General features: G+C 33.5%; 1 protein-coding gene across 10 annotated transcripts; it reads right to left on the minus strand.

Annotated features, from left to right (window-relative positions):
* Positions 1 to 8,302: 8,302 nt before the first annotated feature.
* On the minus strand, positions 8,303 to 121,362 carry LOC149805376 (uncharacterized). Of its 10 annotated transcripts, XM_089949787.1 has the most exons (30): positions 121,214 to 121,362; positions 118,768 to 118,853; positions 116,633 to 116,744; positions 113,728 to 113,863; positions 110,131 to 110,208; positions 108,917 to 108,971; positions 103,219 to 103,317; positions 102,194 to 102,249; positions 101,567 to 101,630; positions 101,063 to 101,172; positions 97,820 to 97,901; positions 96,903 to 96,975; positions 92,542 to 92,605; positions 89,958 to 90,068; positions 85,341 to 85,412; positions 81,288 to 81,423; positions 77,801 to 77,818; positions 74,021 to 74,044; positions 68,950 to 69,027; positions 59,476 to 59,502; positions 54,287 to 54,418; positions 50,370 to 50,508; positions 43,938 to 44,017; positions 36,544 to 36,696; positions 30,078 to 30,180; positions 27,726 to 27,769; positions 26,364 to 26,526; positions 25,112 to 25,165; positions 19,742 to 19,772; positions 8,303 to 8,730 (listed from the first exon to the last, which is right to left on the minus strand). In XM_089949787.1, the coding sequence occupies exons 1-30, from the start codon at positions 121,272 to 121,274 to the stop codon at positions 8,658 to 8,660; spliced, it is 2,514 nt and encodes an 837-aa protein (XP_089805913.1). In that variant the 5' UTR covers positions 121,275 to 121,362; the 3' UTR covers positions 8,303 to 8,657. The 10 variants fall into 10 exon arrangements, with proteins under 10 accessions (XP_089805913.1, XP_089805918.1, XP_089805907.1 ...); XM_089949792.1 differs by lacking the exon at positions 25,112 to 25,165; XM_089949781.1 differs by lacking the exon at positions 19,742 to 19,772.
* Positions 121,363 to 123,631: the final 2,269 nt, after the last annotated feature.

Consider the following 123,631-nt stretch of genomic DNA (forward strand, 5'->3'; position numbering starts at 1 on the left):
TGAGTTAGATTTGTTACTTCAAAGCTGTTGCTAAATAGAGGCTCCTTTTGGGTGGCAAAGGCTTGAGGATGAGTGAAGAGACCTTTCTTGGAAACTGAGGCACCAAGCTGATCAAAATATCACTATGCAATTAGATTGATCCATGAGAGAGCCTGTATAAATGTAATGTTATCCACAGGAATTGCTTATCAACTTTATATGGGTTTGACTGAGCCATGAGAGTGCTTGTATAAACTAGATATCATCTGCAGGAATTGCCTAGCAGCAATGTGTGGGTTAAACTGATTCATTAGAGTGCCTGTATAAACTGGATGTATGCAGTTGAATTGTCTAACAGTACAATGCAGGTTAGACTGCTGTATAACTGGGTTCTTGGGCTGTGAGGCACTAAGTTGGGCACTGTATGCAGGAAGTAGCTAGCGACACTAAGCAAGTGATGGAACCGGACAAAGTTCATTATTCTGATGGCTGATACAGTATGATTAATTGTGGTTGTGGCCCACTGTGATCAGAGGTATATAGCCAAGTCTGGCTGTGAAGGAACCAAGCACTCTTGGCTGATATGACATTGTCCAGTTCATGAGGTTGCGACAGAGGTCGGGGGATATTGATTCACTTAACTGTTGTATAATATTGATATGCAAGATGGTAACTGAGGCTGTTGTTGTGATCTTACTCCCTAGTAAATGATGTGGTTTCTAACCCTTGCATATAAGCTCAAGGTATGCTTCTGCACTATCCCCTTTAGCACCCACAGAATTGCTGCCCACTGCTGTCCATTATAAGCAAGTCTGATGTATTGACAGAGTGACAACCAGAGAGAGCTACGTATATAGAAATGTTGTCAGTCAGGTCTTGCCCCATGGTATAAATCTTAGAGAATAAAAAATAGAGCAAACAATATACACAGGTGTAGTGCAGGAATGTATCTTGCTTTATGAACTTAAGAGTGTCCATGCAGTACCACCAACTATGACAATTACCTGCAAAAGGGGTGCACATAGCCAGTACAGGTAGAAAGGAGTGTCATTAGTAATAAATATGGATAGAATGCTAAATAATCAATTTAACTAATAAGTTACCAGTAGGAAGGCCAGTTTTTTAGTGCCTATATAGGTAATATCACAGAAGCATCGCTTATAATAGCTATGAAGTGGATGCTAAGAGTAAACCATATATAGAAAACTTACCTGTATGTATCTGTCCAATCTGGGAGCTATCCAGATATATAAATGAATCTGCTATAGTACACACCATACCTGCACATAAAAAGGCACAGAAGCATTATTATTGATACTTACAAAGTGGACGATACAATATCCATTTTAAGATGATGTTACCTGTAAGGTCAAATGTTCAATACAAGTAAAGTGTTGTGTATATAACTATGAAGTGAACTCTAAGACTATATAATATAATTTTTTTTTACCTGTATGTATCCAACCTAAGTGGAAATAGTACAGCAATATTAAATGAGTTTTCTTTATAAGGCACCAGACCTATACCTATTAATATGGTTATAGCAATATGAGGGGATGCCATCATAATCTGTGCAATTATGTACCAAGGGTGCCTAAATGTGTGAAGATTGCAAAGTGATAACAATGAAAAGTTGGAAGGGTTGTTGTTGCTGAAAGAAAAAAACAGTAAGGTTGGAAATTTATAGATGGAGTATAGTTCTCTTTGATGATGAAGCTCCTCCAAGTTGATTTAAGGTAGGAAACTTCCAAACTGCTTGTATGGATTTAGTGAGGCCTCTGTCTGTAGAAAGTGTGCTTCCTGGCACAAGAAGAAGTAGTAACTAGAGAATTCATGGAATTTGGCATCAATCCTGGAGTCAAGGGGAGATCACTCTTAACTGCCAATGAGGTGGGCAGATAACTTTTAGCTTTTTAGGTAAAAAGTTTTAACCTGAGAGAGCTGGATATACATGGTAGTAATTGTTCTAAAGTATTATGATCTGGTAATGTATTAAAAGAAGCAAAACTGGTATACAACCTAATTTTCTGAGATCAGAATAGCACAAGTCACATTAAAAGGAATGTGAATTATTTTTATGATTCATTACTGTGATAAAACAATGGGCCAAATGAAGACAAGTCTGCAGACCAATTTGGCAAGGATAGGGATATCTAATACATACCTGAGCTAGAAATAATTCTCAAACAATTATAGTTAAGCTAACACACCTGTTGGGTAAGAACCTAAATGCAAGGTTTTAGGAAACATAACCAGAGAAATTATGAATAACTCAAAAGAGAGCTAAATTTGAAAAGAAAATTCCACACTAAATAAAGAGTACATGTAAAGTAAAAGCTCAAATACTGACATTAACACAAAGTGAAGGTGATTTCTCTTTAACATAAAGCAGCAGTAATGTCTGGGACCTGAAAAAGAAGGATGGATAGTGTACATGGACAAGGCAGCTACAGGGTGAACTATGTGTGTTTGAGACTTCTAGAACTTTCAGTCACCCTATGGGTAATCCTACAATGAAAGACATATCATGTTATTTATGTTTTGGTGTAGCAAGAATCAAAAATATGTGATATGTCTTATGTTGTAGGACTACCCTAAAGGAAGATGAATTCCCATCATATGGTCAGGTTATTTTTTGTCGTAGAAAGGAGCCAGCTATGAAATAGCAGAATTTTAACCAATAATGACAGATATTGTCCTAGGATCAAGGCCTTCCAAGTTTGTTGATGTTGATTCCCTGTCAAATACATTAGTAACTATCATTATCACTATTAACTGCACTAGCTTTAATAACATTTATCTGCACCATCACTCACCAGAATCTGACAATTTTTACATCACCCTCAATCAAGGCATGTAAATCTATTATGATGCCAATCTGCTTTCAAGACTGGCCCACATTACTAAAAACTGAAACAGATTTACTAGACTTTTCCTTAAACTAAAATCCCAAAACTGCTCAACAGAATTAAACCAAATTTGTATGATAACATCCTGGTATTAATTTAAGGTCTTGCAAGATTTTACCAATAATGAGGACACTGGTCAACAGTGAAATCATTACTGACTTGAAAAGGCCCTAATCTATAGTATTTTGGTGTGCCGAACACGAATATAACCGTGAAAAATTTGTATTGGCTCTCGTTTTGAAGATATTCATATACCTCATTTTCTATGTTTCACTGTGTAAATTTCTCCAGTAGGACTGCAGCAACATCCGGAATAATGATGTAACATTGCATAATACCATCATGCTCACATCATCCACAGTTGATTGCATCATTTTCTGATGCAATGCAATACTAATGCCATGCGGCTGCTGAAGTAAGTTGACGTCAGCAGTGTACTATACATGTGTAGGCCTATTATACTAATGCCAGGCGGCTGCTGAAGCTGACGTAAGCAGTGTACTATATAAAGCCCAATCAGATAGGTTCAGCATTTAAAATATTTTAGACGTTGTGCGAGACAGTTCAAGCTACTGTTACATAAAACTTATTATTTTATCCATTTACGTACAATAAAGAACAGTAATGCCTCGAAAGTGTGTTAATACCGCGGACAATTTTTGCTATATTTGTGGGGAAGTGACATTTGCCAACCAGAAGAAAAGTATCAATTCTCAAGTGAAGAAGGCATATCATCTTTACTTCGGATGCAAGGTTGGTGACCAAGACAAGCCTTGGGCTCCGCATATATGCTGTGCTACATGTACAACACAGCTTTCACAGTGGTTGAATTGCAAAAGGTCATCAATGCCGTTTGCAGTCCCAATGGTGTGGAGAGAGCCAAGCAACCACCTAAATGACTGTTACTTCTGCTTGGTTCCTCCTCTTTCCGGCGGAATAACGAAGCGAAAGAAGTCGAGAATAGTCTACCCAAACATTCCGTCTGCATTGAGACCAGTTCCACATGGTGAGGGACTTCCTATTCCAGAACCTCCAGCAGAATATTCTCTTGATTCATCTGACGAAGACAAAGGTGAGTCGACCTGTTCTTCTCCTGGTCCATCAGCATGCAGTGATCCAGATTTTCACTGTGGTGCATCATCAACCCCACACAGAATAACACAGGAAGAACTAAATGACCTGATTCGTGATTTGGACTTATCAAAGAACAAGGCAGAATTGCTAGGATCAAGACTCCAACAATGGAATCTTCTAGAAGAAGATGTCACAATTACTGCATATCGAAAGCGCCACCAGCAATTGGAGCCTTTCTTCAGAAAGGAAAGTAATCTGATATTCTGTTCCGATATTGAGGGCCTCATGAATGCTTTAAAAATCACTCATGACCCACAAGAATGGAGACTATTTGTGGACTCTTCGAAACTGAGTCTCAAGGCTGTGCTTTTGCACAATGGAAACATTCTTCCATCTATTCCAGTAGCGTATGCTGTCCACATGAAAGAGACATACGATAACTTAAGGCAGCTACTGAATTCCATTGAGTATAACAAGTACAGCTGGCACCTCTGTGGTGATTTGAAGGTAGTTGCCCTTTTAATGGGACTGCAGCAAGGATATACAAAATACATGTGTTTCTTATGCGAGTGGGATAGCCGAGCAAGGGAAATGCACTACATGAGGAAGGAATGGACTCACAGGCAGAATGTAGCCATTGGAGAGAAGAATATCCAACACCCAGCTCTGGTTGAGGCTCAGAAAATCTTGCTACCACCCCTTCACATCAAACTAGGTTTGATGAAGAACTTCGTGAAAGCCATTGACCGGACTTTGCCAGCATTCCGATACCTGCATGAAAAATTCCCTCGACTCAGCGAAGCAAAGATTAAAGAGGGAGTTTTTGTGGGTCCTCAGATTCGAGAGCTTTTCAAAGATGACCGGTTCAACAACTTGCTGGAAGGTGACGCGAAACAAGCATGGAATGCTTTTCGCCTAGTTTCTACAAACTTCCTCGGAAATGTTAGGGCAGAAAACTATAAGGAACTAGTAGAAGACATGTTGATGAAGTATAAGAAACTTGGCTGCAATATGTCTCTAAAGATTCACTTCCTTCATTCCCATTTGGATTTCTTTCCTAGCAACTGTGGTATTGTTAGTGATGAACACGGCGAACGTTTTCATCAAGATATCGCAACAATGGAACAAAGTAACCAGGGAAAATGGTCCACTACAATGCTGGCTGACTACTGCTGGACACTCCTCAGAGATGCTCCCGAACAGCTGTACAAGAGACAGGCGAAGAAATCTAAGATGTAGTCAATGACTTGATTTTTTATAGGTAGGCTATTACAGTTGACCTTTTACTATTGGAATGCATTTCGTTATGTAAACATTAATTTCTTGCAGATTACAAAAAAACTAGAGCCAATTTTGCAATTTGACTGTCATATTCGTGTTCAGCACATAAAAATTGATAAGAATTGACTAATTTTATTTCAGTAACATGACTTTTGTAAAAATTTGTTGTCCAGTGGGATCAACTGTCAAATGTATCCATTGCCATTACCACTGACATGTTTCTTTGCAAAACCATGTGGCAAAATTGTATAAAACCTGATAGATAATATCATGACATCTAGAACTTTAAAATCTGCAATCATCTCAAAGGAATTGGCAGAATTGTATAAAATCATGACATCTAGAACTTTCAAATCTGCAACAATGATGCTGATCAATCATCGCAAAGAACTAATTTTACTAAGCATCTTTTCTTATTTTGTTTTCTCTTTCATAGAGACATCAACCTTGCATGAATGCTTTCTTGATTTTGAACAATAATGTCCTTCTCCATCAAATATGATTTCCAGCACTAAATACAGAAACCTTGTCCATGAATTCTTAGAAAAAGACCATCTTTCAAATAATGGGAGGTACAAATGGTGCTGATTCACAATCAATTATGGTTGCTGCTACTGTCAAAAGCATCTTGACAGAACTTTACCAATTTTAAAAGATGGCATCAAAATTGCCACCTAATACATCAACTCTAACTTAACTTGGGCTCACAAAGCATTAAATGACTTATTATCAACCCTCCTCCATCAATAGGATTTGAGTAAATTAGATAAAATTACAGCTTGCAGAATTTTCACATTTGTACAAGTGATGTCAATGAGCCATCAAATACAGCAAATGTTGCTAAAATGATAATTTCTCAACAATGCCCCAAGAATTTTGTGACAGAATTTTATATTTTGGAAACTTGTCAGCTTGTACTGTTTGATTACAAATGATACAGATCTGCTATCAAACAATGTCACTACTGCTACAAATAAAGAAAACTTAAAGGGTTTATTCTTGAAAGTCAATCGACATAATTGAGCTGAATCTGATAACAGCTCACTAACTAGGTTACTTGGCTTACTCTTCTTGCATCAACTATTACATCCAGGTAAGCAAGGTAGCAATTTCAGGCAAACTTGGGCCTGTTTACTTTTTATCAGTGTCAAACATTTTCATGGACTAGCAGTACACAAAACACCTTTCACATTTTAAGGCCTTATTTTTGTATTACTCAATATTTTGAGCTTACATATATGATTGTTGTTTTGAGGTTATGGTAACCCAAGAATCTCAGCATAACTTCAGTTGTAGTCACAAAATCTGACATGCATTTTTGTTACTTCAGCATATAAATGTGTAACCAAAAAATGCAGATAATTAAAAAGACGAAAATACTTTACTGAAAATATACACAAACACTAATATTTACCTTTAGCATTTCATTGTCATGTAAACTGGAAGAGAAAATGAATCCAGAATTAAGATGAAAATCATTCCCAGTATTGTTTGTGAGTTCTTAATTCTCTCAGTCCCAAGTTATCCAAAAATTAATTTTAATTTATTAAACATACACAGATGATAGGAACAGTAGGCAAGTTCTATTTTTTGCTGAAACATTAAAACCCTTAATTTACTAAATTAAGGACTTATTGTTTACAGTTGTATTTAGTACTGATATAGCTGCTGAACATTGCATGGTTAGTGATGTCAAAACAGTCAAATTTATTACAATCCTTTAGTTTTTGCAGTCAATCAGTTTTAACATTTGAATTCCTACTTAGTAAGATTCATTCAAGTAAAAATGCATAAGACATGAAAATGTCTGGTTGGCTTAATTTTTCATTATTCTGGTCTGCTTCTTCATAAATGAATCAAGTTTTGTAACATACACACAATGCCACTAGTTTGATCACCTGAGGACACTGAACGAGATACCCAAGAACTTTTTATATATGCAATACTGGGACAAGTTTGCAGTGATGAACAGAATTTCATTATAAACCAGAAAAAATGAAAATAAATCAGAGCCACCTTCAGAATTAGCATCTTCTAGCCATGTTTTGTTGTTACTGATATAACTGAAAAGATTTACTAGATAAAAACTAGTCACCAAAATGATTTGATAATTAGATATTCTGACATCTATGGTAAATGCATTAGTGCTGGTGTAACTTACATAAGAAGCCCATGTTGGTACATGATCTGGCTGATTTCTGCCTGAAAACTAAATGCAAAAGCTCAGGGTCTTGTTGATTAAAATTTTCATTCATTGCTGTTAAATTGCATATTCATGAAAACAACTGCTTCGAGGTTCTCCATTTTTATAGTTTCATCATGGTTTGATTGCATATCAGCAATCATTGTCCACTATTGAATGGCATTTATGCCAGGATTTCAATCTACCAAAGCTGGTCAAATTCTTTTATTCAGAAACAAAATTGGTAAGAGGTGGAGGAATGGATGGATGAATGGACAGATGGATAACATCTTATGATAACATGCTCTGCCTTAAAAACTTGTCTTCCTTTGTATTTCTCCTAGTGCTGACATTGAAGTGGGTGGGTGAGGGTGGCTGTTAGATTTCACACACTGTCTGGTTGTGATATCTAACTGGGTAAAGTTTAATTAAGCTGTCTTTATTGGCTTAAAAATTATACTCTGGAAGGGGGATACAAGTTGGAGTTACATTTGCTGTGACCTTGACCTCAAGGCAGGAGGACTCTCGGTAATGTGTAACACTCTGCCTATGCATGATATATAATCAGCTAAAACTTCATTAATATATCTTCAATATTGTATAGGATGTACTCCAACATGGATGAGGTCACATAGATGCATTTTTTTCTTGCTATGACCTTGACTTTAAGACAGATGGTATGGCTATGTGACACATAACAACATCTAGTCCTGAAATATTTTTTGGGCAAAGTTTTCTTAAAATCTCTATAACCAATACAAAGTTATGGGCCGGGCAAGCAAAAGTTAATGGACAGGCAAATAGATCGATAAATATAAAATGAGTGAACACTTGGGCAGATAGCCTAAATTTTATATAAGCAGTAAATAACAAAGTATATCACAATTCCTTTATTTGATATTATTACTTATACATGCATTTTTCACATATCAACAATTTAACCAGTGTCTACTAGATTCCATATCTGGCACACAGTTATTAAATAAATAATAGCCTATGTTTTGTTGACAAGTTTTTTTGCTATTAAAATAGTTTTTGTGGTGTTTCTCTTGTCCAAGATGTTAAAAAATATAAATTTTGTTAGTGAGGATTTCCAGGAGTTGTTCTCTCAGTTTTCTCCAAGAACTTCATTTCTTTCTGATACTGTGACACTGCGAGCACTGCTGGCAGTTCTAGGATGGCTTCTTCCACTCTCTGCTGTAGACTTTCTTTCTTTAGATTTTATCTGATTATTAAGCTGTTCTCTTTGGCTCAGGCGAGACAGCTGAGAACTTGTTGCGACTGGTCTTTTCCCTTCTCGAGAATCTACAAAAGTTGACAATTATACAACACATATTAACACTGAATAATATGCAAAAAATACATTTTTCTTATAGTCAATGTGATGTTGACTTTGATCTTTTGACCCCAATTTCAACAGACTTCTGTCTTACCCAAAAATGTAACCCATCTATCAAACTTTGAAAAGGGTACATGGTAAGGAATTGAAATTGTTGTGGAAAAAACATTTTTAAGTGACTATGCCTCAACCTTTTATTTTTTTTAATACCTAAATCAACAGGTTTCTTCCTTACCTCAAGTGCAAACCATCACATTGTTTGGTCTTATCTCTGATATAGAAATAGTCAAAGCAGAAACCATTTTTCTTCTTTCAGGTAATGATCTTTTACCTTTCACCTTTTTACCCCCAAATTGATAGGATTTTTCTCTATCATAAGTTGAAACCATTCCAAAAGTTTAGTAACTGTAGACTGTGAAGAACTCAGGTTATTTATAGCAACAATTTTTCTTCTGTGTTTTTCAGTCAGTAACCTGTACCTCTAAACTTTGGACCCCAAAGTTAACAGCCTTCTTCCTTACCCAAACTGCAGGTCATCCAGAAGATTTGGTAACTGTAGATTGTGGATAGCTTGTGTTCTTGTCCAGAAAGCACTTTTCTTCTTATAGTCAGGGACCTTTACTACTGGCCCTCAAAACTGATAGGGTTTTTCCTACACCAAGAACAAGCCATCCCCAAAGATTAGTAATTATATATAGTGGACAGCTTGAGTTATTGTGCAGAAATGAAACTAGCAACAGATGGATAGACAGATGGACATCATAACATAATACAAACTTATGGTGGGCATATCAAAATGTTTATACCTGCAACACAACAGACTCAAAATGAAACAAACAGCAATATTTTCAACATTTTTTGAGGACCATGCATGAGGCCAATCCTAAAATGTTAAAATTATATAAAAAATATTTTTAAAACCATATTAACAGAAATTAACTTTTTTTCTAAAATAAACAAATCCAAGTTATTATTTTGTGATATTTAAATGGGGATGTTTGTATTTCCCATATGTGAGCCCTGTGGTACACCCTTGACCCAGGACCGTGTGTCATGTGATCAACTGTTAGTAACCTGGACAACCATGAATTGGGTATCTTTGCCATGCCTCTGAATTCATTAGCATAGCAGATTCGCTTTCCCATTTTGATCATCAAAGTTAAGCATAAACTCCAAGTCATTTGGAAGAAATGGAAGAAATGAAGACTGATGACTGGATATTAATCATATACACCACAGAGTGTTATGGCTGGGGACAGCCATGGTGTCCCATGAATGACTCATCTGCCTCTGCCTACTTTATTCTTGGTCATTCTTTATTTTATGTTTTCTAATTTCATGGTGTTTTTTTTGTAATCATATCATTATATGTTTTTTATCTTATAGGTTTTGTCTAATGTTGTAAAGTGCTAAGAGCTTCTAAAGATTAGGCGCTATACAAAGTCCTCCTTATTATTATTGTACATAGTAACTGTTGTGGACAATAGTTTTATATCAAACTATCCTGCATTTACAATTTGTTTTTGAAAGTACAATCCTAATTTGTGTGAGAACCAAACCATGTCAAAAACATTAATTTAAAACAAATACATGCAGAAAATATTTGTCGTATTTCAAAGTAAATAAAGCTTATGCCTCAATCCCGTTTTTAATGATGCTTATTTATATCACAGGTATCTGACTTAATAATCCTAAAAAAATTCATTTGTTATAAGAGAACTTCAGCTGCTCCAATGTTAATAATTATATATGCTCAAACTATACTCTTTTGCATTAGAAATAGTATTTTTTCATATACACACAACTCTCTTGCTAAACATAATCCATGCAGTTCTGTGACTTGATATGAAAACTGTTCTTTGTACTACAGTCTAACTCTAATAGCATATTTACATCACAAAAACACTATTTCTTATGCATTATCTGACTTTCCTTATGACATAACAAGAGTCCCTCAAAGAGACTGATGCTCTACTGGCTAAAATAATATCCAGAAATTAAAGATATTTTCTTCCTTCTAACTACTGAGTTTTGAAGCCATATCTGATATTATTCAGCAATAACTAAGTTTCCAAATTACCTGCTGTGGGAGATATATTAAATGTTTGAGTGGCATCATTTTCATTTATGACCAACAGGACATCATGAGAAATCATGAGAAATCTTCTGGTGAAAACCCCGTCATGATAGTACTTTCTGTCATGAAGGAGCAATGATGCCAAGATTTTCATGATGGCTGCCATTGTGGATATCAGATTGGCACCATTTCCATTTAGGATCAACTAGACAGACATCTTTAGTTTTTGGTGAAAGCAGAATGTTAATATAACCAACCTCTATGAGAAGGAGCAGTAACAAGATTTCAAGATGGCCAATTTGTCAACCATATTGGAAGCCAAATTAGCACCATTTTCAATGACTAGCCATGATAAGAAGTCTTCTGGTGAAAACCCGATGCTGAGACAACCATATCTTCAGGAGAAGCAGCAATATAACTAAATTTTTAAGATCACTACTGTGGTTGCCATATTGGATATCTGAGCACCAACATTTTTATTTAGGACCAACAAGCCATTAAAGAAGAATTCTGGTGAAAATCTCATATTAATCGGACTTTCCATTCAGGAGAAGTAATAAAAAAAGGATTTTCAAGATTGCTGCTATGTGCTATGGTGGCCATACTGGACATCTGATTGGAACCAATTTCATTTTGGACCAAAAAGATATCATAACAAATCTTTTAATGAAAACCAAATTGTTCATAGACAATGTGAACATCACTTGGCACCATTTTCATTTAAGACCAAAAAGAAATCATACAAAGCCTTATGATGAAAAAATCCATGCCAATCTGACTTTCCATCCAAGAGGAATAGCAATAAGAAGATTTTCAAGATGTCCAATGTGGCAGCCACATTGGACATCAGATCATCATCTTTTTCATTTAGGATAAATCAAACATCACAATAAATCTTATGGTTAAAATAAAATATCAGTCTATCTTTTCAAAAGGGGTATAAACAAGATTTCCAAGATGGCTGCTGTAGTGACCATAGCAGCACTATTATCATTTGGGTCCAACAAGATCATGTGACGAATGTCTATCAAGTTTCATGGCAACCTCCAAAAGTAGTTTAGGAGTAGCCCTAAAATATTGTGTTAAGGGATGGATGGATGACAGACAACAGGCAAAAGAACATCCTATAAGCTCTTTTGGCCCATGACCAGTAAAACTAAAAATTAATTATAACTTTACTGACATTGACTGAGATGAAAAATAATTAACAATTGATTAATAAATAATAATTTTTAGAAAAATAATTATAATTACCAAAGAAAGTACTCTTAAATAGAAATTATAGCTTCTAAGTGTCAAAATGCTCCAACTGGTCTGAAGCTATCTACATCATTCTTGCAGCCTAGCAAACACCAACAAAAAGCTTGTAAGCAAGAAATTTTCTACACTATTAATAAAACATAAATTTGACACTTGCATATTTAATTTTTAAGATATAAACTGGCTATAACAAAACTGTTAAAACAGAGGCACATTTTTTGAAAGGTTTAAAAATCTGGGCAATGACAACTGCAAACAGGCAAAGTGAGCCTTAGCATTAAAACTTTCTGATTTCAAAGGAACCTAAAACATATGGGACCATTAGTTTAATGTCCCCAATCTATTTTCATTAGGTGCAGTCTCATCTTGTCAAACCTTTGACAAAAGCCGACTTTGTACAAAGCATAAACATGCTTACTTAAGGTTAAACATTTTAAACTTTCTGAAGTTAAAGAGCTCCATACCAACTCAATTCAGTAGTTGCCTATTTGCTTGTATTGCAAAGTTCACAAAATTTCAAGCTAAAGGTGATGTTACCAGGCAACAAAGTGGGTCATCAGATCAGGTTAATTTCATGCAGATATGTCACTTATTCTCAAGAATGTATTATAAAGATGAACCTTCGTGAGTGTTCACTTGATATGAAATTAATGAAACAAGTTAATAATATTACAAGATGTACCACAAGCTGCTTGTTGCAAGTTGCATACTATATTTAAGCAATAACAGCTTCAAAAGAGGTATCCACTGCAATAGGAAAATGCCTGTTTTCAATGTTGCAGTTGGAAATACTTTTCAATGCATATTACAAAACTCCCACCACAGACCCACACCTCCACATCTTCAGTACTCACTCTAATTCGAGACAGTGACCCTGTAGTCATAATACAAAACTAACACATATATGAAGTGTCTTCAAGCTATGACTAATATATATATATATATATATATATATATATATATATATATATATATATATATATATATATATATATATATTTGCACATATGTCTTTTAGCTCCTCTCTGGAAAGTAATGATGACATAATCTTGCAAACAATTATCTGACGGCCAGGATAACTACAGAACATTTTGTAAATTGACAGACAGTGGTTTAGAACATATGATATGAGGCAGACAGATGAAGCAGATAAGAATATACCCACTGAAGCATTGGCATAATAATCATTAAACAGCTCAGTGCCTGAGGACCAAGTTAAAGAACTGCAACAAGGAAAAGAAGCATTTATCAATAGATGCCTCATTTCATGACATTTTTTGCTTCTAAAATGACAAATTTCACTCAGTTGACCTGACACTACAGCATGTGAGCATCGTGTTTATACAGAGTGTTGCTGCTAGTTACGTGCAGGCCTCCAAAAGAGGTATATATTATGCAATCTATTTCTTTTTCTGTACAGGGACAAGAAAAAAATACTTTTTTTGTTTGTTGGGTTATAAAATAAGTTCATGTTAGAATATTCAATGGGTTTCAGAAATTTCACATCAAATGAACCCAAGTTTATGATATATCCTGAAGGACTTACCACCACTATGTGATGCAGCTATGCATATGTTGTTGTTGTTGTTGTGGGGCTTAACGCCATTTTTCAGCACATGATAGTCTATGCATGGCAGCCAGTATTAATGGTGGAGGAAGAACCCGGGAAAACCCCGGGAAGAACCACTGACCCACGAGAAGCTACTGGCAAGCTTTCTCACATACCAACATTGGCCAAATACTAGTCTTGAACCCACGCAGACAGATGTGAGATGGCAGTGATCTGTAACGGAGAGCGCTTTAGACCACTTGGCCACTTGTGGCCCCATTATGCATATGTAAAGATATCTATAAACATACAGCTTCTTTGCACATCAACCATATTTTTTTGGTGTAATTCCTGGGCAAAAGTTTTTGAAGTGGGTTCATAATAGATGCCCTGCTTCTAGGAAGGGACCTATTCTGTACATGTACGTACATTAGCACACCCAAGGCTAAATATTTGCATTTAGCTCATTAATATATACTGTTAAACCTACAGTCATCAAATTTGGTGAGGGTATGCAGCTTGATGAAGTACTACACCCTATAAAAATAGGTCACTGTGACCTATATTTCATACTTTACTGACATAGGCAAAATTTTGTGTTTTAGGTTATTTCTCAGACACAGTTCATACTAATGAAGAATCATCAAACTATATGATTGTGTGCATCTCTGTTAGTATGAGTGCCTTACTATACAACATCTTCATGTGATCTACAATTCATGCATTACTGGCTTAGGTTAAGTTTTTGTATTCAGTTCATTACCACATACTATCTTACCTAAAACCATAGTGAGCAAATGCACCTAGACAGTAGGTCCTTATGGTCCATACTGTACTCTTCACTTATCTGGGTTAAAGTTTGCATCTTATGTACATTTTGCAGGCAATGTTCAAGCTAGAATCATAAACTGATAATAATGTGCATCTGTGTTGTACCATACAGAATAATGTAACAAACTATGCCATATAAATTTTTAAAAAACTGGTTTGGATTTAACAGCACTTTTTACACATTACTGGCCATATCATGCCAAGGAAACTGGAGCTAAGATTTCCCAAGAACACACCAAGGATGCCAAACTAGGATGGCATGGGTGGGTATCAAACCTACAACCCTTGGATTACAAGTCTGATGCTCTACCAACTGATCTACCATAGGTCCCATTAACTTTTTACTAGCTTTGGTTAAGTTTTTCAATGACTGGTAAAATTTTGCATTTAATGGCTTTACTTAAGTGTTACATTTAGCCTATGACCACAGGAGGACTGGCATGATAGATGCATACTATCCAACAAAGAATCATGAAATCTGGCAAGGACATTCATCTTCATAAGAAATGCATCCTTAAAAATTATAAAATTTATTGAAAATTAGTGACATATCACCCCTGAAACAGCCTAAGCATGCCTATGTATAATAAAACATGCAAAAAAGTGTAAACTTATAGGCAACATTCTTAATGAAAATGGCAAGCAGAACATGCATGCTGTTTGTTTAAACATGAATTCAAGAAAAGAAAATAACATGTGTTTTAACATTACATTCACTTGTTATCATCACTGAATTATGCAAAAGTGATAATAAAATAATGAATGGCATAAAAGCTCTTGTTCCACATGCATGCCTACAGCCTATGCTACTTCCTTTGCAGCTTATAAATCCCTAATTACTGACACATTTTCCTTTGTATCTTTTGGTAAATATATCCACTATCATAGTAAAATCTTATTATTTTGATTAAAAATTTTCTTATTATTCAAAGTCAATAAAACCAATGATCAAAAACATTATATTGACTTATTGTTTGCATTATGAAGTGAAAGAAATAACATGCTCTGAAAATTGCTACAGGTCCTCACTCAGCTTAGCAACAGTACAAGTTTATATCCTACCAGTAAGTGTTGTATCACAGCAAAAATTGGAAAACTTCAAAACCAGATCACATTCTGGTTAAATTCTCTATTCATATATATATATATATATATATATATATATATATATATATATATATTCACTAAGGTAATTATGAATACCACTATAGAAATACCCGAAGTCCATGAATCAGGAAGCTTACATGAGCTGGATATAAGTAAAGAACTGTAATATGAGTTGCCAACAATAAACAACTGAGTTATCTCTCTCTCTCTCTCTCTCTCTCTCTCTCTCTCTCATATTCTCTCTCTCACATGCATGTGCACATGTGCCTGTATGAATGCATGCTATACATGATAATTATGCATGTGGTAACTCCATGATTCAAAATGAATAGAAACAGGAAATCTCACTGAAACTAACTCAAGGTTTATTTGCAATTTTTATCTTTACATATTGACTTAACTTTATTTACACTGGCATGAATAGCCAAACTTTCAAATCAGAATACTTTTATTTTGCAAATAAAATATAAGAAATATCTGAACAGAAAACTGGTATTCAAATATATGCTTAGTTACCTTAAAAGTTAGGTAGAATTTTGTAAACGAAACAAGATGAAATGCAAACTATGTAATGCTGGATTAATTTACAAGGTAACATCTTCAAACCTTCTAAAAATCACCTGAAATTGAAATCCTGGCTGACAAGGTAATCATAATGTTACCAGAGCCTTTACTATCAATCAAACAGAGCTCCAAATCTTTGTTATAGAAGTATTGTCAGGCATCTGTTCCATCTGGAGCTGCTGTAGTCAATCCGGCATGGCATTACCAACCACCATGGTCCAATCACCTTACTTCACAAAGTTTCTTCCAATATATTTCCACATTTGTACTTCTATTCAAGCTCCCAAGTCATTACACATCTATGGAATTAATAATTCTCCCAAAATTAGACACTATCCTTTCTTGATTTTCTTAAATGTCAGTAATGCAGATGCCAGCTTCATATAACTAACATATATGCAAACCTATTGCCATGACCTTGGAAGAGAACCATTTCAGTCATAGGGGTTGAGAAGTTTGCTGTTACATTACAAAGCCTACTACTACTTTTGCTGGGCATTCAACAATTTCATAATAATCAGAATATATTTAATTTATTCTAGATTAAATCACTTTTTCTTTCATATAGCTTTTTGAAAGTAACTTCATTATTTATGGGGAATCAATCATTTCTTTATTCATGAAACTGAATGGTCTACTCCCATAATTGGTTGATGCAAGGAACTAGTTCCATGGCACCTTTACACAATTACAGTATACTTTTATAGAAACTACAAGGCCATTTCACATCCACTGCAATGTACATCTTATGTATAATATGAGTTGAAGTTATAACAACTATTTAAGAGGTCTGAAAATCAGGGTTTTTTTAATGGCTGAACAGGAACTCTTGCATTAAAGTGTGATTTGGACATTTAATTGTTGGTAAAATAAAGTATATCCTGCTGGTCTTAATTAGGTTTAGATGACTGAGTTCATGGTGTTTTCAGTGCAGATTGTTGATGGTGTGTGTGTGTGTGTGGTTCAAACATACTAAAGCAGATAAACTAGGATGGATTTGATACTTTTACTAACATCAATGAATATCTATCTGCACCATATCCTGTCATAAAATACAATGTCATGCAAAGTTTATTATTAAATAAACATATAAATACAATGGTGAGAAAGGGCTTTTATTGTATGGTAAGATATGCGTGGTACGTAAGAATCAATGCAGTCGTGAGTTGAACACAAATATTTAACCTATGTTAGAAATGCATAAAATGAAGGTTTCAGTGACCTTCTTTGGTTGCAATGGTTTAGTACTATCAGAAATGCATCCAATGATCAAGTTTCATGATTCAAACATAACACCAATAAATGAACTTCAGACACAAAATTTAACCCAAGTCTGTGAAGTGAACGTAAAATATGGGCTGTTATGAATTACTTATACAATGAAAAAGGAGTGCTTATCAAGATGTATCCCATCACCAAATTTCAGGATTCTAGATAAGATATTGTGTACATAGAATGCAGTTGTTGTTGTAGAGTTTAATGCCATTTTTCAGTACAAGATAGGCTATATATGGCGGCCAGTATAAATGGTGGAGGAAGAATCTGGGAAAACCCCAGAAAGAACCACCGACCCACGAGAAGCTACTGGCAAGCTTTCTCACATACCCACATTGGCTGAGCACAAGACTTGAACCAATGCAGACAGAGGTGAGATGGCAGTGATCCATAATGGTGAGCACTTATGACCACTCAGCCACTTGGGGCCTCACAAAGAATGCAGTAAACTTCAACCAGTAAAATGTGATATGGAGGGCACAGTGAAATGTCATTTTTTGTATGGGTGTTGTACTAATATAAGTGTATAGAATTATATAGTTGACTGACTCAAGCATAAACAGTTAAAACACAAAATGTAACCAAAGTCAGTAAAGAGAGCAATATAGGTCATGGTTTCCTGATTTCAGATATAACAGTACATATATAGGAAAAAAAATACTCTACATCATGAAATCAACACAAAAACTTAATATAAGCCTGTAAAATGTGAAATGTAGGTCAGAGTGACCTTTTGTTGGGCATGGTACTAACAGACATGCCTACAATCACAGAGTTTGGTGATTCTAGCATGAACAGAACCTGAGAATAAACTTCAAACAAAATCTAGCCAAAGTTGGTTAAGCATGAAATATGGTCACAATGACCTACATTTGTGACAATGGTGAAGTACTGATCAAAAAGCATCTGATCATGAAATTTTATAATTCTTGGAAGAACAGTATGTACATATGGTGGAAAGACCAATCTGGTCATTAGCTAAATGCAACAACCTGAGCAAGTAACTTGTGAAATGTATGTCAAAGTGACCATTTTTTTTTGTAAGGATGTGGTACTAACAGAGATGTGGGTAAAACAATCATCCAGATGCATGTCCTAGGCACATTTCATAATTCAAGATTTAACAGTATACATATGTGTGCAAAATCCTGAAAAGGCAGAAACCTAACCAAGAATATACAAGTATATAAAGCACATGTATGTAAAAAGTTAGCCCCTTAGCCATCTCCTGGAGGGTGAGGTAGGTGGATCAAAACCCACTCCAATCTCCTGCTTAGGACACAGAAAGAAAGAATGGTTGAGATGATGTTGTTGTTGTTGTTGTAGGGTTTAACACCATTTTTCAGCACACGATAGGCTATAGATGGCAGCCAGTATTAATGGTGGAGGAAGAACCTGGGAAAACCCCGGAAAGAACCACTGACTGATGAGAAGCTACTGGCAAGCTTTCTCACATACCCACATTGGCTGAATCCGAGACTCGAACCCACACAGACAGAGGTGAGATGGCAGTGATCCATAATGGAGAGCGCTTTAGACCACTCAGCCACTCAAGGCCCCTCCAAGATCCTGATGATACAAGCTGTCAATCATCGCAAATAAAGACTCTAATGCCTAGCTAATTAGATGCTGACTCTTTTCATCTAAAATACATGTAATAGTTATTATACTGCAAGATATTTCTGCAAACATAAATTTAGGGAGTATGTAAAAAATGCATGCTTTAAAATTTCGTACAAGGGATATTTCAGCAATTGCAAATCAAGAGATGTCATGATTTCGAAGATGATACATTTTGACAGGATGTATCTTTGTGATCTCACTTTCTGACTTTAAAGAATCTTTTTTGCCACTACAACAAATACTCACTATATATAATATATATGGTATATTACACATGATTTAAGACTTCCAGCACCTTGATAATACATGCTTACACTATCCAAACTCAACCCTCAACAATAATTTACCTGGTGCAATATACATAATACATGCTACATGAAATCTGACAAATGCAAAGTCATGCCTTAAGCCAACTAGACCCTTGTGTACATATGAGTAACAAATTTCACACAATTTGCATTGTTCTAGAAGGATATTTTGGCAAAAATTCCTGGCCTTTAAGCAAAAAAGAACACAATTTTAAGGAGGGAAAGAATGATGATTTACTAAGGAGACCATCATTCTGATCATCTCCTTGAACTGGCAGAATCTTTCATGAAAACATTTCAAACAAAAAGGTACAAGTTTAAAATTGCTACAATTTATATGACACAACAAGCAATAGAATCTGACTATATATTTGCAATGTTACCTCTTAACTTCTGGCTTCTTCACCGCTGTCCCTGTTAATTGTAAGAATCAGAACAATTGACATTCATAAAATCAAAGAGCAGACGCAGTTCTTTGCCACTCAGTGAGCTTTAGAAAACTGTGAAGATATCTTTCAAATACCACCAACCTTCACCTATACCATATAGTTTTGGTAAAAATATTGACATCTACCATCTTCAAAACAGATGCATCTACTGAAGAAAGAGATAGGATCTGTATTTCAGGCTTGACTGAGTTGTAAATGTAATACTAAAATTGTGTTTTTATTGTATAACCTTGCTCGTTGATTAAGCTGGTTTGGTGTCGATATCATTGTCACCATTTGGTGAATATATCAGTACCTAGCATGACAAAGGGGTGGTTGGCTCCTGTAACTTTTGTTGTCAGTTTAAAAAATGTTATTTAAAACAAACAAAAGCCCTCCCATCCTCACCCTTTTTTATTTTTTCTACAGGTTGATTAGAAATGCATACTCCTGTTTATTTTTTCTTAGTTTCATGCAGCGTTGTGTGTCTATACATTGCAATATCATTTTTGGGGGCACCAATAATAGCAAACAATTTAGATGACTACTGTATACAGTTAAATGATTGAGTCTGGCAAGGACACCAGACAAGTAGATATTTATGTGAGGGACAAGTGGTTACCATAATTATCAAGTCAAATCATTAAGTATAGCATGGCTACTGGAATGGTAGATTGTGCAACATAAAGTGAAATGAAACTGAATTTACTGAGAACAATTCATGTTTCTTATCAGAATGTTTCGACTGTTTAACCAGGGTCAAATTATCTGCAAGTGACCTCTGTTTCCCCAATGTCAAATAATGCTGGTTGCCAGCTGAAGATAATTTGGCTGATGTATTGTTAATTTTGGTTGAATGCACACAATCAATGTAACTTTAGCCTTGCCCATAATTACATGATATCGAAATCATAAATCTTGGAATTTAATAACAGTTTAATAGATGTGAAATTTGGTGAAAACTACATAATATTAAAATGTAAATCAATTGTTTGTTGTTATACTGTCTCTTCTTCAGTAAATATATTAATGTAAAATCTGGTCTATACAAAATGGAAGGCCTTCTTTTATTGACACAGTTGAACAAATTCATCTCCCTTAAAAAAGTTTCTAAAAATATGAGTATATATCTCATAGCTGAAATTCACAAAATTCCTTAAGCACAGTACTCAATGGGAAAGATGCCTTGAAAATTATCAAGAAAGAATGGCATAAATTTCTTTAGCAAGGTGTCCTTGATCTGATATCTTTTGAGGCTTAAATCAGTGTACTTCATTATCTCTTATAAGCAACCCATTTGCAAAGTTCTGTTATGGGTATGTGAAAAAAACTCAAGTTACTGCATGTAAACTATCTTGTTTTGCTTGTTCATAGTGGTCTTGATCTACAGTCAATACAAATCTAACTGGTCTGGCTTCTTTGTCATCTTACAATGTGACCAAAGTGCATGTTTAATGAGGGTATTTTAGGCAGAACTCCAGTTACTGTAAAATCTGGAAAAAGATCTTACTTGAAATAAGTACATGTGGGCCTAATTTACTATTTGTTTGTAGCAAAGATATATATATATATATATATATATATATATATATATATATATATATATATATATATATATATTGCATGTGTAAAACAAATGGAATTCTAGTCAGTAAACTAATATTTTGTTCCCTTTTAAGGATTCACTGGGACTGCATGTTTTTAGCAGTACCATATTCTGCTAATTATGCTTTTTTGGAATCTTTCCTTGATAATACATCCTTATGTAACATATTAAAATGTTGCTTGATATGGTTAATGATAATCAATATCAATGAGTGCAAGTAAATACAAAGCTGTGCATTCATGATGAGGCCTATTACTAAGCTACATATAGATAGGTGCATATTGAAGCTATATTCCAAATCCAAAGAGGGTAGACTAAACTATGTTGCCATAACTCTATCCAAACTGAAGCTGATGAGACAAAGCCTACAAAAGTCATGTTTTGGTCTATGAGAAAATTTACACACCAAACTGCATCATATATATTGAATGGTTCCTAACCTATGTTAGTTACATGAATCTACTTTTGTGTAGATCTAAATTGATAGAAAAGGGAAATAACTCTGTCATAATTGGACCTTAAAAGATTAAACCTTAAATGGTGCCTGTACATGTAATTAGCAAGATACCTCTAAATGGCATCCATTATGAGTATGGGTTGCAGAACACTGGTGGTGACGACTATAGGGCTCCAATATCTTGATGTGTGAGCTCTAATAATCAACAGATTTACACCAGCATGATGGCTATCCAGAAGTTCCATGCTAGGTATATTAAATATATATTGTGTGTTTGATTGTAAGTGGTAAACAGGGTGTTTATGTAGAAAAAGTTCAAAGTCAACCTTATTTACAGTTAGACTTGGTTTATTCATTTCAAATATTCACACTCATTCTATTATGATGTAGGTCAAGTGAAAATGTGTATAAATAGGGATTTGATAAACAAATAATTCATTCCTGTTCCAAATCAGAAATGGGGGAATCTAAGATCCGAGTTTACAGTTGTGTTGTTGACATCAGATATAATTCAAGAGGAATTATTAATTTAAAATATTCAATGGACTTACTGGAGTGCTCAATGACTTTTTAGATTTATACACACTACTTTGGGATTATTGTGAATTCATTTAAAGGCATACTGAATTGCATCATTGTGTTATATCAGGACATACTAGACTATTCTAATTTATTTGGAACATTCTATAATTTTAGATTTGTGGTAGGATTATGATTATATGGGATTTAACTGTCATCTTGAATTGCTTGTTGAATTTACTTAACAGTGTTGGCTTTGACATTCTTTCTGTTACTTAATTTATGACCTAGAGTCATAATAGTTAATACAGTCTGCATTTTGACAAACTTTTTCAAATAATTTTCAATTCAAGCAAACTTTGTTGAAGCTTTCAAGGTCATTTCCTAGTTAAATGAAACAGCTGAATCCCTGTCAAAGCTTGCCTGGGGTATCACATATCTTCCACCGTTATTGACTGCATTAGCCATGAGCATCTGCTTAACTAAATGAAGTATGAATACTAGGCCACATATAAGTCAGTGCAAGATTTGCATCACATCATTAAATTTTCTTACAAAGTGATGCAAATTGCTAACAATTCCAAGTCCCTTTCAACCACCATGGTGTTCTGAACAGCATAAACATGATGATGTCACTGACCATCTACTCTAGGAAGAAAAACTGAGCATTGAAAAGCAAATATTCTAAAATACAATTTAGGTTTACAAATTAGCTGCTAGCAATTACATGTGCATAGATTTCTAATGGGGGCAATTTTTCCATACAAATCATGTGAAAAGCTAGTATGACATTAAAGTACACTACAACAGTCAAATCTAGCTTACTTGTGCAAAAATATGAAGAGTGCTTAGGTGTGATATGAGATTTGTTTTAGACTGTTAGATACAAATTTTGGTGACACCTGTAAATCTAGTAGTGGAATTTAAACATGTATCAAGCACAATGAAATTTATAGGACAATATGGTAAAAGAATCTCTGGCATTTCTTCCTGAAATCATCATATAACTATAGGAAATAGAAGCAATTTGCTCATGTCAATATACCCCCAACTCTCCTACGTTCTGACCTTAACCCATAATGGAGATCAAGCTGAAGTAACAAAGAGCATACCTCTTCTAAAAATAATCCATGTGTAATGACTGGACAGTTTGATATAACCATGGCACTAAAAACTGCATTAGTAGTTGCATTCACAAATTATGCATACATTATATCCAATAATAAATCAAAATCACAATATTTCATATAAAGTCATGGCAGCAACAATATCTGTCCACATGCACATCTTCTGATACCATAATATATACCAGGTTTCAACTGTGATCCATTAAAAAAATGCAAGACTAGTTGCATTTAACAAATTCTGTCTTACACTGCATTCACTTGAAGGTGAAAAGGCCAATAACTCTGATAAAAACTGTTAAAAGCAGTGATCTGTCAATAAGCCCATCTCCAGAAGTTGGTCACAACTTGTACAAAGCTTCATGGAAAACAACTGAAAACTGTTAGACTAGTTGTTTTCATAAGATTCTGTTGTACATTATATCGAACTGCAAGTAAACAAGAGCAATAATTCTAAAAAATATTTTCAGAGCACAATAAACTGTCAAAAAGCACATCTTCAATTGGTAATAATAACATGCACTGAAAGCTGCAGAATTATCTGCATTCAGAAGATACTGTCATACAATGCACTCAGCTGCAAGAAAAAAGATCTGTGGATATGCACATCATCAGACAATGGTCATAGGATTTACCACGTTTCATGGCAATGCTCTGAAAAGTGAGAGATAAGTTTCATTTGCAAGATTTGGTCATATACTGCATTGAGCTGCAAGACGACAAAATGGAATATGCTATGCATCAAAATTGCAAGAGCATATTGTGATCTGTCAATATGTGCATCTCCAGATGATGACCTATAATATTTACCAAGTTGCATGGCATTCAATGATTATCTGTAGGACCAGTTGCATTCAATGATTCACTGCAGGACCAGTTGCATTCAATGATTAACTGTAGGACCAGTTGCATTCAGTCATTAACTGTAGGACCAGTTGCATTCAATCATTAACTCTAGGACCAGTTGCATTCAGTCATTAACTGTAGGACCAGTTGCATTCAGTCATTAACTGTAGGACCAGTTGCATTCAATGATTATCTGTAGGACCAGTTGCATTCAATCATTAACTGTAGGACAAGTTGCATTCAGTCATTAACTGTAGGACCAGTTGCATTCAATGATTAACTGTAGGACCAGTTGCATTCAATGATTAACTGCAGGACCAGTTGCATTCAATGATTAACTGTAGGACCAGTTGCATTCAATGATTAACTGTAGGACCAGTTGCATTCAGTCATTAACTGTAGGACCAGTTGCATTCAATCATTAACTCTAGGACCAGTTGCATTCAGTCATTAACTGTAGGACCAGTTGCATTCAGTCATTAACTGTAGGACCAGTTGCATTCAATGATTAACTGTAGGACCAGTTGCATTCAGTCATTAACTGTAGGACCAGTTGCATTCAATGATTAACCGTAGGACCAATTACATTCACACGACTGTGTACCAGACAGAAGGATGAATGGATGCAAAGAAACACAGATACCTAAAGAGGCAGGGGGTATAAAAACGCTGAACTATCTGAAGAAGGATGAATAAGTTCCACTGCTTCACAGGTGTTGTACATATAACAGAAGCATACAGCAAAAAGTCAGAAAGAGCCTGGCATATTTTACCTGGAGTGGGAGGCAGGGATGGAGTTGGAGTTCTGCACTGACTCATATAAGAGTCTAACACAATAGCAAAAAAGTGATTTATACAGGTACATAACATATCATCAGGGAGCAGACTTTTTTAAGCAATTTTTCTGTAATAAAATTATTTTTCATCTTGTGCAAAAGATGGCATAATGTATTTAAGCTTACATTTTTTTAAAAAGATGGTATCATGTATTTGAGATTACATTTCTATCCAAAAGATGGTATAATGTATTTGGGATTACATTTCTATAAAAAAAAGTACACAATAAATAATTGTCTCTGCTGAAAAATGCAAAAACAGGAGGATTATGATTATTATCTCCGGTTGGGAGGAATAGAAAATATAAATGAGAAATTAGAATAATTATCTCAGGTTGCTGAAACGTGCAATTATTGGAAGACTTTGATTATCTCAAGTAGGGAAGAATATTTGAAAAATTGGGAAATTAGATAACTGGATATTTAGGGAACATGACTATAGTTAATACAGAAACAAAAATTGTTTAGAAAAAAAAAATCAATCAAAGCAGCAGCAAATCTAAACATTTCTTAATGTAGACAAATAATCTAGATGGAGTTTCCACATTTGGCATTCTGTCACAATGAAAGTTTTAAAATATTACATGAATAAGGCAACATCAATACAGCAAGATCATTAAATTGCCATACAATTTTAAATAAGAGAATCCACTGGAAAAAAAGACATTGAAATTTGTTTAGGACACTCCAATAGGAAGTAATTTGACATCAGTTAACTGACAATAATTCTTGGAAGTATTTGAAAATTATGTACACTATTCTTCATTTTATTTGCTTTGTCATAAATGCAGAAAAACCATGTTGGCCATCTAATTGTTATTTCTGTTGTTTTCAAACTTTATATAGGTTACACATAAAAAAATGAACTTTGTCTAGCACACACAGAAAAGATAAATCCCAACACCAAAAGTTAAATCTACCATTCCTCAAGTGTATTCATGTAAAAACCAGACACATAATCCCAATCCAAATAACCATGCACATAATCCCAAGCCAAATAATCATACACATAATCCCAAACCAAATAACCATACACATAATCCCAACCCTTAGAACCATACACATAATCCCAACCCTTATAATCATACACATAATTCCAACCCAAATAACCATACACATAATCCCAACCCAAATAACTAAACACATAAACACAACATAAATATTGATGCAAGACTCAAAATTATTTTACCTTTAGGCCTCCGAGATGCCAAGTTTTCCAAAAAATTCCCAAGAGACTGAAGTTCAGTTTCTAATTTTTGGGTAATTTCATTGATTTTGGCCTCTCTTTTCTCTGTCGTGTCTAGCAGTTGTCCTAGCCCATCCACTACCAGTTGGTCCCGCTGTGAAAATGTCTGAAAGGCAGAGCACAAACATTGTTAGATGGCTATTAGTGCCTAGATCTATTTGACAATAATTTAGAAATACTGAAGATCAGGATAATTAGAGTCAAACTGATCTATTCATCTGGAAGTCAAGAATTATCACATGTAACCCAGGTACTCTATCCTTCAGTCTTAAATGCATCATATTTAGGTCTCTTTATAGTGCAAAACATTGGTCAAAATACTTCCTGATAATTAAAAAAAAATGGTGTTTTATAACGTAAGGAAAGTGCATAATGCTAAATTATTCAAAGGTTTAAAATGTAATACAAATCAGATTGCAGGCAATTCTTAATCAGCCATGTGATGTCAAGCTGGAGCAAAGATACATTCATTTAGAGTTCTTGAGGGTTGTTTCATTAAAACATACATGACACCCATGGAAGGCAGGTTTGAAAAAAGAAATTTCTGCAAGGGTTCTCTAAAACAAAATCCAAAACTACTTCTATATGTTATTCCCATCATTTGAAAGAGTCGAAAGTACATAGTAATAGAAATTGTTTAAGCCCTTGGGAAAAGTCCTGAAATACAATCATTTATTCCTGCACAAGCATTTGGAAAGGGTAAATCTTTCTAATGTGCTATGATGCAAATGCTAATAGTATGCATAAGAATAAGAGTATAAAATATGATTTTGGGAAGAGCCCAAAAATTAACTCCTTAAAATGAAACATTTCCTGTTCACAAATGAGGAAAGGAATAAAATATGAACCAAGTGATCTCATTATATGGAGGAAGAGTTGATTGGCGGCAATGGGCTATTATGCTGGAATCCTCATTCCATGGGCAATTTTTTTTTATCAATACCCAATTACTTTGCTCATATACTTTCAAATCAGTGGACTGAATAAAGATAATAGCTTAATGGTCTGATTTGACCACAAAGAGCATTCTTGTATGCTGAAATTAGTTTGGTCTGGAATTAAGATAATAGCTCAATGGTCTGATTTGACCACAAGGAGCATCCTTGTATTTTGAAACTAGTTTGGTCTGGAATTAAGATAATAGTTCAATGGTCTGATTTGACCACAAAGAGCATCCTTGTATGCTGAAATCAGTTTGGTCTGGAATTAAGATAATAGCTCAGTGGTCTAATTTGACAACAAAAAGCATCCTTGTATGCTGAAACTAGTTTGGTCTGAGAGTGAAAAGGTCATTTGATGCAATACCTCTTGAAGTTCTACGTCTTCATTCCATCTCTTGGTCAGTTCATCTGTAAAACAATATGTTAACATTTCATCAATAAACAAAACTTACAGTTGTAAGTGATCTAGGTGGCAACATATATCCATATAGACAGAGAGTACTAACCTATGACCTCTTCCAGAGTTCCAAGAAGCCTGACCCTAGGCTTATATCATTCATTGTTCTCCATATATAAATTTTCATACACACTTAGAATGTAAGTGAGCTAGGATGATTTTTAATGCCTACTTTTTCACACACACACTGTGTTGTAAACAAACTGACAATATGGCTACAAGAACGATTTCTGCAAAAGCAATAAATGTAAACAACTATTTAACATTTACTTAGAAATGGAAAAGCAAAAGTGTAGCACTGGGTTTTGCAAACAAAGTGACAACATTAGACAAACTGCAATATATGTGCTGAACCAACTTATTCCAGTCTTGAATCAAACTGGCCAAAACTAAACTGATGTAATCTTGCCATGAATGGAACCAAAATTTAAAGTGAAAATCCAGCTTTCAAACTTGTTATCATTATCTTAAACTTCATTCAATTCTAAGCTAGGGTTAGCAGGAAAATTTAAATAAAGTGAACAATCACAAAGCTGCCATATTGCTTCTGTCCAGCCACTCTGACATGAGCTAAATAAATTCCTTTTTTCTTCTGCTGACTTCACAAGGCTCAGCTCATAAACAGTTGGAATGTTATGTTTCTATATGAGTATACATTCCTCAAATTGCTTAAAGTTTACTGACTACATTTTTGCATGCTATATTTATTAAGCTAGATATTAAATAAAACAAAAACATAGGCATGGGAATTCTACAATTTTATAAGAGGTAAACCAATTTTTCTTCACACCTGGGCAAATGACAGGAACCCCTACACCATCCTAGGCATAGCAATGAAACCTTAGTAGAGACAAAAATGTCACTTTCTGCAAAACCACAAAAATTAATCAGCACAACAAAAGTACCCCACCAGGACTGATGCTCTACTGGCTGAAAAGAATTTCCAGGTATTCAAGTCCATTTCTTCCATTCGACTGCTGAGTGTTGAAACTACTGTGGATACTCTTCAGTGATAACAAAAGTTTTGAATTAGATGCTGTGGTGGACAGGTTGGATGTCAGCTTGGCACCATATTTATTTTTGACCAACAAAGAATCATACGAAGTCTTCTGATGGAAACACCATGTTGATATGGCTTTCCATTTCGAAGGAGTAAAGATATCGGGATTTTCAAGATGAAACCATTAGTGGCCATATTTGATGGCAGATTGGCACCAGTTATAATGAGTAGCAACTAGAAATCATAAGAAGTATTTTGGTAAAAGCACAGTACTGGCCAGCCATCTAGAAAGTAATCATAACAAGATTTTCAAGATGGTCATTGTGGCTGTCATATTAAATGTCAGACTGGTTTTAGGATGAGAAGTCTTCAGCAAATACCCTATGCTGATATGACTATTTATTTTAGTGAAAGAGTGATAACAAGATTTTCAAGATGGCTGCTGTGGCTGGCATACCAAATGTCTGACATACAACATTAAGACCAAATAGACATAAGGACTTGTTTAGTAAATTCCACATGCTGATACAACTATCTAAACAGGAGGAGTGATACTATTTTCAAGATGGCCATTGTGCTGGCCATATTGGATATAAGAACAGCACCATTTTCATTTAGGACCAACTAGACATCATGAGAAGTCATATGGTGAAAACTCTATGTCAATATGACTTTCTGTTCTGGAGAAGCTATTTGAAGCTTTTGCTGTGGTGGCCATATTGGACATCAGATCAGCTCCATTTACATTTCAGACCAACTAAACATCATAAGAAGTCTTTAAAGAAAAATCTTTTTTGATACAACCATCTAATTCATGAGAAGTTGCAATAACAAGATTTTCAAGATGGCCATTGTGGCAGCCATAGTGGATGTCCGAGTGGCACCATTTTCAATTAGTATCAACTAGACCATGGGATAAATGTGTGTAAAATATTATGGCAATATGGCAAGTAATATAAGAGTTGCAATAACAAACATGTGTTAAGAGATGGACAGACAATGGACAAAAGCCCACATGCTCTTCTGGTGTATGACAAAATAGATGGATTCACTGTAATTAAGAGGGAATCTAAAATAAACGCAGCTTTACAGTATTTTTACTAATGATAATCATCGTGCAACCAAATTTAAACAAAATGAACCTTTCCCCAACCTTGGAACTTGTCAAAGAGAACTACCACGTGCACATTTCTTGTGTTTTGGGATAACTAAAAGATACATTTAAAGTGGCAACTTATATCCATATAGACAGTACTAACCTTTGATCTCTTCCAAAGTTCTAAGAAGCCTGACCTTGTATTGTTCATTGCTCTCCATTTGCTTTTTAAGGTCATTTATATCTTCCTCTGTTCTTATACAAGCCTGAAACATGTACAACACACAGTGGTGTCACTTTAACCATGTATAATGTGCAGACAACTGTAAACAAGACTGTCTGAAAACCAAAGTTTAAGTAGACTCTTCCAAATGAGTGTGTTTTTGGATTTTTAATGTAGCTTAACAAGTTTTCAGTCATATTGCTATGATGTCTTCAGTGTGAAAGTTTATAGTGAAGCCTAGCACTGGGGCATCATGCCACAGAATGTAGCATCATGCCCCACCCAGTCACATTACCCTGACACCAGGCCAACCAATCCTAACAATGACCCCTTAATGCTGAGTGCCAAGTCAGGCAGCTGTTAGTACCATTTTTATAAGTCTTTGGTGTGATTCAACTGGGGCTCAAATCCACAACCTCCCACATCTGAGGCAGATGCTCTAGCCACTAGACCACCAGAACTAAACCTCCAGGCCAGTTAGCTTGGTTCCACGGTGTGGTCACAGTATCATGTACTATTTTCAGAACTTTAGACTGGCAACCAATGATTTAAAATTTTGTGATTGAGGTGGCTGTAAAAATGTTAACCAGTATCACCTGATAAACTGAAATTAAAATAAAAATTAGATAAATAATTTAACATAATTTACAGTCAAATTACTGTGTTGTGAATTTTGGATGTACATTATATTTTATTCACTGATTAATGACTATGGACTTTATTGTGTTTAAACTACTTCTCCACTACTAACAATGTAAACATGTGTTCCTTACTGACTTAAAGGTCTGCAAAGTAAAGGATTCAGCCAGTAATCTTACTATTCATGGTTTGTGTTCACATAACTTATGTTTTTGTACCATAACATGTGCAGAACTGAATATGTATAATGTACTTAATACAAAATCAAGGTAACAATAATGACAGTATGAAAGTTTACAATCTCAGCCCATAACTAACCCTCCTATGGCAGTGGCATAGCAAATAAACATAATTAAAAACATACCTGTCACACATGATATTTTTGAGAATGTTTTTGAGAAAGAGCAACTGGAAGGCCAGAAATGGTCTTAAATTTCATCCCATCCTTTTTCTTATTTTTATAATCGAATTTAGGACCATAGTGGGCAGGTTTAGTAAATGCATATTTTAATAATTATTATGTTTTAAACACCTTAAGAGTGGGACACCCTAAATTATTTCAGCAAGTGGTACTAATTTTGCTCACCTTCCTGAAATAGCTGAATAGCATGATGTATTAGCAGTTGGCCAAGTTATCAGGATAAGAAAGGGCAGATAGGCATTATTATATATGTAGCAGTCGTCCATCAGGACTAGAAAGGACTGATTGACATTAATATATATGTTGCAGTAGACCATGTGATCTGGGCTAGAAAGGACAGATTGGCATTATTATATATGTTGCAGTTTTAAAGTATGTCATACTGGCATTATGCAGGGGCAATGCAAGCCCACACCAGCAAAGGTCTATCAGCTACAGGTACCCTGGGTAAATGGCAGTGCAAACATAAGCTGGGATGGCAGAGCAGGTAATAATGCTAGCATTAGCATGTTCCTCTTTGGTTACAAGAAGCTAGCAGGACAGCTCAAAGTCTTTCCGGGGTGGCAACATAATCTACCCAATATGACAATTCTGGCAATATCTACTCCTGATTCTGAAGGATTCAAATAAATAATGAACCATTGGTGGTAAATAATTTATTCATAATTTGTTGGTTGCTACACCTATTATCATAAATTCCATTTTATTTTATCTTTATCTATTGTTTCCAGACTCATTATTAATTTATCAGCCATACCACAGTAGATGTTATGTACCTAAATAGGTACAGTGCGACCCACTATAACATCGTAGTTGTTGGGAGCCACAGAATCCGACCGTTTTATAGATTGAACCATGTTATCAGCAACAAGGTCAGTTAGCTAAACAAAATGATCCATGTACCCCCAAAAAATTGCATGGGGGTAGGTAATAAATGCAGGCAGTAAAATATGTGCTTCATTGGCACAGTTACCATCTTAAATCAACGTATTCTAAATGAGAAATACACCTGTGGTGAAAACAGAGAAGGCATATATAATTTTTACTTTATTTAGAGAACCACGGTTCGGTGTATACTGTTTATATATATATGTCTAATGTATAGCATGATTAGAGTGTCAACACCATGTACTCACCCATGAATCTCATCACATACATTGAATCAATAACACAAGTATGTCTATAAAAAATATGCACACACACACATTTAAAATATTCAATAATTTTGTCACAGGTCATATTGGTCTCAATTCTGTGGAAAAACATAGCACAATAACGTAAAGAATAATGAAGCACATTTGCTTTTCAGTACGTTCAGAGTCAGTAAAAATTAGTTTTAAGTTTTAACCTGTCATTGGTAGCGTTCATAAGCATAAACTTTTTCCCTGCAAAAAGGAAACTTTCACAGCACAGTAAACATTTTCCAGTCACATTGGAAAATGAAAACACCCATCAGTTTCCATTGCTTTATATAAGTTGGTACTGACTTCCTTTAAAGAAAAGTTCTTTGTTTTTATTGAAGATTGTAGTCAGCTTTCTTTGATGAAAGGTGCATGCGTTATTAAAGTCACCAACAAAGGACATCTTTGGAGAACCAAACAAACGCAGTTTCTTATTGTGGCGGCAACATCAAATAATTGTATTGCATGATTGAGACTGATTTTTTTCCATTTGAGACTGATTTTTTTCCATTTGCTAAGTACATTTTCATAACAATCAGTGCTTCAAAGTTTATCTGTTTTCTTTGAAATTTTAGCAAACTATTTTATCTGGTTACTTTTTCAAAAAAAGGAATTGGCCATCATTTGGCTGATTCTAGTTACTGTTCCTCCCTGCCTATTGAATAGACCAACAAGTAAGATGTTCATTTTTTATTTATTTTTTGTAAATTTGTGGTAGCAATGTTTGATGCTGTCAGTTTCATCATTAGTTAATGACACTGCTTCAAAATTTTGTGTACTAGATAATAGTAATCAAATTTGTATATACCAAATGATGGCTTGGAACTAAGTGCCAAAAGGTCTGCAGAAAATATCACCATACTCAAAATATACATAGGAATAACCAAATACAAACAGGGCAAATTGTATCCATCTTGCTCTGAGTTTACACAGATCAATCAGTTCCTTATGTTTAATGTCATTTAATTTTTGCACATAGGGAGCATGTACTTCATTTGGTCATACATCTGCATGATATGAAAGTTAGTCTTGTTATTCTTATGTTGCCAAGCATTAATCTGTTGACTGGTTCTGAATTTAATAAGAACCTCCTACTCTGTGTACAAATAGTATTCTGTGCTGAGAACTCCTTTCATTACCTGCTGTCTGAAATGCATACGCATAACTAGCTTGAACAAGTTACTGTTCTTTATGGTTGTGCAATTTTCAACATCTCACAGGTATGGCCCCATGGGTATACTCTCTTGGGTATCTCTGTTCCAAAAATAAAAGTTTTCACTAACATTAACTCTGCCAAACTTTCAATTCCTTGAATCAGTGCTTTGCTGCCTCTTATGCCAGATTTTTTCTCCTCCATAATGCTGTATTAGGGTTTTAAGTCTAACATTCCCATAGTCTGCTTGTTCAGACATAGGTATCATGAATAAATATAACATGTAAATTGGACTCACACTCAACATCAATTTCTGGCTCAAAATCACACGCTGGTATTTCCAGTGACATTTTCCCAATATTCAACAGGCTGATATACATGAAATTCACTGTCATCATAGCTATCACCAACCATTATTTGTTAACTCAAAACGTCGTCTGAAGACAAACCCTGTTGTGATTTAGCCATTTTGGTTTCCTGTGTGGCCCTTATTTGAAACACACATCTGTAAAACTTCCATGATGAAAGTAAAGTTAAAACTACCATAAAATGCTTGTTTCAGGGCCCAATGAACCAAATCAAATTTAGTTTTAACAGCCATTCATGCTGAACTGAAGTATCCAGCTATTTTAATGTTTGCCTTCCTGAATCTGGATGTTGTGTCTAGTGCTGCAAGACCGCTACTGGCAACACAAATTACATCATGAAATGCACTGTTAATGTTAAAAGTTGAATAAAAATTACATATTGTGCAAAGCACATGTTTTATATCTGCAATGCTGATGTAATTTGTGGAATGCATATCACTGCTTTAAAGGTACAAATTAGGCCAAGGTGCACTTGCATGTACTGGCATCATTTTCTGACCCAATGTTTTATTCATATTAGACCGTTAGGAGGGGGTTTGATGGGATTTTAAATACCACTATGTCGGCCAATTCTGTGTGTCAGGTAAATCTGCGCAACAATACGTCATTTCTGTAAACACTAGATCACGTGTTATTTTGGGTAAATAAAATCCATTTTATATCAAGAAATAACGATTGTACTTTAATTAAAAAAAATTATATTCATAGAGTGTACAAAAATATCACATATTTTCATTCACAATGCATATGAAAATGTGATTTCTAAACGTCAATGTGAAGACCCACTCCATGACCTTATTGAACCTGTCACACAGAAAATCCTATTTACTTTGTATTTTTTAGAATCATGCAAATAAATACATTATTTAAAAGACAGAAATGTATACCTTAAAAAATTCTGCATCTTGATCCAAGTTTCCAGTTTTGCAAGAAGTTGTCCCATACGTACAAAATTGTCTGCTACCCAACGTGTTAACTTGCCGCTAGAACAGGATTCTCAAGAAATTTCCCAACATATAGTCTGTTTCTAAACTCTTTAGTAATTTTCCCCATAAAAAAGACATTGTAAACACATTACGTCCTATTTGTTATTTTCTCTCTTCCACATAATAGCTTATTTTATATAAAATGTTGAACTTTACTAAAAAGATTACAAGATAGGGTTAGTTTGCTTAATATCTCTTGCTATTTATTGGCACTGTTATGTTGAATTTTGTAAAACTAGCTACAAATCTGACCTAATTACTTGACTTAACTGCTGACAGAAACAGTCCAAAGTAATGTATTTCATGTCTATAGCCCGATGGATAAACATTACATCTTTTCAAAGCTATGTGCAGAATAGCCTGACATACCTAGAGTCATGAAAACACGGGTGTGATATCCTGTGTGTCCACAATTAATACTATTTTTAACAGAATATTCTGGTGACAACTGCCTCTTTTCAAACGGTAAGCATTGCAGAATTTTATTTTTGTCAATCGGTCAAATTTGGTATGCGTTTTGCTTCAGTATTGGTGACAGAAACCTTAGGTGGACAGAAATACCCAACAGCATTGTATATATTTGTGTTTTTTTCTGACACCCACCAGTGATATCTCCCAACCAACCTTTCACTGTCAGAATCAAAATAGTTTGAAACACAACCTCCTACATAGAAAATCTCTGTCAATCCAATCATGTAAATAAAACAGCTTATGGCAGCTGACCCAGATTACCATACCATGGGGGAACAACTCTATATTATCTCATTATTTGCCTAACCTAAGTATGGTAGCACACAAATATTATAATAAACATAAATTTAAATTTACTGATAAGATGGAATGTCCACACTTGTGCTGGCTGAATATTTTCATCAAAATAAAGGATCCAAAGACAAAACTGAGTACACGAATGTCATTTAAGTTGAAATCCATGATAACAACAGTAGATATTAAAAATAAAAATGTATATATAACTTTGTCTGAATTTTAAGTTCAATGTGAGCAAAGAAATCTTTATTTACAAATGAATCTATTATTAATATTATTATTAATACTGAAATATTACTGATTTTAAAGGAAGTTTAACTATTATTTCTTTCCTATTTATGTAGAATAAGTAGGATCATAAACAGTTTTGTCACTTTCGGTCCATACTGGCTACCATGGAATGAAACTCGAAGAGTAACCTTGTAAGGAAATGTATGTCACCATCGGTATATGACCTATAATCATCAAACATCAGACAATACAGTGAGTGTATTCCAAAATCAAGACCAAATGAATGCAGATATATTAAGTTTGACAAGATTTTTATATCTGATGATCAATGGAATTCCATGCACTTTACAAAAAAGTGATGATCATTGTTTTTCAATGTAGAACTGCAAAAAAAATGTTGACCTTTTTTAGGTAATTGTGCTCTGACAGATTTGCATCCTTCCTGGCTACAGCTTTACATCTGTGAACAACTGATAGATGACACATGTTCAAAATTATTTGGGAAATCCTGTTTGCCACGATAATACAGCGTTGGAGTATACTGGCCTAACACAAACATACATGCTTGGACAGATGGACAACTTGGAAAATTAATGAATTCAACATTCAGACCTGGGTATTTTAATGAATTCCATATATATTTCTTCGTTATGACTTACATCTCTGAGCTTTTGGTTTTCTTCCATAACAGTTTTGAGTTTACACCCCTCTACAAATATTTCCCTCTCAATATTCGCTGTCTCTTCCCCATGTCGCTTCAGCTGATATATGGCTTCCTCTCTCTTCTGCTTTAAGTCTGCTTTCACCTGGACCTTAATAAATCAATTATGGCATTTAGTTAATATACATGACATATTTTGGATGATACAGGGGTAAACAATATGTGAATAAAATAAGATATTGTGAATTTTCTCTTTTTCATGGAGATACCAATTTTGATGTAATTTGTGATTGCTACAAACCAGATATTCAAAGATATAAAAAAAACACTGATCCAGTTATGGAAACAATAAAAGTTTAACTCCTTTACCAATGCACAAATTTATATATGAATAGAAAAAGGCATTTTTTCACAAATCCCCAAACCTTTTATTATTCATTTATTTTCATCCCCTAATCCCCTCACCACACACACACTGACTGCTAACACACTTCTTGAACACAAGCCAAGGGTAATAACACAAGCTGGTTCAATATATTATGTATTTTCTTCCTATAAATGCATGTAACTTGTCTGGTTAAAAGATATTAAAATATGTAATTAAAATTCAATTTTTAAAAATACATATTGAACCTCTGATTCCCTTTCTGAGACCATAGGCAAGGGGTTAAAAAAATCTTAGCTCTCTCTCACAAATGGTCACGCCATGGACAGTCTAGGTACCAAGTTTGTCAAATTCCACTCAGCAGTTTAGAGGGTGGTGACAGAAAAAAAAGCTGGACACATGGATGATGGGTATCAGAATATACCTGAGCTAAAGCATCAGATAAAATTTGATATTCATGAAAAATGTATTCACAGTGTCTAAAAAACATGTGAAAAGATAACTGTTCATACTGGTTTTATTGGTATGGCTAAAAGTAAAAGCTGTTTTATTTCTTTAAAATATGTGAAGGAATTGTTGACAGAAAAAAAACACCATATAATGCAATACTCTTCCTGCACTGTCAGTGCTTATCTAAGACTTGACACAGTAACTAACAGCACTTTATTTTGACCTATTCTCATGGGTGTGACCTTTAGTCCTTGAAATCAATGCATGTTGAAGTTGAAAGGAAAACATTAGAGAGTTATGACAATCATGGGGGACAAAAAGTCATTTTCATCTTTTTCTGCCTATCAGTACCAGAAATTACTTTATGTTTGTTAGCAGCTTTTTGTGTTGTTTGTGGTCAAACTAGACTATGAATTAAAAGTCACAATGAAATATTTAAAGCATGCCACCACACTATATGCATTGGTAATACATCATTAATTTGTTTTAATAATGATGCTATTTAGAGCACTATAGTATATATGTATGTATGTATGTATAAATGTATATTATGATACATTCAGGAAACATGAGGTACAATGAAAATGTGTTCCTTAGGATTGAATTGTTGCATAGAATTGTGTTAACTTGAAAGCTGTGCAAATATGTACTGACTCTATAATAATAGGTGCAATAATGTTACAATTTATGTCCTTCTTGACTTCACAAAGCACATTTTATATCCATTTATAATAACAAGTACACCATAAAACTTTATACAATCCAATTAAATTTGCAAACATCTGAGAAATATTAAAGCTTTTTAAGTTCAAAAAAACAAAATCTCAATTGCAGTGGTATACTTTTTTAAAGATATAAATCCTTGAATAACATTAATAGAGGATCTCAAATCGGTAAAGATTTAATATTGAATTTGTCAAACGAGTTGAATAATGTCCAGTTTTAGCAAGCCTTGGCAAGCAAAGGCTAGCAAAAGCTGGATATCATTTAACAAGTTTTATAAATGTAATATTAAATCTTTACCCATCTGAGATTCTTTTTATCACATAATTATTATTTCAGTTAAAGTTATTTGGATGGAAAGAAGAATGAATAATTTCATACATTCTGACAGACACTGCATCTACTGGATGCAGAAATTCCTATATTTACCCCATATTTACTGTAATGTATTTGTGACTGGATTTTTTTGCAGCGTTTGATTTGGAATAGTAGACTAAGAATATGCAAACAAATTTCATTTTGATTTGGAACTGCATCATATATTTACCATGTACATATGGAGTGGTTAGACAAACTTCTGTTAGATTGGAGACTGGTTTATGTCCACATTCTTCTGTGAACAGAGGTGAGTTTATTTACTTCTGTAAGTTAATATTTAAACCATGCTTGTATGTAGGGTGGATTCCATGCTAGAGATATACCGCTTCCCTCAATTCTCACCCCACATAGACAATACCTATGGTTTCACTTGTTATTATTTTTGTCTTGTGGATTTAGTCATTTTTTATGTTATGATATGTTATACAAGACATAACAAGCTCCTATATGGGGTAAATTAGCAATACTGAAGCAGATGAGACCATTTTTCCTCAATTCCTTTACACAAGTTAATTCGAACAATGGCAGCCAAAAATGTTCATTGAAAACAAAACATTCAAGAAGGTGCGGTTAAAAAAAGTTTTTCTCACGATCGCAGCCAATCAATAAAGAGAATACTGCACAATCATTTCATGGGTTTATCTGAACCAATCAGAATCAAATAAAGTGATATTTTAACATGTGGTAATATAAAAAATATGAAACTGCACAGACAATAGAAAAACTATACCTACTATGTGATAAGTAGCTATTTATATTTGAATATATCCCAAACAATGCATGGATCATGAGGAAACTGTATTATCTGCTATTTGATACTAATTTTTACTAAACAGATAAAATAAGGTGAAAGCAATAACGGATCTGATTAAAGTATTAACCATCTCACAAATAACTATGTTTTTATTTTACTGATTTAAAAGTAATATGCATTATTAAATGGAGAAACAGAATACAAGAGTATAATTGTATTACCCTTAATGTTTTCAATAACTGCTGAATAAACAATCAGCAGATTTGTCCTGCTTTCTTGATGTCTAATTTAACTGTGCCTGTCCAAAGTGATACTTCGTTGTGCGTGGATATAATCCACACTGTAATAATTGGTTCAATGGTAGATGTTTTCAGGTTGACAAAAACCGTATCTGATAGTACATCTTCAGTGTCCTTCCATTAAATTAACTCAGCAATTTACCTGAGCTAAACATCACTCATTTTTAATTTCTATGAATGGTATTATTGATCTGAGTTACATTCTGGAGAACTTGCTGATAGATATATCTAGCAGTTCTATGCATGTGCCTGGTATTTTTCTATAAATCAGACAATAGTCTGAGTTACATTTTGGAAAACTTGCTGATAGATATATCTAGCAGTTCTATGCATGTGCCTGGTATTTTTCTATAAATCAGACAATAGTCTGAGTTACATTTTGGAGAACTTGCTGACAGATATATCTAGCAGTTCTATGCATGATGCTGGCATTTTTCTATAAATCAGACAATAGTCTGAGTTACATTTTGGAAAACTTGCTGACAGATATATCTAGCAGTTCTATGCATGTGGCTGGCATTTTTCTATAAATCAGACAGTAGTCTAGTTATGTTCTGGAGAACTTGCTGACAGATATATCTAGCAGTTCTATGCATGATGCTGGCATTTTTCTATAAATCAGACAATAGTCTGAGTTACATTCTGAAGAACTTGCTGACAGATATATCTAGCAGTTCTATGCATGTGGCTGGCATTTTTCTATAAATGAGACAATAGTCTGAGTTACATTCTGGAGAACTTGCTGACAGATATATCTAGCAGTTCTATGCATGTGGCTAGCATTTTTCTATAAATGAGACAATAGTTTCTCTATCTCTCATGTGCTTGAAGACATCAATGACTACATATGCCTTCTGTTCATATTGACTAAGGCGGCAGCAAGTCACGTTCAGATTTCACATGGTATCACATGGTATCATTAAGTCAACAAACTGATGACTCATTTTCAGGTAGGCCTGCAAAGGTCAGGGATTTTACTTCAGATTTCTGCTCTTTGACTACCGTGTCAGCAATACTGTGAAAGTTGAGAGAGTGAAACTCAACTTTGACAGAACTGTCAATGTATTCCAAAGATTTGTTGTGAAAAAGCATGTTCTGCTGTCATTGGCTTTATTTTAGCACCAAAGCCCAAACTGTGAATAGCTTATGTTTTGATAGCTGTCTTTAAAAATACTGATAAACCTATCTTAAAGCATCAAAATCAAGCTTCTTCCCTTCTTTATATGCTAAAGGATGTGGGTATCTTCTCTGATTCAGATCTCTGCATTTATACCAAGTATTAACAATGAATAACATATATAATCAACCCTATTACTGCAGTAAAGATTAAGCCTGGAAGTCAATCTGTTATATAGATACAGCATTGATCAATATCTCCTTAGACTAAATACTGATAAAATACATATGTGTTTTTACTAAATCGCGAAATATGATACCCATAAAATGTATACATTTTTAACTAAACTATGAAATGTGATATCTATAAAATACATACATTTTTAATTAAAGCATGAACTGTGATATCCATAAAATACATACATTTTTAACTAAACCATGAAATGTGATATCCATAAAATATGTACATTTATAACTAAACCATGAAATGTGATATCCATAAAATATGTACATTTATAACTAAACCATGAAATATTATATCCATGTATATAAGGATATTGTCTTTTCTTACATTAATACCAAATATATTTCATCATGTGGTACCCAGAACATGATATTTTAACAAGTGGTGAAACCACAAGTTAAAATATATCATTTTTGGTACCACAAGAAGAAATATATCCCATATTAATGTAGAAAATGTACTTTTTATTATATACCAAACTTGCTCCAAAATCGAAGTTTAGAAGATCAAACTCACTCTCTGGCACAACACATTCACTCAGCAACCCTTTTCATCCTCACTTCAAAGGATGATCATATAAATATACATAAATCGTGTGATTGAGTTGACCTAATCTGTCACACTAAATTATATTTTTGTCATAATGTAAACTATTTGACCATATCTGAAAAAAAATGTGAGTCTGATTCAGCAATGCATTGCAGTGGGTTTATCACTGTTGTCAAGGAAATAAGGAGAAATAACTACAATGAGATACAAATGGCATCTGATCAAATGTCTTTATCGAAGATTGATTTCCATGTCTGTAGGGCCCCAAGTGGCCGAGTGGTCTAAAGCGCTCACCGTTACGGATCACTGCCATCTCACCTCTGCCTGCATGGGTACATGGGAAAGCCTGCCAGTAGCTTCTCGTGGGTCAGTGGTTCTTCCCTGGGTTTTCCAGGGTTCTTCCTCCACCAGTTATACTGTCCACCATGTATAGCCTATCTTGTGCTGAAAAATGGCGTTAAACCCTAGAACAACAACAACAACCATGTCTGTAATGTGAGTCAGTTTATTTTTATTTTATTCTAGCTCATAAAGTACTCATATATTTGTTTCTACAGTAAAACTTTTATGGGCACACACAATCAAGCATTACATGGCATGATGGGATATCTTATATTTTCACATGTGAAAATATAAGAATATATTTTCCACATGTGAAAGTATAGGAAGGAAAAGATATGAAAATTATTTTGCCAATTAAGACTCAATATTTCTCACATAAATATATAATATAAAGTGATTCACATTTACTGTATTACTTATCAAGATTAATGCATTCTTTAAGGTCAAATATGAAGAAAATTTCAAATACTGTTGACCATCATGTTTAATAAAAAATCTCCTTTTCAAGTATAGATTATTTGCTCCAAATTCCTGAAATTTATCACTAATGCACAGTGTCCTAGACCAAATTCACTGACTAGGATAAGCTTCAAACATGTAAGCCAGAATGGAAAAAGTCATCATTTTTCTTTTTCTTAACTTTAGGATGAGTAAAGACATGGAAAGTATGGATTAACCAATTAAAGTGGATTTACCAGAATGTATCATTGTGATGTCTGAAATCACGGCATATTGTCAATTTTGTTTCAAGCTTATTATTGACAATAAAAAAAATACAAATTCGTTTTTACCACTGTGTAGGGATTTAATCATGGATTCAGAAGACAGCTGAAACCTATTTTTTTTAATTATCTGGCACAAGGGGGGAAAAAGGAAGAAAAAGACAGCAAATGAATAAAGGAATGAAAATAAATCATGCCCATTTATAAGGGTAAGGACTTTAAAAGCACATGCATTAATTATGAATTATTCCCAAGAAAAGGCAGTGTTTCTGACCTGTCACAAATTTAAATGGGAAATTTTAGGGAACTTTACATGCCTAATGTTACTTCATACAGCCATCCTGTATGATATTTAGTATTTAATTGTAAAGATGAAAATTAAAATCATAAAAAAAATTTGAATGATTCTTATCTCTAGCTTAGCAAGTTAATTATTCCACAGTTGCATCACCTGCACTTAACAAGGGGAGGTTATGCCTGCTACAGATACAATAAGATTAACACATTTTACACTAAATCATTTGCACACTATGCAAAAGAATTGTACAGCAACTGCAGATAGAACCCTCCTATTTAAATTTTTCAGTTAATAAAGAATTTGATAATAAAAAGGAATCACTGAAACCAACATTCTAATTAAATTAAACATTTTCAAACTAATTACATCAAAATGTCCAACAGTTCTTGAGCTATGCTATTTAAAATGTAAGAGATGAAGAGATATATGGACAGATGGACAAAGGGTACTCAAATCATTAGATTTTTGGTTAAAACATTCATTTTGTATCTATTTCAGAGTGACCTATCAGAACAAGTAAATACTGGTTTTAAGAACATGTGTATATTCCTCCCAGAATGCATTTTATCATTTTGATTATAAATATGATCAAGTTGTAAGGCAGAACATTGTCCAAATATAAATGATAAGTGAAAAGATTTGATGTATAACAAACAATATCAGATTAATTTTGAAAATGCTGAGGACCACACAAAATATTCTGCCCCAGATGAAGGTTTGCCACATGATTTCAGTTAAAACTTTCTGCAATAACTTATTATAATAAATCATGTTATAAAAATATATATTAGCTTAAATATGATTGACAAGGAATGTATTGATATTCCATAATAAAACTTGTTACAGAATGATGTCAACTATTTATAGGAAATAGGAAGTTTTCTAAAAACAGAGTTTCAGTGTGGGTATTTCTGCAGTTAGGCCAATCCAATTTTTAACCCCAAGTCAAGAAAATGTAATTCTATTTATGTTCAACATACTTTGCTTTGATGTGAAATATAGCTCTAAAGCAGGCATACTGGACCTGAGAGCAATAATAAAGGGATCACTGCTCATTTTCAAATGCTTCAACAATGTACATTTGGTTAGCAATGTTGCTTACAATATTACAATAATAAATATCACTAGTTACCAATGGACCTTCTGTTCTCTCTTTCTCTCCCTTGGTTTTGTTAATGATGTCTGACAGTGTCTGTTTCTTGCCTTTCAGATCTATTAAAACAAAATGTATATTCAAAATGATTAATGGTATCATACAGAACTGTGTGGTCCACCATGGGCCACATGGACATTATATATATATATATATATATATATATATATATATATATATATATTATAGTTATAAAACTGACTTTATGTGTGAGCACAAAAAATAACCTGCAGGACATATTTGGCCCATGGGCCAGTTAATGATGGACAAAAAAACTCTGATATACAAAGTATATATTTTAGTGTGTGGCAGTTGAAAGTCAAACTACTGTAGCTTATATAAATACTTATATTGGCATAAAATTCATTTTTCAAGTTATTATTATATGCACGTACAACTCAATGATAGGTCAACTGACACATAATGTATCTCCAAATCACATGAAGGAGTGCCTTAAATTTACGAAATAATGTATTGGAATCTGATTATACCAGATGATTAAAGTCCCAATAAAATCATAATGGCATAGGTGTGGTGTCTTAATTACTAACAGAAAGCTTAGGTTGATGGTCAGTAATTACACAAGCTACAACTATTCCACAAGGTGTATTGCCATTTGCATTGATACAATCTTATGGTATACAAAGTTGTATTAAAATGCATTTCTTCTAAACAAAAGTAATGTTTTAGAAATTTAATACTAATCAAAATGAAATACCATTTCAAAAGAGTAATAATAATGATTCTTTTGTGTTGATATTCAAACTCTTCATATTAAAACATATCAAAATAAAATTTCCCTGGTATTATAAGTGACAATGGAATCAAAACAAACAATACAAGAGAGAATCAGCAAAAAAACAAAAGTAAATAACATTTTCAACAAAAAATATAATCACTTCCACCTAGTAAAAGAATCTTCAGTTGTTAATGTATCAAGTATGTAACCAGGTATGGCAAATTTTCTCCATGGTGTCAAACATTACACACAGAAGACTGATAAAATAAAAGTAAATAAAATCACAAAGGAAGCACACAGCACAGCAAAAAGAAGAACAACTCAGATGCTGAATTAGAAATAAAGACCAAAAATGTTATTTAAATCATAACAGGAATACTGCAGATCTATTTTAGGACTTTTGCCAGAAAAATCAATCATACCCTCAGGTACACCAAACACTGCATTTTGTAAAGTCTCTGACCATAACCTATTCAATTTGCCAGAAGAATCAGGTATACCTTCAGGTAAACCAAACATGTGTTGAATGTCTTTGACCATTACTTTTAAAATACAACTCTGAATAGGGTAATTAACTCATTTTTTTGGTACTGGTAAATACAAATTCAAAGTTTCATATTTATATTGAAAGGTCTTCAGAATTATATAGCTTAAGGAAATTGTCAGTGCTGTGATTCTGACCATCACCTTGGTTTGATTTCTTTTTATAGCACAGCAACACAAGTAGATTATTTAGTGCCAAGGCAATTGGACTAAAGTGCCTTGCCCAAGCAAACACCATGGTAGCTCACCTAGGCTGGTCTGATGGTAGGATTCAAACCCACACCCTTTCAACTGTGAGTCTGGCAAGCTAACCACATCCAAGATTCAATACCACCTTGAATGTGACACTAGCATACCTTGTACAAAAAAGTATATAATTGTAAAAAGTTTGAATTTCATCCCTCTGATTCAAACAGCTATATAATTAGTGATCTTGAACCTTGGTCTCTAAATGTACACTAATCATAGCATTAATGCTGTAATTCTCTAAAGACAGGCACATTCCCAACTATTACATACTTTTTTTCCTCAATAAAATCCCATCCTGTTAAAGAAAAAATATATGGCTGGTTTCCTGATCTTATTATGTGAAAAATTACTGTACATAAAAAAGTTTAGGACAACAAATTCTCTTGACACACCAGATAAGTGAAGGTTACACATAATATGAATAATAGAGAGGGATGTATAAACATGTCAAACTGGGCAGAGTTTGGATTATTGGAAACTGAAAACATAATCTGTGTTTGCAACCAGTTTCTCTAAATAAAAATTAAGTTTAGTCTTGATCATTCAGCTTCAATGTAGGGTTGACATTTTCTGTCCCAATCTGTGCAAGATTAAATTGAGAACAAATCCTGCTTCAAAAAACTTACAGAAGTCTTGGTAATTTCCTCCTGAAGTAATCTATCCATTAAAAAATTAAAAATGCTGACAACAGTGACAACCATTCTTGATTGATTCAAAATGCAATTTCAGGCAACAGTTTACACTTTCAAAAGCATCATACTATGTTGAGAACAACAAAAACAGAAGTTGCTACATACATGTGTCCCCGTCACCCACCATTAAAAGGCAAGAGCACAGTAAACTAGGTGTAGTATTGAGTCAGTTTTAGGCAATATCTCTTTGCCATATGGCAGAAGTCTTTCTTGAAATAGAGCTATCTATGACTTACTAATAAGAAGCTTAATGCATAATAAGATTCAAAACAAAATCCGTGAATACCACTTTTCATTAGCAATTAAGAATTCTACACCAATAACAGAACTTTGTAAAATATGGTCTTATCTGTTGGTCATTTGTGTTATCAGAGGTATTCTTGGGATAGTTTATTTTCAGGAACTTTCATTGAAATCAAACAAAAGATTTGGATTTTTGAGTGTTTAAAAGACACCGAGATGCATGATTATTCTAACTGACTCAGGGGCCATAACTCTAAAAATAGTCAAAATCTGGTCATTATTGACATCATATGTGATCTTACAGAGAACAATTGTGTTAACACATCTGGATGAAATGAAACAGACTGTGAATGCAAGTGTCTGCAATACATTGGGGATTCCTGTTTTATGTCCTTCAAGGGACTTAACTCTTGTGTAAAATATAATAACATTCTGATCATCATCAAAGTCACCTGCGACCTTGTTAAGATGAAGCTAGAGAGCAAATTTAGTTCAAGCAAAATATGTAAATGTTGTTGTTGTATTCACATTCCAGTGAGATACCTTTCAAAGCTAATCAAGAGCCATGACTCTGCAAAATATCAAACAACCTGACTATCAATAAATGCAAGCAAGACATTAATTCAATGAAGCTATGCAACAAATTTGGTTCAAACCATCAGACCTTATGTATTAACAAGGTCAATGCCAAGTCAATCAAGGGTCAGAACTCTAAGCATGAGCTCATTATTAAACTCATCCTATCTTTTGCTGATATGAAACTTGATTACTATTTGATTCAAATCTAATTATAAAGTTTGAAAGATTGAGTGTTCATGAGGTTGTGAATTAGCAATGCATACACTAAGCTGTTCAATGACCATAACTCTATGAAAAATGTGCAAAATGAGCAATCATTTAACCTGTCTGAATTAGTGTTGCAATAAAGTGAATTAGTGTTGCAATAAAGCTTTACAGAAAATTTAGCTGAATTCTAATAAATGTGAAAGCTAGAGTCTTCACAAGTTTGTGCATTAACAACTTATGCCACAATGATCAAGGGCCATAATTGTCAGAAAAGAAGGATGTGCTCATTGAACTTATCCGAGCTGTTTTTGAGATAAAATTTCACAGCAATTTTGGTTAAAATCCAGTTATAAATGTGGAGGAAAAAGTGGTCACATGGTTGTGTATCAGCAGTTCCAATACTAAGATGGTCAATAATGAAACAAAATGTACAATGTGTGCTTCATCATCAAACTTAATCTATGCTGTTCTTGAGAAGAAGTTTTACATCAAATTTGGTTTAAAATATATAATTATTAATGTGGATGCTAGAGCATTCACATACCAGTCTGAGGGATAGGGACCATTTATATGCCTTCTCACCTCAGTAGGAAGTTGGTGACATAAAGATTATAGATTATGATTGTACAATGACTCATAAATTTTACCACTATAAATTCGAAATTGAAAAGAAAACTGAGAAAAAAATGAACAGGAGAGGATAATTGTAACACATGTAAAACACTATTTAACAGTGACAAAGAAACAGAAGTACAATATAGTTGAACAAAATGATCAAGACCAATTTTGTGTTCATCATAAATGAAAGTCATAATTATTAATGTTTGTTTTAATAAATATAAGGCTACTTTTATTTTTCCTCTATCTTTCAATGAATGGATCAACTGCATTTTTGTATGTTCAATCTTTACCCAAGAAATTGAGTAACTTACCCCCAAAGTTGGTTTAGCCAGTTTTACACACACCAAACAGATCATCTTAAATACATTACGAGGTCAATACCAATGCATGAATTTCAGATACAGTACTTTACAACCCTAAATACAAGTTTCTTGTTAGATCCTCCCAGTGTGCCTGAGTGGATGCACATGCAATATTTTCTTCTATTAACTAACTTGCCCGATATTGCATAATAAGTCACATAATATGATGGTACATTTTGGACCCTAACCATCATGTTATAACTGTTATGTATATTTGATTTAATTTAATTTAATTGTCTGTTTGTAAGTTTTAAATTTTTTTATTTTTAATTTCATTACATGTCAATGCAATATAATTTTGTTTACTGGGAATTTTATATTTTCCAGAAAATTCAGTTTGACCTGAATCTTTTCATAAATATCTAATAACAGAAACATTGTTTTAATTTCCGACTTAGTTTCCAACATTGATTCAGAAATTACTAAGACAGGTAATCAACATTCTATTTTTATTTTATTCTTCGAGTAAAATGATTGGTTTTTATCAAGGTCATACTGGGAGTATGGGTCTTTAGAGTGTAAACAGTCCTATTTTGCAATTATGGGTTTTCTGAAATTGAGCAGTAGTTAGATTTATTAGTGATGTTTAGAGAAATATTTCTCAGTTTGGGCTTTTACCTTTACATGGAAAGTGTTTGTATGTGACAAGTTTGTAGTTTTATTTTTCATTTTATTAAAATTATTTGGATTCTAAATGATAATTCTTACTCCTGGAAATATTTGATTGCTCATACAGAATTCCTGGACAAAGACAGTTATTTAAATTTTATTTGGAAATTCAAACACCGGAGTATTATTGTTTGTGGATCATCAAAGAACTGCAGACACAACAGCACAATACTAGCAACACCATAAGTCATCACCTTCCATTTTGGATTTTTCGTCGGGACTCGAACTTAAATTTATTAGAACATTTCATTACTAGGACTTCTAAAATTTAATTCTTGGATTATTCTTGGATTATTTTTGGATTTGATTCTTAAAACTGTAAGTTCTTATTTTTTCATTTTTACAGAGGTTTTGCAGGGAAATAAATTATTTGTTAAATTTTTCAAAGCTTGTTGTTTTCACTCGTTCTTTTGTTACTTTTATTAGAGCCCTAACACGTAGTATAAGATAACAAGGTTTCATTTTAGTAGAAAGAAACAGAAGTAAATGACATAAAAAACTATCAAAAAATGAACATTTACTTGTTGTCTTTCTGACCCTTTTGAATAAAATAAAATCCTGCTTGACAAAGAATTTTAATCTCTCCTAAAACAGCAGTTATTAATCAACAAGAGATTTGAATAAGCATTTTCTAAACCATACAGTACATTTTGGTAAATATTTTCCTTTTACATCTGAGTACTGCTTGTATTGTATGCACATCTCCATGATTTGCTTTTAATCTAACTCCCCTAACAGTGCATAAGAAAGTGTTTTTAAAACATTTTTACACATAAATGACAAAAAAGAAGGTTTGTTCCAATAAATCAGCTTAACCTGCAACAGATAACTGCAAAATAAATATTTGTTTTGCACTATTCTGCATGAAAAATAACAAGATGGATAGCATTCCCACTTGTCAATATTGCACTTTTTTTTTTTTTCAGCTTCTGTATCTATGTGATACTATTGCAATACATACTGTCTCAAAGAAAATAATAATATCATGATACAACATGGCTGTTATTACCCATCTTTAAAAACACAAGATGCACAGCACACAGCAAATGCTGGATGCAAAAGCCACACAATAAGTGGCCTTGACTTAGCAGCCATGTGAGCAGAAAATCACATAAAGTCGCTTAAAGAAGCACTTGATTATAAGAAGAAATTTGTAAAATCCAATGTTAATTAATAGGTTCCAGTGTATTGAGATTAGAAATCAAAAGTTAGAAGTTAGTTCAATTGCACAGCAGATGCAGAAAACTCCAAAATGTGAGTAGGATAGTTGTGAGGAATACAGTGTGATCTGCCTGAAAGTGTGACAGTGGTGTGTGATTCCTGACAACTTGGCTGATACTACATAGATTGGTAGATGATACAGCAGTCATTCCAGCCCCATCCCATCCCTGACACAGTTCAGTGACAGGCATGGACCAAGGCTCAACCAGTGTGTGCAAGAGGTGCTACCCAACAGCCATCTTACAGGAAGTGAGGTATGCAGTCAGAAATGACTGGTGTCACATACCAACTATGTCTTTTTTCAGTTTTTCATAAGCAGCAGTTCTAGCTTCAAATCTCTTTTCCAACTCCTCAAACCCTGGTGTTTTGTTCTCAATATCCTGTTTCTTTTGACCGATCTCATGCTCCATCTCAATGATCTCTCTCTGAAAGAAAAATTTTTGCGAACAATCCAAAATTTAAGTATTGAATCCACTTAGAAAGGTGTATTCCACACATACATAAATACCAACTGAAATGCTGTTTTTGCGAGAATAATGGAAATCAAAATTATGAGAAGATCTCTGATTTAAAATGCCAACCTGTAGGCATGCTCATCAGGAATCCAAGCATCCATTTTGTGAAATCTATAATGCCTGTATTGAAAGATAAAACATTTGTTAAAGCAATAAACTGTTACAACCATTACTACAAAAAAAAACCTATAGAACCATATTGCAATAAACCTATACAACTATACTGCAATCAACCTATACAATCATACTGCAATAAACCTATACAACAATATTGCAATCAACCATTACAACAATATTGCAATAAACCTATCCAATAATACTGTATCTTTCTGTATGCTGCTAAATACCAATAAAGTCTAAAACAATGAAAATCCAATGTAAATCATTTGTGAACCTATTTCTCCAATTCCTGAATTTCTACATTATTGCCCAAAACAATAACTATAAACATTTGTCAGAATAAATCCTCCACATCTTTCATTTCCCTTCATCTTTCTCTCCATTTTCACCTAGTTTCTGTGTCACTGACTCATTTATTGTAATGTACACAATGGTTCTTTTTTCCACTGAGAAATTAAATTCTATTTACCACTTCTACCATTTTGGCACTGAAAGGGTGTCTTTGCAAATAATGTTCTTGTGGTTCTTCTCAAACTTACAAGAACAACTTTATTTGTGAAGATCATTCTTGGGCTGAGAACTAATAGTACCTGTGAAGTGGGAAAAATTGAGGAAAAAGATGACAGAACATGCCAAATGTGATGTGCTTGTTTGTTGTTCTGAGATTAATTCTAGATTTTTCAGTGTTGTCTAATGTGAACATCCAAAAACATCTGAGGATTAGATCTTGGAGTTTTGGTGAAAACTTCTAAACAGGAGGGACAAAAGTGGCCATCTTTGTACTTATGAACTTGCATGTGTCCACACAGAAAACTCCTGTACAAAGTTTATGCCATACCATGTTTGATTTTCAAGAATGTTGTCAATGTGATACAGAATGTGGAATTTTCACTACAAAATTCATAATAATTTCACAAAATGTATAATGTTTGGCATCTCTGCTGATTTTACTATATTAACTGCTGAACTGTAAGTATAAATTGACAGAACATAATTTCTTTCATGCTTCCCATTTTACATCAAAATTCTTTAGAAAGGTCTTACAAAACATAGGACAATTACCTTATGAAATGGTTTTCCAATTCTTTTTTTAAAATAATTAAAAAATCAAAATCAATTGTTCCAGAAGAAGTTCCAAGTTTAAAAATTTGAGATCATGCATTTTTGGCATAGTTCATAAGAATTTTTCTATGCTGAACTGTACTAGTAAATTTATTGATATGATTTGCACCGATATGAAAATTAGTGTGGGATATCAGGCATCATTTCCATACCATTAAATCAAGTAATATAGAAGCAGGCTTCCATTATGGAATTTTCTGGAAATGTAAGATGCCAATACTATCACATGTAAGTTAAAAATAGCCAAATTACTCTTAGGACAGGCCCCAGGAATTTCAATAACTTGCTCTGTGAACTTGATGAATTGCTGCTGGCTGGTATTAACTACCATATACCTCCATGTATCAGTCTACCGAACGCCATTAAAACACACAATTCATGCAGGCGCATATAACTTAATTAAATGCATTTTAATCTATTTAAAAAAGCCATGTTACTTAGTCCAAGCTAAAAATTAGCATTGTTTTATAAACAGACTTTGACTTTATTTACAATGCCTATCAGTTTCTAATCTGTCAGCCTCCAAAAATAAAAATAAAAGTCATTTGATCAAATGGCCACCGCATTCTTCAATTTCAAAGTATGTGCATTTTAACACATTAACCCCTAGCAACAAGTTAATGTGGCAGAAGGTAGTAGCCTTCTGCCGAGCTCTGTAGCATCATGGTCATGCATGATACACTAAACTGGGTGGTATTATAAAAGGTAGACAGATGTGGCTCTACAATGATACCTAATAATCTGTAATTTCGAGTTGCATCACAAAATAAAGAGGGAAAAAGATCAATTTTTGGAACCAATTTATTTCTATCCAAAACTGGCCTATGGTCGGAATCCGTTTTTTGTGTCAGGATTTTAGACTTTTTGGTCTCAGAACTAAGGCAAACCAGTATGAACTGCAAACAGATAGATGAACCTTTGCAAAAAATGGGATAAGATGGGCATCTGGAATAAAGAGTGGTCTCAATACAAAAGTAATGGGTCCGTTTAGCAAAAAAATATAAAATAAAAGAACTCCAACTTTAACCCTTCTGCTCATGCATGAGCCAAACAGTCAATGAAAAACGATGTTTCTAACACAACTAGGCAGTATGTTATTGAAAGGCCACCTGGGATTTGGTGTTTTCAGATGCACTCAGAAATAGCTTTCAAAATGTGCTTCCTACTAGAATTTCAGGTGAAAATGACAAAAACCTCCAGGGGTTAATGTGTTAACAGTGAAAAAAGCATCAACAGGTTTTATTGTACATCAATCTCCAAGCCCCATATTTCAAAGAATGACCTACAGTCAAGGATGAATCTAGATTAATGATATTTTTTGTTTAAAATGTAATTTTCATTTTGGATACTTTATGTTAAAATTGTTTTAATGATGTAAGAATAAAGCAAAAAATAAAACCTCTTTTTCTTGAAATTCAATTTACACATAAAGTATTATCTTTTGAAGTGTCTTAGTATAGTAACAGTCACTGACTGATTAATAAATAAATCTTTATTTGGAAAAATTAGCATTCACTGCTTGAAATAAGCAGGGATACTATATGATTATTAAATAATGTGTGAAATGATAGAAGAGTAAAACCTAGACCAACAAAGTATTGTAATTTTAGGGAATTTCCAGTATACAGTTGTTTTATTAGTATCAGACACTGAGACCAAAATTTGTGGCCTGATTTTAAGGGATATGTTGTTACAGAGGGATTGGTTATTATAAAAGCAACTGTTCAAGAGATTCCAACATCATATGCTGTTAATCTTTTCTTTCTTTAATTCAAGTCATAATGAAAATTATTTTGGAGAAAATTGTGACTGGACTAGATTTTTGGAGAGTGCTGTTATAGACTGATCTTGAAGTGAGTTAATGCTGAATAGTTAGATCTTATTGTAAAATGGAACCATTTCTTTCTTCACTTGCATTATATATGGGTATATCATATTAAAGTTCTTGATATCAGATGTTTAAATATGATACCTTTTGCAAATGATATTGCAAAAAAGTTAATTAGAATAAAATAAAATTCTCATCATTTCTTCAGCTAGGAATTTTTGATTACTTCATATAACCTATGTTTTCAAGCTAGTAAATGTTCTCCCAAAAATGTTGCAAAACTTTCCAAACCCCATCTTTGGAATGATAACTAATTAAACACCCATGATAACAGTCATCAAATTTCTTAGTGTAAACCATATGCCTACAGCCTATTATGCCCAATACTGTAAAGAAATCCCAAATTTACAGCCTAGCTGGTATATATAGGCAACTCAAATTTGGGGTGTTCTAACAGTAACCTGAACAAATCAGTGGAAATCTTCAAGCAACTGAATTTCACAGCAGTGAATTCATACCTGCTGACAACAAGGCTGTTGATAGATAAAATGACAGTCAAGCAGCAAAACCAGAGCTACTGGGGATCTGTCATAGGAGTAAAACAGAAATGTATGCTACCTCCATAGTTTCCACTTTTGTCTGGAGAGTTGTGAAGGACTTCTGGTAGTTCCTCTGTGCATTATCCAATTCTTTCTCCAGTGTTTTGATCTGACTCTCATCTTCCTTCAGTTCCTTCTGTAGCATGGTGCCCTGTCACATAAAATACACAGCTGAAGCATATATCTAACATTATGCAAAATACTGACAGTGGTATAAAGGAAGTCATGAGTGATTTGAAGAACTGAGCCAATTCAAGGAAAAGAATTTCTGTGTTTTTTGAAACAAAAGTTCAATATAAAAATAAACTGAGTTTCTATTTACAATAAATGGACCATACTGTAGTATAAATAGATTTCAGAAACAAGATTCTCATGAATAATAAAATGGCTCTTCACTTAACAAGTTCATCCAATGTAATATCGGTTTTTGGAGGACTTGCAATTTTCAAGCTTGAGAAATTGTTACCATCTGTTGTAAAAAGCTCTGCATAAAGTACATCTGTGATGGACAGGTTTATTGAATTACATCTCTGTACTTACATGTTTTAGGAGAAATATTTTTATTCAGGATCAACATTTCCTATTTGTAAATCCAACAACAGAAACATCTGATAGGATAAAGATAGTATATATATATAAAAAAAAACACCTGATGCATGTTTGAATCATGCCATTACTGAAATTGTCATCTCAAAAACCTTAATGTTCTCTACACCTGTTTTTTTTTGAGTCAACATGCTGTTGTTCACAATGGAATGTTCAAAATTTCTGAGTGCAATTTCCCTTGCATTTATCCTCACCAATTTACAAACCAAACAGTAGTATGAACATCAGACCAAAGTGGGTCTAAGATCACTCACCTTTTTTGGCAGCTGACCATAATAATAATAATAATAATAACAATGCTTTATTTATAGAGGGTGACTCATTAGTCAAGGACTATTCTCTCTTGAGGCCCTTGATCTTAAGGAGAGTATAACAATGCACATTATATGAAAATAGCAATAATTACTGTTTGTTTTAACATGTTTAGTATTGAAATACTAAATTCCATTATCTATTAGAAACACATACACGCTCATGATATCTCTTCTTAATTACTGTAATGTTTTCAGCAGATTTTACATGTAGTGGAAGCTTGTTCCACAGAACTGTACCACAGTATTGGAAGCTCTTTTTAAATTGCTCCATTCTTGGTTTTGGCCACAGTTGCTCTGTTCTTGGTTTTGGTGCTAGAAGGTTTCCATGTGATATTAATCTCTACTGGTATTGTGTTGAAAAAGGCCTGAATAAGTCCTGAAAATACTCAGGTGCAGTTCCATGTAGACATTTATATAAAAGAACTGCCTTGTGAAAATCTATCCTGTCATATATTGTGAACCATCTGAGTTCTGTAAATAATGCTTTTGAGGGATGATCATTAGATGCATCTAAAATTACGTGTGCTGCTTGTTTCTGAAGTTTATAAATCCCGTCAAGCTCAGATTTAGCACAGTTTCCCCAAAAATTTGAACAAAATTCCATTGTTGGAAGAATATATGACTTGCAGTATAGATTGCGAGGTTTCCATAGGTAAATATTTCTGGATTCTTCTGAGTAGGGCAATTTGGATGACATCATTTTACAAAGCTTATCAATATGGTCATTCCATAATAAATTATTATCTATGGATAAACCTACAAGATTATTTACTGCAAGAGATAGTTCTGGGTTATCTGAGTTGTGTAGCTTTTGTGATGTCCCCAAAATCATATATTTTCTTTAACCTTCATTAATTACCATCCTATTTTGTTGTGCTCAGTTTTGGACTCCAATAAGGTCTGAGTTTAATCTTGTCTGGATAACTTCAGTATCGGAACTAGATGTATACAAGGTTGCATTGTCTGCAAACAAATCTGTATTTGTGGATTCATTATTTAATGGTAGATCATTGATATAGATAAGAAAGAGGAGAGTGCCTAAAACTGAGCCTTGAGTTTTGCATAAAACCTTCCAAGATGACTAAACATATAAAGTTTAACAGTTATACACTGTCAGAAACATGGAGATAAATGCAAAAACTTAATGTCAACACCAATACCAACAATGGCAACACCATCAGAACAGTGATAAATACATCACACCTATACTTTACAGATGAAACACTAAAATGAAGACAATCATACGACACTGACAAAATAGTATATTGCTATTACAGTGTGATAACCAATCACAATGAGCTGGTCACTGCAACCTCCTTTAGGAACAGCTGTGTAATAACAGCAAATATGCATGAATATGTTCAATATTTTATAATACATTGTAAATGATGCCAGATAAGCCAACCTGAAATAAAGCCTTTCAAAGTATTAAAACTATCTCTTTTTTGACAACCACCACCTTTTTAGTATATGTTGTAGCTTCAGTTTTTATAATTTTGTATCAGTAACAATCTGCACAACTACACAATCTAAAGCACATGAATATAGCAGACATTTTGAAGTGGAAAAATTATATAATAAAAAAACATTTTATAGCAATAATTTCATTAAAATCTGGAAAACTGTTCTGCTTAAAAAGTGAACAAGAGACCTAAGGAGGCCTGAAATTGCTCACAGGATTGATACTGGACCAACAGCAGTTGGTCAGTTTAATCTGGTTGAATGATTTTGATGCCAAGATGATCATAATCAATTTTTTTAAATATAAGAAATGGCCAATCATTTTTTATACCAATTTTCTTAAGGAGTTGTTTTAAAGTTACACTATTTGCATGATGGGAATGCTTAGCAGCCATATTGGATGACAGATTAGCATCATCTGTACAAACTTGAGAAGGTCTTGATACTATCAAACTTTGAGTCAAATTTGACCTAAATCAGTCCAATAGTTTTCAAGAAGTCATCTGAACATTTTCTGCATTTGGACATATTTTTTACAAATTTTAAAGGCCTTAATGCCAGAAAGTTTCTTTGTCAAATTTGGTCAAATTTTTTTGAACAATTTCTTAAAAGACATAATGCAAAAGTTATACTGAATTTAGTAAGAACAAATATTTAATAGCAGACTTTTTGTTATGCATTTAAAAAGCCTTGAAACCTGGATTCTCTATTAACTTCTCCCAAATTCTGCTGAGTGGTTCTCAGGATAGCTTGGTCTTGTGTTACACATGTATAGCACAGCATCACAAGTAGATTTTTAAGTGACAAGGAAATTGGAGTAAAGTGCCTTGCCAAAGGGCACACCATTGTTGCCAAACTCGGCTGGTCTGATGGTAGGATTCAACCTATAGCCATCTGTTCTAAGAATTTGTTTTAAGGTCTTCTTAGTTTTAGAAATAAGGTAATATCAAGATTTGATTATTCTTTTACCTAGCTACCTTTACTAACTGCAAAAGATCATGATCACTCAACATACAATACTATTAATAAAAATGGCTGCTGTTCTCAGCTTAAATGTAGCATATATGCATGTGCAAATGACCTATCGGTCAAGCCTCCATTACCATAACACACTTAAAAAATCACACATCTGAAAACTACCCACTTTCTTGTTTTGTGATGCTAACTTATCTCAGACATGTATCATGAAAAAATCATGACTTATTTACTGCATTTAATAAATATATCAACATTCATAAAAAAATTTTTAGTTTTAAATGAAAGTAGGTAAATGACTAATAATTAATGTACTACATGAATCTGCCAAACAAACAAAAATCACCCAAAACCAAAATGTACCCATCACCATCTCTTTACTACATAAACTGTGTTACATTATTCAAAATGCCAAATCATCAAGTTATCATGCGTAAACTTCTCAAACATTGTGCTGGAACTTAAGTATGATGGAGGATAAACACAGGCCAACTCTATCTAAGCTAAATGTCATAACCTGCAGCTGTAATGATTTTATGAGAGGGTTGCCTTATAAAGTACAGTTGTTGGATTCTCCATCCACAATAACACATAAGTTCTGCTCCATCACCTAGTAGGTCATGATGCTCTCAATATTTCCCACTATCTCAAGCACTAAGAATATTGGTTAGGAATGTTTCTTATTACTCTAATGTTTTCTAATTTCATGGTATTTGTTTTTGTAATCATATCATTATATGTTTTTTATCTTACAGGTGTTGTCTAATGTTGTAAAGCTCTTAGAGCTTCTAAAGATTAGGCACTATACAAAGTCCTCATTATTATTATTATTATTATCATGAATACTGACAGATTCTTTGTACAAGCAATACAAATGCCCAGCAGAATCTGAAAAATGTGTCAATTTTAATGACAATGTATTCATCACATTAGTAAATGACAACATTCATCTATTTATCCTCCTCTAAAAAATACAAAAACAAATGAAAATGCAAAGAAAATCCTCAAGATAATTAATTACTTTGATATAAATGCTCTACATGAAGTTAATATCTACTAATATTAAAACAAATGGTTCTTATAAGTTTTAAAAAATGCTGCAAGAAGCAAGTCTTTATCTTTCAAGAATTGTAGAAATTCAATAGCTTGTATTAAGACCTACAAAAAAAACATTGATTATCTGGACACCTGACTTATATCAGTTATTACACTGATTACAGGGGTGTCCCCTTAAATATACATTTGATTATTTCATAGGACACATTTTATTAGTTTTATCTGGTTTAATCACTTCATCTTAAATACATCCGTGTCTTGAATACATACATTTCCCAAAGTTCACAAATCCTTGAATGTGAGTGGACACTCAGATTTGAACACTGCCCTCTGTTGTATACAAAATTTCATAAAATAAACTAGTAATATTCAATAAAATTCTACAATGTCTTCAGATTACTCAGTTTGCTTATTTCATTTAGTTATTCATCTCAGTCTGTCCAATGTTGAGAAGTTAAGTATACCTGCAGTGAAGTAATCAATGTTTTATTGGGTACCATATATACTCACTTATAAGGTGAGTCCACCTGCAAACAACACAGATCCTAATCTGCAATATTATAATATGCATGCATATCAAGGTCTATATTCTTTGTTCTACTGATTACTCCTCACAAACTGCACAGACCCAGATCTGCCAGTGCATTATGTGATGGCAGAGTTGGGTCAGTGTGGTTTGCAGTTGGACTATTAAGTGAGTATATATGGTATGACTTTTGCATATTTTCAAACAGAAATAAATGAGTTAGTTACTATGGCAAATCATCACAACAGCTGTATGAACATCATACTACACCTTAACATTCATGCTGGGAATTTCAGGCTGAAGAAAAATGCTACATTAGTTAAAAACATATGCTGATTTATTCAAAAAAAAATCTGATGGCACATACCAAATATACTTGTTTCATGGTTCCCACGCTTTTCTAAAGATAAATTTCCAGGTCATTTCTAGAGTTTTTCCAGGATGAAATTACTTTTTTCATGGTTCACATATGACCATTACTAAACGGAATTAAAGAACATTTTAGGTGATAAAACATACATTTTCTAAATCTAAAGATGTTTCTCTTTCAAGACTCTCCAAAATCATCAAAGTCAGAATAGAAGATCATGTACAAAAACCATAAAATGTATCACACGAAACAAGTTTGATTACATTCCTAAAAACTGGCATGTAAAATCATTTCAATGTACATAATAAAAATTCTAACCTTATTTTGCTGCATTATGTTGCTAAGTGGGAACAACATAATGAACATAATTTATGTTTTGTTTCCTTTCAAACCTTTAATTCTAAAGAATTGTATAGCAATAAATATTTGCGTCTCTAAGAAAATAACATTTCCTATTACAATATTTAAAAAAATATAAAAAAAGCAAATAATTAGATTCTTGTCTTGTAATGAAAGAGCATAACCCTGAATTTTTCTGTGCCAATAAGATCCCAAACAAGATTTTTCAAACAACCTAATCATCTTAAGACAATTTGGTTAAAAATCCATCATTTAAAAAACATTTTCATAAGGGTTGATTTAAATTTTGACAAAAGACCTTCAAAATTATATTCTGTTGTTTAAACATGGACTGAACTTTCTGTAAAATCAAACTGACTTCTTGTAATTTGTTAAACCAGTCCGCAAACCTGTACTGATACAGGGGCTCATATCGTTTATTAATATATACAATGCTGTCAGGCATTTCTGTGCACCTAAGGTTTCCGTCTCCAATACTGAAGCAAAATGCATACCAAATTTGACTGATTGATGAAACTATAATACTGCAATGCTCAGCATTTGAAAAGAGGCAATTTTGACTAGAATATTCTGTTCAAAATAATATTAATTTTGGACACACAGGATACCACCCTCATGTTTTCATGACTTGCAATATGTTGGCCAATTCTGCACACAGCTTTGAAAAGATGTAATATTTATCCATCAGGTTATAGAAATGAAATACATTACTATGGACTGTTTCTGTCGGCAGTTCAGCCAATTAATTTGTTCAGGTTTATAGCTAGTTTTACAAAATTCAATGTAACAATGCCAAGAAAAGGCAAGCAATATTAAGCCAAATAAACGTATCTTGTAAAAAAATTAGTAAAGATCTACATTTTATAAAAAATAAGCTATTATGTGGAAGAGAAACAACAATGAATAGGGTGTAATGTGTTTACAACATCTTGTTTATGGGGAAAAATTACTAAAGAACTTAGAAACAGACTATATGCTGGGAAATTTCATTAGAATCCCATTCTAGTGGCAAGCTGACATGCTGGGTAGCAGACGATTTTGTATATGTGGGACAACTTCTTGCAAAATTGGAAACTTTGATTAAGATGCATAATTATTTTAAGGTATATGTTTCCAATATCTTTTATAAAATGTATTTATTTGTATGATTCTAACAGATATATAGTAAATAAGATTTTCTGGGTTACAGGTTCAACAAGGTCATGGAGTGGGTCTTCCCGTTGACATTCAGAAATCACATTTTCATATGCATTTCGAGTCGAAATATGGGATAATTTTAATTAAAGTACAATCTTTCTTTCTAGATACAAAATTAATTTTTGATAAAAAAATAACACGTGATCCAGTGTTTACAGAAATGACATTTCGTTGCGCAGAATTACCCATTGTGCAGAATTGGCTGACTTGGTGGTAATACAAGGGACGACAATATCTCATTTCAGCTCTGAGATTCAACAAATATGAATACAAATTTGGCTTAAAACGAATAGCAGTCCATTTTCTAATCGAGTTCCCTCTGAATATTCCCAATCTATTATTCATATTTGGACATTTAGGTTGGGGTGTGGGGTCATTGCAACTGCATATAAAAAAATTGGAATTTGCCATCACCGTGTGGTAGCAACATATGGTAGTCACTTGCCAACGTGCCTAGAAAATTTAAACTTATGTTATATAAACTCATACCTGTGTGAAATCAAAATGATTTATTTTCTCAGAAATGGCAAGTATTATAATCATTATGTCATTAATCCGCAGTCAGACGAGACAAAACTATGACATAGATGAAACCTGACCTAGTACTCACCATTTGCTTTACTAGTCACATGACTTCACAAATCTCAGATGATTACATCGGAAGTCCAACAGTCACATGATATCAACAACAAACTCCTTTATAATGTTGTTGTACAGAAATTCAATTACATTAAATGCAAGTCAGATACTTTTTGTAAAAAGCAGCAATCTGGCCAGTATGATTTATCAAGCAGAGATCACATGTCAATGTGATACAACAAAACTCCCGAAGTTGATCTCGGGATATAAAAATATGGAGAATTTTGAGTTCTTTCAATTTTGGTATTTTGGTATTTTTATTACAACCAGTATATGACTTTCATTTAATAATTTTTTATTTTTTCTCTACAACATTTGAAAATGTGGGTTGTTAGATTTGTGTACTCATGTGACTAGCAATGCAAATCGTGAGTACCAGGTCACATTTCATCAACAACAGTAATTTTCATATCGATTTCATGCATGTATCATTCGATCTAACATCATTTAAAGTTTGCTAGGCCATCCGGTAAGCGGCTATGCTTTGCCACCACCATAATGGCCTTTTGTGATGCTAGGTTGTTTTCATACCTTCCATGTAAGGAAAGATACGGATATCGAGCTGACTTTGAAAATAAAAGTCTACTAGATGTATGTTATCCACTGGGCATTTGGACTGACTCAGCATATATGTTTATTGCAAGCAACCAAATGATCCATACTGCACCCTATGAATATTCTCGTTAAAACTCAATAGATTTAACTATGATCAGTTTAGTTAAGACTCAATTACGTGATTGTTTTGGGCATCAAATGGTGGCTGAAAATTCTCGGGTTTTATCACTTCTCGTGACTATTTCCTGATTTCCCGGTAGCGTGGGAACCATGTTGTTTGTAAATTAGGTTCAACTGCAAACAACACAGACCCAGATCTGCCATCATGTTAATTAATAGCAGATCTTAGTTGATGTAGTTTGAAGTCAGATCTGACTTGTATGCAGATATATACAGTACTAAACCCTGTAAACAAATAAGTCTAACACTTTAATAAATCAGTCTAAATAACAAATGAAAATCAAATACACAATTGGTATGTGTACTTATGAAGCGACACTGCATTAGATTTAATTCAATTTAGTTCTAATTCATGTACATGAGTGTATTTCAAACAGGACATTGGCAGTGAATTCATGTTGTCAGTTTGAGTCAGTTATACAAATATAATTCATATAAATGCCTAATAATGTAGTTTGATTCCAAATGAATAGCTACAATTTTCACATTTTTCAAAGAGAAAAAAGAAAAACAACCTTTGCAAATTTTCTGTTTCTGTTAACTGTTGTTTTTCAGGTTGTTTGCTGCTGTCATTGTTGTATCGAGCTAATCTCTCAAAGAATAACCACAAAACCTTTTATCTTAAGATTGCTTGCTATAGCTATTTTCATTTATATGTCAATACAATTTTACCGTCCCATAAATAATAATAACTTATCTCTCAGATCATTATCTACTGCTGCTGTAATTGCTATATCTATATAATCTCCCTCATGAATAATAATAACTTATCTCCCAGATCGTTATCTATTGCTGCTGTCATTGCTATATCTATATAATCTCCCTCATGAATAATGATAACTTACCTCTCAGATCGTTATCTATTGCTGCTGTCATTGCTATATCTATATAATCTCTCTCATGAATAATAACAAAAATCATTGTTTCAGGTTGCCAGCTATAGCCACTGTTACTGACATGCCTATAGTGAAAGTCATACAGGTCATGTAGGCGTTAAACACCAACTATTTCATTTTTTAGAATTTAATAATACATACCTTTAAATGACAATTATTCATATTTTTTTTGATCCTCATTCATTTTTATTCCTTTGGAAGGTCATTATGTACATGCCTTGAGAAGTACACACAGAAAAATCAATGTTAAAGTACATGTATGTGGACATTTTGGGACGAGATCAATCTAAATGTATGACTCAGTACAATCTGGATTGAATGCCACATACTGTGATGTCACAATGGAAGCTGTGCATGTTGATAAATAAATTCATACCACCCTATACTAGACTTGAGATGCTCCTTTCTTGACCCAGTTTAGTATCTGGTCACCATTGTAAATGTCCATTGTGATCAATAATTTTCATCTAGAATTTTCTTGATGAAAGTTAAGGTGCAGAACATTGAATAATCAGGACCGAATAGATTTGGTTTAACAAACTTAGTATTAAATTTTAAAACAACAATTTATATTTAATTTAAGATGATTAAATGCGTTTATATAACCTGTATGACTTTTACTATAACTAAACTCTCTTTAGAATAATAACAACAGCTTATCCTTCTGATTGATAGCTATAAATATCATTGCTATACATTGCTAATCTCTCTTTAGAATAATAACAATAACTGTTATCTTTGAGATTGTAAGTGACAGCTGCTGTAAATGTTATATCTAGCTAATTTCAAGAAAAGTAACCTTAACTTTAATTCTGGTTGTAATCTATAGCTGCTGTCAATGCTATATCTAGATAATCCCAATAACTTACATCCCTGGTTGTTATCTATAGCTATTGTCAATGTTTTATCTAGATAATCCCAATAACTTACATCCCTGGTTGTTATCTATAGCTATTGTCAATGTTTTATCTAGATAATCCCAATAACTTACATCCCTGGTTGTTATCTATAGCTATTGTCAATGTTTTATCTAGATAATCCCAATAACTTACATCCCTGGTTGTTATCTATAGTTGCTGTCAATGCTATATCTAGCTAATCTCTCTCAAGAATAACAACAATAAACTTAGAAATTTGAAAAACCTGATATTGATATAGAAAACCAAGCAACATGAACAAATGCATGGTTAATAATTGTTAAACTCAATACAAAAATTGACTATTACAATTCAAACAATATCATGCTTATGCAAACATTGTTATAATTAGAATGACCTTAACCAATTTGAACATGAAAAAAAATTGTTAGATTTAGTTTTAATCTATATAATAAAGTCAGACTGTTCTGGGTTGTGTAAACTGATGGGGGTAATCAAATATCTTTTGTACTAATGAACAAAAGCTTGCATTAAGCACAACTGCAGATTAAATATGGAAATGACAAATCAGTACAATTACAATAAAAGCCATCAGTACAATTACAATAAAAGCCAGACTGACTTATAATGAAAACTTAGAGTACATTCCTAGTGCTAAGGTATGACAAATGAGAGAAAACTAAATTTCTTAGGACCAAATACATAAAATTTAACAGCTCAAAGTACTGGACACAAAATGCACTCGTATGTGAGGAAGGGAAGACAAGCCAGTTGAAACTTAGGATGATATTAATGTAGAAAATTGCTTGCCATTGATTGAGTCAATCTTGGAGTCTAAAAGCTGAGTGCCAAAACTCATTAGAAACATACAGAATGAATTAATGAAATTCATCAAAATTGACATGTCACTCCTTAAAAAAATTGTGGATACATTTTGGTCTGTATGTTTTCAAGTATAAATTTGACTGAATGTACTTTGATGTAACAGAAGCAAAGCAAGTGATTTCTTTTGTATTCAATACACAAATGTAAACTAATTCTAACTTGCCTGGATGCTATTGGCATTTTAGTCAATTGGGTCTGTTTAACTTTGGCTATAAGTTTTCCTAGTGTCTGTCATCCACACAACTATGCAATTGCAAACATCCATTTTTCCAAGAATGCTCTATGACAAAGCCAGCAGTGCTGGTCATTACCAATGGCAACATAGGAGATTGGTTCCAAACAACAGTTGAGTTAGACAGTGGTATCTAAATGGACCCACACTCTTCAACATTTTCCTGGAAAGGATAATGGAGGATGCCTTAGAAGACCATGAGGGCACTGTCATCATCAGAGGAAGAACAATCACCAACCTTCACTTATCGGACGATATTGATGGCTTGGCAGGAGATGAGCAAGACCTGGATGACTTGGTTGAGTACCTTGACACAACCTCAACAGTATATGGTATGGAGATTAGTGCAAAAAAGACCAAACTGATGACAAACAACACCAACGGCATCAGAGCAGAGATAAACGTCTGTGGACAGAAGTTAGAAACAATCACAAGCTTCAAATACTTGGGATCAATTATCACAGAACTACTTTCAAGGATTGCACAGACAGCAGCAGCACTAACAAGGTTAAGATCAATATGGAAGGACAGCAACATTGCTCTTGGCTCCAAATAAAGCTGATGTACTCTATTCTCATATCCATTTTTTGCATGCTTTTGAAACATGGACATTCACAGCAGATCTACAAGGCAGGATTCAAAACTATCAAGATGAGATGCTACCACAAGATCTTGGGCATCTCACATGTTGACCATATAGCCAATAAAGAGGTCCACAATAAGACCCAATGAGCCATGGACCCTATGAAGATCTCCTGACCACTGTGAAAAAAATGCAAACAGAAGTTGTAGTCATGTCTCAAGATCATCTGGACTGGCAAAAAGAATCTTGTAAGGCACACTGTGAGGAGCAAAAGAAGTGGCAGACCGAAAAGGAGATGGGATGGGAAGACAACATTAAAGTATGGACAGGAATGGAGTTTAGAGATTCCCAAAGAGCAGTGGATAACAGGAAAGATGGAGACAAATGGTGGTGAAATCATATGTGGTGCCCAAATGACCTCTTGGGTTATGGGATTGATGATGATGATGTTAATGATTTTTACATGCCACAGGCATAAAAAAGAAAATGGTAGATTTAGAGGGGTTTGCTTCAGTCAAATCATCCTTACCTTTCCACTTAAATTAATACACTGAAAAACAAAAGATTGCAATTTTTGCAACAATAACCACATCTTAAAACTTGACCCTACCCACACATAAAGACATGGACTGTAACTTGATAGATGGTGATCATGAGCAAACCATCAGCTTCAAGTTACATGTATAATAAAACTGAACAGCATGGGTTTTTTCATCAATCTGCAGCCATCCAATTGAATAATTGAATTCTTTCCAATTCTGTTGATGACTAAGATGTAAAATCTGTTAAATTTCATAGAGAAATGTATAAACAATAAATCAAGCTGCTAAATGAATGTTTTCAGCAAAAGAAGAACTATTTGTGATATACTATGACATCGTATCATCAGGACATTCCTATTACCACAGTATCTGAGTATTTCCAAGAATCATTGTCATCATGTACCACAACTGAATGACCTGCATATAAACATATCCTCAAGCTCACATGGTTGTCATGTTTAACAGCTCTACTCACAGTATAAAAAACTCTGATTGCCCTTACATGTTCACATTTAAATAAGTGATCAAATCCTAATTATACCATGTTCAGATCCCTTTTCTGTACTTTTAATTCACAAAATCATGCTGAGCACAATGTCAACAAATCATGTGGTTCGGTTTAAACAATAAAAGCAGAATTGGTAATACGACTTAAGTTCTTTGATAAATTTTTATCTAACTGGGGGGGGGGGCAATAAGTGTGTACTGTCAAACACATGAAGTTAATTTGAGTATTTGTTCTTAGATCAGTAATTAGCCCAAACACCAGTTAATGAACTCTCTAATCTATTTAAATTCATACAAGGTACTTTCTAGACACAGGACATACAATTAAAGTTTACAGGGGTTGGGGTTCACTGCAAATGTGTCATGTAATACAATAAGAGAATATTATACATTATATATATTTAGTGGATCTGCTATATCTTAGTTTGGTTTGTGGGTTTAACACTATTTTTCAATACATGACAGGCTATACATTGTGTGCAGTATATCTGGTGGAAGAAGAAGCCAGAAAAACCTTGGGAAGCTTTCTTAAAAACCAATCTTTGCCAAACTGAGATTCAAACTCACATAGAGGCGAGATGTCAGTGATCTGCAAAGGCAAGTGCCTTATAGACCACTCAGTCACCCAGGTATTCAAAGATCTTAATTATATGAATGAGGTTAATTTTGAAAATTGTTTATTAAATGTATTGTCTTTATGTAACATTTCCTGATTTGTTTTAAAATTTGATACCATACTACTGATGGTCACCTGTATTTGTCAATCACCATGGTAACAGGATGTCCATGTTGCATCACATGTCTCAGAGATTCACCTCCAAATACCCATCACTTCTGAAGACCGACTGATCAGAAATGAAAGTCATTCACATATTGGTCACTGATTGTTGTTGTTGTTATAGGGTTTAATGCCATTTTTCAGCACAAGATAGGCTATACATGGCGGCCAGTATTAATGGTGGAGGAAGAACCAGAAAACCCCAGAAAGAACCACCGACCCACGTTGGTCACTGATGCAGTAAGATAAAAATGAAAATGTAAGTGCAGTGTATATTGAAAACTTTCTGGGGTTTGATTTTTAAGTAATACCAAAGTAACGACATGCACCTACCTATACTGAATACTCACCACCTACATAATTAAAAAGTTAAGTATTCATCTGCCTGTCTTTATATAAAAAATGCATCGACTTCAGATAAGAATGAACTAATATCAAAGAACAAGTAATTTGGAATCATGAGAAAATATAAATCCCAATTTTAAAATACAGGTAATTTAAAATCATAAGAAAATAAACCCCAGTTAAATTTGGTCTTTAGCCTTGTGATTAGGAATACTGCCTGTTTCATTCTTTTTGACTGGCTGAAAACAAATGTTTAGTGGTTTATAATGGCACTTTTAGCACTTTATTTGACTGTATCATACCAAGGAAATGGAAGCTGGGGACATTTACTGTGGAAACATTGGTGTAGCTGACCCAGGATGGCCCAGACATGTACTAAACAAATGACCCTGGGATTATGAGTCCAATGCTTAACTAACTAAGCTACAGTAGCTCCCCAATGTTGAAAAACAAATCTGCATTGTTCAAGTGCATGCCTAATAGTCTGACAATAACCATGTCTGACCTTTACCCTATGAACTTTGGTGTAAATTACTGGTAAATACTTTTAACTTCTTTAGCATGCAGTGGTAAGTTGTTAGAGAAATAAATGTAAAACAGGTTTTATTGCAAATATTATATCAAAATAATGGTATTAGAAACACAAAATGATACAATGTTAATATGACAATATTTTTATCACATTTGTTTTAAAACATTCATAATAACATGCATGTAATTTATATTGTTATTATCCAGTTACAAAGCCAACTCAAGGTTTGCCTACTGTGTGACTCCAATCACAGTAACTCACATACCAGTTCTGTCAACTCATCCTCATCTAATTCCTCCTCCTCCCCATGATCCACGGACTCTGACTCACTTTCCAAGTCAGGCTGTTGGTAAATACATCACAAACACATTACACTCTTTGCTGTAAACACGCTAAATGACACTGCTCTTGTTATCAGAGAGACATCCTTTCATTAATGCCAGGAAAACTCCAGCTAAATTAAACTTTTATTTAAAGCCTCCTTAAATCTTTCAGTCAACGTTGTCCACCATGCAGTGCACATGTATCACCTGTGAACACAATTTTCCAATGGCCCCCACATACAGTTATATGAGTTAAGGAACAGGTCATTATTCATCATACAGTCCTAATGGATGAGTTTTTCAGTCAGTTCCAAACAGACTTCATGTGACTTAGTGTATGAAAGGTATTTCTTCAAGTAAAAAAAAGGGCAGTTTGAATCATTGAATGTGAGTTTGTGATATGTTGTTTTTAGCGTACTTTAACTGATATGTAAATTTGAGTTACTGAACCATAGAGCTGACTTGCGTCAGATGTTTAAGTTTTATTGTGAAAAATGATAATAATTTGACTACATCTGACAATAAATAAATAAAGATAATGCTGGTGATACTTCTGACAAGACCAATTATTCTGCTTGCAAAAATGAGTTTGCAGATTCATCTTAGACAATGCCATAAACATCCCAAATGCAATAAATTAAACTAAAATTGAGAAAGGCTAGACTTGTGCAAATATTTTCAAACATTATGACCCTATTATATCTCAATTAACTATTTCATGCAAGAAAACAAACTAACACTCCCAATTCTAGATAAATTTTGGCTAACCACCTTTCCATTCCAAAACCAAATAAAGAACTCTTTAAGAAAAGTTTTCACTATTCAGGATCATTAATTTGGAACAGAATCCCAAAGGAAATTAGAGAAAGTACAAATGTAAATGCATTTCATTACAATCTTATTCAATGGATGAAAAATGGAACCTGTTTGATTTAACAGTTACAACTTAAAGTATAAATTCACTAACATTCCTCTTTGTTGTCTCTCACCTTTTATACTGTACTTGGAGCATGTTCATTCAAATTTTTTTTTTATTATGTTCATATATAAATGAAGCTTAATGTGTGTGTGTGTGTGTGTGTGTGTGTGTGTGTGTGCATAACATGTGCAAGGGTAAGTGATCACTTGCCCAAAGTTGATAATGTCTAATGTATTCTCCCATTTCCTCAGCATCACTGACTGCATCAATCACCTAGTGCACTTTAAACTCCTTTCTCATAAATGAATGTTCCTGTGATAAATATTCTTAGCCTAATCAATAGAAAAGTGAAGGTCTTAGAAAAGGCAAAATTAGGGGGTACATATAAAATAGAATAAGGCGGCCATTTTTAATAATATTTCATGATCTGACAAAACTGTTGACAGTTATCTTCAACATCAAGTTAGTCATGAAATTCTTTATCTGGAGTTCTCTAAACTATCTCTTTACATACTGCTTGGCCTCAAAATTTACCAACAAAAAGTCTTTACCTTGATTTCCTTCTACTTACAGTTTATATTTTTTTTAAAAGCCTCAACAATATCTCCATTTATTGCAGTGTGAAATGACAGTTATTTTTCTGCCAACAAAATTTTCCATTTTCCATTTTAGTTTCCAGATTCATGCCACTTGTTCAGGTTGACTGCACATGTCATTTTTTAGACTGTATATGCTGTGAGGTCATGTATTAGACTGGTCACCATATATGCCATGAGCCAGACTAATTACATGTAAAGATGGCAACTCAGTATCAGAATCAACAGAAAAGAGATAATGTTGTGAATTAAACTGCACATGCCAACTATTTTTAGCATTCACATAATTATATTTTAGTTACCACCTTAAGATTCCTAAGGTTCCCAGAGCATGAGCACTGGACAATTTTCATATGCCAATTTTGATTTTAGTTACAAATGCAACCATTTTACTCACAACTTACATCACTGATTTAAAAAAAAAAGTATTACAATGTAACATTCCTGCCAGTTATAATATTTTGAACAGGTGAGATAGTTTATCAATAATCTATACACAAAAATATAATTCATCATGACACAAAAATCAGACTACATAAATAAAGTCAATAGGTCAATAGTACAATAAAAGAATATATAATATATACCTTTCATAAAAATGAACACACACACACACATATAATAGTTAATGAATAACTTTCTGTTGTTTACCTTTAGTTCAAGTTAATTAATGTGTAAAATGCAAGCTTTAATAAAATCATTACCATAAAATGATAAAAAATTGAATTATGTCTCTACCAATGAAGCATAGTTTGCACATATACACATCAGTTTTGATGTAATATTTAACACAAGTGTCTCTGATGTTGATTCTTAGCTATGTAAACTTTTATTGGCTCAAGATGAGTACTCCCCTAAAATTCCTGTCAATAAAGACTGCAAGTCCATTATTTTAAATTCCTGAAAATAAAGTCTTGTTACTATTTGTTTATGTGATTGCTTAAACATAGTTTATACACAACAATAAGTGACCCATTCACTACCATTCCCAAAATAGTCCAGGGCACAACATCTGCTATGCATATCTTCTCCTTGGGCATTAACTTTTTTCCATTCAGTTTTATTCACCCTTGAATCTAATGTCAGCCCTATATTTGCATATTCAGACTGAACCCATTGAGTTTAGTCCACACAGTTGCCGCTAGCATACCAACGTCCATGGGAGAGCCCAGTATTCACTGAGCTCCTTCAGTTTCCACTCAAGAAACTTTACTCAATGGGTTATCCATACCATTCTGTCAGTGAACTTCACAGCCCATCAGTGACCTTTGTACAACCCTGTTGTGCCCCTTCAGTGACCAATGACTGAATCATTCACTTATAAGGAACAAAATATTGATCAGTAGCAGCAGACAGTCACCCAGGGATATATATATATATATATATATATATATATATATATATATATATATATATATATATATATATATATATATAATAACTGGATATGCTTTTTGTTGTGCATAAAATTAATGTAATATTTTTATTTCTACAATGACATCATAAATTCCTGAAATGAAGGCTTGTTACTGTATCAACTTATTTTTTATTCCTGCAAATGACAAATGCATTAGTACAGTGACATGTTCTATTCTTGCAAATAAAGGCTAAGCTGGTACACTGACTTATGTTATATGTTATATTCCTGCAAATAAACACTTTGTTAGAACACTGACATACGTTAAATTGTTGCACATAATGATTGTTAGTACACTGATTTATTTTCAATTCTCACAAATGAAGTTTATGCTAGTACATTGACATATGTCAAATTATTGAAAATAAGGGTTGTGTTAGTACAGTGACTTAAGTTAAATTCCTGCCAATGAAGGCTACATTAGTACACCAACTTGTGTTAAATTCCTGCCAATCAAGGCTACATCAGTACACCAACTTGTGTTAAATTCCTGCCAATCAAGGCTATGTAACTACATTAACTTGATATTAATTACTGCAAATGAACAGTGATGTATGTTAAGTTCCTAAAAACAAAGACAACATCTGGACAGTGAATTATTAAACTCCTGTAAATGAAGGCTGTGTTAGTACAGTGATATATATTAAATTCCTGCAAATGAAGGCTGTGTTAGTATAACAGTTTCTGCTGAATTCCAGGAAATGAAGACTTAGTTGATACAGTGACTTGAATTAGATTCCTGGAAATTAAGACTGTGTCAGTACAATGACTTATGTTAAATCCTGGAAATTAAGGAAATGTTAATATGGTGACTTATGTTAAATTCTATCCTAGAAAGGCTTTGTTAATACAATGAATTGCACTACAATTGTCCTGCAAAAAATGAAGGCTGTGTTAGAACTCTGATGTGTGTTAAATTCCTGCAAATGAAGGCTGTGTTAAAACAATGACTCTCATAAATTTCTGCAAATCTGGTGTAGTATTCTTTGAAAATTTGGATCCAACATAATATCCTGTAAGAATTAACAATTGTATCGTTGGACAATTATCTATATTTGAGAATAACCTACTGTTTAAATACCTACATTGTATTAGCATTTTCATCTCAAATATGGATCAATATTTGATGAAGATCTGGTATGTAGATTTGGACTACATACTTATCATTTTTTATTTGTTTTACATAAGTAAAACCAAAATTTAATTAAAACCAAAATTAGTAGTGTTTAAGGCTCAATTTGATTTCTGCATCATAAACATAGAAGGACCCTCCATTAATTTGATCCCCAAACTAGTTTTATGCAGAAAACACTGACAGAAATTGTTATTAAGACAAAATTTGATAACTGAAAGCAAATTAGAGGTAAAATTCATTTTCTAACTGCAAAAAATTATTCTGAATGATTATTTACTCTGAACACTTAACCTGAGAACAAATTTCTAAGCAAATTTGTGGCTTTCATAAAATTCTTACAATAACACTGGCAAAGTTAATCAATTTACAGTTGCACTGACTGAATGTCTTGAATACAATGAATAAGCAATACAAGACATGTTTACACATCAATTCACATGCCATGTCTTCACCTCAACAATGCCTTTATTGGGATAAAAATGCTTCATTTACTTGGTGAATATGCTCAAGTGGCCAATTAAAGCAGTAAGAAACCATTGTCTGGCTAGGAAATGGCTGACCATTGACCACAGAAAGCTGTTGAAAATGTATAATATGACTTTAGAAAAGGAAATTTAAAGGGAGGAAAACACAATGGCTGTTGAGACCAAGTGACCACTGTATAAAAAGTGACAGTAAGACCAGGTTTCAATGCATGTTAAAATCTTGTAATGACAGCTGTATTAGTATATTAGTCTTTGCTAAATTTCTGTAAATGAAAACTATAACTGTCACAGTAAAACACTGACTTTGACAGTATAACACTGACTTTGACAGTATAACACTGACTTTGACAGTATAGCACTGATTTTGACAATATAGCACTGATTTTGACAGGATAGCTCTGACTTTGGTTACATGATGCTTATTAGTCTATTTGTGACACTTCACACTCCACTACACATACCGAGTCAAGAAATTTTCGCTCTCCCTGGATATAAATATGAAACATACAAATGCATTTTATAAGAACAGTGAAGACAAAATATCACTTTAAAAATACACCTTAAAATAAATCATACAATGTTATAAAAGACTTTAACAAGTATAAAACACCCTACAAAGATAGCAAATTCTATTAAAAATGTACATTTAATTATGCAATGTATGAATATATGTAGGTAACTTGCCATGCATGTTCATAAAACAGTTATGTATTGTACACCTGTATGAAGTTCAAGATACCAATGAATTATGAATCACAAAGTCCTTTGTTAGTAGCCAGTACATAATAAAGGCAATCCATATAGCACTGCTCTTCATTGTTGATATTTTGTTCTTCTCGAGGGTTTACAAAATGATTTCAACATCAGTAATGCTTCAACTGAGATAGAAACATACACCTGTGGAAATAATTGACAAGGCAGCCAGATCAAACAAGACTAGATCAACTTTGATGACTGAGCATTGTGAATACCCACATAATACACAAAGCTCTCCCCAATTATAGTGTACCTCATTATACTGCTATTCTGGATATAATGCAGTACTACACTGGACCCCATGACCAAAGTCATGTCAATGTATAGCAACATTAACTGAAAGAAAACAACTTGAAACTTAGTCTTATATCTTCTTTTCTTTTTCAAAATGCCATTATTTAGTAAATTTTGATAGTGCTTGCTATACCATGGTTTGGTATATTATGCTATTTTCAATATATTGCTGTTCCATACTAATCACAGTTTCATACATAACATGTTATGCAGTTATGGACCCCGACTACCACATCATAATACATAGCCTAACCTCCACACCCCCTTGCCACATGAATCTGCTGTGACTCAGAGATTATAGCCTCAACTCCACCTCATCTCTGCTATGTATATAAAATTTTGACAAAATAAATATGTGATAATGTCACTGTAACTGACATTTTAGTATATTTGAAGTTCTGAGCCCTCCAAACAAGGAAGCCAAAAATAACATCCCATATTAGAAGGAGACAGGGTAACCAGAGTGTCAGGCAAAATATATTGGGAATCACAATTTCTGAGAAGCCTTTAAAACAAGCATGAGAATGAAAATATAATTTTCTTGATTTGTGGAGTAAAAGAGGCAAGTAAACTGATGAAAAGGCTGGAAATTTGATGACAAATAATTCTGCTAACAAACTGTGCCTATATGTGGAACATACAGGTTATTTGCAGATAACTTAAGATGCTTTCAATATACATTAAATTTGCAATTTTCTTACATGCAAACAACTGAATACAGCAGAATTTTCAAATAAAAATGCCATTTTCAAAGTTTTACCGCAAGTCATATTGCATAGAGCAGAATACCATTAATATATATAAAATTACAGTGAAACACGGTACTTAAACAGACCAGGTTCCTTTTCATAAAACAATGAATTGCCATTGTCAGTAAAGATATTACTAGTAAGCTACTTCAACTGACCTGTCTGACTCTTACACACTTGTGTTAAAAAGAAATACTCTTCATCTGTTATTATTGTTGTCAATAGTAATGATAAATTTAATTCAAACTCAAACATTTGATGAATGAAGACTAACAGAAAACAAACTACCATTAAAAAAATGCCATGACAAATAACAGCTCGAATTAGACGTCAGAAAAAAGAAGGATATTTTTAATGAAAGAAAGGCATTCACAATGACAATAAAATTTGTGGAATCCTATAATGGAGAAAACCAAATTCAATTGAAAATCACACAGCAGTAACTGTGAATATTAAATCAATGTATACATACAAAATTATTGTCTATTTGATTACAAGTGATGTATTTTTGCTTTTTATATAAATATTGCATTACTATAGGTCTGCAAATAGTAGTATCCATACTTTTTGGCTTATAAATGCTGTGGTAAGCATGGGGGTGTAATAGCATTTGCATCACGGTGCACAGGACCAAAGCATAAGCATGTTATGATCAAAGCATATGTCTTATTATTTGATATGAATAACTGAAACATCCATTGCTAATGGACTAGTCCAAAATATGGCAGCATTATTTTTCCTCACGAAGGATCACATTGTGATAACTGAACTTAAATTAGGCATCAAGCAGCCAATCACCATGCAGAATGAATAAAAAGTAATTTTAACAATGGTACCATGAATGGCATATTATATGCTCACCCCATGTTTAATAGTCAAGTATGATTGATGCTGGAGATAACTGACCAACACATCTCAATGACCTTGACATTTGATCAAGGTTGGCAGTCTGAAACTAAATTTAATTTACAATAACCATTATTTTCTTGTTACACTTAACATGGCCATGACCCCTGACCTTTAGACCCAATAATCTGTGTTTTTTAAAACTACTCTAAGTGCAAGATATCCACAAAGAAAGAAAAGAAACTTACTTCAGAAAAAATGTTTTTCTTGAAAAACAATTTCTAAGTCATAGTGACCCTGACCTTTGGCCTTTGATGTTTTGATTCCAAGATCAATAAACCTTTTTCATACTTTAAGTAACAATAACGTCTGTTCTTTCAGTTACAGTGACTTTGACGTATGACCCCAAAAATGACTGGCTTCTTCCTTATCAAAAGTGCAAATCATCCACCAAATTTGGCAACTGTTGATGGTGGATAACTAAAGTTATTGTGCAACAAACTGCTGTATTCTCTTCTGTCAGTGAGCTTGACCTTTTGACACTGAAATGGATGGGATTCTTCCATAGCCAATGTGCAAGCCATCCCCAAAATTTGGTAGCTGTATATGGTAGACATCTTGAGTTACTGCGTGGAAGTGAATTTAGCAAGAGACATCATCATAACTATGTATACTCCATTATATGGTGGGTATACAAAAGGGTTAATTATCTTTAATTTTTCAACATTATGCCTGTAACATAATATTTTCTTTAAAATGCTCATAATCATTGAGTGATTACTTTAACACCTGGAAAAAATAGGCAGATGTAATGCTGTTTCAAATTGCTGGGTCATGTCTTCCATAATTTCTTTCACAATGCAAATCAAATTGGACTTTTTCATGTTAAGATGTCAAGCTTACAAATGAAAAGTTTTAAAATGAAGATTAAAAGTCTCAGGACTTCCCTGCATACTGGTAAACATAAACATAGCAAAAATACGTACCTTTACAAAAATAATTAATAATGATGAAGTGGATCAGACACTATGCAAGACAAGGAAGTGAATGATGCAAAATATATATGGCAGACATGTTGATCTAACATACAGATATAGTAACCTGAGCACAGATTTGTGTCCAAAATTTAAAATCAGTCTGGAAATGAAAAGTATTCGGATACTGCAATGCCAAATACATATTGTCAATTTGTTACTTTTAAATGTTTTTGATTTCTTGTTATACTAAATCTATCAAAACAATGCAGAAATAATGCTTTCGATAAATTTGAAATATTAGGAAGCAAACACATTATGTCATGATATAGTCATCTTATAATGAATGGAAAGAAAAGCAAGAAAACAAAGGTGAAAAGATGACTGCCCTGACTGGTGGTGTCTGAATGGACATTTGAAGCTGATGACTATAAATTTAGTAAAAACCAGGCTAATCTGATAGTAGTATATTTCATTTTGCATCACACATGTTAAAATTTAACCAGACGTATATAATCCAGTTAAAAGACACAGCATGGATGTCATGATAGTGCATGCAGAAAAACACTTTTTATTTTATGAATTCTCATAGCATGATGTTATATACTTCAATCAAACCTACCCTTGTATCCCCGTCCTCCTGATCAACATGAAAATATATGCACATATGAAGATAACATGGTTTACATATAAATGTACTGTGGATATTTTACTACTTAATTGGTATTTGTTGTCTATTACCGTAATGATACTATCAAGCATCTTGTAACCTGAACTAAATTTTTGTGGCTCAGTAAGATCCTCTAAATAACACAGAAGCAGTAAAAACAACATACAAAATGGAACAAACTGTGACCTGCAAAGAATACTGAGGATATTTTCTTTTCCCGTGTTAATACTGGATAAATTTAATCATGTCATAGAAACAATGTGATATTTTAACAAGGGGTTAAGCCACGCATTAAAATATATAACTTTTGAAACTTGTGGATGAAATAGATCTAGTATTTACACAGGAAAGAAATTTTCATTTTATTAAATATCCAATTTGTTGCAGAACTAAAGTTGGAAGTACCCCCATCACCTTGCAAATTCACCTCACTTTCATAGACTGACCATAGACTGAAGTTGGAAATAGACTTTCATTGAATGACCATCTAAATATCAGTGACTTATGAGAGCAGCAGGACTGGGATGACTACAGTAAATTATATTTTTGACATTTTGAAACTATTTGCCCCATGTGACATCAAAGCATGTCTGATTCAGCAATACATGACAATGGGCTTATCAGTGTTGAAAAGAAAGTAAAGTGAAATAAGTTCACAGAAACTTTAATGACATCAAGTCAGATTTCTTCAGCAAACATTTATTTCCATGTCTGAAATGTAATGTAGTTTCTATTTGTTCTAGCTCATAAAATGCTAATTATAACTTCTGCAGGCACACACAATCAAGCATTGCATGACGTGAATGGCAATATTTTATTTTTACATGTGAAAATATAAAGATATACTTTTCACATGTGAAAATTTATGGATAAAGTTTCTGAACATGTAAAAATATAGGAAGAAAAAAATATGAAAGTTGTTTTGCCAATCATTTTCTATATTTCACACTTAAGTATATAATAAAAAAATTGCACATTAAGATGCACCAGATACAGTTGATGATGATGTAGTACAAATTACCAGAGCAGCATATACTGTATTGTATTTTGCTCATTGCACTGTTATTATGAAGAAAGTATTTTTCTTTTTTCACTTAGTGAGACCAACCTTTGACCTTCTGACCCCAACAGGATAGGATTGTATCTTATCCCAAGTGCAGACAGGCAGATGGACAGACAACTTCATAATATACTATGCTCCGCAGTGGATGCAAATTTTAAAACAACTCTGGATGTTATAGCATGATGGGGGGGGGGGGGCGTTAGAAACTTGTAATTTTTGTTCCTTTTTTAAATCAATACCATATTGAAGAGAAAAATTTCAAAATATGCTATGTGCTATCTGTTGAAAAAGGATTTAGAACATGAATCATGTGAAGAACAAGTCAATTTAAATTTCTAAAATTATTTAACTGAACAGTATTCATCAGAGAATTAGTAGATAGTAGAGCATCTTGAAACCAAATGCATATCATTAATTAAAGCAAAGAAACATGATGTTAAAGGGTGTTGTGCAGCCTGTAAAACTAAATCCAACACAACACTGGAACAAGAGTCCCTCAAAGTGACTGACACTTTACTGGCTGAAAATAATTACCAAAAAATCAGGATAAGACCATATTATATATCTAATATCTGAGTATTGATATTATCTCTGAAAATCTTGAACCACAATAAGATTTTCAATTGGCCAATGTGGCAGCTATATTTGATGTAAGATTGGCAACATTTTCATGTAGGACCACCCAGACAACCTTATAAGTCTTCTGGTGAAATTATCATGTCCATGTATCCATCCATTCAGGATAAGTAATGACACCAAAATTTTCAAGATAGACATCATGGCAGCCAAAGTGAATGCAAGATTAGCATGATTTTCCATTATGATCAACTAGATATAATACGAAGTTAGGAGGAGTAGCAATGACAAGATTTTCAAGATGGCTGTCATGGTGGCCGTACTGGCTGTCAGATTAGCATCATTTTCATTGAGCGCCAGTGCAAGATCATAAGAAGCTGTCTGGTGAAAACCCAATTTTGATGTCTTTTTACTTATCATGAGTAGGATAACAAAAGTTTTTCAAGATGGCTTTATTTACACCCAACTATACATCAAAAAAAGTCATTTTGGTAGAAACTCGATGCTGATATGACCATCCTTCAAGCAGTGGCCATATTGGAGGTCTGACTGGCACCATTTTCATTGATCATCAACTTGAAATCATAAGAACACTTTTAATAAAAACCTCATGCTTATATGACTATCCATTTAAGAACAGTAGTAATAAAAAGATTTAAAAGCTGGCCAATGTGGAGGCTATATTGGATATCTAAGATGCACCATTTTCATTTAGATCCAACCAGACACCATAAGAAGTCTTCTGGTGAAAACCCCTAAAATAACAAGATTTTCAAGGTGATGCCATGGTGATCATATTTGATATAAGATTTGCAAAATGTTCATTTTGAACCATCAGGACATAATAAGATGTCTTTTAGTGAAATCCCTATGTTGATATGACCATAAGAGAAGTAACCTGATTTTCAAGGTGGTCACTGTGGACTATATTGTATTTCCAAGTGTCAGCATTTTCATTTAAGTCCAAATAAACAGCATCTGAAGTCTTCTGCCAATAAAAGTTTTCATCTAGACAAAGCAATAACAAGATTTTCAAAATGACTGGTTTGCTAGCCATACTGAATATCTAATTGACACCATTTTCATTTAGAACCAACCTGACATAATAAGATATCTTCTGACAAAAACCAAATATCAACATGACTTTCCATTCAGGAGGAGTAGTTACAAAATTATTTTAACATGACTGCCGTAAGAATCATTTTATATATCAAAGTGGACCCACTAGACATCACAAGAAGTCTTTTGGTGAAAACACCATGTCACCATGACTTTCCATTCAGGATGAAAACAAGATTTTCAAGAAAGACACTGTGGTAGCCATACTGGCTGCCTGAGCAGTACCATTTAAGACCAAATAGACCATGGGATAAATGTATGTATGAAGTTTCATGACAATACTCAAAGTAGTTTTTCTGAGCTGCAATGAGAAACTTATGCTGTAAGATATAGGGATGGATGACAAATGCCAGGCCATCCTAAAACCTCTACTGGTGTATGACTAGTATAACTGAAACATGTCAAAGGTTGAGAAAATATGATGATGTGTGCTACTGACAGAAGGATGCATGTGTACAGTTTAATGGCACATCAAGATAATACTGGCTACATAGTGCTGATTGAAAGATTGGAAAACTAAATTAAAAGAGAAACACTTCCTAATAAATGTAAAATGTAGTCATACAACATAAAACTATGATTTTGAAAGTGAGAAAAAACTTTTATATAAAGCTGTCTAGATGATGGATGAAAAACAACCCACACTGAGGCGTAACAAATAGCAAACAATACAAGGCAAACCTCATTAGCGAGTTCCATATGCTCCGTCTTGCCCTCTATCACCATTTTGTTTAGTGCTTGCAGCTTGTTCTGATTATCTGTCTTATAATCTTCTAACTCCTTTGACAGGGAGCTCTTCTGTTCCTGGGCTACCATTCTGCACAAAGTAAATGTAAAGATCCGACATGGCAAATAACACTTCCAAAATGCTATGATAATTATTTCCTCTTATTACATGTACCACTCTCAGCTGTTTATCAATTTAAGCTTGAACAATACATTACAGTAATGATGATGTTTGTATTTGACAGGAGGTGGAGGAGGGCTTAATTGTAATAAGTTTTCTTGGAGAAAATAATTTATGATTAAAATTTCCATTTTTTTGTCTAATACATTACCCATAACAGTATTGTTAGGAGACTGAAGGAGTAATTACATGAGCATCATACCTCTACCTGGTTATCCTTCAGAGGATATTATGAACTGAGTGGCATTTTCTTACTGAGAAAAAATTTCAGGGCAAATTCAGTGAAATCTATAAATCCAATGCTTATGATGAGGTTGTGCTCCCATTAACAGACTCTGGGGATTACCTGGATAGCTGCCAGAAGGCCACCAGTTTCAGTTCCCCTGCAGGCTAGATAATCAAGGAAGAAGCTTGAGAAGTTGACTGCACATAACAATCCAAATGCCTCAACAATGTCTTGAATTGAAGCACTGCATTCAAAAGTAAGGCTCACAGATGCAGAATTAATTTCATGAGCAGAATTTCTCATTATGTATCTTAGAGTTATGTGTTTTTCCTGGCCATCACATAGGAGAAAATTTATTGTTTGACCCAATGAATACTTTCTGTACATTCCAAGTAGCACCCAGCATGGACTGGGTATTACTGAGTCACCTCAGAGATTGGCAAATTATGACTTCTGATTACCTGTAGATGGCAACCTGTTCTTGGCTATAAAACCCAGCTGAATTATCAAAACAAGTGAACTATCTGAACAAAATTCAGTAAATCTGGGTCAATTAATAGTGCATGCAATTCAATTCCCACTCTGCAGGCTGAAGCTAAGGCTATCAGAAAGTATGCTTTGTAACATAGTAGCTTCGGTGACCTGGTCCCCCCCCAGTTGAGAAAGCAGTTCATCACCACTGAGCTGTTAAACACACAGACAGCCACCTTTCCCCTTCCCCCCTGAGCTGATCCTTCATGGAAATAATTGATTATGGCCTTCATTTCCAGAAGGTTGATGGTACGGGCCCTCATACTGGCTATAATGAAGAAGGACGAAAGATGCCCCCCACCACCAATTGTATGAACTGTCATCCATGCAGTCCATAATCTCCAGCCAGGGAGTTTTCCAGGAGTATCTCTGTCATAATCCATCCTTTGTTTTGCCACTGATGTAGGAACTAATTTTTCTTGGTTGAGATTAAAATCCAATGATCTAAGTTAATGGAAAAGGTCAGGAGGTCATCTGCTGTGGGCAGCATAAGAGGCAGCTAATGTGGAACAGGTCTGCAGATGCATCAAGTGAATCAATAAGATGTGAAGCTCCCTCACAATAATCCATTCCCTTCTGGAAACTGAATCTGACAACTTGATGATCTTTACAGAATGCTTAAGGTGAACTAGATTTAGATGAGTAAAAATCTCCATACCCAATTGACTGTATGCTGGAATGGAGATCTGACTTCTCCCAAGCCAACAAAGAAGCCCTGTTAGAGAAAAGTATGAGCAGGATATTCATACACTTAACTAGAATTGAGCTAACTATATGTTTCTGCCACAGTATGTGTTGTAAAGGATGAATGGAACAGGGTGACAACATAATCAAGAGTCTTTGTGTCCAAAATGGAGTGTGTGATACTGCCATATGGTCACTTGAAATTTTAAATGAAGTAACTTGTGTGAAGGCGGATGTACATTGATATGAAAGTTGGGGTCAGTCAAGTCTATACTTATAGCAAACTCATTTCTCTTCACACAAAGCCATACCAACCATGCTCAAGTCAATAACCAGTTGGTGCTTTCCAGTGGCTTGTGGCATCAAAAAAAGTCTCAGAGAGTTTTGCTTCTGAACTATGTACCACCTGCTTAGTAAACAATGAACATAAATCTTTTTGCTCTAGATAAGATGAGATCTCCATCACAGAAGAGGAAACCAACAGAGGTGAGAGCTGGATGAAGGAAATCTATGGCCCCTCTAAAACAACTTGGCATACCCATATGTTTTTGGGAAAATGGTTAATATATGCCTGAGAAATGTGAAGGAGTCTATTACAGACTGATGGTTGGCAGCCTTGATACAGAGTCACTGCCATCAGACTGGGATGCTTTGGAAATGAATATAACATCATCATATATTTTAGAACTTTATATATTTTATTCTTTTAATCAAGCAAAATTAGATATTGTAGTATTTTATATAATTAATGTTCATTGCTAGCAAGAATAAAGTCACCAGTTGCAATTGTGTTGTTTTTACTTTGCACACATTTAGCCAGTTAGGCAACCTTGAACCAGGACTACCTGTTCAAGCTTTTATCACTCGAAGCAATGAAGCTACCCTGATTACTGTTCATGCTAATTTGTTCTATTATAAGATAAGTACAGCAGTAAGTAACTTTGCTATTGATCAGTTTCCAACTTGTCTCTATAAACAATATAGTATTAACAATACAATAGTGATAAACAGTCAGTCCAGGGGATTGTTCCTGAAGTGTGCTTGTGATATGATTGAGTAAGAAGTGTGCCTGATAATTTTGTTTAAAGGGAAAAAATGTGACCTTGACCTTTGTCTCATATGATATGGGTAAAATAAACTAGGAGAAATACAACATTTGTCATTAGTTACCAACCTCATGCACAATAAACCCAATTTGACAGTTAAGGGTTATAAATTATCCTTTCTTGATTTAATTCTTTCAAGACAACAAACATTTTTGCACTTTGTTTTAGTGGACCTTGTACATCTCTAATGACAATGAAAGCAAATAAATTGTATTTAAAAAAACATAAATGGTTCAAAATGAACACCAACTAATGCACCAAAGCTATAACTTACGAAAACAAAGAAATTTAACAGTGCCCATTACATAACAATGTTATTATGGCATGCAAACACAAAAAACATAAAAAGTACATAGTGACCAAGTCCATAATATTATAAAATTATGCAAATAATTACTAATGAAAAACATAATAAAGCTACCAATGCTTGACTTACAGAAAATATAACAAAGCAATACTGACTTTGCAGATGACTGAAAATTTTACTGAGGTATACTAGCATCATGTTACCTGTACTGAATGAAAGCTTACACTGAAGAACCTGTAGTATATGGGTAACAACCTAGTGATGACAAGGGAGATAAATATAATGGTACTTTAAATGTGTTAATTCCAACAGATATTATTTTGTTATCATCTATATTGTATGTAGATGAGAAAGACACATTTTTTGTTGTTTTTCTGAGAAGGCCTGATTCAGAGGCTGGAAAAATGAATGTGACCAGGTATTGTATTTGATGGAGAAAGAACAATTAGAAGTTATTTCAATCTTCTACTTTACAAGTACGTGTAAAAATGAATAAGGGTTCATCTGTCAAAGACTCAGCTTAAAGTATCTTGTTCTCTCTAAGTGCATATTTAGGTACTTTACAGTTGTCAGTTGTTGATATGACCCATTCAAGACAAAAATATAAACATTATCCAGGTCCTGACAAATTAACACAGCAGGTGCTGATGTCACTTTCCCACCAGAATATATATTTCTGCTGAGTAGAATTGCATAGGACCAAGTTGCATGGCATCTGCAAGTTTTTATTATTATTTTGATTTCATCCATTTATGGATATCACATGTACACCATTTGACAGTTAAGGGTTATAAATTATCCTTTCTTGATTTAATTCTTTCAATGGATTAATCTAATTCAACAGTAGGCATTTACTTATATTTAAAAGTGAATGGGGATTGTTTTTGTTAAGTCAGGTGCATTAATACAAAACTTTCTAATGAACTCTAGCAATCTCATATAACTAGTAGTAGGATAGAGTAAGCTGTTTTACCTTTCTTTCCTTTCCTTCAATAGTTGTTCTCTATAGTCTTCTATCTGTGTGTTTAACTGGGCTAATACAACTCTGCAAGTATTATAAACATTATCTCATTGGTACAACTCACCATGGCATCAACAAGAAAGATTCTCTTGAACCAAGAACTAAATAAAGTCAGATAAATGGAAAGATGTAATGCTAAACCAAAATGTGACCAATCAAGATGGGCTACATGACCATAGTTAAGTTATAAGATACCAATTAAGATGGTATCCATGATCATACTGATATTATATTGTACCAGTTAAGATGGGATCCAGGACCATACCATTGTTATAAGGGATCAATAAGATAGGATGCATGACTGCAACCTAAACTATAAGGAACCAATTAAGATGGCATGCATAACTATACCTAAGCTATAAGGGACCAATTAAGATAAGATGCATGACAATACCTGTGCTATAAGGGACCAATTAAGATGGCATGCATGACCATACCTATGCTATAAGGGACCAATTAAGATAGGATGCATGACTGTACCTAAACTATAAGGGACCAATTAAGATGGGATGCATGACCATACCTATGCTATGAAAGGCCAATTAAGATGGGATCCATAGCCATACCTATGCTATAAGGGACTGATTAAGATGGGATCCTTGACCAAATCTATGCTATAAGGGACCAATTAACATGTGATTCATGACCATACCTATGCTAAAAGGGACCATTTAAGATGGGATAAATGACCATACCTATACTATAGGGAACCAGTTAAGATAGGATCCATGACCATTGTTACAAGTCTATGCTCTTAAAATAAGTAACAGAAAAGAGTGAAGATAACAAGCTTTATAAATTTAACAAATAATTTATTTCTCGAGATACAAAGTGAAAAATGAGAAAAAGAAACAAACGGTATTGTGAATTGAATCCAAAAACGACACAAGTCCTAGTAATAAAAAGTCCTGAATAAAACATAAAACTCAGTTCAAGTCCGAAAGAGATCTAAAATTGAAGGTGATGACGTGGCTGTTATAGCCAATGAAGTACTAATGTGTCAACAGTCTCTTGTTAAATTACAGAAATATTATTCCAGGTTTGAATTCAGTATAAGTTCCAGTGAAAGTCTTTATCCAATAATTTTGTCAGAGCACTTTTGTGTTTCCAGAGAAAATAATCATTTGAATTCAATAATTTGAAGAAAATAAAATTCAGCCCAAACTGGACACAACATAATACAACTTAAAGTGCCAAATGTTAAAGCACATCTGGTAAAATCCTCACAGTCACAAGATAACATAGTTCTCTGCTTGACCTCAAGTCACAATTAGCACTTTCTAAAAACAACCATTACCTAATGGAAAATAACCTTCTAGAAATGATCTAATGAGCATTATTTATTTACAACACAAAAGCCTACAAATTTCACTTAGGAATCTCCAAAACTCTGACCCAAATCAACACGTTTACCTGAATAATAATTTGGTTAATTATCTCATACATAGTAGAGAATTATGAAGCTATTATTAGTTGTTTACATAAATGAAATTTGTAAAAAATACAAAAAATACAAAATGGTCAAGCAGAAATGAACTCAGTTTTGCACAAGCTCAAGTTCAGCATACAATGTTACATTACAATAACATGTAATTGAAGAAAAAAATTTAAAACTTACAAACAATTAAATATACATAACACCATACCTATGGCATAAGGGACCAATTAAGATGGGATCCATGACCATACCTATGCTATAAGGGACCAATTAAGATGGGACCCTTGACCAAACCTATGCTATAAGGGACCAATTAAGATGGGATAAATGACCATATCTATGCTATAAGGGACCAATTAAGATGGGATCCAGTACCATACATATGCTATAAGGGACCAATTAAGATAAGATAAATGACCATACCTATGCTATAAGGAACCAATTAAGATGGGATACATGACCATACCTATGCTATAGGGGAGCAATTAAGATGGGAAAATGACCATACCTATGATATAAGGGACCAATTAAGATGGGATACATGACCATACCTATGCTATAAGGGATCAATTAAGATGGGATAAATGACCATATCTATGCTATAAGGGACCAATTAAGATGGGATCCATGACCATACATATGCTATAAGGGACCAATTAAGATAAGATAAATGACCATACCTATGCTATAAGGAACCAATTAAGATGGGACAAATGACCATACCTATGCTATAGGGGAGCAATTAAGATGGGAAAATGACCATACCTATGATATAAGGGACCAATTAAGATAGGATACATGACCATACCTATGCTATAAGGGATCAATTAAGATGGGATAAATGACCATACCTATACCAAAAGGGACCACTTAAGTTCTAACAATGGAAATATAAAGAATTGCAAACAAATCCTAAAGTGGATCAGCCCTTCCAAAACCAAACATAAATGTGAAGTATTAAAAAAAAGATAAAAAGTACTTTTGTTAAATTCTGTAAAAGGTATTGTAGTTTCAAATAATTTTATGAGTATCAATTTTTGTGGTTTTGTAACAAATGGACAATTTCATGCATACTTAAATTGTCAGATTTGGCTCTGTCAAAGGTAGCATACTGATAGGTATTTCATTTCATGGTTTAAACTCTACAAATACCCCAAAATAAATACAAATAAATAAAAACATACTGACAATAAATGGTGGCTGCTATAATACAATACCATTACCATTATGAACAAAAATCAAATGCCTGTCAAGATCAAATATTAACACCATGTTTTTGTCTGAGTGCATCAAACAAGGTCAATGCAGAAACAGTTCAAAAAGTTCTGTAACATATCTGCATAATGTTATACTTAAAACATGGTCCATAAAGTTGCAACATCTGTGTGTTCTAAGCATCTTGTTATATGAATAATGGCATCATCCCAAATGTGAACTAAACATGCAACCAGCTGACCCCTTGTCCAATTCCGACAGTAGACTGTGGCAACCTTTCATGTGTAGATGAAAGCAGCAGACAAAATAGAATGTTTTCTGAAAGATTGATTCTGATTCAATGTGGTTTTAAGACAGCTGGAGTTGTGATATTTTGCAATTTCTGGATTATTTATGTACCATATGTTTGTGTACCAGGAGACTTGACTGACACATTTAACTAAATTGCTTTGTAGTCTTTCCATTAATGGTTTGGTGCAACCATGCAAATACACAAAAATTGGTACCCCCCAAAATAGTGAAACCAAAGTATATAAAATAAAAGATAAAACAGTATAAAATCCTACCTATATTCAGCTAAAATGCTTTTACATAAACCCATTAACTCAAAATGAGATTTTCTCTGGTGGCACGTCATAAGGTTTCTTAACTGAATTCACATAAAAACCTCGGTCTTACAGGGTGGAAGCTGATACAAGAGCGCATTCCACTGACATTAGACACTGGCAAGGAATGTACAGTAACCAAGGTTCATCCTTGATAAGGTACGCATGAATTCGATAGTATTAGTCTAGCAGTTCCCAACCTTTTTGTTCACTCTAAAAATTAGTTTTTCTGAGTCTCACTACCCTATTTCCACATTTTGATAGCTTTTGCTACCCTTTAAAAAAAATCCTCAAAACCGTCTGTGACCCTCCAGAACATCCTCATGACCCTGATTTGGGTTGTGACCGGGGGGGGTTGGGGTTGGGAGACACTGCTTTAGTCAATAGTTAATCATGCCCAGTCTTAATCAATACCTCATCTGCAAGCAAAATGTTTTGTGATTTTGTTCTCAAAAAGACAATGCATAATTTCAGTTGGATTGTATTCAAAGAACCAACACTGTTCATACATTTTGATAATCAGGAAAATTTTTAGGACCAGATATTGATGAATCTAGAAAATACCAAAACTAGAGAATCATGCAGAATATACTTTCAAATATATTCCAACATAAAGCTTATTTGTAACCATTATCCATTCTTATTCTGACCAGAGTTGTTTCATCAGTGATGATTTGATATTTTGTTAGACCTTTAGTGACCATAAAAATGGTTGGGAGGGGGGTAATTTTTCATGGCATTTATCTTGGGAATAAATAGTTTCTTCATGGAAATGTTTTCAGCTCTTATTTACTAATGTAAAGTCTTCCACATTAACACTAAAACAGAAACTGAGCAAAATTACTAGAATAAAGTATATTTATTAAGGCAGTTATTATAAGGTACCATGTATAATCACTTTTGAGTCGAGTCAACTACAAACAACATAGACCATGATCTGCCATTGCATAATGCACCAGCAAAGCAGGATCTATGTTGTTTTTTCCACTAATTACTCCAAACAAACTGCAGAGACATATATCTATCTTCACATTATGTGATGGCGATTTGGGTCTCTTCAATATATAGTTGGACCAGACTTATAAGTGAGATTATATGGTCTCTTCGTATAAATGTAGGTTTGTAAACCATTGGCTAGGACTACATAAACAGTCATGCCTTGTACACTACTATTATTATCAAATCTGATTCATTTTCCCATAATATGCCTGAATTTACTCACCTGCTGCACAAAAAACACCCACACACCATTTCATTAACTTTTAAAAATCCTTTTAATCACTTTTTTGCAAAAATTCAGCCCATTCTTACTTATGTGATTCTGCCAGCCTTTCAATCTGCTCCTCCATGTCAGTATTCTCAGCTCGCATTCGCCCCATCTCCTCTGCTTTCAGTCCTAGATGCTGCTTCTCCTTCTGTAACCTGAATCATGAGGCAAAGCAAATATATTAACCTTTGAACTCTGGTCCACTGTTTCGTTTAATTTGTTTTTACTAATTACTATCATGTCAAAAAGTTTACTTTTAAATTTTATTAACAATCTGAAAAATATATATTTTGAAATGCACCATATGCGTACTGATAAGTTTTAAATAAAGTGAATGGGCACAATAAATGTATCAATCAATCTTAAATTTAGGTATAACCTTATGTGCTTTATATGTCATAAAACAAAGATCCCTTTCAGTGATGAACTGATAGTGAAGACAATCCACCTGAAAATGGTGGCTGCTGAGAGATCAGAGGAACCCTTAGTGGCAGAAAGACTTGATTCTGATCCTTCCATTACCTTTCTGAGGATGCCAAATAAAATCTAAAGGCCCTAGCTGGACAACAGAGCCCATCATGATCATATAAATATGCAGCACATATACAACTGAAACTAGGAATCTCAATATGAACAGAAGCTACTGAATTTAGCTGATCCTTTGCCAGAAAGTCAAGTTGGCATATATGAAAAACCAAATCATGTTATGATTGAATTGTAAACAATCCTTTTCCACCAACAAGGCATGAATTTCACTATCTCTAAAATTTATCATTTTAAGGATAAGGTTCGGTCAAGTTGGCATATATGAAAAACCAAATCATGTTATGATTGAATTGTAAACAATCCTTTTCCACCAACAAGGCATGAATTTCACTATCTCTAAAATTTATCATTTTAAGGATAAGGTTCGTGTAGGAAGTTTCACTCAACAACTGATGTGGAAGGGTGGTTAGATAATGTCCAAGAACACATGAATGGTTCAATATAGACATCACTGAGTTTCTAAAGCTCAAAATACATTATGCAATTGGAAAGATGAGAATCTAACCCAACAGCAGAACCCTTGGGGAACCTGAGATTAAAGAATGGGCTTACCTATAGACCTTAATGGTAGATGCAAAACATTCATTCCTCAAAATGAAAGATAAAGAAAATCTGTAACTGCGATAAAAAAGGAAACAGACAGGATCAATGCATTTCTACTGCACTAGTTACAGAAGACTCTCCACTTGGAATCATAAACTTTGTAAGTAGATTTCATCCCAACCTGGACAACTTAGTTCCCAACCTTGAATAAAAAACTGGTATTGACAGATAGATTGCTTGATACATCAGCCAAACATGAAGGTAGAAAATCCATGGGTTATTATGTAGGAGACAATCCCCTCTTGCTGCAACAGTAGCTCCTCCTGTGAGGCTTAACTACCAGCAGATCAAGGAGATTGTTGAACCAAGGTTTCTGGGGCCAGAGAGATGCCAACAAGATAAGCCAAGATCTGGTGATCCTGACTTGGTGAACAGCAGTAGAATATTCTGAAACTTGAGTAGGCATAAACATTCAGACAATCACACTTTAGACTGAAAGTGTCCACCATACAGGCCCTCTCATCTGGTACTAGATACATGTAAAGAGTTCAGTCTTATAGCAAACAAGTCCATTTTTGGCCTCCCTAAAAGCTAAAAGAGTGCCTCTGCTATTGATCAGCACAGACACCATTCCATAGCAACCATAGTGAGTTGTCTTGACAAGCTGTCCAGCAAGATATTTCTCTTGCCCAGAGTATGGAAGACTCTAAGGGTACTCTACTCTAAGACAGCCCATCAGAGGGGGTTCCAGACTTCCACAAATATAGAAGGAGCATTTTACCTCCTATGACCTGAGGTATACTACACCCAAAGTGTTGTTCATGGCATTCATGAAGCAAAAATGCTTTTGAGGATTACATGCTCCCGTATTGCTAGAAAAACACTGCATTTTGAAATAGTCCCTCTAATTTTAGGCAAGTACCCACCCTCAACCTGAGTCATCTGTGTACAGACAGGAGTAGGGTTCCAGGGTGTGAAACTGAACTCCAGGGTGGGTACATTAAAACCAACTGGCCTTGCTTGCACAAAATAACAATCTGAAGCACTGTCTAATTTAGACAGTTTATAGTTGGTATTAATGTATTTGCAGATTTCATACCATTTTGAACTGTGCTATAATAAATTACATGATCACATAAAACTCTCATCTGACCTCAAAGCATATCTGCATAACAAGAGCACTTACTTATAAAGAACACCTCATTACTGTGTAACGGCAAATGGTTCTTCTAGGCAACTGTATGCATCAGTGGAATACTTAAGTTTAAACATTGACAATTACTTTCTTTCATTAATTTAATGCTAAAGAATACAAATATGATAAAAGTCATTCAGTTTTGGTCTCCTTTTCTGTGATCTTACAATTTTTATCATACAAAAAAGATGTATGAATTTATTGTATCATCATGCAAGATCTGAACAATTATTTTATCTGTAGCATTATTAAGTAAGTAGAGAAAACAGAACAGTCATACAATATTAGGCACATGGACAGGATGTGCAGTCATTCAAGAACAAAGACATCAATATGAAACTTACTCTTCATCGGCTTGTTCAACTCTTTCAAGATCAGCTTTCTTTATTACCAGCCTCTTCTCCAATTCTGTAATAATCATATGAAATTAAATATTCATTGTTCCATTATTCCACACATTTGGATCATTATGTTAATACAGTACGAAAATTCTCATATATAAATGGTAACTTTTTGTAATAAATGAAATATATAATGGATGGTATATATATATATATATATATATATATATATATATATATATATATATATATATATATATATATATATATATATATATATATATCAGAACTACGAGCTTTAGGACTGATAATTTTAACAAACTCTTTTCTTCAGTTGCAAGGATAAATTCAGGCCTCTGTGAACAATAACCTCAAATGATAAATGTCTGAATGATGCACAGATTTCATGTACTTGGTGTATCCTCTGTGTGTCAGTGAAACTGCAAACCAAAGTATCAGGAAATGAATCTATGACATACCAGTATAAACTATTTATCACATGACTTTTATGTTATTTCGCATTATATCCACGCCATACTTTGTCCATGTTATATGAATATAATAACATGGTACGACATAAAATATGACTGCAGCTCATGTTATCTAAGGCAAGTGTATAATTTTTACAGCATCAGAAATGAACTCAAAAGGCAATAAATGACACTTTAGCAGTTGTATGGAATAAACCGCATTTTTTCAACATGTAATAAATTTAATCTTACATATGTGAACTGTATGAAACTCATCAAATAATTTGTGACTCTTTTCTTTGTAAAGACTCACAAAAGATATCAATTATTTCAACATTATTAATAACTTTCATTTAAAATCAAAATCTTATGTAAAATCCTCAATGCAACTGTTTTGACTCCCGCAGCAACATGCTGGAGATGGGTCTTATAGACTTCTGTCCACAGTGCCTTAAATGTCAAGATTGGGTGCCTGCATGTCTAGGCCACAGCCTCAAAGAATGTATGTAGACAGTGCCTTAAATGTCAAGACTGGGTGCCTCCATGTCTTGGCCACAGCCTCAAAGAATGTATGTAGACAGTGCCTTAAATGTCAAGATTGGGTGTCTCCATGTCTTGGCCACAGCCTCAAAGAATGTATGTAGACAGTGCCTTAAATGTCAAGATTGGGTGCCTCCATGTCTTGGCCACAGTCTCAAAGAATGTATGTAAAGCTGCTGGAGACTAAGATTCCTCATTTCAAAAACTGAAGGAGGCAGCTGATAGAAGATCAGCTTATTATGCTATGATAACAAGTATCCATGCCTTGAGTTTAAACACCTCAAAAGCCTTGAACTTTGATATGACCTGAGGTCAATTAGGCCTGGTTTTGAAACTCCTTCATAAAAGTGCAGACTTTGTTGTAGTCAGATCTACACTATTATGATTCAGAACAAAAAAAATGGTTTGATCTGACTTTACAGCACAGTAACACAAATAGGTTATTTAATGCCAAGGTAACTGAATTAAAGCACCTTATCCAATGACATACCAAATTCCAATTAGCACTATTTCAGCTGCAAGCCTATCATGCTAACCACTAAACCAACTGGGTTCCTCACTTTCATGTCTTTCATAAAAAACCCATGTTAGTGCCACCATTCAACCAAGAGAAGTTATACACAAGAGTTTTGAGATGGGTGCTATGGTAAGGTAAAATAAGGACCATTTTCAATCATACCTAGCTCAATAAAATATTAGTGAAAACTCTATTTCTATACAATCATCTATTTTGGAGAAATAGTCATATACAATTATCAAGATGTCCAGGCAACCATTTCTGAAGTTGGATCAGTATCATTTTAATATAGAAACTACATATAGACTGAAAGAAGTGTATCAAAATATTTTAAGAAAAGAAACAAACAAACAACCTTATGGTATGGCCATTTAGGAGAAGGAAATGTAATGAGAGTTTTAAAAACTGCAGCTGTGTTGTTGTCGTGTTGGCCATTCAATAAAAACCAATGTTGATGTAAGCATCCTTTTCCAGAAAAGTAGCAATAACAAGATTTTCATGATTGCTGCTATGGTATCTGAGCTGCACAAGTCTCGTTTAGGACAGAGTACATATCATAAGAAGTCCTTCACTGTCAACCACATAATGATAGGTCCATCTGTTCAGGAGTAGTAGTAATAACAATATTTTCAAAATGTCCATGATGGTGGCCATACTGGCAACTTGATTTTCATTTACATGTCATAATAAGTCTTTCAGTTAATATTCCCTGTTGCTACAAACACAAAATTCAGACAGACTAGCCATTAACAAGCTTTTCAAATGACCACCATGGCAGTCATGTTGGACCTCTGATCACCATCATCTTCAAACTAAATATTATATAAGCCTTTCAGTGAAAAACACACATGAATTTGACAATCCATTCATCAGAAGTGGCATGATTTTCCAAGTTAACCACTGTGGTACTCATATTGGATATCACAGGGGTACTAAAATGCCCTTGAGATGAATGTGTGTAAAGTTTCATTACAAAAAAATGCAGTAGTTTTGTTAGAGTAGAAATAAGAAACTTGTACTAAAAGACAGATGGGCAAACATACACTAGATACCTGAAATCTAGAGTTGTTAACAATGAGTATCATTACAAAGGGTCTGCTCCCTGAAGTTCGTGAGAAGCAATATTTATCAGTTATGCTAATACTTCTAATAATAACAGTGGAATGTCAGGTCTTTAAACTAAATAAATATTACAGGAATTCATGTTCTTTCTAATATATATAGCAGCTGAATCCCAAGGTATATGTTATAGCCCAGAGCCCACAGGATGAGAATTACAACACACTAGAGCCTTGATTCAAAATAAAAAGAGTGGTTTAAACAATTTTCAAAGTTAAATCATTTCTGTGACTATTGAGTTAATAATAATGTTATACACACACAAATTTAAAGTGGATGTGTATATCTCAAATTTCTCTGACTTTTTTAGCCAACCTTTAAATGAGCTAGAATTCTTTGACAATGAGCTTGTTCTAAGAATCTTTTACACTGACTTTAATCACAAAAAATGTCTGCCAGCATGGTCAGGGCATGGGTCACAAGCTCTGGGACTTTACTGAAACACAAGTGGCATTTTCAGAAGATGTGCTCAAAATAATGAAAGTAATTTAGCTGCAACATTACAGGAGTATTCTGCAGGGGAAATTCACAATGTAGTTCCGCTAGCAGTGGATTGTTCATGGCTTGAAACTGTATTCATTCATCACTGAATTTTTCTTCATAACCCATTCATGTCTAGGAAAAAGAGGCTCAGCTCAGACAATCAGTCAGACAAGGCTAGTAAATTTATATGTGAGTGTAAGTTTTAGTTGAATCAAACTTTACTTGTGGTTCTATAGAAACCACAAACAGGATCAACCATAGCCAAAGCAGTTAGACAGGCTGTAGTTGACACACTTGGAGAAGAATTTATAAATGAAAACGAAATCCTGAAGGCTAACACTGTCAATCTAAGAAAATGTCTGAATGAAAAGGATGAGAAAAATTCAACTCCTTGAGGGTCAATTTGACAATTTTGAACAATATTTCTGTCAACAAAGTGTTAAAACTTAAGGGGTGTCCAAACCAAAGCAAGAGAGTGAAGAAAACAAAAGTGAAAACACTGATGAATAACAAGGTAATCTTGGTTAAATTTGTGAACTATCACAAATATTATGAGATGATGAAGTCCAGGCCTAAACTGAAATCCCTTAAGTATCTGCACAAAATCTACATGAATGAAGATTTGGCAAGCATAAGAGTGAGAACTGCTAGAACAGCAAGAAAACTGAAGAAAGAAGGAAAGACAGAAAGTAAGTGGACTGTTTTTTGAAAATGAACAGTCCAGCAATATAATGTATTCTAACAAAATTAATTGGCAAATATTTATAGCAATGCAAACCTTCATTGAATAATCCATATGATTTTCAAAGTAACACACAGATCACAACCACACCAAAGTTTTACGCTGCTTCTTGTATAACATTAAATGATCCTTGAAACAACTGTATACATTAGAACTAATAAAGTATACATTTATATTTGTTTATGATTTATCTACTTTAAGTCAGAAGAAAATTATTATTAAAATTTCGCTGTAATAGGGGAGACAATTTACAACAAACATCCAGCTTTCTACAGAATCCCCATATAGAATTTATCGTTATAAATCATACGTGAAAATGTTGTCTTGAATAAATACTCTTCAAAAACACACAAAAAACCATCTCAGGTGTGGACAAACATACATATTTTATGTATGCATGTATGGATCCATATACTAATGCCAAAGTAATTGTTATCTTGAACTACTGCAGTCAACAAAAATTAAGCTTTTTTTTAATATGACCTTTACTTACCATCCTGCAGGTCTAATTTATCTTTCTCCAGCTCTGCCTTCCTGGATGTCTCATTAGCGATCTCCTGCTGAAGCTAGAGTGAATGTTATAGTATTTGTAAATATTGTAATTAGTTCCAAGTATCTATAACTTTCAATAGCCATTTGATAAGAAAAAATACTTGTGATTTCCCTGTATTTACAATACTCTGCTTGAGTGAATGAAAAATCATGTGACATCTTCAAAAAGAAGATAGTTCAAACCACGGTCCAGACAATCAGAAACAACAACCTAAATAGTTGGCTAATTTACTATTTGGAAGTCAGTGAAACAGAACTATGGCAGGGAGCAAAACCTACACTGATGAATAATGTAAATGATATATTGTTGACACTTCTTTTAGATGATTAAATGCATCTAATTTATGAAAAACAAGAAAATAAGACAGGCATCTTGTTATTAGTAATGACAAATAATAACCAAGTCTCTCAGAACAGCAAAAAGCTGACCTGTCAGAAACAGGAAGGGATTTATACTTTAATTTTCTCATTAAGTTCATGTTGTCAAAAATCTTTCAATTATAGTGACCATGACCTGTGACCTTTCAAAATCAGTAGACTTACTCCTTACCACATTTGTAATCCATTTTCAAAGTTTGGGAACAGTATATGAAATAAAACCGAAGTTATTGTGTGCACAAATGAAAAGGTAACAGATGGAAGGATGAACAGATGTCTCATTATACACTTTACCTTTTATAAAAGTGTATTTGAATAGAGTTTACACTGTTTACAAACTAACTGATTTTCATTTCTGAGTTCTGCTCCAGTCTAAACCAAACTTTAATAAAATTCCAAGATCACAGACATGTGGTCTTGGAAGATTTTTAATCAACAACCTTAATTATTTAATATCTAGATAGATCCAGCCATTTTTACCTGCTGAATCTTTCCTTTCATTCGTCTCTCATCTTCTTCAAACTCTAATTGCAGTTTCATATCTTCGTTTTGAATGCTCAGTCTGAATGAGAAAATTGTTCCATTATTTGTATCATACAATGTCAAAACAATGATGGCAGAATAAGAACAAGGTTCCATTATTTGCATCATACAATGTCAAAACAATGCTGGCAGAATGAGAACAAGTTTAAACTATTTGTATCATGCAAATTTAAAACTATTCTGGCAGAATGAGAACAAGGTTCCATTAACTGTATCATACAATTTGAAAACAATGTGGTAGAAATGAACAAAGGGTTCTAGTATTTATGTATTTGTATCCTACAATATCAAAACAATGCTGGTAGAATGAGAAAAAGGTTATAGTATTTATGTATTTATATCCTACAATATCAAAACAATGCTGGCAAAATGAGAACAAGGTTCCACAATTTATATCATACAGTGTCAAAACAAATGGAAATTACTATTAGTGTTTCTGTCAAAGTGAGGATTGTTATAAATTTTGTTTTTGCTCTAGGAACATTCTTGCAAGGCTGTCACCTATGACCAGCTAATAGATTAGTGCACGACAGCTCATTTTCAATAATAGCTACTAGATTAGTGCATAACTGATCATTTTCAATAATAGCTACTAGTATTAGTGCATGACTGTTCATTTTCAATAATAGCTACTAGATTAGTGCATGACTGTTCATTTTCAATAATAGCTACTAGATTAGTGCATAACTGATCATTTTCAATAATAGCTAATAGTATTAGTGCATAACTGATCATTTTCAATAATAGCTAATAGTATTAGTGCATGACTGTTCATTTTCAATAATAGCTACTAGATTAGTGCATAACTGATCATTTTCAATAATAGCTAATAGTATTAGTGCATAACTGATCATTTTCAATAATAGCTAATAGTATTAGTGCATGACTGTTCATTTTGAATAATAGCTACTAGTATTAGTGCATAACTGATCATTTTCAATAATAGCTACTAGTATTAGTGCATGACTGTTCATTTTCAATAATAGCTACTAGATTAGTGCATAACTGATCATTTTCAATAATAGCTAATAGTATTAGTGCTTGACTGTTCATTTTGAATAATAGCTACTAGTATTAGTGCATAACTGATCATTTTCAATAATAGCTACTAGTATTAGTGCATGACTGTTCATTTTCAATAATAGCTAATAGTATTAGTGCATAACTGATCATTTTCAATAATAGCTACTAGTATTAGTGCATGACTGTTCATTTTCAATAATAGCTACTAGATTAGTGCATAACTGATCATTTTCAATAATAGCTAATAGTATTAGTGCATGACTGTTCATTTTCAATAATAGCTACTAGTATTAGTGCATGACTGTTCATTTTCAATAACAGCTACTAGTATTAGTGCATGACTGTTCATTTTCAATAATAGCTAATAGTACTAGTGCATAACTGATCATTTTTAATAATAGCTACTAGTATCAGTGCATGACTGTTCATTTTTAATAATAGCTACTAGTATTAGTGCATGACTGTTCATTGTCAATAACAGCTAATAGTATTAGTGCATAACTGATCATTTTCAATAATAGCTACTAGTATTAGTGCATGACTGTTCATTTTCAATAATAGCTACTAGATTAGTGCATAACTGATCATTTTCAATAATAGCTACTAGTATTAGTGCATGACTGTTCATTTTGAATAATAGCTACTAGTATTAGTGCATAACTGATCATTTTCAATAATAGCTACTAGTATTAGTGCATGACTGTTCATTTTCAATAATAGCTACTAGATTAGTGCATAACTGATCATTTTCAATAATAGCTAATAGTATTAGTGCATGACTGTTCATTTTGAATAATAGCTACTAGTATTAGTGCATGACTGTTCATTTTCAATAATGATACTTTGGCCATTACATGTAGTTAATGCAAAATTAAGTAGCTGTCAATTCATCCTCCATAAAAAGCATTTTGTTGACAATAAATCAGATTCTGAAGTATTACCTTTAAAGACATACGGTCAGCATCAATGTACTTTGAGCCCACAAGGATTGTTTTTAACAATTATTCAGTCAAAAACAACAAACCACTTGAGCAATTATCAGTTTTAGAAAACTTTTCATTATCTTTGGTCAGACAGAACTTGTTTTCATCAAATTACACAGAAAAACCTGGATTCAACTGCATGGTTAAATAAATTATCTACATCTGAACTACCCAGCAATAGAATGACTATAGGCACAGACAAAAAATATGCACCTCCTTTCTTCCTTAATTTCATGTCAAAAGACAGTATCGACACATCACTTCATTCAGCTCATCCCAAGAACTCATACATACTGTGTACATATACAGTTGATGCATAATTTGGTGTGTGTGTGTGATTTTGATTTTTAATGTGGCTTTAACAATTTTTCTGTCATATCACTACAATGTCTGCAGTGTGGCAATTTCTAGTGATGTCTAACACCGGTGCATCATGTCCCACCCAGTCACATTATCCTGACACCAGACCGACCAGTCCTAACACAAACTCTTAATGCTGAGCACCATCTGTTAGTACCATTGTTATAGTCTTGGTATGACTCCGCTGCAAACCCATGACCTCCTGCATCTGAGGTGGATACTCTAACCACTACCACAGGGACAGTCCATGTTTTGGTCAATTAAGATCATAGATCATATAATTCAGCAGAAATCGTATGGAGTACCGTAATATATAAAGGCAAGTAACAGTAAAGTATTCTGGATATATGATCCTCTCTACTGATGAAGAGCTTGGGATTTCAAAAATATACTAATTATACACAAGTATTTACAGTACATACATCGTCCTACAACAAATATTTTGTGAAATGTGCATTATACACCTGCCCCATGTTTAACAGTTCTTTATATAGGCATTAGCAGGACATTGTTGACTCATGAGGTTATTTACCAATGTGTCTCAATGACCTTGAAATGGTCTTGAACCAAACTAACTGTGCAAAATCCATTATTTTCTTATATGACTTACTATGCCCATGACCTTTAGACCATTAAATCAACAGGTTTCTTTATTACCCTAAGTGCAAGCCATCCATATTTTGGTCAAGGAACTTACTCAGAAATAAAAGTCACTGTGCAAAACCAATTTTCACTGAGTTAAAATTGCATGGACCTTTTGACTCCTGGATGCTAAATTAATGTGTAAACAATTCTAATTCTTCCCCAAACTTACCCTTTCCTTCTCAGCTCCTCATTATGTTTCAGCTGCTTGTGTATCTGGGCATTCAGGTTCCTCTCTTCTCCTTCCAGCTTGGCCTTGGAAGTCTCATACCTTCTTAAGCTCTGCAAGCACACAGTGGAATTTAAAAATGTAAAAAAGAAATCGCATGTATATTCCTTGTTGATTGAAAAAAACCTGATAACTGTGTGAAAAGTGTGAGCGGGCAATGTAGCAATATTTACAGAATTACTAACAAACATCATATTCTTATCTTGTGACATTTCCTGATGACACTTGAATTTTCAGCTAAAATCTTGAATAAAATGTGATCAAGTCGATGTTTCATTTCTAAAACAGAATCTTTTCATTCAGCAGGAAAGAAGAAATTAATCTTTTTTAAGCAACTAATTGTCTTCAAACACTTCCCATTGACGGCTGCTGAAGAAAGGTCTGAATGTATTTTATATTCTACTGCAAGTGAACTACCCATAACCAAGCTTTTTTTAATTGACTTACCTTTCTCAACATATCAAGCTTTGATTCACTGTCCACCTTTCTATCATGCAGCACATCAAGTTCTCTGAAAATACATAAAAAGAGCTGAAACAAGTATGAATAACTTTTGTCCCAAGGGTTTGACATTACATATTGGTAAAAAAAAACATTTCAGATGAGAAAGAGTCCCTTTACATGAGTTGTACAGTTTTAAAAATTAAAAAAACTAATACACAATTTAGAACATATCAAACATCAGAAAATAAGGCCAGTGATGAAGTTGGCATGGGCTGCCCTGGCAGGGTACTAACCTGAGACCCTTGGACTACTGACTCGGAACCAAAAGAGTTGCTGTGGATGGTTGCTTATGACATTGGGCAGGTAGGTACCATAGTCATGTAAATTATTTCAGGCAGAAGAAACCCCAAAATGTGTCTGTTGATTACTTTACACAATTAGTCATTAGACCAGGTCTTACCATTTATTTCCTATGAACAAGTTAATTACTTTACACCATTAGCCAAGACTAGGTCAAACTATTTTGATGCCTCATAAATATAATCCTTTGCACAACTGTAATAGCTTTGTACCAATACATACAATTAAACTTCATATTGTCAGGATGTGATACAGCATGGCTGTACTCACTTTTTCTTCTCAATATTCTGCTCCTTTTGGACTTTAGCCTTTTCTTCAGTATCAAACTGTAATAAAAAATGGTTTGTTTATATATATATATATATATATATATATATATATATATATATATACACTCTTGTAAATCAATCATTGCAAAATTATCTTTTATCCAACTTGAGTGTTTTTGACTGGCAAATTTATAATTGGAGTTCAACCAATAAGGTGCTATATCCAAAATTTTCAGATAATACTACCATTGGATCCACAATCATTCTTTATATTGTTTGACTCACAATTGCCTCTGACAAAGACTCATTGAAAGTAAAAAGTGCTTTGGCAAGGTAAAAGCTAGTTTTGCACTGTTTTCTTTACAATTATCTTTAACAATTCCCAACACACACAAAATTCCTAACCAGATCCAGTGCACTTCAAAGTATTATTAATATCAACATTATATATATATATATATATATATATATATATATATATATATATATATATATATATATATATATATATACATACACACACTAAACACTACTTCATGCAATAGTGGAATCCAGCCATTCTTTGTTCAGCTTTATCTTTCCTGTCATATCAATCCTATTGTGAATCAATTAAAAAACAATGCATTCAAAACATATTACAAGGTTCAACTATGGGAACACCACAGTCCAAGTGGGGGGGGGGGGGGTGATTTGGACTTTTAACATAACTTACTTAACAATTTTTCAGTCATATCACTACAATATCTGCAGTGTGGCAGTGCATAGTGATGTCTAGCACTGAGGCATCATGCTGCAGACATGTAGCATCATGTCCCAACCAGTCACATTATCCTGACACTAGGCCCACCAGTCCTAACACTAACCTCTTAATGCTGAACACCTAGCAAGGCAGCTGTTTGTACCATTTTTATAAGTCTTTGGTATGATGACTCAGCAGGGGTTCAAACCTGTGACCTCCCGCATCCAAGGGTTCAAGTCTGGAATTATTAAAATGTTAAATCCAGCACTTATGACATCCATTCTTACCTTAGCTTTCTTTAGCTTCTTCTTTTCCTGTCTTGCTTCAGTTCGCTCATGAATCAAGTCTTCTTTTAACTGTAGTATCCCATCTTCTAAATCTACAATCTGGTTATGAGTACAGAACAATGAGAATGCAGTGACTATAAAATCGGTCTAGGAATTTGTTAGTAAGAAAATGTTAACCACATCAAACTATCTTACATACAGCTGTAGTGACCATTAAGTTGGACTTTGAATTGGCAGGTAGGAAAATATATAAAACATAAAAAACTATCTACCATGCAGTTAACGTGACCTTAAAGTTGAACTAAGAATTGGCTTGTAGGAAAATGTTACACACTATCTAACATGCAATTCATGTGACTATAAACTCTGACAATCTTGGGGGAAAATATTAGACACTATCTAACATGCAGTTGATGTGACCATAAACTTTGTCTAGAAATTAGTCATATTGATAATATGAAACTGCAAAAGTACATTTTATGTTTATTCCAATATACAGAAGAGTAAAGCAAAATGAGAGTACCATAAGTCATGTATCAGGTAATTTTGTACCCTTGAATGTTTTTATCAACAGTCCATTCATAAAAATCATAATTATTATTTTGTACTAAAACATCCGCCCACAGAAGTTTTTATTATTTAAAATTTCTATTTTATCATAGAAATTAAGTCTCACCCTGGAAAAACTGTTTCTGAGAATGAAGAAAAATCTCATTTTGTTTCATTCCTGTAATTCTGACTATCCTACAACACAATTCTTCAAAGATAAAGCAATATTTGTTTGCAGAGTTTTGAAAGTGAAGTATCCCAATGGACGATACCCTTGTTAATGTTTAAGATGATTTTTATTATGCAATACTATTGTGATACATGTACATATCAGATGGAAGATAATTATAATAACATACTGTGAATCAAATGGTTGGCAATACATAGCTATAATCAACTAACGTGTGTGTTCTGTTTGACTTGTGATTGTGTGAATTCATTGTAACAACAGGTAGCATCTGTAACTTGGGGATTCTCACCTTTACATACTATATACAGCTTCATAAAATTACAATCATCATTCAATCTCACCCTTTTTCCCAGTCCCAAATCTTCAGGCAATTAACAGATTAATAATTAAAAGATTTATTTTGAATAAGTTTTTTGAACATATGCTGCTTGGTATATATGTTTGGGTTTAATTTTAATGATGTGATTCTATGCTACTGTATATGGTACTGTGTATGTTATGTTCTACTCATGTTAGTTTCACACAGACTAGTTACAAAGAAGCATAGATAACTACTGTAGTATCAATTATTTTTGTGGGTCTTAATTTTCATGATTTTGTACGAAAATACATTTTTATTGGTATTTAAATTAATGGTTTTGCCTGACAAAGTTTGTGGGTATTTAATTTCCTGGAGTAACCTCTATAAATACCCAAAAAATGAATTAAAAGAAATGAATAAATGAAAACAAGAAACATTGGTTGCTACAATGTTACAAAATACTACCACCTGTATTAGCATAAATCAAATTCCTGTTGTGATCAATCACTTACACTCAACATTGAATCGAGCTATTGCAGCCAACAACACTAATCTAATCAAATATTAAAGTACATATACGTGACCTCTTTCTTAAAACAATGACCGTAACGTTGCATCATCAATTACCTTCTGACAACCATGGTGTTAAAGATGACAAAATTCAATTCAGATCCCAGTTGGTTTGGATAATGTCATCATTCCACATGTAAAACAAGCATGTGACCAGCTGCCCTTGCTCAAAAAAGTTAGCAAGTAGTTCAACATTATATGTGTTCAGAGAACATCAAATCACAAACATACTAACCAACTTAAAAACAATGGAATCACTCCTTATTTTGAGACTGTCTCATCTACAAATCATCTCCAGCCACTGGACTTTACTTAAAACTTCATCAATCAAGCTGATTCATATTGAATTAATAATTCCATCTCACTCAAAAATGTGTCAAAGATCAGACCTAATTACTTGTGGCTTTGAGAATGATGGATTTGTTTAATTCAACTATTTCATGATTATTTATCTTACAAGAATTTGTGGGTAATAGCAGACTTGACCAACAAGAAGATGATTCAGTGGTTTTTTTCCAAAAAGTCAGTGAAGTGTGAGCTTCAATACTCTACAGTAATTAGTGTACACGTAACTAGTGTTTGATTAGTAATTCTGTGAGCTTCAATACTCTACAGTAATTAGTGTACATGTAACTAGTGTTTGATTAGTAATTCTGTGAGCTTCAATACTCTACAGTAATTAGTGTATATGTAACTTACAGTGTTTGATTAGTAATTCTGTGAGCTTCAATACTCTACAGCAATTAGTGTACATATAATTAGTGTTTGATTAGTAATTATGTGAGCTTCAATAACCTACAATAATTAGTGTACATGTAACTAGTGTTTGATTAGCAATTGTGTGAGCTTCAATAACCTACAATAATTAGTGTACATGTAACTAGTGTTTGATTAGTAATTCTGTGAGCTTCAATAACCTACAATAATTAGTGTACATGTAACTAGTGTTTGATTAGCAATTCTGTGAGCTTTAATAACCTACAATAATTAGTGTACATGTAACTAGTGGTTGATTAGCAATTCTGTGAGCTTCAATAACCTACAATAATTAGTGTACATGTAACTAGTGGTTGATTAGCAATTCTGTGAGCTTCAATAACCTACAATAATTAGTGTACATGTAACTAGTGTTTGATTAGCAATTCTGTGAGCTTCAATAACCTACAATAATTAGTGTACATGTAACTAGTGGTTGATTAGCAATTCTGTGAGCTTCAATAACCTACAATAATTAGTGTACATGTAACTAGTGTTTGATTAGCAATTCTGTGAGCTTCAATAACCTACAGTAATTAGTGTACATGTAAATAGTGTTTGATTAGTAATTATGTGAGCTTCAATAACCTACAGTAAATAGTGTACATGTAACTAGTGTTTGATTAGTAATTATATGAGCTTCAATAATCTACAGTAATTAGTGTACATGTAACTTAAAGTGTTTCATTAGTAATTCTGCATCAAGCAATAGATCTAGTAATTCTGCATCAAGCAACAGATCTAGTAGTTCTGCATCAAGCAACAGATCTAGTAATTCTGCATCAAGTAATAGATCTAGTAGTTCTGCATCAAGCAATAGATCTAGTAGTTCTGAGTCAAGCAATAGATCTAGTAGTTCTGCATCAAGCAATAGATCTAGTAATTATGCGTCAAGCAATAGATTTAGTAGTTCTGCATCAAGCAATAGATCTAGTAGTTCTGAGTCAAGCAATAGATCTAGTAGTTCTGCATCAAGCAATAGATCTAGTAGTTTTGCATCAAGCAATAGATCTAGTAGTTCTGCATCAAGCAATAGATCTAGTAATTCTGTGTCAAGCAACAGATCTAGTAGTTCTGAGTCAAGCAACAGATCTAGTAGTTCTGCATCAAGCAATAGATCTAGTAATTCTGCGTCAAGCAATAGATTTAGTAGTTCTGCATCAAGCAATAGATCTAGTAGTTCTGAGTCAAGCAATAGATCTAGTAGTTCTGCATCAAGCAATAGATCTAGTAGTTCTGCATCAAGCAATAGATCTAGTAGTTCTGCATCAAGCAACAGATCTAGTAGTTCTGCATCAAGCAACAGATCTAGTAGTTCTGAGTCAAGTTGTTCAATGGGATTAATCATGCATGGAGAAAATGAGACATGCTTTCATATGGAGTTCAATTTTTGGATAAATGAAGAATTGAATTGAATAAATATTTGGTCTAATTTTCTTATTACAAGTATTATTTATTATTCTTTCTTTCATTTTCAGCAATACTAATGTTTGAATACCTTAAGCTTTATCTCATTTATCTCTATCCCTACTTATGTTATATCGATTTAAAGTAGTGGATGAAAATTACAGCAACTGGGTATCATATGGATACATGTGCACTGAAACAATATAAAATGCATTGCAATTCTTTTTTCATTAGGTTAAATAAAACAAATATCTGTAATTATCAATAGCTTTATTGATTTCTATAAATCAAACACAGCAAGAAAATGGAGGTGGGGGGTTATTTATGATGTGTGGCAAATTTTTCATTGGATCATTAAATTTGCAGTTTAAAAAAAAAAAAAAATAAATTCAGTGAAAATTGGTACATTCAAAAATGTGTGACACTACAATATGTTTGGCATGAGCAGAGATGAAAGACATAATGCCACCTAACTACAGGAGGTGTACATACACTTTTACAAAAATGGAAATATTCAACTATTCAGTGTTTCCATTTACCATCACCTGGCATCAGAGACCACCTAATTATTAATCTGACACCCAGATCTGACACCAAGCTTTTAGTTTTACTCAGTCAGTAGCCTAGTTATGACACCATGGGGATTTGTGACTATCAATCTTGCATGCCTAGGGGAAACAATGGCTGTTAGTGATGATCTCATCACATCAGGGGTGGTTGTTAGAACAATTTTCACACCTTGTAAGTAGTAAAAAGTCATCTGTGAGTGTAAGCAATAAAGAATCTGGTCATTGGTTATCATGCAATGGGGCTTTTGACCTTGAAATCTGGTGTTAGCCTGAAATACAGGTAACAAGATTTTCAAATCCATTTCATTTTGATTGATCACTCAGCATTCTTCATTTCACATTTGTATTTCTCATCACTTCATTTGCATTCATTCAGCATTCCATTTTCATGTATTTCATCTAAAGATCATAAATTATCTGTATTGTCAATCATAAAATGAGAATATTTCATGAAGCAAATAACTGAATATTTTTTTATTTATTTAAGAAGTGTTAACAGTAAGATTATCAATTAAGGTGAAATATGTTTAATTTTTATAAGCCCTTGCAATGTATCTATATACAGACCCTAAAATGGGTAATGTTACCAGTGAAATGAAATATAATGCTCAAGTAATGCGAATGAAATGATGAGAAAGAATGAAATGCACAATGCTGAATGATAAATGGTATCACCAACAGTTGTATATTTCCATTTGAGGGAGGGGACAAAATAATAAATAAAATTTTTGGACAAATATTTTACAACTAGAGTTTAACATTTATTGCAGTTTAGTTGCAGTTATATTTTTATTTGTCGTAAATTGAATTCTCTTATTTGAATTTTATGCATTGTATATTTTATTAAGGCACACTATTAATAAGGGAAGATATGAAGCAAGAGTTCCATTAAATGAGAGAAAATGATGACTAGAAGCAAATAAAATGCAATTTCATAATAAGGGAAGATATGAAGCAAGAGTTCCATTAAATGAGAGAAAATGATGACTAGAAGCAAATAAAATGCTATTTCATAATAAGGGAAGATATGAAGCAAGAGTTCCATTAAATGAGAGAAAATGATGACTAGAAGCAAATAAAATGCAATTTCATAATGTATTTCTGAGAATGCAAACAAAAAACAATGAGATGGTAGCTGAGAGGGAAATGTGAATGGAATGAAATTATATGCACATTTGATAACATTACCCATCAAAAGGTCTGTAAGAGCAACACAGACTAAAAACCATAATATTATAATGTAATGGATGAATGCCTACAATATAATCTTATTAATTTTGTCATTCTTAGACTATTATCATTATTTTCTGTAACTATTAAGTTTTTTTTATAATATATTAACACGCATTAACTTACATCTTGATTTGTTTGCCGAACATTGTCCCTTGTTTCATTCAGCATAATTTGCATACTGAAAAAATAAAATCATATATTATTTATTAAAATCATAAGATTTATATAGTTTTCAAAAGATATGTGTAATTAGGAAATCAGTCTTGAATTTTAGGATATTAAAGATGGCTTTACTGTTTCTGATTGAGTTTTTTTGGTAACACATCAGCAAAGATTGTAAAATGGGTAAAACCACAATCAAAAGACCGTCATCAACTTCTTACATACTCTAAAAATTTAAAAAACAACTGGCAGAAAATTTCATTCTCAGTAGTGTTACATCACATGATGTCATAATGGCATTAAAGTTACTGACAGTATATCATAGATTTTACTAGTGCTACATTGAGTACTTGATGACCTGAGTATCAGTCTGGTAAATCTGAAACCTGGGTCTTGAGTATTCAACAAAAAGAGGAGACAGCTGAGAATCTGAAGCTGTTACTTATGATGTAGTATTATTACAGTAAAGACTTTGTGTGATCATGTGACTGTGAACTGGCTTACCCAAGGCATACATGACACTTTAATTGCTAATTTGACTGACAATTATCTAAAAGTAATTACTGGATTATACTATGTTTGATCAGTAGTAATTATGAAAGGATTAAAGATGTTAATGGATTATTCTTGGATTACTAATGAGTTCAAGTAGCATAAAACAATGAATTTTACTTGGAGACTTTTGGCAAAGTCAGTTTGTCTTTGATACTTAAAGTTTGCTGCAATGGATTATAATATATGTCATCAAAAGTAATAAAGAAAGGATTCAAGGCAATAATGGATTATGGACAGATTAGTCAGATTAGTCAATATTAAAGAGTTCATTAAACAGGTTGGTTTGGCTTCAGTATTTTGTTAAGATGTCTAAACAAGTATTTTCTCATAATGCTAAAATGCCAACATCTAAACACCCAAAATACCACATGAAATTCCATAATTAATGAAAACAAACATTTCACCAGCATTTTTCCACCTTTTACCAAGACTGGAAACATGGCCTATTTTTGACCAAAATCCCAGGAAACCCCCAGGCCATGGATGACAACACTGTTGAAAAAGTATTACCAAAGTCTCAACTGGACTCTTGAATATGTTTTTAGGTGAGAAAATCAAAATATTAACAGATAGAAAAATTGTTTTTATTCATCTACACAGAAAACATTCAGGAATGATACCTGGCTTTTTCTGCCATCCTGTGATTTAGCTGGGAGATGATCTCTTCATGCTGCTCTCTGATGAGTTCTCTTTCAGGACTGTAATTAATTTTCAGACAACACTTAATTAGATTAAAAAATTAAATTATCAAAATCAAACTTAATACATTTCAAATCATTTTCCAAGTAATCTTTTAATAAATGAAATTGACCAAGAACATTACATAAAAACAAGAATATCATGATATACATGTTGAGCCCATGATCAAAACATTACTGTAAAATATGTTATCTTGACCCCAAGGTCAAAAGATCAAGTGAGCATGTCATAGAATGAATTTTCTTAGCTTAAGTGTGAGCAAAACCTATCCAGAGATTAACGAAATTTAAGTACATGAATAAAAATTTCAAACAAAATCTTAATGCAAATTTTCTGTGATTGTGACCATGACCCCAAGATCAAAGAGCACATTCATGTATCAAAGAATGAATTCTCTTATCATTATAATGTTTCCTTGAAAGTATGAATAAAAACTGCAAAGTGTCATGGAGAAAGAATTTTTTTAAAAAATTTTTTTAACAAATCCCTGAACAAAAATTTCTATGACTGTGACCTTTATAGAAGGTCAAAAGCTCAAGCCAGTGTGTCACAGAATGAATTCTCTAATAATTTATCCCAAGTGTACACATAAATTCAACATGGGGATGAGAAAACTAAAGCAATGAAAAATCTATAAACAAAACCCTAATGCTAATTTTCTATTACAGAGACCTTGAATCCAGAGTTAATGGGGAAAGTCATTGTGTCACAGAATGAATTGTCTTTGTAACTTAATGATTCATCCAAAATATGAGCAAAATCCAAAATGGGTTTATGGAAACATGAACTCAAGTCAAAACATAAAATAATCTCTCTAATAAGGGTTCAACAATACTATTATTCAGGGAGTTATGCAAAGTGTACTGGAAAAATATTCAAAAACAACAGTTACATTATTACATTCAAGACTAAAAAAGAAAATCACCCTACCTCAATTATCTTATCTTGTCAGCATTCATATCTTAACAAATAATTTCCATAACAATTTATTATTAAAAAAATTCAAACTTAATTCTCTTTCTGTATCTTTTGGCCCTGTCATCTTATCATTGGCCTCAAAATACTAAAGATTTACTGCCCTTTGCTAGCATCAACCTCAATGAGCCTGAACTTTGGTTAAGGTACATGATCTTGAACTAAACTTTACACAAAGTATTTTCTTACTAGATTTACAATAAATAAGACTGACCATTACGGCTCTATAATCTACAGGTTTCTAATTGTTCTTAGTGCCAGCCATTTGCAGAGTTTGGTCAAGTCAGTTATCCTGCAAGACCAATTATTCCTTGAGTCACAGTGACCTTTACTTTTTGACCCCAAAATCAATAGGCCTCTTCTATACATTAAGTACAAGTCCTCTGCAAACTTTGGTCAAGGTGAAAATAATGTGGTCAGTAACTAAATTGTGTGCAGAGACCATTTCTCTTTCAGTCAAAGTATTCTTGACCTTGGACCTCTTCACCCAAAGATCAGGAGTCTTTATTCTTTCCTCAAGTCCATGCAATCTTCAAATTTGGCCAAGATATGTGATGTTGAATTAATGCTACTGTACATAAACCATTTTTCTTATCTCAGTCACAGTGACCTTGACCTTGTCATGTTTGAACCCCAAATCTGAATAGGCTTCTTCCTTGCTTCATGTACAAGGAATAAAGATGGTGTGGTTCGGAGATATTATGTAGAACTGTTTGTGAAGTAAAACTAATGTTCTTATACTGTGTTTATTCTTTCAGTCACAGTGACATTAAAATTTAGCCTTTTGTGCCAAGATCAATGGGCTTCTTTCTTTCTCCAAATGTAAGTAATCCATAAATAAAGTCTGTTCAATATTTGTAAAGTAGAACTAATGTTAATTGCATAAACCACTATCTGATTTCAAAGCGACCCTGACCTTTAAATTTTACCTAAATATCAATAGGCTTCTTCCTTTTATCTCATGTACATGCCATACACAAAGTGTGGTTCTGATCTGAGATGGAGATCTAATGTCTTTGTGTAGATACCAGAAACCATTATTTATTATTTCAGTCAGTGACCTTGACCATCAACATGTTTCTTCATTACCCCAAGTGCAAAACACTAACGGTGTCTTGTAACTGCAGATTATGGTGAATGCAGTATTGTGTGGAAACCAGTTTTCTTCCTTTAGTCATGGTGTCCTTTCACTTTTGATCTTCTGACCCACAATACATAAGTTTTCTTCCTTACCCCAAGTACAAGCCATCCACAAAGTTTGGTAAATGTAGATGGTGAAGAACTTGAGTCATTATGCAGAAATATTTTTCTTCTTTCAGTCAGTGACCTCAGCTTTTAACTTCTCATCCCAACAATCTATAGGGTTTTTTCTTATTCTGAGGACATGCCATCCACAGTTTGGTAACCGTATTTGATGAACAACATGAGTTACTGTGCAGAAACTAAATCTGTAGCAGACACATGGGTGGACACCAGATGGATAGACAATTTTATAACATAATAAGCTTTGTATTATGATAGGCATATAAAAAGTTCCCCCAATGATATATAAATATGACTGAACTTGAACTGCTATACCACTTATAATAATATAAAACTCATTATTCAAAATCTTTCTTTTTATTAATATTGATCAACATGAAGATTAAGTTGCAAATATATAGAAGCTACAAAAACACATATGTGAGGAATACTGACTTGCATGAAAATATGTGATGTTATGACTGAGATGTGCCAATTTGATGTCACCTGTAGATAAATGGAATTAATAGACTTCATCTTTACAAACAAGGATAGAAATAGCAGTTCATGGTTTGAACACTCTCACATTTCCAGCACTTTACAGAGCTTCAAAACAAAATTTCCAGGAGCTCAAATACTGACAGAAAAAGTGAAAATCATATATAAAATCATGAGCAACACCAACCAAAAAAGCTTAAACATTGAAGATTGGTGACACAACAAAGCAAGATTATCAATGACCTGATCATATTCAGGGAACTGTATTACAAAAATGATGCAAAATAAATTTAAAGGGAATGAAAATGATTTTCAAAAACTTTTCAAGAACTTTAAAACTAAGAGAGCAAATATTGCCTGAATATACAGCTCCCTTTTTTGTTAAGGTGTAAAGGTGTCCTTTATTACAAGGTGATACCTAATATAGTATGATTACACAGTGAACCACATTTCTAAATTGTTTTAAAAAGAAACAAAAATGATAAGTTCCATAATTTAGCATCTCAAAGACTTACATTAAAACAAGTAACCTACCTTACAGCAATATACAGGTTCTCAGATTGCATAAACTTACAAAATTTCCAGACAGTATAAGCAACAATTACTGCTACTACTATTTTCCTCGGATTATCACAAACTCTCAAGTACATTTTTGCAAAGGTAGTAAAAACCATATTCCTGATATCAATAACTGTTCTAACACTAAAATAAAAATAGATTGTAATGCATTATGGAAGTAATATAGGGGATTAGCATAATACATCTAGAAGACATGAAAACCACATTAGTCCTAATTTACTCACTGTAAAATGGCATTTTCCTCATCCAGCTCCTTGTGGCGCTTATCTAGGTAGGCAATATTTTGAGAGATTTGAGCCAGCTGATTTCTCAGGTTGTTTAAAGCTTCAGCATTTGACTCCCTTGCCGATTTAACAGCAGCTGTCATTAAGACAAGAAAATGTCTTTCGTTTTAGCTACCAGTATACAAATATGATAAGAATTTCCATTTATGATTTCTTTCAATCTCAGCATAATAAAAAAAAAATGCCATCCACTTTCTAAAAAATTCAGGTTTTTAAAAATAATCAATATAGTCATTTAGCATGGTCACTTGAATCATAATGTTCAGAATTTACCCCATCCTCCCTCCGCAAAAATAAAAAAAAATCATTCTCACTAATTTTTCTTAATGAAATGTATACCAATTTTGCAGTCTTCACCTGATTTGCCCAAAATATATGGTAAGATCAAAGAAATAAGGCTACAGGTGAATATCCCTCTCTATTTTCACCACAATGTTTAAGACAATGTGGAGCTACATGGACCTTTCCACTATGCATTTATTTTTATTTCCTACCTAAACCAGATATGTGCTGATGACATCACCCATCACCTTACTACATAAATATCCTAATAAAATTAATGGAAAAACAGTTTTTAAAAGAAAGTTATTCTCATGAGAAAAAAAATCCCTATGTTGTTATTTAAACATAAGATAGTTTGTCAAAGTTAGTCAACTGACATAAAAAAAGCTGTGATTACTTCATTATGAACTTAATATGAAGAAAAACTATCAAATGGGTGCATCACAAAGGACCTGCTCACTACAATTTCTTGTCATGCCCTTCAGATGAGGAAAAGGCAGGCAATCAGGAGCTATTGATCTTCTAAATGATTACATGAAATAATAAAAATTAAACTCACTCAAGGTCTTGTCAGCATAAAGGTACCTATGAAATTTTGTTGAAATTCAGAAATACTTGATAATGTTATGCTGTGGAAACTATCTGGAGAGAGGCAGAGAGAAGACTTATAAAGTGGTGGGTGGTGAAAAGATTACTGAAGGATGAGGAGGAAGGAAAATGCACCTCTATTTCTATTGAAGGGATCAATGAAATATATTAAAGCAATATACAGACGAACATACTGTGAGTACAATATAGGCTCAAAAGTGCAAAATAAAAGGAATGTTCTAAAAATGTAAAGGTATAAATAGAACAAAAACGACTTTTGGAACATGTTGTTGCAATGAATAACGCCATTTTTCAGCAAAAGATAGGCTATACATGGCAGCCAGTATAAATGGTGGAAGAAAAACCCGGGAAAGAACCACTGACTCATGAGAAGCTACTGGCAAGCTTTCTCACATACCCACAATGGCTAAGCCCAAGACTCGAACCCACACAGACAGAGGTGCAATGGCAGTGATCCATACCAATGAGCGATTTAGACCACTCTGCCACTCGGGCCCCAATTTTGGAAGATAAATAATTCCCAATAAATGTAAACATATAGCAAAAAAGCTAAGTGATAAAAGCTGAACATATAAAAATTCTGTAAATGTTGTCTCAAATAAAAAATAAAGGTAAACAAATATGAAAATCCTTCAAATATGGGGTCAATGTTTGCAATATAAACTGTATCTGCCAGTGGATACTTGCAGGACATGAACTCTAGTCAAGCAGTGGACACTGGCAGGGCATGAACTCTGGTCAAGCAGTGGACACTGGCAGGGCATGAACTCTGGTCAAGCAGTGGACACTGGCAGGGCATGAACTCTGGTCAAGCAGTGGACACTGGCAGGGTATGAACTCTGGTTAAGCAGTGGACACTGGCAGGGCATGAACTCTGGTCAAGCAGTGGACACTGGCAGGGCATGAACTCTGGTCAAGCAGTGGACACTGGCAGGGCATGAACTCTGGTCAAACAGTGGACACTGGCAGGGTATGAACTCTGGTCAAGCAGTGGACACTGGCAGGGTGTGAACTCAGGTCAAGGCTCACCCTTCAGGGGGTCAGCATGTGTGTCATACATGTGATCAATACAATAGCACCTCAATGTTGTGATTTGCTGATTATCAGGGAGGCCACTCTCAAATGATGGGAAATTATGTTCTGAAGCTAGTTTGTGGATTTCTCATTCCACATAATTATTCTGATATGAATCTATGTGATACAAATTTATATAATATTTTAAGTCACTTTATGGAATCTTACATCCAAAAATGGGTCACAGCACTTCAACTATGGCTGCTTTGTCATCAGTTAACATCAACCACTAACCACTAACAGTACAGATTAGTTTTTCCAGACTGTATGAGCAAAACTTGTTTCTGTAAGATTTAGGATATTAAATGGTTGTCAAATGTATAGTTTTGCAATGCTTTCAGTGTGGAAAGGGAATCCAAAATGCTAACAAAATTTGTTTCCTGATAATTTCACTAGTTCAATGATCTGAGTACTTTTTCTGCTGTAAAAACAGACTTATCCGAAAGCTGGCTTGAGGTGGTGCCATTAGGTGTTACGATGGCAGCTACAACTCTGTCTCCATCTTTTGAACTGTCTGTATAGAAGAATGTACCCATGATATTTCTGTCAGAAAAATATTCAAAGTATTGAGGTCAGACATTGTTGGCAGAATCGAGAAATTACTAAATGAAAAGAATGCAATTTTAATATCATCAAAGGACTGCCTATTATCACAGTTCCAGTGATCTTTTCTTTTAATAAAAGCTTTAAATATTATTTTATAATTTTTTTAGCATAACAAATATAAAAAGGTAAGTAATAGCTATATTTTGCAATGTTGCATGCCCATGCCTGGCAAGGGATAGAAGTCATTCACAAACTAATTAAAACACTAATATTATATGGTGTTTTAATTTTTAAACTGTTACCGGTTGCATTTACATCATTATAATTTATGTACCTGAAATTTCCTTTTTAACCTCCTGAGGCAAGAACTGCAAACAATGCCGTTTAATACTGGCTCTGATAGTTTCAGTTTCTAATTCTTCATGTATTTTAAGCCTCTGCTTTTCCTGGAAAACAATTATGAACACCATAGTGAAAGATGAAGAAAAAAAATAAAGTTTCAAATATGAGCTGACACCAAATATATTATGTTGGTTGGTTTTAACAAGAAACATAACAGGGCACAGAAAATAAATTTCTAAAAGGTAATTAAATAACAGAATAAGTACCATATGAAAACTGCATCCAACATTGACCCTGATCTGTCATTGCACAATGTACCAGAAGGTTCAGATTCTGTGTTGCTTGTTCTACTTACTACTCATAACAAACTGCAGAGACCCAGATCTGCAGGTGCATTTCGCATATGCCTATTTGGTCTTTGCAGTTTGCAGTTGGACTTTACTTTTCAGTGAGTCTATATGGTAGGTAGATCTTCAGTATGATAACACAATTATCATTTTGGAAGACATGTCAGTAAAATCATCATGAACAAACATGTTGTTATGAATTTTCTTGGCAAAACCAATGTCAATCTAACCCAATACTTTCAAGAAGTAGCTATAGCTATAAGAATTTTCTGATTGCCAAACTCATATTATTGCAATTTAGGATTTATTATTTATGCAAAGTTTTACAATGTGTCTTGTTAATTTATTAGCTACCATTGTGACAGACTGTGTCCATATTGAAAGTTAAAGAGGCACCTTTTTCATCTAAAATCCATAAAGAACTTTTAATAGTGTTCTAAGGACAGGTGACACTGTCCAAATTTTGGGAACAAACAAATATTTTCATGGGACAAGAGAAAATAGGATATATTAATTAATACACTAATAGTGCTATCAAAAATGAGATAATCTTATTTGCTTTGACCGTTTTTCCACCTTAACTTTGTCATGTGTACTGTGCTATTGCCTTTTCCATTGGCAATTACATCACTGTATTAAATGCTGTATGAAGCACCCAAATAACTCATGAAAACTTTAACATACTTGAATATCTGGTTTGCCTGAAAAAGAGTTGCCCTTGACCTCGTTTAACTTTAGTATTTAGTATACAATCAATATCTACCAGCATTTATTGTGATACTTCCCATCTGTTTTCTGAATTCATTTTCTTTTCAAGTAAATAAATTATTAACTAATTGAAAATTGTGTATTAGCACAAATTTAGTAACTTTTATCATTAATTTATCCTCAAAATAAAGTAAAAATATTTGTCCCCATAGGTGTGCCTTTAATCCTAAAAATATATTACAATGTGCATTGCAACTTGGTAGATTAAGACAAACCTTGAAAGTTCTAGTTACCAAATAGGTTTTTTTAAAAAATGGATATTAATCATCATCTTACAGTTTTCTTGCCTTTATCAACTCTGGCCATTGCTAATGCCTGCTTACATAAGGCTGGCAATACACCAAAGATAAATAGCAGGCTTATCTCTTGATATTTTCCTGATGAAAAGGTGCTCCCATGGAGAAAAAAATTGTGAATCCTGTGCACATGGTTTAACACTATTTGAATGAAAGTAAATGACATGCTTCATAACCATCACACAATCACCCCAAATATGCCTCTGACTATTGATGAAATATGCCTCTTACTATGGATGAAATATGCCTGTAACTATGGTAAAATATGCCTCTACCTATGGATGAAATATGCCTCTAACTATGGATGACATATGCCTCTTACTGTGGATGGAATATGCCTCTAACTATGGATGAAAAATGCCTTTAGCTATGGATAAAATATGCCTGTAGCTATGATGAAATAAGTCCCTAATTATGGATGAAATATTCCTGTACGGACAAAATATGCCTCTTGCTAAGGAAAAAATATGCCTCTAACTACAAATGAAATATGACTCTACCTATGAATGAAATATGCCCGTAATTATGGATGAAACATGCCTCTTATGGAAGAAATTTGCCTTTAACTGTGCATGATACTGTGAATGATAAGTAATAAACTTGGTTTTATGTTGAAAAATTCTTGTCTTCATTAAAATCAGTAAAAACAAATATGCACAATAAACTGCATATAATTCTTATGACAATACATTTAGTTACAAATACATAGTACTTACCAGTTCCAATAATGCTTCTGTGATGCTGTCAATATTAGATACATCTTTATCATGGAATCCAAAATCTGCACTTCTCATTCTATCACCTGAAGAAGAAGAAAAAATGCAGGAAATGGACAATGAAATCAGATTAAATTCCTGCATGATGAAAAAGATTTGGTCCAATTACATCTTTCAGAACACTTAATTACATGTACCTTCCTTAACAACATAATCTTCATTACCTCACATGCTCCTATTAGGACTAAGAGCTATCCCTTTGGCCTGATAGTGGCAAATGCAAAGATTGTTGACTGATGATAATGAAATTAAGGAAATATATGTTCTGGCATGGTGAATCAGTGTGAAGTCATAAGGCGCAATCAATTCAACTATGATTAATACAGAGGAAGAAAATCTGTATCTGTAGCATCAACTGGACAAACTGGACAAACTGACCACTACACTAGAAGAAAAGTTATACAATCCTTATGATCTGATACACTAGCAAACAAACATTTAAATAATGCCAGATTTCACTAACAAAGAAATATACAATTATTCACTGTTAAAAATTAATTCATAGAAGTAACTCAGATTAAAAGGTTTTCTGTTTCATGAAGATCGACATGTTTGTGGCATCACAATTGATGATACATACTGAATTATCAACATTAAATGTTTAAATACTGGTGCATTATTTATATATATCTATGCATGTGAATACTTTCAAAATGTATTGGTCAATTGTTTATTTTTTAGCTTTGATTTAGTGGTGTGTGTGTGTGTGTGTGTGTGTGTGTGTGTGTGTGTACTCAAATCTAGCATGATGTGTGATCCCTAGATTATATGCATATAATAACCATCCCTTCCTTCCATTTGACTTATTTTTTCCAAGTCATTTTATACTGAATGCTAAAGTGCTTCCTTATTGGAAAATATACTGTGAATACTTGTTAAAAGTATGCAAAATTTCACATGCAAAAAAAATGATTTTATTTAACAAACCACAGACTATATCAGTGTTCAGCTGCTTTTTATGGACACAAAACCATGAAATTCAGCAAAATACAAAAAATACTGAACCCTGAGGTGACACTCTAAAACAAAATAATGATTAAAGGTAATATCAAACCTAAATAAGTTCGGTGTGGTTTGACATATTTTATTTTTCAGAGGCCAGAAGATACAATACAGTACTTAAACTAGAAATGGAAACCATTATAAACAGTCACACATTTGTTTAAGTTTTGCACCACCCACACTCAAATGACTTTAGGCAACAAGGAATAGGACCCAAAAAAATCCAGCAATCCACAGGCAATGCAATTATGAGAAGAAAAATGGTCTCAAATGTCAAATTCTTGTTCACAAGTTTTTATATTGCAAAAATGGAAAATTCCAGGTGCTTTAAAATGATGTTTTCATGCAAAAAGGTCTAAGGAAAAGTCATCTCATGCAAAGTAAAATCCATGTAAACCCCAGCCACTCTTCAACAGGGGAATGCAACCAGGTAATGAAACCTATTCATTCTCCTGAAACATCATACTAAATAGAGAGAGGAGGGGGTTACTTGCTATGTAAAATAATTAAACAAATCAAAATAAGTGTTCTCAAAGCATTCAGCTTTGTGAATATAAATAATTAAAAAAATTGTAGTTTACATCATTGTTGATGTTGATGAAGAGATGAGTGATATCTCATCTGACAAAATAAAAACACTTCATATATTAAATATTAATAAAAATAATGTGACAAACCATTTTTCTTTTAAATTTTCAGTTCAAAGTATTGTACCTATCCCCCACCCTCTCAAAACTTTAACGATTTCCAAAACCCTTCCAAGTATCCATTTTACATCTGCCCCTCTTTGCTTTTCTAACTAAACACAAAGTCTAGTACTTCCTAAAAAAAATTCTCATTAATACAAATATGTACCTGTACTACTACATGTATCAATTTTGTTACTTTAGTTATTGGCATATGGTTTCAACATGCAAATAAGGATAAGAACAAAACAAAAGTTCTTTATTTTGTAAATTGTTTTTGCTCTGGTGGGTTTTAACAGTTCTTTTAATACACTTTTGACTTGCAGAGTCAAAAGCAAGATAAGTTTCTGAAGGACACACTAAGGAAGCCAACCATCCCTGGCCTAGGTGGGCATCGAACCCGATACCCATGGATTACGAGTCTGACGATGTACCAACTAAGATCCCTGTTTATTTGTATATAACAAAAAGAAATAATAATAAACACAGCACGATTTCACAAACACGATTTACATTTTACTTTATCTAGTTAAACTTTATTGTGATATGTTGTCATAAATTACGACACGTTAAACTCGCACAAGGGTATGTTGCACCCAGTCGACTTGCCCTGGAGTGGCTGATATTATAAATATGTCAAGCCCTGGGTTTAATATGTGCATAATGGCTTGAAGATATGATTTAAAACTGTTGATTACCAAGTTCCTGCAGCTTCTGTACTGCGCTGTTAACGCTTGGAATCTCGACAATTGCTGACATTTTCTTTTCTTTTTAATTTTGTGTCCAGTCTATCTTCATTCTCTATGACGCCATGATGGAAACTAAGGCGTTTGGTTTATATCAAACTTTATCCTTTTGACTTAGGTTTGTAACCGATCCGAAGTATGTCAAATAGTATTCATTCGGACTACTTTGCATAAAATGTCCCAGCAAAGGCTCAAGATTATTCTGAATTTGACTTTGTCTACGCGAAGCAAAGTAGTTCAGAATATAGAACATAGTTCTGAACGGCGACGAATAACATGTGATTCCCCCCCCCCCTGCATGACGGAAAAAGGCCGAAGGTGTTCAAAATGCAATCCATATCCATTCAATGTTTCATTATTTATAAGACCTGCTTCGGCTACTTCTGCGAGACAAATATCATCTTCAGATGTACGTTTGCCCACTAATCAACTGATTACAATCAGATCGCCACCCTCTACGTGTTCACGTAGGACAGTGGAGATCTGATTTTAATTAGGTTTGCACAGTTATTTATAAAATATTGTTCGCCATAAATTTTTCCGAGAAAAAAATCAAAATGTTTTTACTACCTCCGCTGTTTCTATGATTGAATTGACTGTAACATTTATTGGGAAGCTGCTGAATGAAATAATTTAGTTGTAACTTTGGAGTCAATTTTTGTTTCGTAATTAGCCAAATTTTGTCCTCTTGACCTGTGCGATCAGTCGTGCAAGGTTCTGTCTTTTCCTTCAAGTCGAGAAAGAAGCATCAGATATAATCTGTCACGGTTGAAATTGTGTAAACTGTGTCTGTGGTCATTTCATGACTTGACGGAAATAGCCGAGCTATGTTCCGATCGATTTGAGGTTTGATGCGTAGGATTGACCTCGAAGCTTGCAAATGAAGAAAATGTATGATATTTATGTAACATGAATCCGAGGCATACAGTTGTTTAGTAGAAATAGTTTATGTAGTTCCGATTGTCTCTAGTCATGGGAAGATCTCATTGTAAACAAGACTACCACATTGACAACATCAAGGTCAAGCCTACATAAGGCATATTTTTCGTCTCATAGTTAGTCGATGGGAAACTGGTCATTCCGTACCCAAGTAGTTTCGTACCTAAATGAGTCGTTTCGTACCCAAAGCAATGGTTGTTTCGTACCTAAGGTGCTGGTTGTTTCGTACCCAATGTGATAGTTTTCATTTCATCAGAATAAACTATTTCTATGTTGCTTTTTTTCTTCTTTGAGATAGATAGATAGATAGATACATAGACAGAGACATATAAAATTACAAAGGTAATTATACGAACGATCAATGCCAAAGTGAATCTACATGTTAGTGAAAAGCAACGACTATATATAAATGAATAATAATAATAATAATAGGAACATAATTAAAGGATAATATTATATGAATACTACATGACCTTGTATAGTTTAAAGGGAAGCATAATTGAAATGTTAAGTTATCAAATGTTAAAATCTACGGATATCTAGTAAGTTGAAGCTTTCAATCTTAATTCAATTTCACACGTTGCTTTCATTATGTGTCTCTTTTTCAGGCGATGGCGCTACCATTTTTGCCTGCAGAACATATAGTCTTAAGGAACAGTCCACAAAGATTCCCCTGTTATACAGTTGGGTTAACTATGTGGAGTCAACCTGGATTATGAACACCTCATTGCCGGTTAAATCATAGTCTGAGTTCAAAAAATATGTTCGAACCAACAACGATGTAGAGGGTTGGCATCGTAGAATCAACGCAAAAGCCGGCGAAACCAATCTTCCTTTCTATGTGCTAGTTAGCTTTTTATACGACAAAGCTACTTCATTTGTTACACAGATTCAACTGGTATCAGAAAAAAGCTGAGAAGATACCAGAGAAAAACACATATAAAAATGCAGGCAAGAATATTCTTTTTGTGGAAAGAGTACCAGAACGACGTTATCTCCTCCTCAGAATTACTGAAACGTTGCAGCAGCATATACGGACCGACAAATGACTGACAAGGCAAATGAATTGCATTATTATACAATAATTTTTAATTCTGAAAACATAAATGCTTATAGTAATTATGTTTTCTTCATGTATGTAATAAAACTCTGGAATGTACAATTCGGAATAATGTTGTTAGTCTTTTGCTCTTTAAGAAACCCGTTTGAGATAATCTTTCGTCTTACTGGGACGTCTCCTTCAATTATTTATTGAATTGTAATTTTTGCTGCTCTATTCTGGAAAACTATATGCCGTATTAATTGGGGTGCTATTACAAACGTTTCAATACTGGCAGAATCAACGCATACATGCATATCTTCGATTATTTAAATAATTAAATCAGTTTTAAAACACAGAAGACAATATTAGTAAAATGCAGTGCCAAGTTA

The sequence above is a fragment of the Sinohyriopsis cumingii genome, chromosome 2 (assembly GCF_028554795.1).
Source record: "Sinohyriopsis cumingii isolate HCF-2022 chromosome 2, ASM2855479v2, whole genome shotgun sequence".
Lineage (NCBI taxonomy): Eukaryota > Metazoa > Mollusca > Bivalvia > Unionida > Unionidae > Sinohyriopsis > Sinohyriopsis cumingii.

What these genes read in the sequence shown, in the direction of transcription:
- LOC149805376 (XM_089949781.1), bottom strand. Translation starts at nt 121,274, where the DNA reads ATGTCAGCAATTGTCGAGATTCCAAGCGTTAACAGCGCAGTACAGAAG. An exon ending in GTTGAACAAGCCGATGAAGA is followed by an intron (nt 90,069 to 92,541) that starts GTAAGTTTCATA and finishes CTCATGATTCAG; the next exon opens with GTTACAGAAGGAGAAGCAGC. An exon ending in TTCCCAGCATGAATGTTAAG is followed by an intron (nt 54,419 to 59,475) that starts GTGTAGTATGAT and finishes TTTATGTGACAG; the next exon opens with GGCACCATGCTACAGAAGGA.